The 114,605-nt window shown below is 52.1% G+C and overlaps 3 protein-coding genes, 1 long non-coding RNA gene and 1 pseudogene across 4 annotated transcripts; 3 read left to right on the forward strand and 2 right to left on the reverse strand.

Moving 5' to 3' along the window:
* Positions 1-2,048: 2,048 nt before the first annotated feature.
* Positions 2,049-2,738, reverse strand: LOC148220710 (uncharacterized). The gene is made up of 2 exons (XR_015808850.1): positions 2,629-2,738; positions 2,049-2,541 (listed from the first exon to the last, which is right to left on the reverse strand). It is a non-coding gene; the product is annotated as an uncharacterized LOC148220710 (long non-coding RNA).
* A 1,518-nt stretch (positions 2,739-4,256) lies between these two features.
* On the forward strand, positions 4,257-12,788 carry LOC148220711 (low affinity immunoglobulin gamma Fc region receptor III-like). The gene is made up of 4 exons (XM_088180987.1): positions 4,257-4,293; positions 11,442-11,672; positions 11,915-12,181; positions 12,721-12,788. The coding sequence occupies exons 1-4, from the start codon at positions 4,257-4,259 to the stop codon at positions 12,786-12,788; spliced, it is 603 nt and encodes a 200-aa protein (XP_088037113.1).
* A 33,159-nt stretch (positions 12,789-45,947) lies between these two features.
* LOC148220712 (uncharacterized) lies at positions 45,948-82,716 on the forward strand. The gene is made up of 17 exons (XM_088180988.1): positions 45,948-46,065; positions 46,322-46,395; positions 46,546-46,677; positions 46,806-46,885; positions 47,032-47,149; positions 47,444-47,533; positions 47,956-48,060; positions 48,271-48,349; positions 48,804-48,880; positions 49,309-49,458; positions 49,874-50,022; positions 50,338-50,479; positions 50,595-50,732; positions 50,933-51,109; positions 51,380-51,535; positions 77,345-77,522; positions 82,709-82,716. The coding sequence occupies exons 1-17, from the start codon at positions 45,948-45,950 to the stop codon at positions 82,714-82,716; spliced, it is 1,971 nt and encodes a 656-aa protein (XP_088037114.1).
* A 2,256-nt stretch (positions 82,717-84,972) lies between these two features.
* On the forward strand, positions 84,973-86,216 carry LOC148220713 (uncharacterized; annotated as a pseudogene).
* Positions 86,217-100,011: 13,795 nt separating this feature from the next.
* Positions 100,012-107,028, reverse strand: LOC148220714 (uncharacterized). The gene is made up of 18 exons (XM_088180990.1): positions 106,911-107,028; positions 106,581-106,654; positions 106,299-106,430; positions 106,091-106,170; positions 105,827-105,944; positions 105,443-105,532; positions 104,916-105,020; positions 104,627-104,705; positions 104,096-104,172; positions 103,523-103,672; positions 102,959-103,107; positions 102,502-102,643; positions 102,249-102,386; positions 101,872-102,048; positions 101,446-101,601; positions 100,911-101,012; positions 100,529-100,631; positions 100,012-100,151 (listed from the first exon to the last, which is right to left on the reverse strand). The coding sequence occupies exons 1-18, from the start codon at positions 107,026-107,028 to the stop codon at positions 100,012-100,014; spliced, it is 2,130 nt and encodes a 709-aa protein (XP_088037116.1).
* Positions 107,029-114,605: the final 7,577 nt, after the last annotated feature.

Consider the following 114,605-nt stretch of genomic DNA (forward strand, 5'->3'; position numbering starts at 1 on the left):
GTCGTTTTAAGGTGTAGCCACAATTACTTAGCATAACAATGGGAGAAATTCCACTGAAAGAAAAGGGCTTAATTCAACCTCCAACACTATCTCAAATCTAAGGTCTGCTGCAACACTATTGATTGCATGGTGTGAATTTACCGATTTTGTAAAAGGCATAATTCCTAAGATATTAATATCGGATTTATAGCTGGCTTTTTCATATGTTTTAACATCTCATGATGTAATTCTCTATGAGACACGTGTCATTGTCAGGATCTTTTCTTTTTCTCCTCTAGTTGCATATGCATCTCCTTTATCCAGGCTACCTCTCTCTTGTCTCATGATTGTCAGTCTTTTAAGAGTTCCAAGAAACAGTATCTGAGCTTTGTTGAAAACCTCCTCTAAACTGATGATCTTGTGGTTATTGTGAGAGAGGACAGAGCACAGATGCAATCCCAATTATTTCTTACAGAAGCACTCCAGCAGTTTGCTGCTTTTGACACATCTCTATCCTAAGGAAATCTTTGGAGGGAACCACCTATTGGATGGGTTTGATTAGTCTTTCACCCCAAGACCTTTACTCAAAAATTCTCATCTTTTCAATTTGTTCTCAATTTTCAATATTCTGAATATTCTCATATTCTCAATGTACTCATAACTTCTACTCTTAAGAGTCCTGTTTTTTAAATTATATCAGGGAATTCTTTTCCAATTAGAGCCAGGACTCTGGCCATGCCCTGGCTCTACCTGGATGGGAAACTGCCAACACATTCAGATGTTTTCTGTATCAAAACAACACTCGAGTCACTTTGACTTGGCAATTTGACCCTATCAATATGAGAGCTGGACCTATTTTTCAAGTGAGCTTGGGAATCGTTTTCCAGAGATGATTATCCAGTTCTTCACTGATTTGAGGTTTATCAGCTCTTGCAGACACTGGGATGATAGCACAATGTTTTAGTGCTTGGTAATCATCTAATTTCACATGTGTTATTAATTATGTCTGTTATTGGAAATGTTTTGGATTGTTATATCTGAATTATTCCTGACTGCTGTAAGTTTCTGGTCTCACTAGACATATTGCTTTGTTATTCTCTTCATGTTCTTAGCAAGAGTCATGCATACCGCTTTTAAAACAAAAAGAAAGGGGAATTAGCTTCTAAAGAAGTCTGAGTAATGCAAAATTTATATATAAAAAACTGTTAAACGATTTTTAGATAAATCCCCTCAATTGAATGTACAATGACAGGGCATAATTGATTCACTAATTTAAAGAGAAGATATGCATGTGTTTTCATCATCAGCAGGTTCAAAGTAGGGATCTATTCAATTGACGAGACATCACTTGGCACCAGGAAAATGAGGCCCAGTCAGAAGAGAAATTACCAAACCACCGTGCAGCTTTCATGACCTGAACAGGGGCAGGAGTGCCAAAACAGCCCTGTCTGGAAACTTACAAAAGGACTTATCAAGAAGCCTGCACGCACCCACCGCCTCTGCCGTGATTCCCGTGTTGCCCACAGCCAGGAGCTGCACAAGCCCTGCAGCACCAACCTGCAGCAGCCAGCCCATAGCCACCAGTGCTGCATCACCAGCCCATAGCCACCCGTGCTGCATCACCAGCTCATGGCCACCCGTGCTGCATCACCAGCCCATGGCCACCCGTGCTGCATCACCAGCTCATGGCCACCAGTGCTGCATCACCAGCCCATGGCCACCCGTGCTGCATCACCAGCCCATGGCCACCCGTGCTGCATCACCAGCTCATGGCCACCAGTGCTGCATCACCAGCCCATGGCCTTCGTTGGCCAAACCACAGACACGCAGGTGCCACCGCTTGGAAATCGCACCCAGGCACTCACAAAAGCCACGTGGGCTCGCTGTGGATTTCAGCACTCACACTGCACCTGCCGAGCTGATGCCAACAGAGCACCTGGGGTTCTTGCAGTAACACTGTCCCTGTCTTCTGTTTCTCTCTCTGTCTCGCTTTTTCCCTCTCTGCTCTCTCATCTGTGCCCGTTGGTGAGAACACTTCCCCTCCTTTATCAATAAACACTTCTCAGATATGATATTGCCGCATTTGTGCTTCATTTTCATCTGAGAAATCGATCAGAAAGAATCCTCGCGACTCCCCCTTTGAGAGCGGGATGGGACAGGGGGTGTGGGAGGGGGGATGGGGAACCCCTGGGTGTACTGCGAGCACTGTGGCCAGAGAATGGGGAAGTCACTGAGGGTACTTGGAGCGCTCGGATGGGGGGTGGGGAGTCCCTGCAGGTACGGGCAAGGGGATGGGGGAGCCCCTGGGGGTACTGGGAGAGGAAATGGGGAGCACAGGGTGCCCTGTGTAGCCTCCTCCTGACTCATGACCACCTCCCTTGGAAGGACGGGCAACCACAGGAGCCATGGAGGGAGCACCCCGTGTCACCCAGTACCTCTGGCTTCCCAGAGTGTCACAACTTTTGTTGTAGATTGTCATAGATGTCACTGGGATCCCATGGTTGCCCATGTGGCCCCTGTAGCTCCATGTAGGTCGCCTGAGGATCCTTCAGCGGGGGGGCCCTGTAGGAGCAAGGGGGTGTGTGGAAGGGAATGGGAGACCCTGGGGGTTTGGGGAAAACCCAAATCACGGTTGGAGCCTGCACTCACCTTTGCTGGTGCTTCCTGGCAGCTGCAAAGGAAAACTGGAGGGGTGACTTTGATTCCCCATCCACCCTCAGGAATCCTGAACTGCCACCAGAACCTCAATTCCCTTCAGGTCACCTCAGAATCCCTGAACCACACCACTTCCCCAACATCCTGAACTCCCAGAACCCCAAGCCTGGCAGGGAAGGGCACTCTGTGAATTCCCCAAAAAGCCCTGATAGGACCCCCAACATCCCTGTACGACCCTTCAGCACCTCCCCACACACCCCAGGGCCCTCAGCCAAGGTCACTGGGAGCTCAGCCCCTCCAAAGTGAGGGGCTGTGGGTGCCAACCCCCCCTTCTCTGAGCGCCTTCCCACCACTCTCCAGGACCCATGTCCCCCATTGTCACCCACGCATGTGGATCCACCAGTGAAAGGCCACAATGATGCCCATGAACAGGACCAGGAACAACAAGGACCCAAGGACCACTGCAACCACTGCAGGAAATAGAGGGGGACAGACTGGGGTCACTGGGGTCACCCCAGAGGTTTTTTACCAATCCCAGTGACCTCAGGAGTTCCCTTCCTGTGCCCTGTTCCGTTTGTGTCACTGGCAAGGGACAGAGCGAGGGGTGAACCTGGGTCATCAATGATCCGAGGGTCTCAGACCCAATTAGGACCCGTGTGACCCCACCTGTGTTCCGGTGCTGTCCAGTGGTTCCCTGTGGTGTCACCTCCAGGGCCAGCTCTGGGCTGAGTGCCCGGAACACGCGGTGCCCGTCCTGTCCCAGCTGGTTGGTGGCCACGCACTGGTAGGTGCCCGAATGTCCCACATCGACGGCCCCAAGCTCCAGGAGGGGACCCCGGGCCACCTCCTGCCCGTCACGCAGCCAGGTGAAGGTGACAGGGGCTGAGCCCACCTGCACCGAGCAGCGCAGGGTCACGGGGTCACCTGGGCGCACCTGGAGTGCCGGGGGACCGGGGGTGATGGTGGCATTGGCCACGGGCACTGCGGGGACACAGACAGGGCTGAGGCCGGGGGAGGGGCTGGCACCCGGCGTGGGGGAGAGGACCCGAGGGGGGAATAAGGGTGGGATGGGTGGGATGTGAATGCTGTGGATGAGGTCACGCCCAGCCCGAGGGTCCTGCTCACCCAGGATGGTGACATTCAGGGGGACACTCTTGGCCATGTTGTCTCCAGTGGTAGTGGCCACTGTCATTGTCCCCAACGTTCCACACCTCCACGTGGGAGCCAGTGCCCAGTGGTGTCCCCGAACCCCCCCGGTGCCAGGAGAAGAACAGGGGACCTGTCCCCATGGCCACCGCACAGCTCAGCACCAGGCAGTCCCCCAGTGCCACCTGTGCCCCGGGGGGCTGCACCGACAGCGACACCCCCGAGGGCGGGACCCCTGCGAGGAATTGGGGACATGGGAGGGGTGAAACATATGGGGAGTGGACCCCATTGAGGGAGAAGTGAACCCAGGGACGGGTGGAGTTGAGGCAGGCAGGGATGAGGGACACGAGATAGGACAGAGGAGACCCCGGGGGGGATGTGGGGTGGCTCAGAGAGGGGCGGGAGGAGCCCAGGGAGGGACTGGAGGGAAGCAGGGAGGGGTGGAAGCAAGCTGGGTAGGGAAGGGAGAGTAGAGGATGGAGCTGGGAATTCGGGAGGGGTATAGGATGCCAGGTAGGGATGGGGGAACCTGGAGAGGGACCCGGACAGAGATGGAGGGACCCGAGACGGACATGGGAAGGTCTGGGTGAGCCAGGGAGGGATGAAAGGAAGGCTGAGGGACTCAGGCACTGGTGCGTGAAAGCTGGGAGGATTTGGGGGCTTCCCGTCCCCATTCCCACATTCACCATGTACTGTCACTGTCACTGGGGCTGACTTCTCCCAGCACGGTGATGGCCCAGAGTTCACCCAGCCCCCACAGCGGTAGCGGCCACTGTGGTGCAGCTGCAGGGGGGACAGGGACAGCTGGGTCCCGCAGAGGGTCCTCCCCAGATCCCTGTCCCCATGGTAAAATCGTACTCCAGTGACTGTGCCATCGTGCCAGCCCCGGCAGCGCAGTGTCACCGTGTCCCCCTCCAGCAGCGCCCGTGCCGGCAGCTGCAGCACAAGACGCTCTGTGGGACAGGAAGGACCTGTCACATCTGGGGAGTCTGGGGGTTCCCAAAGGCCTTGGGAGGCACCAGGGGTCCCCCCTTGCATTGAGGGGGTCTCAGTGCACTGGGATGCTCTGGGATGTCCCCGTGAGCAGGGGACAGGCTCTCAGCACATGGGGGGTGTGACCCAGGAAAGGAGCCCACCCAGAGCTGTCGGGGACCCCAAGGGTGCCAGGGCACACATCCCCCCTCACCATTTAACACCCTCACGGGGAGGCTGAGCCCACTGCCGGGTCTGCCACACGTGTAGGTGCCACTCTCGTTGACAACGAAGCGTTTGGGTCCCTTTTGCCACCAGAGCCACCCGCCCTTGTACCAGGTGGTGTCACCGGTGGTCCCCGAGCCCTGGCAGGTCAGTGTCACCCGGTCCCACAGCACCGCCGGCCTCCAGGCGGGCTCCACGAGGATCTGGGGGCTCTGAGCGCCTGCGGGTGACAGGGGACACCAGCCTGGCAGGGCCACCACGGGGCTGGGGAGAGCGGGGCAGGGACATGGCATCCCCCGAGGACTCACCAGCGAGGCCGAGGGTCTGGGCTGGAAGGGAGAAGGGACAGGGCTGGCTGGGGATAGCAATGTGGGGACAGGAGCACAGGGACACAGAGTTTGGTGTCTGTCCCCAAACTGTGCTTGTGTGGCATGGGTCCCTCAAGGACAGGGACGCTGAATGCACCCCATGCTCCAGCAGGACACGGGGGCAGTGTGGACAGCCTGGAATTGGGGATGCCATGGGCACGTCCTGCTGGCACAGGTCATGTCCATCAGCCCCATAATGCCTCCCTAAATCCCTGTCCCACCATTATTGTCTCCACGTTCTTGTCCCCCTCTCCTGTCCCCAGGGCCACCCCATTACCCCGGTCACCTCATAGATTGGCTCTGCTGGCCTTGGGTCCTCAGGGGACCCCGCAGCCCCCCTGTGCCCCCTCCCCACCGCTCTCTGCCTCACCGGGGCCCATCCCCGGGCCGTCAGGCCCGTGCCCGGGGCACTCACCCCACAGGAGCAGCGCCACCTTCCCGGCCATCCCGCTGTCCCCGGCCATGGGCACTGGCTGTCACTCGCTGCTGTGGCCACCTGTCCCCTGGCTGGCGGCTCCTCTCATGAAGGGGAAGGAAGCGAGGTCAGGTCTCATCTCATTGTGTAGGTGGCCTGTGGTGGGGGCAGGGTGGCCACAAGATGGGGACAGGCTGTGGGCAGAATGGGGACAAGGCTGGGTGGCACAAGGTGGGAGATGGAGTTCCCAGGAGTGGATGGCTCAGAGGGAGTGGGGAGCCAGGAATGGGTGTCTAGGGGAATGGGGGTCCTGAGGAGGGGGAGTCACCAGGGCCAGGGAGACTCAGGGATCAGAGTCCCAGGGGAATTTGGGCTCCAGGTATTTGGGGTCATGGATGGGGGTCCGAGGGATGATGGTGCTGGGAGAATGAGGGGGCCCCAGTGAAATGGAGGGTCCTGGGATAATCAAGGTTCTGCAGGAAGGGGGGTTGTAGGGGCTGGAATTTTGGGGACAGGGTTCCTTGGGAACGGGGGGTCCTGGGCCATGGAGATCCTGGGAAATGGCAGTCCTGGGATGGGGTCCCAGGGAGAAAGGACATAATGAAGGGGGTCCCTTGATTGGAGTGCCAGGGGAATGGAAGTGCCAGGGATGGGCAGTTGCTGGGCAGGCCCGTGGGTCACAGTTCCTTCCCTGGATGCCTCAGAGTTTGGGGTGACCCAAGCCCAGTGCTGTCTCCCGGGGTGCCCCTGGTTTGGGGGGTCACCTAAACCCCAACGGTGGATTCCATGGGTCTCTGGGTCTGTGCCTCCTTACCACCCAGGTGCCCCTCCCACCACTCAGGGGCTTTTTCCTGTCTTCAATTGAATTTCCTTCTTTTAGTTCCTCAATTTCACAACCCTCCAGTTCGTGACTTGATGATCTTGGAGGGCACCTCAGCAGGAAATGGGTTGGGGAAACCCCAGGCTGGGACAAAAGGGGGTAGGGGGCCTACAGGGAGGGGTTGGGGGCTCTGGGGGATGGGGGTGTCCAGCTTTGTCCCCCAACACTTTCATTTTCTCTCTCCTGAAACAGAAGGAAGTGATGCTGTCCTGGGGGATGGTGGCTCTGGGGGATTCCAGACTTCTCCATTCTTGCTCCTTCCATGCAGGATCTGAGCCTGCAAGAGCAGCTGCCACCCCTAGAACTAGGACCTCCCTGGGACAAGACCCTGGGACAAGACCCAGGCATCCACCCCAGAGGAGCCCTTTTCTGTCAGGGCAGGATCCCTCTCTGGATGTGCCCTCCCAGGACAGAATCCATGTCCTGGCCTCAGCATAAACGGCCTCTTCCTTCTGCTCAGGAAAGAGAAAATTAATATATTGGGGGAACACAGCCAGAGAGCCCCAACCCTCACAGCCCCCCAGTCTCTGCTTGCACCCCCCAGCCCTCTTTTCCCCTTCCTGGGATCCCCACCTGTTTTCTGCTCCGGTTTTCCCTGGGATGGCTGAGCCACGAAATGAGGGGATGGGAAAAAGCCCAGGGGTGTGTGAGGCAGAGATCCAGAGCCTCCCATGAAAAGCCTGGGGTTCCCTCCTGGCCATGAGCACCCTGTGGGAGCTATGCTGGGTTCTGAGTCCCCTCAAAATCTGAGACACCCCATGAAAGAGCTGTGACCTTGCTGCCCACCCAGCCACTGCCCATTGCTGGGATCCTCATTTCCCTGGGAACCCAACTATGGCACCCCCATTCCCCTGGGAGCCCAACCCTGGCATCCCTGGCATCCCCATTCCCTTGGTCGCTCCTCCCTGGGGACCCCCATCTCAGCACTCCCATTGCCCAGCACCACCATTGCCTTGATCCCATCCCATGGGATGCTTCTACTCCAGAACCCCCATTCCTGAGGGTGCCTTTTTCCCCCCTGCACTCCCTACCCTGGGACCCACATGCCATGATCACAAATCCCTGGGCACCATGTTCCCAGAGGACCCCCATCCCTGAATCCCTGCTGGCATGGAGCTCTCAATTCCCCTGGACCCCCACTGTCCTGGACACCCATCCTCGGGAATTGGGGTTCTGGGGGAAGAAGCAGCCCATGGAATGGGATCAAGGCAATGGTGGTGCTGGGTAATGGGAGTGCTGTGACTGGGGACCCCAGGATGAGAGACCAAGGGAAGGGGGGTACCATGGTTGGGTTTCCAGGGAAATGCACTGTGGCTGGGTGGGCACATGGGCCACAGCTCCTTCATGGGGTGCCTCAGATTTTCGTCTGACTCAGAGACCAGCACAGCACTCATAGGGTGCTCATGGCCAGGAGGGAACCCCAGGCTTGTCCTGGGAGGCTCTGGATCTCTGCCCCAAACACCCTTGGACTTTTCTCATCTGCCCATTTCCTGGCTCAGCCATCCCAGGGAAAACCTGAGCAGGTAAAAGGTGGGAGATCCTAGCAAAGGGAAAAGAGGGCTGGGGGTGCAGGCAGAGATTAAGGAGCTGTGGGGGATGGGGCTCTCTGGCCTCATCCCCCCAAGATTTTCACTTTGTCTGCCCTGCACCAGAAGGAAGAGGACGTTTATGCTGAGGCCAGGAGGTGGATTCTGTCCTGGGGAGCACATCAAGAGGGGTCCAGCCCTGTGGAAAAAGGGCTCCTCTAGGATGGTTCTTGCCCCAGGGTCTTGTCCCAGGGGGGTCCTTGATCTGGGGGTGCCATGTCCTTGGGGATTCCTGTCCCAGAGGTGACACATCCTGGGCACCTCTGTCCTGGGGGGCCATGAGCATTCCTGCTTTTCCCAGAGGGGGCCTGGGACCTCTGGGATGCCCAGACTTAAGGAGACACCTGTTATGACCTTGTCCTGCTGATGGGAAACTCCAGGCTTCATTTGGTTCCACAGCAATCTGTGGCAATGCCCTTGTGTCCCTCAGGGTCTGATTCCCTGGTAAATCCACTGCAGCCTGCCCTCAATTCCCCTGCCTGGGCACTCCCTGCTCCTGCTGTGACACCCCTGTGCCCCAGAGCCACGGGTGCAGCCCCTGCTCGATATTTCCACACTTTTCCCTCTCTTCTGCTGTCCACATCCAGAACACAAACATTCTTTCTGGCAGGTTCCAGAGGGCTGCAGGTTTTGTTCAAGGAGGAGGGTCCTGGTCAGGTCGTTGAGCAGATCCTCGTGGGATTTGCAGCAGTTCTGGGGCTCTCTCAGTGCCTTGGGCACAGGGACCAAATGATCAATTGCTGCATTTCCGCACTGGTTCCCTCGCAGCTGCCCCTGCAGGGGGGGGTTTCCAGCCAGCCCTGCTCTGAAAACCATCAAAGGCCCTCGCAGAGCCACTGCTTGGGCTCACCCTGGGTTTTGTGCTTCTTGCAGAGCTGAGCAAACCACAGCCACGCCTTTTTCCCCCTTAGAATTGTCACCTTTGCAGCAGCTCGAGAGCTGCGAGAATCAAAGCCAAGGGGGCAGGGGGAACCTCAGGTCCTGGCTGCCAGCTGGGGCTGGCCAGAGCAGGGCTGGCCAATGCCCATCCCTGTGCAGTGGGGCTGGGCCATGGCTGGGCCCCACACTTGGATGGCCACTGGCTTCAAGGAGGAGCAGTTTGGGAGCTCCTTCCTGCCTGGGGCTCCATTCCCGAGCTGCTCTTGCCAGCTCAGATCCTGCAGGGGATGAGGGAAAATGGAGAAGTGTGGAACAGGATTTCTCACAAACCCCAGTAATCCCAAAGTGTCCCAACCCCTCAGGACAGAAACCCCGTGAGGGGATTGTGGGGAGCATGAGAGGGAGGGGGAAGCCCCCCAAGAGCTTCTCAAGTGTTTCATGTGCAGGGTCTCATCCATCTCCTGGTTGCCAGCACTGAGGCCCTGCAGGGCTTTTGGGTGTGGGGGTGGCTTTGGGTGTTTTTGGGGTGTCTGTGCCCTCCCTGACTGACACCAGCCCATGTCCATCCCTCTCCCCAGTCAGCTCCGCTGATACCCCTCCATAGAGACCCCCCACCCCCTTTTCTCCTTCCCTGGGGCCCTCCCACTCATTTCCTGCCCATGTGCTCTCCAGGATTTCTGAGCCAGGAACTGGGGATGAGAGGGCATGGCACAAAATTGAGGAAAATGAGGAAAACAGAGAAATAAAGAGGAAAATGTCAAGGGCAGGGGAGGTCAGAGAAGCAGACCTACCCAGGACACCCATGTGATGCCTGCTCAGGAAACGAGCACCCCAGGGGGGCAGGACTGGGCCCTGGGTCACCCCAAAATCTGAGGCAGCCAGGGAAGGAGCTGTGACCCACGGGGCTGCCCAGTCACTGCCCATGCCTGGCACCCTCATTCCCCTGGGATTCCATCCATGAGACATTCGTTCTTTGTGTCTCCCCTTCCCTGGGACAGGAATGGAGAAATGTCCCCCACTTTGCTGTGACCCCCATCCCAGTACTGCCATTCCCCAGGATCTCCATTCCCAAGGACCCTCAACCTATTTGTTCCAGCCCCTGGGACCCCCCACTCCACTGGGGACCTTGATTCCCCCAGGACCCCCATTCCCCTGGCACCCTCATCCCTGGGATCCATCCCATGATCACAAATCCCTGGCGGCCACGTTGTTCTGGGACCCTCATCCCTGAGTCTGAAAACACCCAACCCTTGGGACCCCCATTCCCACGTTATTCCATCCATGGCACTGCAGTCTCCTGCACACCCATCCTTGACCCCCTGCAATGGCTCAGCCTCCAAATTCTGGCAACATCCTGTCACCACCAAGTCCCACCATCACCCCCATGTGTCACAAGGTCCTCACCCAGCCCCCATCCTGTCCACACCCTGCCCCCACCAAGGGCCACCTACACGTGGGGACGAGACGTGACCTCGCTTCCTGTCCCTTCATGGGAAGAGCCGCCAGCCAGGGGACAGGTGGCCACAGCAGCGAGTGACAGCCAGTGCCCATGGCCGGGGACAGCGGGATGGCCGGGAAGGTGGCGCTGCTCCTGTGGGGTGAGTGCCCCGGGCACGGGCCTGACGGCCCGGGGATGGGCCCCGGTGAGGCAGAGAGCGGTGGGGAGGGGGCACAGGGGGGCTGCGGGGTCCCCTGAGGTCCCCAAGGCCAGCAGAGCCAGGGCATGGGCATGGACCCCAGTGTGAGCAGAGTCGTGGGGTGGCCCTGGGGACAGGAAGAGGGGAACTGGGATGTGGGGATGGGAACAGGGGGATCGAGATGTGGGGACAAGGATGTGGCAAAAGGAACCTTGGGGCTGGGGCAGCTGTGGGGACAGGGACCAGGAGACAGGGATTTGGTGCCAGGGACAAGGGCCACGTCCCATGCAGATGGGCCATGGGGACAGGGGCCATGGGAATGGGATCACGGGCACAGGGCCATGGGGATGTGGCCGTGGGGACAGGTGCTGTAGGGCTGGGGGAGGTGACCTGTGCACACATGGGGTGTCCACAGTGTCCCCATGTCCTGCCTTAGGCCAGGGTGACCGAGGTGTCCCTGTGCTCAAACCCTCCGTGCTACACCAGTGTTCCTGTGGGGACACTTTGGGGACAGACACCACACCTGGTTTCACGGGTGCTGCTGTCCCTGCTGGGCCAACCCCAGCCAGCCCTGTCCCTCTCCCTTCTAGCCCAGACCCTCGGCCTCGCTGGTGAGTCCTCGGGGGATGCCATGTCCCTGCCCCGCTGTCCCCAGCCCCGTGGTGGCCCTGCCAGGCTGGTGTCTCTTGTCACCTGCAGGTGCCCAGAGCCCCCAGCTCCTGGTGGAGCCCCCCTGGACGCCGGCGGTGCTGTGGGACCGGGTGACACTGATCTGCCAGGGCTCGGGGACCGCCGGTGACACCACCTGGTACAAGGACGGGCAGCTCTGGGGACTGCAGGGGCACGACCACGTCAATGTCACCGAGAGTGGCACCTACACGTGTGACAGACCTGGCTCAGGGCACAGCCCCCCCGTGCACGTTGTAAATGGTGAGAGATCTTTGTTCCCCCATCCTGGCACCTGCGGGGACCCCGAGCGCTCTGGGTGAGCTCAGCTTCATGGGTCACGCCTCTCGTGTGACCAGAGCCTGTCTCCTGCTCTGGGGACATCCCAGAGCATCGCTGGAGCATCCCCTGTGCACACCACTGCATCCCAGTGTGACGAGACCACCCTGTTACCTTGTGGGACCCCTGGTTCCTTCTGTGGCCATCGAGACCCTCCTGTCCCACAGCCACCCCAGTGCTGCAGGTGCCGGCGAGGGCGCTGCTGGAGGGGGACAACGTGACACTGCGCTGCCGGCTCAGGCAGAAGGAGCCAGTGCCTGTAGTGCGCTTCTACCTCGATGGGGAGCAGCAAATGTGGTGGCAGCACAGTGGGACCGAGCTGTTCCTGAGCACTCTGCAGCAGCAGCACAGCGGCCGCTACCGCTGCCGTGTCCAGAGCAGCTCCCGACCGTCACTGTGGGATGAGTCAGAGCCGGTGACAGTGACAGTGCACGGTGAGCACCCCCACACCGCACACCTCAGCACCCCCAGGGCCCCACAGCGGACTCAGAGTCACGTCCCCCGCCCTGTCTCCTTCCCTGAGCTCTTCCCAATGCTGGTGCTGGAGGGTCCCCCCGAGCTCACCGAGGGGTCCCCCCTCAATCTCAGCTGCCTCAGCACCCCCAGCCCCCTGCGGCCCCCAGCCCCCCTCCTGTACCGCTTCTACCGGCACGGGCAGTTGTTGGGGGGCCCGCAGGGGTCCCCGCAGCTCCTGGTGCCCGCCGTGGGGGTCTCCCACTCGGGGAATTACAGCTGCGAGGTGCGCTCCGAGGGGGGGGGCTGTGTGGAAGAGCCACTACCAGTGCTGGGTCAGTGATGGTGACAGCGTGGCCAAGAGCCCTGCATTGTTCCCTGTCCTGGGTGAGCGGGACCCTTGGGTTGAGAGTGATCCCATCCACAGCATCCCCAACTCCACACGTTCCCATTCCATCTCATCCCCCCATACCAGCCCCACCCCAGGCCAGCTCACAGCCCCCACCATTGGATGTCACAGACCAGGGCAACTGGGACCGTCAGGGTCCAGGGATCCCCACCCAGGACATCCAAGCCCTGCATCCCTAAGCTCAGTGGTCATATCCTCCAATGAACATCAGGTCACATTCACCCTGCTGAGCATGACCCTCCCAGGGCACTGATACCCTTGGCATTGGGGTGACGCCCCCGTTGATGTGCCTCATGGCACCCATCACATCCCACCCACGCCATTCCGTGCCCCCCACCAGGTGACGTCCATCCCTGCCCTTGGACACAGCATCCCTCATCCCACCCTCACTTCACCCTCATCCCATTCTCATCCCCCACCCCTCACCCATCACATGCCCTCATCCCACACCACATGATGACCCCCAGCACCACGGGGTCACTGTCCTGGGTGAAGGAGACCCTCTGTCCCCAGGTGCCACCATGCAGACTCCCTCATCCCCCTATGCCGGGTGCCAGCCCCTCCCCCCGGCCTCAGCCCTGTCTGTGTCCCTGCAGTGCCCGTGGCCAATGCCACCATCACCCCCGGTCCCCCGACACTCCAGGTGCGCCCAGGTGACCCCGTGACCCTGCGCTGCTCGGTGCAGGTGGGCTCAGCCCCTGTCACCTTCATCTGGCTGCACCACGGGCAGGAGGTGGCCCGGGGTCCCCTCCTGGAGCTTGGGGCCGTCGATGTGGGACATTCGGGCACCTACCAGTGCGTGGCCACCAACCAGCTGGGACAGGACGGGCACCGCGTGTTCCGGGCACTCAGCCCAGAGCTGGCCCTGGAGGTGACACCACAGGAAATCACTGGACAGCACCGGAAAACAGGTAGGGTCAGACCACGTCAGTGGGACTGCAGGAGTCCTGCAGTGACAGGTGACCCTGATGTGTCCCTTCTGTCCCCAGCAGTGGCCGCAGGCCTTGGTGGGTCCCTCCTGTTCCTGGTCCTGCTCGTGGCTGGAGCTGTGGGCTGGCACCGGTGGAAAAACGTGTGGGTGACAGTGGAGACAATGGGAGCCCTGAGGGCCTGGGAGGTCACCTAAATGTGGGGGTGATGTGGAGGAACCCACAACCCCTGACTTGGGCAGCTGAGCTGCTGAGCGCTCAGGACCTTTGCTCAGAGTCCTGGAGAGTTTGGGGTGGTGTTGAAGGGACTTGTAGGGATTTTGGGGGTTTTTCAGAGATCTTGCAGGAATTTGGAGGTTGCTCCTCCCTGCCAGGCTTGAGCTTCTGGAGGCTCAGGAGATTCAGAGCAATGGGGTGGTTCAGGGGTTCTGGGGTGCATCAGGGATGCTCAGGGGTCCTGGGAAGAATTATGGGTGCAGTGGGGTTTGAGGATTCCAGAGAGGGGTCAGAGCCCTGGGGACCCGCAGTTACCCCTCCCCTCTTTCATTTGCAGCTGCCAGGAAGCAGCAGGAAAGGTGAGTGGGAGGCTTAAGCTACATTCTCTCCCTTCACCCCAACCCCCAAGACCTCCCATTCCCCCCACACATCCCCTTGATTCCCTCAGGGCCTCCCCGGAGTCCCCGGCCCCCCCAGAGGAGGGGGAGGTGCTGTACACCCACGTCGTGATCACCAAGCAGACGGGGGTTTAGTCCGGGCTGGGACACACGCACAGGGACACATCACTCATGGGTGTCCCCGTGCCCAGATGCCACAGCCAGTGTCTCTCGCAGTGTCCCCCCGTGCAACCAGACTCCAGGATCCCCAGGTGACCTACGCAGAGCTGGCAGCAACCCATGGGCGACCACAGGAATGCGGGGACATCTCTGGGAATGTGCTGTGACACTCGGGGCATGACTGGGTACTGGGGGGCACTGGGGGACCTCACCCATGGGCAACCACCTGTGTGTGTCCCTCCCACTGCTCCCATAGGTGCCCAACATTCACGGGCAAGTCTGACAAGTGAGGGGGCACGTGTGAGGTTGCACTGGGCACCCAGAGCTCCCCATGTCCCCTGAAACCCAAAGGTCTTCTCCATCCCCTTTCCACTGCCACCAGTGTCTTCCCATTCCACATCTAAATGCTCCCAGAACCCTCCAACACTTCTCCATTATCTTCCCACAGTGCTCCCAACACCCCCAAGGGCTCCCTATTTCCCCTCCCAGTGCCTCTCCATTGCTCCCAGCAGATCCAGGTGGTTCCCATTTTCTTTCCCAGTACCCCTGTAGTCCCAGTCCCTCTGCAATGCCCCTCTCAGCACTCCCAGTACACCCACGGCTCCTCATCAGTCCTTCTCGTGCCCGGAGAACAGAGGACTCATTGCCCATTTATATGCACTGAAATGCAGCTTTTTGGTTCAACTGGCAGAGATGGTGTTTCTTTGTTAAGCTCTGTAGCGCTTTAGGAATGGGATTCTCCAATTTTAGTCTGCCACTAAAAACCAGTGCTCTGGATTCCCTTCTGCCCTGTCTCAAACCCCTCCTGTGCCGTGTTCCCCACACCATGATGTCACAAAGGCCCTGGGGGTGTCCCAGAGCCTCCCCCTTTTCCAGGGCAGTGGGGATTAGGCCATGGCACAGGGTGGGGTGTCAGGGACAGAAAAAGTTGGATGTCTCGAGACATTTTGGAACACCTGTGTGTGGCAGGGCTGGGTCAATGATTGCTGTTGGTGACACAGGGCCCTGTGGTTCAGTCAGTCTGTCAGCCATGGTGCTCTAGGGACAGTGTGATGGTCTGCGAAACTCAGCTCCTGAGTGACTGAGGGACCAGGACTCCCACCTTGGGAGAGGGACCTTGGTGGCCTAAGGGCATAAAAAGCAGAGCATTAGGTGGCTAAGTGATCCTGTCTTTTCATGGAGGGTCTGCCACATCAACACTGGGGACCCAGGAGTGGGAAACTCTCTTGGTTTAAAAGAGAAACATCTGCCAAGGAAAGCAGGAATCTTCCTGGAATGGAAAAGGGAACCTGTCCCTCCAAATTGTTATAACTGTGAAAATGATGGGGCTTGCAGGCAAAAAATGTATGAAAAGGAATAACAGTTCATTGCTAGGAAATTTATAAAACAGAACAGAGCAAACAGCAACACGAGAACAGAAATTTCCAACCCGCTCAGGGCTGTTTGCTCCTCTTTGGTGCAGTTTTGGCCACGGCCAGCAGGGGGCGGTGCAGGGAGCAATCCCGGCCAGCAGGGGGCGGTGCAGGGAGCAATCCCGGCCAGCAGGGGGCGCTGCAGGGAGCAATCCCGGCCAGCAGGGGGCGCCCCGGTGCCGCTCGAACCCCTCAGGGGCCATGGCGGCCTCGGGCGGGAGGGACCAGGGGAAATCGCTCCTTTTGCAAACTCACGCTTTGCACCAATCGCTCCCGGCACCAGCACCGGCAGCGCCCGGGCAGAAGAGACCAAGGCAGCAGCTTGGATCCCAGTGCCCAGGGGCAGCGGAGCAGTGTCCCGGGGCCAGGCACACACCCTGCGCAACACCCGCCACCGCTCTCCCTGATCCCCAACGCAAGGAAGGCACCACCCAACCCCAGGCAGCTCTCAGCTCCACAACAGCACCTCTCGTGCCTTTCCAGCACAACTCCTGAAAACCCTCAGCCTTTCACTGCCTTTTCCTCCTTCAGCCCTGGCACAGCAGTTTTGGGAATGCTGAATTCCCCTGGGATGTTGAGGAAAGCAGGTGCTCCTTGCTGACACTGCCAGGGCTCCTCAGGGGCTCCACAGCTCGTTTGGAGCTGCTGCTCTTCCTGGGCCACTGCTGGTCCCGATACAGCAGCCCCAGGAGAGGGAGGTGGAGCAGACTCTTAACGAGCTGTTGGAATTTGGGCCGGGGGTCCTGAAGTTCAGCTCTGCTGCTAAACCATCGCTGTGCACAAACACTCGGCTCTGCTGCCTCTCCCGGGGATTTTGGGCTACTGTGGCAGCACTGGACACATTTAGGGGATCAGATGCCCCCAGCTCTGCCCACAAGAAGTTTTTTTGGTTGGCGGCAAGGTTTTGTGGAGCTTCTCACCTTGGCCACTGCACAGGGATGGGCATTGGCCAGCCCTGCTCTGGCCAGCCCCAGCTGGCAGCCAGGACCTGAGGCTCCCCCCGCCCCCTTGGCTTTGATTCTCGCAGCTCTCGAGCTGCTGCAAAGGTGACAATTCTGGGGGGGAAAAGGCGTGGCTGTGGTTTGCTCAGCTCTGCAAGAAGCACAAAACCCAGGGTGAGCCCAAGCAGTGGCTCTGCGAGGGCCTTTGATGGTTTTCAGAGCAGGGCTGGCTGGAAACACCCCCTGCAGGGGCAGCTGCGAGGGAACCAGTGCGGAAATGCAGCAATTGATCATTTGGTGCCTGTGCCCAAGGCACTGAGAGAGCCCCAGAACTGCTGCAAATCCCACGAGGATCTGCTCAACGACCTGACCGGGACCCTCCTCCTTGAACAAAACCTGCAGCTCTCTGTAACCTGCCAGAAAGAATGTTTGTGTTCTGGATGTGGACAGCAGAAGAGAGGGAAAAGTGTGGAAATATCGAGCAGGGGCTGCACCCGTGGCTCTGGGGCACAGGGGTGTCACAGCAGGAGCAGGGAGTGCCCAGGCAGGGGAATTGAGGGCAGGCTGCAGTGGATTTACCAGGGAATCAGACCCTGAGGGACACAAGGGCATTGCCACAGATTGCTGTGGAACCAAATGAAGCCTGGAGTTTCCCATCAGCAGGACAAGGTCATAACAGGTGTCTCCTTAAGTCTGGGCATCCCAGAGGTCCCAGGCCCCCTCTGGGAAAAGCAGGAATGCTCATGGCCCCCCAAGACAGAGGTGCCCAGGACGTGCCACTTCTGAGACAGAAATCCCCAAGGACAGGGCACCCCAATTCGCCTGGACCCCCACTGTCCTGGACACCCATCCTTGGCTCCCCACATGCCCTGAGCCCCCTACACCTGGGAACTCCATCCCCCAGCATGTGCCCAGACTATCCCATAATGTCCCCAGCCTGTCCCCTACTCCTTTCCTGTCTTCACCTTTCCCCCACCCTGACCCCACCAAGGGTCACCTACACGTGGGGACGAGATGTGACCTCGCTTCCTGTCCCTTCATGGGAAGAGCCGCCAGCCAGGGGACAGGTGGCCACAGCAGCGAGTGACAGCCAGTGCCCATGGCCGGGGACAGCGGGATGGCCGGGAAGGTGGCGCTGCTCCTGTGGGGTGAGTGCCCCGGGCACGGGCCTGACGGCCCGGGGATGGGCCCCGGTGAGGCAGAGAGCGGTGGGGAGGGGGCACAGGGGGGCTGCGGGGTCCCCTGAGGTCCCCAAGGCCAGCAGAGCCAGGGCATGGGCATGGACCCCAGTGTGAGCAGAGTCGTGGGGTGGCCCTGGGGACAGGAAGAGGGAAACTGGGATGTGGGGATGGGAACAGGGGAATAGAGATGTGGGAACAAGGATGTGGCAAAAGGGAACCTTGGGGCTGGGGCAGGTGTGGGGATAGGGACAGGGAGACAGGGATTTGGTGCCAGGGACAAGGGCCACGTCCCATGCAGATGGGCCATGGGGACAGGTGCCATGGGAATGGGGTCACGGGCACAGGGCCATGGGGATGTGGCCGTGGGGACAGGTGCTGTAGGGCTGGGAGTGGTGACCTGTGCACACATGGGGTGTCCACAGTGTCCCCATGTCCTGCCCCAGCCCAGGGTGACCGAGGTGTCCCTGTGCTCAAACCCTCCGTGCTACACCAGTGTTCCCGTGGGGACACTTTGGGGACAGACACCACACCAGGTGCCCCAGGTGCTGCTGTCCCCACGGTGCCAGCCCCAGCCAGCCCTGTCCCTTCTCCCTTCCAGCCCTGACCCTCGGCCTCGCTGGTGAGTCCTCGGGGGATGCCATGTCCCTGCCCCGCTGTCCCCAGCCCCGTGGTGGCCCTGGCACGCTGGTGTCCTCTGTCACCCGCAGGTGCCCGGAGCCCCGAGCTCCTGGTGGAGCCCCCCTGGACGCCGGCGGTGCTGTGGGACCGGGTGACACTGACCTGCCAGGGCTCGGGGACCACCAGTGACACCACCTGGTACAAGGATAGACAGCTCTGGTGGCAGGAGGGACACGACAGCTTCCATGTCTCCAAGAGTGGCACCTACCAGTGTGACAGACGTGGAACAGGGCGCCGCCCCACCGTGACAGTCTCAAATGATGAGGGGGTTTGGGTGTCCCCATCCTGGCAGCTGCCAGGAATCTGAGGGCTCAGGATGGTCTCAGCTCCATGGGTCACCCCCTGGTGGGATCAGAGCCTGTCCCCTGCTCTAGGGACATCCCAGAGCATCCCAGTCCAGGTGGACACCTGTGTTGCAATTTACGACCCCTGCTGTGACCCAATGGGGGGTCCTGGTGACACCGGGTGTGACAGGTCCCCCCTGTCCCCCAGCCCCGTTTGGTGCTGCAGGTGCCGGCACGGGCCCTGCTGGAGGGGACACAGTGACACTGTTGGCGGGGTTGGCAGGACAATTTGGTCACCTCGGTGTCCTTCTATCGCGATGGGAAGGAACTGAGAACAATCCACAATGGGACCGAGCTGTCCCTGTCCCCTCTAAAGCTGCAGCACAGTGGCCAATACCACTGCAGGGCCTGGATAGGAAGCTGGGAGTGGATGAACTCTGTGCAGGTCAAACTGACAGTGCTGGGTGAGCACCCCACAGCTGCCACCCCAACACTCCCACAGCCCCTCCCCAGGGACTTGGAGTCACAAATCCGCTTCCACCATCTCCTTCCCAGTGCCGGAGGGTCCCCCCTGAAAGAAACAGGGCCAGGAGACCAGCACCTTTTGAAAGGCCTTTATTGAGGATCAGCTCTTTTATTGAAGATCAGCGGTGGCTGGGGAACTCAAGGAGTTCCACACGCCACCACTGCTCCCACTGGACACCACTGAGAAGGAGGTGTGAGTCGAATCTGCTGCTTGCACTGCAGAGTTGGGATTCCCTCCTCATGGGGGTTCCCAGGAACTCACTTTGGCTTGCGTAGTCTAAGGGTATCATCCTTTTGTGGTGCTCTCCAGGTGATGGTGGGAAGATGGAAACTATCCACGTGTAGAGTTTGATGTTCCACACACATAACAGTGCCTCTTATAGATTTAGATCTCGTGCCTGCTTGTTGCTTTTAGGAATTTTTGATGTTAATCAAACTTCCGCATTCGAGCTGAGCATCATGGGTGTCCCTCAGTTGGTTTATTCGGCGGCGTCAGCAGTTTGATGGGCAAGTGGGGAGCAGCGGAGGCCTTGCTTGACGGAAGGTAAGGGGGAAACTGGGGATACAGGAATTGCCGGGGGGGGGTGTACAACTGGGAACACAGGAGACTGAAACTGGGGAGTACAGATTCAACAAGAACAGCTTAAAACAAACTGTAAATAACAATACAACACTCCAACAACACAACACATAATAACCCACCAGGCAAGTGCCATAGCTCAAGTGTTTTGGGTTTTTTTTAGGTTTATCTATTTCAATTCCCCCTCCATTTCTTTGTTCGGGCTTTTGCCCGCATCAATTTATTGTTTCTGGTTCTTGGGAATATACTTTTCTTAACTTTTGGTATTGGTTGTACATTCTTTTTGCTGTACTGAGCTCTTCTTCTTGGGATTCTAATATCATTATATTTGTGTGCTTCTGACTGGTCAATTCGGGAATCTGAAAGTTCGCTTGAACAGTGGTTTTTATAACCCGAATTAGGAAGGGGAGTAGGCAGGGGAGAAGTAGAAGACTGGCGAATGCACTTATTACTATAAATACTATCTTTTTCCACCAAGCTCCTTTAAAAGACCAGAAGTTTTCCCACCAATCTGTATTAATTAGTGGCTTCCATTCTTGTGTACCTACATACGCAATTTTCCTTATCTCTTTGGAGATGTTTCTGATTACCTCACTCTTGTCATCAATTTCAAGGCAACATTCAGATGAATTAAATTTTCCACAAATACCACCTTCGTTGGCTAATAAGTAAATGACTGCCAACCTGACTTGATAGACTACTGCCCTCGTCTGTGCCAGTTGATCACTAATATGATCAAGGGCTAGGGCTGTTTTGTTTGATATTATCTCAAACACCGCTTGCAGCCTAATGATTCTATTCAGCATAAATATTGGAGTTTGGTACCTCCATGGTCCATCTTGTGCCCAAGCTGCTGGTCCATATGTTTTTACTATTTCCTCGAGTGTCCAGATTTTGCCCTTCCATGATTGACTACTACCTAAATCAATTATAGTTCTCCTTTTTCGATTATTTCCTTTCAAATTATCATACAGAGGTACACCTAGATGTTTCCCCAGTTCCCGTGGGAGCAGGAAGAAGGTTGGTTTGATGATCCCTATGGTGCAACTACCCGCCCAATCTCCTGGCAGATGGGTGTAATCCTTGTCTCCACAAATCCAGAATAAATGTTTTGGGGCTTTCCAGGATGTGGTCTGGATATTAACAGGGTATTCCCAATATTTAGGTATTTCTCTGATTCCCCAAAAAGGGTTAATTCCTTTGTCAGCACATTCATGTAGGCTGTACCCCTCATTATAGATGCACCCTGTTTCCTTCTTACCAATGGTCCAATATTTATCAGGCTCCCTAGGGATCCATTTTTGCTCTAATTCCTCTATCACTAAGCACCTTTTACAAGCCATCTTCCCTACAAATGTTTTATACCTTCTCCCTGTTCTCCTTATGCACTCCTCCCCAATTACCTTTGAGTTTAGATCCCATTGTTCTCTTCTTTCCCCTTCATTTGGAGGTTCTTGTTTCATTGATTTCCACCTCAAGATGTCTAAAGGTGCTAGGCTTGTTCCCTCCCAGGGCCATATATCAGACATTTGCGTACTTCCACATACCCAACAGTTTGTTATATTCAGTTCATGGCTGATTCTTTCTATCAAATCAATGAATAAGTTTTTACCAAGGGGTTTATCCATTTCACCCCTTTTTACACCTAGTGGTTTCTCCTTTATTAAGTCTGCGGCTCCTTCTGCATTATCTAACTCTTCAAAACAGAACCACACTCTGATAGGGCATTCCCCAGTCAAGCGCTGCTTAAAAGTGGCAGCATTTCTAGCAATCCAACACTATTTCCCATCTTCCTGACAGGTAGATAATTGGGTTATATCAAAACACGTGGGATTCACATGGGTGTGAACTCTTATGAGGGATTGTAGATTCTCCCTGTCATAGATGGGATAGTAGCATTTCCAGCAAGTTCCCTTTGCGCATTTACCCATCAATAGGACTATTATCAGTCCTCCATGGAGTCCAGTATGAACCATCTTGCTTGTGGGTGACTGCATGGATTACCCCCTGGTCTCACCTGATCTTGCCTCTTGGGTCAGGGAGTTCTTAGGCTGGATTGTAGAGTTTTCCCTCGCTTACTCCCACTTCTTCATTGATCTTAGTTAGCTTTCTTGGGGTGTGCCCTATGGGAGATCTGTAATTTTATGTGCTAATGATAAGTGTTCTTAAAACCTCAACTCTCAGCATAACAACAACTAACACTCTATGATAGTTTACAATAACAACTTCTAACAATAGTTATAACTTCTATGGTTTCTTATGGTCCTTAACTGGTTTTTGGTTGCTTCTGTAGAGTTATCTTGAGCGTGTCCGGATCTCGAATGGTAACCCACTCGGAGGAGGTCTTTGATGGTGTTGCAGAGTTTGACGGGTTGCTTGGGGGTGGCAATGGTCCTTTTACTCTGGTCATGTGTCCAGCCCTTCTCCTGTGTTCGCACTGTGTTGTGAGTGGTGAGCAGAACCTGGAACGGACCTTCAAATTTAGGGGTCAGAGGGGTGTTATTCCAAGATTTAATTAAGACCCAGTCACCAGGTTTTATTTGGTGCATATCAGTGTCCAAGGGGGAGATTTGAGGAAGATACCCTCTTTTCTTAAGATCTGTCAATGTTTTTCCAATTGTCTTTATATATTCTCGAGTAGCTGCCTCTCCTTCTAAATAATCCCCGGTGCTGTATGGGGTTAGTAAGAAGGGGAGTCCAAACATCATCTCATATGGTGAAGCCCCTATGTCCGACCGCAGTCAGATCCGAATTCGCAGAAGTGCCGGGGGCAGACATTTGAGCCAATTCATTCCTGTCTCTGTGATCAATTTAGTTAACACGTTTTTGAGGGTCTTATTCATCCTCTCCACTCTCCCCGAACTTTGGGGATGCCAAGGTGTATGCACCCGCCACTTGATACCTAATGCTTTGATGACATCATGTAAAATTTGAGCTATGAAATGCGGGCCACGGTCTGAATCGATGTTATTCACTAGCCCATACCGGGGAATGATATGCTCTAATAATATTTGTATCACTACTTGCGCTGTCTCTTTCTTGGTATGGAACACTTCTGCCCAATGGGTTAAGTGATCAACTACAACAAGTAAATGTTTGTACCCTTGTGGTGTGGTACTGGGGGCATTTCTGTAAAGTCTACCTGTATGCTCTGAAAAGGTCTTAGTGCTATCTCCCTTCCCTCTGGTGTAGTCTTCCTCATAGTCTTTTGATTTACTTTTTGGCATATTAAGCATCCCTCTGTCACTGCTTTTGCCAGACTGTACACACCAACACAGAGATGTTCTCTTAGAAAATGATCACATAGTCCCTGAGTGCCCCAGTGAGTCAGGTTATGTATTTCTGCTAACATTTTTCGATCTAGGGCCTTATTTAAAAATTTCCGCCTGTCTGGTGTTAACCATTCCTCCTGCTTTCCTTGATGTAATCCTAACCTTTTTATTTCTTTCAGCTCATTCTCACTGTATATTGGTACTCTTACTTTGTCAGCTGGTGTGTTATTTAAATTAAAAAATTTTATTGGCTTCCCCGGGTTTTGGGCTGCTGATTTGGCAGCTTGATCAGCTACCTGGTTGCCCCTTCCTTCAAAGGTGTCTCCTTTCTGATGTCCTCTGACATGCACCACCGCGATTTCCTTGGGCTTCATGAGAGACTCTAATACCGACTTGATTAGGTCTTTATGTATTAAATCCTTTCCCTTGGAATTTAGATAACCTCTTTCCTCCCAGATTTTTTCTAAATGTGTGTACTATCCCAAAGGCACACTGCGAATCAGTATAAATAGTACCCTCATCTCGTTCCAACAAATCTAGTCCGCTTTTAAGAGCATAGACTTCACAACATTGGGCGGAGCAATTTGAAGGTAATTTTTCCTTTTCTATGATTTTCAAACTTTCCCTTTCAATACCTTCAACCACCACATATCCCGATATCCTTTTTCCCTCCGCTACCCTGGATGATCCATCAGTGAATAACACCCTCCCATATGGTAGAGGTAAGTCTTCGAGGTCTTCCCTTGTTTTTGTTTGTAAGTCTATGATCTCTAAACAGTCATGCTCTAGCTCTGATGTAGGCTCCCCTAGGAGGAATTGTGCAGGATTCAGGCTCTTGGATGTAGTTAATTCTAGATCACTAGCATTTATCAGAATAGCTTCATATTTCAGGATTCTAGGATCAGTTAGCCATTGCTGAGCCCTTTGGCTCAATACTGTCTTAAGATCATGAGCTGTGTGCACAGTGATTTTTCCTTGCAGTGTTAGTTTCTCTGCCTCTTCTATAAGAATCGTTGTGGCCGCTATAGCTTGGAGGCAAGTTGGCCACCCCCTTGCAACTGGGTCTAAAAGTTTTGAAAGATATGCAATAGGCTTCCTATGCCCTCCCCACTCCTGGGTCAATACACCATAGGCAATTCCCCCTTCTGCATTGATGAATAAATCGAACCTCTTCTTGAGGTCTGGAGGGCTCAGCACTGGGGCTGAGGATAATTTGGTCTTTAAATTCTCTAATTGTTCCTCATCCTCAGCCATCCATTTTATGGGTTCAGGTTGGACTAGCTTTTCATATAAAAATTTAACATTCTGCGAATACTGTTCTATCCACAGCTTACAATACCCGAATAAGCCTAGTAATTTTCTTATGTCCCTTTTTGTCTTTGGTGATGGGATGGACAGTATACCTGAGATTCTTTCAGGACTTAGTTTCTTATATCCTTCCCCAATAAGGTGTCCAAGGTAAGTAACTTGAGGTTCTACAAACAACTGCAATTTGTTCTCAGACACTTTGAGACCTTTCCTTCCTAAGAAATTCAGAAGTTTAATACTAGTTTCTCTTACTTCATCCTGCCCTTTTCCTGATATTAGGAGATCATCTACATACTGCAGGATTTGTACTCCATCTTCAGGGGTGAATTGTCCTAATAATTCCTCCAATGTTTGTCTGAATAGGTTCGGAGATTCTGTAAAGCCTTGGGGGAGACGCGTCCATCTCAGTTGCTGCTTTCTCTGACTCTCAGGGCACTCCCATTCGAAGGCAAACCAATCCCGGCTCTCCTTAGCTAAGGGACAGGCCCAAAAAGCATCTTTCAGATCTATCACAGTAAACCAAGCATGCTCTCTAGGAGTCTTACTCAGAAGAGTGTATGGATTTGCTACTACTGGGTGCCTGGTGATTGTTCTTTTATTTACTTCTCTTAGATCTTGCACTAGCCTGAATTTATCCTCCATCTTCCTTATTGCTAGAATAGGGGTGTTGTGGAGAGACATACAAGGTTCTAATATCCCCTCAGTTAATAAGTGTGTTATAATCGGTGCTAGTGCCCTCTTGCTTTCCATAGAAATAGGATACTGTTTAACTCTAATGGAGGACACTCCCTCTTGCAATTCTGTCTTTATGGGTGGGATGTCTAGATATCCATATTTCCCCTCTTCAGCCCATACTTCTGGCTCGACCTCATTTAGATCTTTTGTAGTCAATCTCATCATCTGAGCCACCATTTTACCTCCTTTTGTAAAAATTCTTACCCCGAACTGGACCTGTAGGTCCCTTCCAAGTAGATTACCATCCAGTTTAGGTAAGTATATAAAATCAGCGACACATTGCTTTGAATTCCCTTTGATCTGTACATCCTCTATAAGGCAAGCTTTGAAGGGTTTTCCTTCCTCTCCTAGGACATCACAAGTTTGTTTCCCAGCTGTAGTTCCTGTTGGGAGCTGGTTAAGGCTTGATTTATCAGCACCTGTGTCAACCACGAACTCGAACTCCTCATGATTGGGACCCACCTCTAACTTTACTATGGGCTCTTCTTGATGTTTCATTGGGTCCTCTAATACATAGAGCCCATGACACCCCTAATCTTCATTACCCTCCCCTTTCAACAGTCTCTCTAAAGCTTCTTGCTCTTTTGCAATAGCCTCATCGAAGGAGATCTTTTTGCAAAACTGCTTTATGTGGCCTACCTCTCCACAATAAAAACATCTTCGGGATTCTCCTGGTCTCTGGGGAGTAGCCCAGGGTGGCATGGTCTTTCCTTTTCCTTCCCCAGATGAAAGCTTAGGGTATCCCTCTCCTTGTGGGTTTCTACTGGCTCCTACACTCTCCCTGGCCACTGCCACCATAATTCTTGCCTTTGTTCTGTTTTTTTCTTCTTCCCTTCTTAAATAGACTCTTAAGGCTTCCCTTACTAACTCATTTATCCCCTTCTCTTGCCAGTCCTCAATTTTCTCCAACTTTTTCCTTATGTCTGGCCAGGATTTGGTCACAAACTGTAATTTCAAAAATACCTGACCTTCAGGGCTGTCTGGATCTAAATTAGAATACTGCTGGAAGTTCTTTCTCAGTCTATTCAACTAAGCTGCTCGAGTCTCATCCTTTTCCTGGGCTCCATCAAAAGCTAGTTTTGTATTATTACTCCGGGGAACTGATTCCTTGATACCTCTTAGTATCAGATTTCTATAATCTTCCATATTCCTCTGGCCTTCCTCTCGATTTGGGTTCCATCCTGGGTCAACTACTGGCAGCTTATGATCACCTGGAGGACCCATCCGATTCTCCCTCTCCCAGATCCGTATTCCAGCTGTTCTGATCAGCCGAACCTCTTCAGGGTTAAAGAGTATACTCAAGATAGAATTCAATTCCCCTCCCGTATAAATGTTTGGTCCTAAAAACTGATCTATTTGATTAGCAATTCCTACGGGATCCTCAACCAGATTTCCTCAGCTCTTCCCTGACACTCCTAACCTCTGAGGCTGTTAGGGGCACATTTACAAAACCCACTCCTCCAGCTACGCCACCCATCGGGACTTCCCTTAGGGCGAAGAGCTTCGTTTTTGACCGGGTGTTACTATAGGGCCCTCCTGGGGTTTCTACTACTTGGGATGAAGCTGGTAGTATAGGAGTCTGTTGGTTCCTGGTAAAAGAATCAGTACTAGAGGTTGGCAAACCCTGCTCCCAGTTAGGGAGAGGTGCAGGGACTAGAGATGGTGAAGGGGAAGAGACTAAATTAGGATTAGGGGGTATTGAAGATGGGGTTGGAAATAGAAGAGGTTAGTTTTTGAGATGGTCGCATTAAGCTGAGGTGGTAGAGGGGGTGTAATCATTGGAGATGTAGCTGTTAGGGAGCTAGCTTGAGGAGGAGTAGGGACCATAGTCTGGGGAGGCAGAGAAGGGTTTACAGGTAAGACTGAGGGATTTGGAGGGGTAACTTGGGGTATCACAGGGTAAGCAGGAGGAGGAGGTAAATGGTCAAGAGGATCCCATATATGGCTACTCCCTTCCTCTTTCTCTTCTTTACCCTTCTCTTTCTGCCCCTGAAGCTTACAAATTCTCGCTGTTTCTCTCTCAGTTCTGTGCTTCTGCCAGCAGGCAGCATACAGTATCTGCTCAGTGTTAGTGTCTCCCTGGGCTCTCAAATACTGATTTAACTGTGAGCACATCCAAGGGGCCCTGGTCCCACACCATGGCCCTTCTCCAGGTAGATCTAAGGTGGGCCAGACCTCTATGCAATAATGAATCATTTTAACCTTATTCAGATCTTTAGTGGCCTCATTAATTTCCCATTGTTCCAACATTCACCCAAGTGGGCTGTCTGGTGGGATATCTTTCACCTTTTTCTCCTCCTTTTCCTCTGAATTTCTTTGCTTACTCATGCAAGCCCCCATTCTCACTGGGTCTAGAACCAAAATGGTATGGTGCCCTTACTCTAACAGAAATTCTAAGATAGGGCAACACAAATTATAAATGTACGACCCTTCTTTCAAAATAAGTTTCCTTAAACGTGCCCCTTCTCTAACTAAAAATTTAAGATGGGCTACTAAACTCTTAATTTTCACTATTGATCCTAGTAACTCCTGGTACCCTCTCTCTCTCTCCTGCACCCCACAAGCACCCCAAAAGTAGTCCAGCAACCCACCCCTAGGGTTCCAGCAGCTACTCCCGCCAATACTTGGGTATACAGTGCATGATCCACTCTCTCTTTCCCTGCTTCTAGGCCTCTCGTGCTCTGAGACCCCCTTAACTTTTGCTCCCTGCACCCCGACAGCCACTCCGGACCATAGCCTCAGCCAACGCAGCTCTCTCACCCCAGTACCCCAACAGCTACCTCACCCACTCTGCAACCCTTTCAAAACAGTCGGGCTACCAGTCCTTTCAAAACAGTTGGACTGTCACACTCATTCTGTAGCTTCAGCCAGTACTCTCTTCACTCCCCGCACCCTAACAGTTACCCCAGCCAGTCCTTTCCAGATAGTTGGACCCCAGGCCATAACTTCAGCCAGTACGGTGCACATTCCACACACTGCTCTAGGCCCTCCACACGCTCGAAGTGACCCGAGCAGCCTACCCCTATGGATTTCAAGGTGGGAAGGCCTGTCCTACGATGTACCCTGTGACGTGCCACTCACTCCCTAAGTTTCCTCCGCACTCCCAGAGGGGGACCCATTACACCCCTGGAGACGCCTCACGCACTCAACAGGCCTGGGTTGGCCTCACTCGCTTCCCCCTGGTCCCAGCTGGCCCCCTCGCGGGAGTCCAGAACCGCGGTACTGAGGGGCCCACAATCACTTTGGGGGTGCGAGCTGCCGGCCTCCATCTCAGTCACACACTATTCGCTCATCTCCACCCCCACCACCGGTGGCCTACCAGCGCTCCTTAGTGCTGTCCCACACACGCTGTCCTCTTGGTCCGGGGTGGCCAGCTGTCCTGGAGGCCTAAGGTCGGGCGGCGCCTTCCCGTCCCTGGTCCTCTTCAGGCATGGCAAACATCCCAGACGGGCCCCCAACTGAAAGAAATAGGGCCAGGAGACCAGCACCTTTTGAAAGGCCTTTATTGAGGATCAGCTCTTTTATTGAAGATCAGCAGTGGCTGGGGAGACTCGAGAAGTTCCACACGCCACCACTGCTCCCACTGGACACCACTGAGAAGGAGGTGTGAGTCGAATCTGCTGCTTGCACTGCAGAGTTGGGATTCCCTCCTCATGGGGGTTCCCAGGAACTCACTTTGGCTTGCGTAGTCTAGGGGTATCATCCTTTTGTGGTGCTCTCCAGGTGATGGTGGGAAGATGGAAACTATCCACGTGTAGAGTTTGATGTTCCACACACATAACAGTGCCTCTTATAGATTTAGATCTCGTGCCTGCTTGTTGCTTTTAGGAATTTTTGGTGTTAATCAAACTTCCGCATTCGAGCTGAGCATCATGGGTGTCCCTCAGTTGGTTTATTCGGCGGCGTCAGCAGTTTGATGGGCAAGTGGGGAGCAGCGGAGGCCTTGCTTGACGGAAGGTAAGGGGGAAACTGGGGATACAGGAATTGCCGGGGGGGGGGGGTGTACAACTCGGAACACAGGAGACTGAAACTGGGGAGTACAGATTCAACAAGAACAGCTTAAAACAAACTGTAAATAACAATACAACACTCCAACAACACAACACATAATACCCAACGAGGCAAGTGCCATAGCCCAAGTGTTTTTTTGGGTTTTTTTAGGTTTATCTATTTCACCCCCGAGCTCACCAAGGGGTCCCCCCTCAATCTCAGCTGCCTCAGCACCCCCAGCCCCCCTCCTGTACCGCTTCTACCGGCACGGGCATTTGGTGGGGGGCTCGCAGGGGTCCCCGCAGCTCCTGGTGCCCGCCGTGGGGGTCTCCCACTCGGGGAATTACAGCTGCGAGGTGCGCTCCGAGGGGGGGGCCGTGTGGAAGAGCAGCGCCCGGCTCGGCGTCACGGTGCGCAGTGAGTGCGGGGATGGGCACGGGGAGCCCCCACAGCCCCCACGGGACCCCCACCTGGCTACTTCCCTGACCCCAGAAATCTCTCCTGTGCCCCCCGCCTCTGCCCTGTGTCCCCTCATCGCTCTCTGTGTCCCGTCACCCCTCCATGTTGTGACCCCATCCACCACATTTCCCCATCAAACCCATCCCTTCTGTCTTCTCCTCCCCCTACACTGGTTGCAGGCCCCCCACCCCCGGCCTCAGCCCTGTCTGTGTCCCCGCAGTGCCCGTGGCCAGGGACCCCCTTTCCTCCCAGTCCAGCCCAGTGCATGTCTGTGCTTCTCTGTGTCTATTTGTCTCTATCTCGATTTCTGTTCTCCTGGCAAGTGAGGAAATTTGGGCCAGGCTCTGGTCGCTTCATGACCGGGCTCTGCTGTCTCCCACACAATCCCCCCCATCCAGGTTGTTTGTTGCAGGTTATGTGGGCTCTGCTGGGGGCAGTTTGAGTGGGAGAGTGTGCGTGCAGGCAGAGAAAAGAGCAGATGCTGGCTGTGATCACGATGGAGGTGGCATGGGTCCAAAACCAAAACCAAAGCTCTCCAAATAAATCTGTTTTTCAAAATATTTCTTTCTTCAAATAAAAATATACATATGTTTTTCATTAAAAAAAAAAAAAAAAGAAGTGTTTTTTTTATCCAAAATATTTCCTGATCTTGAAATACGGTCTCTACTTGAATGGGGCTGCCAGTCTACCTGGCTATGGAGTGCTATGTGGCTGTGGGATTTCTCCAGGTCCGGAGATTGAGGAGGATGCCAGGTGACCCTGGCTCTGGGGGGTTCCTCAGCAGACAGGTGTGCCGTGCTCCGGGGCAGTGCTCGGGCACCAGGTGTACCCTGCTATCCAGTGCCTCGTGGTGGCCAGGTCTGCCTGGCTCTGAGGCTGGGCTCGGCCAGGGATGGCAGGGTGGGGCAACCCCATGGCTCCAGGCACAGGGCGAACTGCACTACCCAGCTCACACGGGACTTAGCTGAATTTTGGCATGGCAGACCAGTTTTCCCTGGCCATCCTGGAAGTTCGCCAGGCGATTCATTGTTTTCATTGCCCCCAGTTACATCATCCTAGTGCTGGCACCGCCCCAGGGAAGCCTCCAAGCATGACTGGCACATGACATTGCCCTGGCAGAGGGGCAGTGAAAATGTCTTGGCTGTGAGCAGCAGAGCAGAGAGAAAGCAACAGGCCCAGGCAGCTGCTGCCATGGGGGCACAAACTCCGGTGCCCGTTCTTATGAATGATGTTCTATTTTTCTAATTTATCAACCAACAAGATTAAATTTAATAGATATTTAATAGTAACAAAACGAATATCTTCAAAGTATTGGAGATGACAATTAAAGTATTGGAGATTCATACAATCAAAGTGCATATATTTAAGAATTTACAAAATGTGGCAGTAAGTAATTCAGTATAATTGAGGGTCGTATAAAGCATAAGCAAAACTGACCAAGGAGGGGCCCCCCCTCTGACCGGGGGTACGGGGAGTGGCTCCCATTCCTCACGTACCAAAGCATCCAGGCTAACAATCCCACTTATATACTGTAGGCTACAGAAGTTTCTAGAAAACTCCTCCTAGTTTCCATTCCGAAAATCTACATCACTGTGTGTACGGCGCATGCTCTACTAATGGGTTAGGGGGTCTCTCATCCTTTTAAGGGTCTTATTTCCAATGAAGGCTAGTCATCTTCCTCAGTGACCGAGGTGTGACCCGCAGGTAGTGCAGGTGCACTGTGTGACTGAGCAGATGTTTTCCATTACAAGATTTTAATTAAGTCCCATGCTTGGAATCATCCCATTTTGGCCCATTTCAAGGTCAAAACTTTCTATTTCTAGATGCTGCTTGTCAGACCTACATCCTTCTACTATTCTTGTTTGACTGTCTTCCAACCTCCTTCTTCGACTCCCAACATCTGGAAGATGTCCTTTGCCCTGTCTCACCCATCTCCCCCCTCACTCTGTAACAATTGTCTTCTAAATGCAATTTTGTTAATATAGTTAAAATTAATTAGCACGAATCACATTTATCACAATTCCCCCATTTCTCTTTTTGATCATATTGATTCGTGCTCTAAAAAGCTGCTACTTGGTATTGTCTATGTTTCTTCATACTAGCCTCCAATTTTTCTAACATTTTTCATGTGGCATCCAACTTTTCACACTGCTTCTCAAATTTATTTAACATTTCTCATGTCAGGGTATTCTCTTTGCACTCAGTCACCATTTTCTCAATCTCTCTCCCTCGAGTCCCAGTGGATTGAGCTTTCAGTACCATCAAGGAATTTAATTTCCCTTTTGCTGTTGATTCTAGATCCATGGGCATGGCTGTAAGTTGCATTCCTTGAATTACTGAGTGGATTAGTATGATTAGACAGGGTATCATGCAAGGTAGAAACAATAGTTCTAAGACAGAACATAATAGCATGAATCACAATTTTTTCCACCACATACCCCCAGAATGTTTATCCCTCCAATCAGCTTTCCAGATAGAATTCCATTTTTGAAATGGTACATGTGCCACTCTTTTAATTTCATCAGCAAGCTTCGTGATGGCCTCCCCATGATCATCTATTTCCACACAGCACTCAGATTCACTAAACCTCCCACAAACTCCTAAGGTACAAGTTCCTTCCCACTTTCTGGGTAGTTCACTGTATGCTCTTTGCCCAAAAATCCAATATATTCCATCAGGGGCTTTCCATCCTTTTTCTGTGTTTTCTGATTGTTCCTAATAAGATTTTAAGTCTTTTATGGATTGGTAGGGGTTAGCTCCAGGACTGTTATGCCAGCACAAATCAGTTTGATTATTCCACTCACAGTCTATCTCTTTCGCTATTCCTAAATATCCAGTAGGACTCTTGGGTCGCCAGGTCTTTATGTTATTGTCTGAATTTATTACTAAAGTAGATAGGCAAGGAGTATATCCTACCACTTCAGTGTATTTTCTCCCTTCCCGAGTTATACAAACTGTCCCAGTTACTTGATGACTCAGGACCCAACCCTCAGGCCGTTTCAGCGTCTTAAAAATTTGCATATGATTCCATTTTAAAAATTGTTCTGGAGCTAAACCCTCACCCTTCCATGGCCATCTTTCAGCCATTCTAAGTTTTCCATAAACAAAACATTTAGATAATACCAATTCTGTGGCAATTTCTTGCATCAGATCTACAAACAGATTTTTGTTTGAAGTTGGCAAATCTCAGTCGCCATAGTGCTGTTTTAATTGCTTTATACAGCTCATCCAGCTCCTCTAACTCTTTCCCTCTGATCTTTTTCCTATCCTTCATTGTTTCTTTTTGTTTTCCAACTAATTTTTTTTTGTTCTTTTCTATTCTTATCTTTTTCAAAACAAAAGAAATTGTCATGTCTTGGACAAAGTCGATCACTGTTAGGATAAGGAGCTCACCCGTTGACTCCCAAATTCTTTTCTTACTCAATACAATCTTGGACTTGTCACACAAATTTCTAAGAAGCTGCTACGGTCATAACAGGCAGCACTAACATGTGAATGTGCCACAAAAACTGATTCTATTTAACCTTGACCCACAGGGATCAGGAATAGTTTGTTTCTTCACTGCTGGCTCTTGCGTCGCTTGTCATCTTGTAATTTGTTCCTGCATGGCCTGTCCTTTTCTACTCCATGCTGTCTTATGGTTTTAGCCAGTTGCCAGGGGTATTATAGTAAGCACAATGAAAATAATTCTCAGGAATTTTAACTTTCTACCTGTCTTAAAACCCCTTGGGTTGCAGCCAAGGGCCGAGATATCCATCTTCTCGGTAGCAAAGTTTTTATCCTGGGATTTGTTTCTCTTTGGTACCCTTGGCCTCATATGAGCCTCATATGAGCCATTTTAACTTTTCCAATCGAAAGATGGCACAAAGCATTTGTAGTTCTGCAGCACTGCCTTATCTCTCTCCCTAGATTGATCAGCTATTTTTCCTAATCCACTAAAGCTCCGGAGATATGCCAACTAAAACAAGATTTGTTTTCACATGACTTGTCTCAATGGTGTTCCAAAAATCACTAAAAAATCTTTTTAAAGTTAGCTGTTTACATATACAACTTAAACAAACCAATTGTCTCTCTTTTTCTTTTACTCTAGTTACTCTTCACCACAAATTAAAACAACAGGTACAAATAACACAAATTTATGGACAACACTTTAAGCCATGGTTAGTACATTCCCAGTGTGTTAATTGTTTTTTGACCCTCTTAATAACAGGTGTTACCAGTCTCTTTCTCTGGAGTTGTAGTTCTTCAGATAAATCAGTTAATGTTGACTGTTGGAGGCTCTTGGAGAAATTTTTCAATCCTCCTGGGCTGTTCCCATTGATCAACGAGGTGTCTGATTCTTTCCCATCAGCGCTGTTCTGCCTTCAAACTCAACGAGGTTGCAGTTGGCAGCCAATTCAGGATGTCCAGGCTTTGATAATGCACCTCTCAAAACAACTTTAAACTGGTATTTTAAACAGCATTGCCACAAAATAACATTTTTTATCACACATACAAAAACCACATCTCCCCTTGGTCCCAAAGTACAGCAGTTCCATGCCAACTTCATGTAGACTGTAGCCTTTTGGCACTCAGTACCCTCCTTAGCTTCACCATGGATTCATTACCATTTTCTTGAGTAATTTGTTTCCTAATTTCAGATATTCTTATACACCCATAAAATTTTAGAAAAAATGGTCACAAAGTGCTCTCGTGCCCCAGTGAATCCCCCCATGCGAGCTGCCTGGGATCTGTCGGGCCAAAGGTCCCGGCCCCGCTCTTCTACTGTCACATAGAAGAATCCATCCTTCTTCCAGGGTTACCCCCAGCTTCTTCACAGCCTCCACTTCTGCCAAGGAAAAGCATGGTGCCCCACCCTGTGCTTTTGCTTCCCCAAAAGCCACACTCACACTGTTCTTTTCTCCCAGGGCTCCCTCCGCTTCATCGTCAGCCAAATTGTTTCCTCTTATTTTATGATGCTTGTATCCCCAGATAGTCTGTTCAGTTGGTGTTGAATATTGAATTCTGCAGCTTTAAGACTGATTCCAGGAATGAAAGAGGGGAGAAAATGTGCAGAATTAGTTATCAGAAACTACAATGACTTCCCCGCATTCCTGCTCACAGACCTAGTTGTCTGCAGTGGACAGCGGGAGAGAACTTTCTTTTGCTTTTTGGTTAATTTTTTTTTTCTTTTTTTTTTCCCTAACCAATTAAAGCAAAAAAGTTCCCTGGAGTGTGTTTTTCCTCTTTTTTTTTTCCCTTGAATTATTCAATCCTGCTCTGGACTAAAAACCCCAGAAAGCACTGGAAGCTCACACCTGTAGCCCAGCAAGCCTGGGCCTTGGCATTTCCCAGCACTGAAGGAACTGATACCAGACTAAGTAAGTCGAGCTGCAACTCACAAAAAACCTTTTCTGAATCTGTCATCTCTTTAAAGCAACAAGAAGTTTTTGCCGTTTAATATTGTTCATTTTTATACTGAAAAGTGTTTTGCCTGTTAAATAAAGAGTTATTTTTCCCACTTTTCTCTGAGGAAATATTTTTTCTCTAACTAATTGAAAAAAGACTGCTTAAATTTGTTTCCCAGAAAAATTCTATTCAGAAGTTTCCTCCCTAATTTACCCTAAACTAAAACAAAGTCCCGGTGTCGACTAAAAATATGATTTCTTCATTTTGAGAACCTACTTTCAGCTTTATCAAGGGCTCTTCTGGTGTTTTGGTCCTCATTAAATAAATGAGCCTCTGACCCCCCTACTCTTCTTGAAGCTTTTTTTTTTATTTTGCTGCCTTTTTTTTTTTTTTTGCTTTTTTTTTTGTATACGTCCTTTTCTTATGACAATAGAAACAAATGGGTCCTGTACCCCTAGAAACAGGACAAGAAATTTGTAAATGTCCTTTTTTGTGACAAGAAAAACACATGGGTTTCGTGTCGTCAGAAGAAGGACCTGATTTTTTTTTCTTTTTAATTTTTTCCTGATAAATTCTCTGTGTTTGTGGCTGCTTGTATTTCTGAACTGCGGCCATTAGAATCCTGGCTTTTATTAATTGTTTTCCCTCATCTCTTATAACATACACTTCGTGTGCTTCCTTTAACAACTCCTGAAGCCCCCTATCCTGCCAATTTTCTAATTTCTCCAGCTTTTTCCTGATGTCCCCCCCTAAGACTTAGCTACAAATTGTGTTTTTAACAGGACCTGCCCTACTGCTGTATCAGGGTTTATGCCTGAGTATAATTGCAAATTCTTTCTTAGTCTCTCTAACCATTCTGCCAGGCACTCATCTTTCCCTTGGTGCTTACTCAGAGATTTCCCTATATTTTGTCCCCTGGGCATTGCTTCCTGATTCTTTGGTTAATCACCCACCTGAAATCCCTCATATTTTACCTATGTTCCACTTCCTGATTATTCCAATTTGGATCTGCCATAGGCCATTTCTGATCTCCTTGGTTTGGCTTCTAATGATCTCTATTCCAGGCCCGTATTCCTGACTGTCTAAACATTTCTCTCTTCCACTGTAAACAAGATTCCTAAAATAGACTGCAATTCCACTCAGGTGTAAATACTCAGTCCCAATAACTGATCTAGCCTCTCTGCTACTCCAACAAGATCTTCTAGCATCCTGCCCATCTGTTTCTTAAATTCCCTAACATCCCCAGTGTTCAGGAGAACACTCATGTAACCAATAGGTCCCTGTCCTGGGGCCAGATTTGCCATTGGAACCTCCCTAAGAGGGTATTATCTATCTTCCCTTCCTGCTTCCTCGTCCTCTTTGTCACTTTCTTCCTCTTGTTCCCTTCTGCCTCTAGTTCTGTGTGCTACCAGCTCGTCCTGAATAAGGGGGTGCATCAGGGACCAGGGGCTGGACAGACTGGACAGGCTGTCTGTATGGGGGTGGGAGGTGATCTAACGGGTCCCATGGCTTTATCTGGTCCCTTCTTGCTGCCCGTCCTTTAGTTTGCAAAGGGTATAACGAATAACCTTATTTTTCCTGCCTTTGAACTATGAATTCATCCCCCCACTTTTGGAAGCCACAAAGCAGCATATTTACTTTCCTCCTTGTTAAAAGGTTCTTTTGAATTCACATATAGATTTAAAACCTGAGAAATCCAATCCTCAAATGATCCAAACTCTGGCCAGTATAAATTATTTGCACAAATCTTTTCTTTTGTCTACTCAAACATACAGTACTGTATCACTTTCTGCTTACTTTTTCTCTTTGGGATTCCCTTGTGCCCCAGTATTGTAACACTATCCCCAGGGGGCTGTCCTGAGGAATCTCGCTCCCCTTCTGGGAAACCCCCTCTCGGTTCCCAGGCACACCGGGTTCTTGTGAATTTTTCTCACACTTCACAACCCATGGGTCGGAGATTTTACTTTTCCTCTGTCCCATCTCTGGCGGCAACATCTCCCTTGCTCTCTCTCACTCGTTCCGTGGTTCAACTCCCTCGCTTAATATACACTATCTCACTTCTTTTGCCAACCACTTGTTTCCCCACCTAATTCCTTCTTTTCCTTTTATTCTTTCCCCAACTTCTCTTTCTGGCCACTCTCCACAATCCTTCTTAATCACGTACTGAAACTTCCATCTATTATCCTCCCAACAGATAGTTGAACCTGACTCATTCACTCCCTTCTTAAATCACTTCTCCGAGCATCAGCTCCCTTCTCAAAGACTTTTCCCGTGAGTTCTCGGGCTGGGACTTTCCCTCCTGGTCCCTCCTGGGGTATTCACTCGGTCTCCCCTTTCAGACCTTCCTCACTCACACACAAGCACACAGCCGCCCCCTTTACCCAACCCCGTGGTGCTCACACAGCCCCGTTTTCACACAGGGCTCTTGTGCACAAGACGTTTTACGGGCACCTTTCCCTGTCTGCTGGCATTCCCACAGGAGCCTTCTTCTGGCACACCTCCTTGTAGCTAGCTTCATTTGCTTATGCTTTATTTTAATTTGGAACTCCTTCTCCAAGAGAGCCTGGTCTAGCCTTGGGACCACCTTAACAACTGGTGGGGAGCTCCTTCCCACAACTAGCCACTCTTCACTTGGACTGGAGTTCCCGGGTTTCGGCACCAAATTGTTATGAATGATGTTCTATTTTTCTAATTTATCAACCAACAAGATTAAATTTAATAGTAGATTTTTAATAGTAACAAAATGAACACCATCAAAGAATTGGAGATGACAAAGTATTGGAGATGAATACAATCAAAGTGCATATATTTAAGACAATACAAAATTTTGGCAGTAAGTAATTGAGTATAATTGAAGTTCATATAAAGCATAAGCAAAACTGACCAGGGACCAAAGCATCAAGGCTTACAATCCCACTTATGTACTGTAGCCTACAGAAGTTTCTAGAAAACTCCTCCTAGTTTCCATTCCGAAAATCTACATCGCTGTGTGTACGGCGCATGCTCTACTAATGGGTTAGGGGGTCTCTCATCCTTTTGAGGGTCTTATTTCCGATGAAGGCTCATAGTCTTCCTCAGTGACCGAAGTGTGACCCGCAGGTAGCGCAGGTGCACTATGTGACTGAGCAGATGTTTTCCATTACAAGACTTTAATTGAGTCCCATGCTTGGAATCATCCCATTTTGGCCCATTTCAAGGTCAAAACCTTCTATTTCTAGATGCTGCTTGTCAGACCTACATCCTTCTACTATTCTTGTTTGACTGTCTTCCAACCTCCTTCTTTGACTCCCAACATCTGGAAGATGTCCTTTGCCCTGTCTCACCCATCTCCCCCCTCACTCTGTAACAATTGTCTTCTAAATACAAATTTGTTAGTATAGTTACAATTTAATTAGCACGAATCACATTTATCACACCAGGAAGGTCCCAGAGTGACCATGAGAGTTTGCAGATGGACACAGAGCAGTTGTAGAACATGTTGGGGAGAAAAGAATGTTCTGTTCCAAGGAAGAGGCAGAGAAAAAAGTCCTGTGCAGCCCATTCCCCACAGGAGGTGGCACTGGTGTCCCAGAGGGAATTAGCCATGGCTCTAGGGACAGTGGTGCAGATGGAGCCCTGGTGGAGCAGAGGGAGGTTGAGCAGGAAGAAGTCCCTCGGGCTGTGCAGTTGGTGGTCGCAGACTCCCGTGGGGATGATGAGGCTGTTGCCCAGGAGGGCAGCCAAGGAGATGCCCAGGAAGAGCCCCAAGTGCAGGAGCTGCAGCTCTGGCGGGTCTGCCAGGACGCCAGGAGGAGGAATTGGGTGCTGGAGCTGCTGTGGGACGTCTGGTGCCTCTTGTCACATGGATGTGTGCAAAAGACAGGCTGGACTTTTCAGGGGAAAACCTGCTTCATTCTTTGGAGAAATGCCCCACCCTGCCTCTGTGCCTTCAGTCCTGCCTGTGTGCAGCTCCCTTTGCCTGGAGCTGTGCTTGGCACCGGCTGAGGCTGCCAGGAGAGCTGGGCATTTGCTCCTGGCTCTGCAGAAGTCCCTTCTGTCCCGCAGCAACTGGGAAACAGCAGCACAAGGGAATTCCAGTGAAATCTGCTCCTGATAGAACGAAGCTTTCCATCATTGTTGTTCCCATCTCCCCCCACAAGCACAGAGATTCAAAGGGTTTGTGTTGTTCCTTTTGTTCGACTTCCCCACCACGGCAGAGGGGTGGTTTGAAGGCAGCTTTGGGTTGCGTTCCTGCTGTCCTGGCAGTGAAATACTGTGCAGAGGGCACAGAGGTGTTTTCTCCATGGGGCTCACAGGTAACACCGAGATGCTGTGGGGGAGCTGTGCCCTGCCTGAGGGCAGACTCAGCCCAGCAGGGGCCCTGGCAAAGGGAGGAATGTCCCAAAGATGGCATCTTGTGCTCAGTGCCAGCCCCGCAGCCCAGCATTGCCCCTGCAGCCCCTGCAGGCTGGGTGGGACAAAGGCAGCAGAGCCTCATGGGGAAACGCCTCCAAATGCCTGCGTGTTCTTGCAGAGGGAAGCACAGCACGCACCGCGGGTCACTCAGCAGCTTCTCCTCCGCAGCATTCAGGGTGCCAATGAGGAGACTCTGGCAGAAAACTGCCAGTGTTGAGGGCAGAAGCTCTGCTGGGTGAGAGATGAGACCAGGGGAATTGTCTGGGGAAGGCTTCTCAAGGGCAGAGGATGGCAGGGAGGTCCATGAGTCGCTGATCCCGCAGCATTTGTGCTCGCAGTCCCCCTCCCTCTCTTCCTCTCTGGGGCTGCTGTCCGAGCTGCCCGTGCTGGGAGCTCTTCTCTGTCCCTCTTTCCCTGCCCTGTCACCCCACCTCACCTGCTGGGTGCTCGGCTCTGCTTTGCAGCCCCTTCCAAAGGCCGGACACTGCCGGGGAGAAGCTGCCTGTGGGCAGGAACAGAGGGGATGAGACACAGACCCTGAGGCAGCTGCAAAGGGGCTGCTGCTCTCTGCACACTTGTGCCTGGGCAAGGTACTTGCTGAGGTCCTCATCAACCTCAGCGTGGTGGAATAAAAGCCTCATCCCTTTCCTCACGCACACAGCCTTGTTCCCATTTCCATCGAGGTAAACAAGTGAAAATTCCCAGCACAGATTGAGGAAAGAACAGGTGTCAGCAGCACAGGGCTGCCCTGATTCTGCTCATGTCGAGGGCCTCACAGAGACATCGAGGATATGAACAGGAGCTCCGTGAGTTCTGAGCCTCAAAGCTCCTCCTGTACAGGTAGAAGGACCTTTCCCTGCTGAGGTCCCTCCTTCTTTGCCCCCCCCTTCTCCTGCCATGGCTCTCAGGCTGAGCACTGAGCCCAGCAGGTGCTGATCCATGAGCAGACACTCAGTGCTCAGGGCTGCAGGGACACGGCTCTGGGGACAGCCCTGGACACCCGTGGTGGGCACCCCTGCCTTCCCACCCAGAAGCCATCCTTGGGAGCAGGGAGGTGTCCTGCCCTGACCTGCTGGTGCTTCTGCCAGGGAGCCCCTGCTCCAGAAAACATTGCTCTCCTCTGCAGCCAAGAACCAGCAGAGCCTCTGAGACACATCCCAGCCACGGGCTGTGCCTGCTCTTGAGGAGCCCTCCAGGATCCTCCCCTGCCTTTCCCTGCATCTGCCTGCTTCCCAGGATAAGGGCCTGTTCGGGGTTTCCTGCCCCAGTGAGGTTTCAGGTGTCTTCCCACTGTCCAGACCTGTTCAGCTTTGCCCCTGTCTCCTTTGCCCTTGTCCCCTGCAGTCCATGCCCCAGCCCTGCTGTCTCTGCAGAGGAGCTGCTCCTGTGCAGAGCTGTGTCTGGGCAGTGCTGCCGTGCTGCCCTCAGCTCCCCCTGTGCCAGGAGCCTGGCCCAGCTGTGGAGAAAAGCGTCAGCTCCAAGTGTTCCTGTCCCTGCCCCACCTCAGCTCTCCTAAGAGATCCCTGGGGCTCCAGGGCTGATAGTTCCTGACAGGCAGTGGGCTCAGCCCTGGGGAATGCACTTGGAAGTTGACTAAAGGAATATCAAATTATCCCTCTTTAACTTAGTGGTCATTGAAATCTTCCTCTTTAACTCCACTCCTGAAACAATTCCTGAAGACTTGAAGACAATACTGGTAGAGGTGTGGTTCCTTCAGGTTTTCTGCACTTCAATGAGCACTATGGGACATTTGGTGCTGAGTCCATGAACCTCAAAACCCCAGAGGAGACTTCAAAAATGTCCAAGGAATGAGTCAATCAAAGACCCAAGACACTTTTCAAGGCCCAAGATAATGTTCCACTCACCACTGGCTTTTTGCTGTGGTCAGATGGGCTTGGTGAAGGCTGGGTGAGACTTCCTGAGCAATGCTTTGCCCTCCAGGCACTGATCAGCTCTTGGCACAGAAACAGGAAGTGCAATGTGGCTGTTGCTGCCCTGTCAGGGCCCCAGTGGACACCTGCTGTTCTTGGACCCAACAGCAACCCTACGAGACAAGGATCCTCTGAGGTCCTGGCAAAGCCAAACAACTCTTTAACCTTATCCATCCTCAAAGCATCACAAAAGCCCACGGGCTCCAGGATCAGTTCCTGATGGACCCAGTCTGGAGGTTGTCCCTGCCAGTGATGAATGGAGCCTCAGGGCCAGTCCCAAGAGGGGTCTTTGGCCACTCCTTCCCAGTGAGACCTTCCTGGGCCTCCAGCACAGACAGGCTGTGGTATCCTGCAGTCTCTCCAGAAATAAGGATGGATTCTGCCCCTTTGGAATGGGGGTTTCTGAGCACACTCTGCACCAGTGTCCACCAGAGACACATCCTTGATGCTGCTTTGGGGCTGCTGTGCCAGGCCACTGATCTCACCTGTGCCAGGAGCCTGGAGTGCCCTTCCAGATGCTGGGATGGACACAGGGCCTCTGTTGCTGCTCAGGGAAGGAATCTGTGGGGTTTGTTCCTGCCAAGCACAAGTGCCTCGAGCAACGTGGCAAGTCAGAGCAGCCCTTCTGCTCTGCCCCACACACACTGGAGCAGGAGTTCTCCCTTTGGAGAGATGCTTTGGGGCCTTTGGGTTTCCTTCCAGGTTCTGCAGCGAAGCTTCCCCCCTGCAGGGAGTTTCTCTATTGCTCCTGTCCAAGCCTCTGTGCTGCAGAAAAAAACAGGGGGTGACACATGGGCTGTGCCACTGGTGCCTTTCCCTGGAGCAGGCAAAGTCCGGCTCTTTGATGCTGAGACAGTGGTTGAGAGGAGAGGGAAAACTCATCCTACCCGACATGCTGGAGCACATGTAGGGACAGTTTCTGCACAGTTCAGACACAGCCCTGAGGGAAGCAGGAACCTTCTCATGGCGTCTCCAAAGCTGGGGGCCAGTCCAACTGCACTGGGAACCTCCATGTGTGGCCAGCTTATTCTCCCCAGGCTGTTGGCACGAGGTCAGTTGCTGTCCAGTTCCATCCCCCTGACTGGCACTGATCTCCAAGGAAGCCTGGACCTCTCCTTGGCCAGTGTTCTGCAATTAGAACCCTGCAGACACTTCCTCAATTCCTCTCCAAGGTGACCTCAGCACACCAATGACATCACAGCACTTGTCCAACTGGTCAAGAATCCCCCACAGGGACACTCTGCTCTCTCCTCCATAGGCACAAAGCAACAACACTCCAGAGGAAAATCTTCCCTGTGGGCACTGTGGCTCCTTGTCCAGAACAAACAGTCAAGGCAGTGGTCTGAAATGTTTTCCCAGCTGGGCTAATCTCTCATGGATCCACAGTGTGGCTGTGGAAAGAGAGAAGCAGAAGCCTTCACTAATGCCCTGGAATGTCAAACAGCAATCACAGCCATGGACAGCTCTCAGGAACCACTTCACTGTGGCTTTTTCCTTCTTGGAACCTGGACAGGCATCTGCATACTCCTGGGAAAATAAAAACAAGAACAGGGACACTGGGATGCCCTGTGGCTCAGGCAAGACTCCCATGGGCTTCACAACTCAAACTTTTGAGCCCCACTGTGCTCCTCCTCAAAATATGAGGGTCAGTTCCCAAACAGGGACACAGCAGGGTTTTATGCCAGGGCAAAAGTTAGAAGAGTGGAATGTGGGGAATAGTTTAAAAACCAGAAGTTTCAAAACCCGTGAATTTCGGAGGTTAAAACAAGTTTGAAGTTTTTATGGTCCATTATTCTCTGCCTTCCCACTGTTCATTTGGCACATCCCAACTCCAGAGAAGATGATGGAAATCACACCTGCAGGAAGAGTTGGAATTCATTCCCAGAGAGAGGAGGGAAGGAGGGAAAAGGATTCCAATTGTTTTCTTGATCATTGTGACCAAAACCAGCTCTTCACTCAGTTTGCAACATCCCGATGGTGAGGTATGTTCCTCATTTTTCAAGCCAAATTACAGTAATTTGGAAACTGTCCCTGGTTTAAAACAAAATCACAGGCCAATAATTGACTCAATTGGGTTCCCAAATCAGAAATCCTTAAACTTCTACCAAGAAGTGTTTCCCTGCAGTAGAGAAGCCAGTTTGATTCCTTTTGTCCTGAGTTTCTCCTGAGTTCATGACTCCAGATGAACTGGAAGGGTCCTGGCACTGCCAAACGTGGCTGCAGTGACAAGGATCACACCCCCAAGTCACCATTAAATGCACTCATCCGCACCTCCCAGAGCCCAGCAGCAATTCCTGCGCTGCCCCCGCTCTGGGTCAGCCTGACAGGCATCGCTCTGGTGTGCAGGGCTGGCTCCTGCAGGACACAGCGCTCGGAGCCGCTCTGTGTCCCGCAGCTTTGGCATCTCAGCTGTCACTCCACGGCTGCCAGGCCTGTGCCACGATTTTTCCACCCATGTTCCAGTGCTGCTCCACTGAATCACAGAAACACAGAATTTGTGTTGTAAAAGACATTTGAGATCATCCTGTCCAACCGATGACCTAACACCACCTTGTCACCAGGCCATGGCACTGAGTGCCACATCCAGTCTTTCCTTAAACACCTCCAGGGACGGTGACTCCACCACCTCCCTGGGCAGCCCATTCCAATGCCCAATCTCCCATTCTGTGAATAAATTCTTTCTAATGTCCAGGCTAAGCCTTCCTGTGGTGCAGCTTAAGGCTGGATCCTCTTATCCTGTCTGTTCCCTGGGAGAAGAGACCAACCCTCACCTGGCTGCACCCTCCTGTCAGGGAGTTGTAGAGAGCACGAAGGTCCCTCCTGAGCCTCCTCTTGTCCAGGATAAACAAGCCCAGCTCCCTCAGCACCTGCTCATGGGACTTGTGTTCCACAGCTTCTCCCCTGCTGTTCCACAGCCGCTGCTCCTGCTCCAGTGTGGCTGCAACCCCTCCAGTGGTGCTGCTCTCACTGCAGTGCTGCTCGTCTGTGAAACTGCAGGGACTCCTGCAACCATGGGGACATTGTGACACTGAGGGGACACATGGAACCATGGGGCCAGGACTCTTTGTGAAAACTCCCAAGACCAGAGATTTTAACTGCTGGAACCCCTTCACAGCAGTGACTCCTGTGACCTCACATGTCCCCGTTTGAGTCCCCACACCCTGCAGTCCCACAGTCAGACCAGGTTTCCTCACTGCTTCCACCCCAGGTTTCCCATGGCTGAGTCTCAGATGTCTCGTTCCACAAAGCCATTTATTCAGGGTGCAGTAACACAGAAACAGCTCCAGCTGCTGCATCTGAGCAGGACCCTGAACAAAAAACCCGGGGCTCATCTCATTTGTCTTGCCATTTTCCCTTTTTTATTCATTTTAATTAATTATTTTATTTTATTTCCTTCCCTTTTCCCCTCAAGTTTCCCACCATGTTTCCTTTCATGCTTCCCACCTTTCTGTCCCCTCATATTTCCCATCATTTTGGCCTCCTGTTTCCTGCCTTTTTTCCCCCTTATGTTTCACACCCATTTTTCCTGCCCATTTCCTGTCTTTTTCCACTCACGTTTTCTTCCCTTTCCCCTGCACATTTCCCGCCCTTTCTCCCCTCATGTTTCTCACCATTTTTTCCCTCCAGCATTTCTTGTCCTTCCATGCCATCACATTTGCCATCATTTTTCCCCTCACATTTTCCAGCTTTTCTCCGCTTGTTTTGCACACTTTCTTCCTCTCATTTCCCATCGTTTTCACTCAAGTTTATTGTCCTTTATTGCCTTCCATTTCCTGCCCTTTTCTTCCCTCAGCTTTCCTGCCCCTTTCCTCCCTGCACATTTCCTGTATTTTTCTCCGCTCATATTCCCCAGCGTTTGGTCCCGTCACATTTCCTGCCCTTTTGTCCCCTCACGTTTCCCATTTTTTACCTCATGCTTTCCACCCTTTTCCCCCTCATGTTTCATGCCTTTCCCCTCACAATTCTCACTGTTTCCCCCCTTCTAATCCTGTCCTTTTGTCCCCTCACGTTTCCCCCCAGCAAGTTTCTCTTTTCCTCTCGAGCTGTCCACTCGTGCTGGGTGTCTCCATGTCCACCCACCTCGCTGTCCTCACAGGCCTTGGTCTCCTTTGCCATCCATAAGGTTCGGCAGCTCAGAGCTCTCTCTTTGTTTCATTGCTGCTTTTAGTAAATTGTTCTTAACTCAACCTGTGACCTTTCTTTTTTTGCCTGCAATTCTCCATCCCTCCGCAGAGGGAAGGGAAGGGAGAGTGGGAGAAGGGAGCAGTGCATGGTTTGGAATGTTTCATGGGAGCATCGTACTGGGGATAACTGGGGTGTCACAAAGGGCTCCCTGTGACCTGCCACCTGCCCCTAGCAACAGCTCCCAGCCTTTGTTGGCATGGAACCAGCCCCCAGGCTGCAGTGTCCGGCAGGACAGCGACGGGACAGGACGGGAGCACGCAGCTGGCGACAAGCCCGCGAGCACAGCTCACATCTTGCCCTGCAGAAGGGAGATAGATATTTCACCCAACCTTCCCCCTTACCGATATTTATACATTTTCTCTATTACATAAAATGGAGAGGAGACCTCCAAGACAGCCCAGGGTGGCCTGGGAGGAGGTGGCGGCTCCTCAGGAGAGCAGCTCTGCAGCAGAGCCCCCCGAGTTGACCATGGTGCAGCCACTGCAGCCCAGTGAGTGAGGGGCCCTGTGGGACTGGGCAGGGCTGGGTCCCCGTGCTGGGATCAGGTTTCCCTGGCACACGGGCAGCGGGGATTGCAGGGGTGGGAGTGATGCTGGAGTGCTGGGGCTGCTCAGGATAGGACACCAGCCCTGGCACAGGCTCTGCCAAGGAGGGGGACAGCAGAGGGGCCACAGCTCCTGCTCCTTCCTCTGCTCTGTCTTGTCACAGCACCCTCTGCAGCTCTCCTTTCTCTCCCCCTCCTTTAGATACCAGCTGCTTACCCATTTACACACAGGAAGCCATGGACTTCATCCAGGCCTTTGCCAGCAGCCCCGAGCAGGTACCCAAGGCCCATTGGATGGTGGCTGTGCCTGGCCAGGAGTGCTGGCTCTGCGGAGCAGCTGCTCCCACAGGGCATTGCACCCCAGGGCTCTGGTCCCAAGGGCTGGGTGTCCTCACTTCTTGCTGCCCCATTGTCTCTGTCCCTCAGCACCAGGACAAGGACCTGAAGCTGAAGTTCCTTGACAGCATCTGCACCCTGTGCAGAGATGCCAAGGACAGTGGCTTCTCCCAGGGTCTGGATGTTTTCTGCAGCAGATACAAGCTGGGAGAGATGATCCAGGTGCGGAGGCATGCAGCGCTCTGGGGAAGGGGGCAAGGAGCCTGTGAGGGCTCCACCTGGGCAGGGCAAAGCTCTGGTGGCTGTGGGTGCTGGCAGCTGCCAGGTTCCAGCCCAGCTGTGCTCTGCAGGTGCTGCTGAAATTGGAGCCCAAGTATGAGATCTGTACCCAGGTGCAGCAGCTCGCCATGCTCTCCCTCGCTGGACTGAGGTACTGGCCCAAGGGCCTGCAGACCCCCGCCCAGGGCTGCGTGCCCACCTGCCCATCCCTGCTGGCAGCCCTGCCCCAGAGCTGCAGGAGACCTTGAGGCACTGCTCGCAGCACCAGTGTCCAACTGCGTCCCTCTCTCTTTACAGCACAGTGGGCAGGGTGATGGAGAAAAATAAAAAATTCTTAAAAGTCTGCTTTGACAGAATCTTCTTCCTTCCTCCAAACGGGGAAATGCAGAGCCTGGAAGCGTCCCTCTATGCTCAGGTAACTGTTCCAGGGTGAACTGGAAGAGCCTCCAGTCCCTCTGGGCTGCTCCTGGCCACCCCATGCTGCCTTAGGGGCAAAGATCCAGGGCAGGCCACGGTCTCAGCTTCCCTTTCCTCCCCTCATCCCTTCATCCCTTGCCAGGCTCCAGCCACATCCAGAAATGTTGGCTGCCCTGCTCCCAGCACTAAACTGGCTCCTGTGTCCCTCCCCTTACACTGGGAGTTCAGATCAGTCTTCTGCCATTGGGAGAGACAGCAGAATCACAGCCACTGCTCTCTGCCATCCTTGCAGACCCTGCATGCTATGGACACCATGCTGGAGGTGATGGTGCTCAACTCTCCTGCCTCCAAAACCAGCGAGATGCTGCAGGACATCTTGGAGGTCTGGCCTGTGCACAGAGTGGGGGATCAGAGGGCTGTTCCTCACTCTGGAGAAAAAGGAGCCTGGGGTTGTGTCCAGTGTTGTCCTGGCTCCTGGCAAAGGAAGCCTGTCCCAGCCAGAACCAGGACACCCCAGTGCCTGCAGGCAGAGCGCCCTGTGGGGAGGGTGCCCGGCTGTCCTGGGGAACAGAGCAGAGCAGAGAGCAGCCCCTGCTCTCCTTGCTGCCCACCAGCTTTGCCTGGCACCTTTGTGCCAGGCCTGCCATGGCCCCCAGGGGCAGGAGCCCCTCTGCAGGCTTTGCTTGAGGGCACAGGAAGCCTGGAGGGACGGTGCAAGTGTGTCTCAGGAGCAGGGCTGAGCTGCTGATGCTGCTGGAGTGGGTGTCTGCTTGTGGGGCTCACCTGCAGCTGCTGTCTTCCCAGGTTCTGCTGGACTACTTGTTCATTGACAGAGTGACAGTGCAGGAGAGAGTCATGGGCAGGATTAGGCTGCTGAGCCGTTTGCTGGCCGACTTTTCTCCTGTGCAGGTTAGGACCTGCTACCCTCCAGCCAGGCCAGCCCTTCTAGCCTGGTACAGCCACAGCCCCCAATGCCTTCATGCCCCAGCTGCCCCCCCTCAGCCCTTCTCCTCTTCTCCCTGCCTCTCCCAGGCTGGTCAAAATGAGAACAGTGCTGCTGCCAGCAGACAGATCCAGATCCCAGTGCTGGGGAAGCTGCTGGGCCATCTGTTTTTCAAGTTGTTCAGGAAAGAAGAAACCAGCTTGATGGCCCTGGATATTCTCTGCTCCCTCATGACATTCCTCTCTGTGCAGAAATGTAAGAGAAGCTGTAATGGACTGCATCCCCATGCACAGCCGCATCCCCAGATACGCCTGCTTGTCTTCCTGGGCCTTGTGACGGCCCCTTGTCGTGCTTGGTGCAGGTGCCAACATGTCCCCAGTGCTGCTGTCCCCTCTGCTCCTCCCTCACACTCTCTCTGCCAGGCTCTTGATGGTCCTGTGTAGCTGAGCTGCTCCTCCATGCAGGACTCAGCTCCACTGTGCCCCTTCCCCATGTCCCTTGGACAGCTCTTGTCCCACCCTGCCATATTCCAGCAGCACTTGATACAGACCCCGAAGGCAGGTCCCCCTTGCCACCAGTGCCCACCACCCCTTTCTGTGGCCAGCTGCTCCCCAGCTATTCCTGCATTCCCCAGACTTGTTAGGGTGGGGTCCCCTGCTGGCCCAGTGGCTGTGACTCACCTATGCGTCCCTGTTTCCCCTCTCTTTAGGTGTCACACTGCCCCCAGCACACTGGAAATCTGAGATCACCTCCTTGTTGAATATGCCCATCACCTGGGGAGTTCAGGTAAGGAGCCTTCCCCCTGGCTGGGCCTCTCACCTGTGGCATCAGCAGGGCATTTGTGTGTGCAAAGGGGCACAGAACCTGTGGGGCTGTCCCTAGTGAGAGGGTTCCCACTGTCCCTGAGCAGGGAACACTGTGGTGTCCAGGCAGCAGCAGCAGCAGCAGCTCCCCAGCCCTGCTGGCCACCAGCAAGCCCTGGGTCTCTTCAGGGCCCGCACTCCATGCAGCAGAGCCCAGCCCTCCTCCCTGCCCCAGGGCCATCATCATCCTCCCCTGCATGGGGAATGTGGTCACTGCTGCCTGCTTCCCTGTGGGCACTGCCCGGAGCACTGCCTGGCACCTCTGGCCAGGGCTGCTGACACTGCCCAGCCAAGCAGCACCCTTGGGGCACTGGCTGACACTGGCCTCTGATCCCTTCCTTCCTGCCACAGGCCTTTGAGAAATACCTCAGGCCTGCTGAGAGGACGGGCGTCGTCCTTGTAGCCATCGAGATCTTGGGAGGCTCCAGCCTCTCAGACAAGAAAGCGCCCATGGAGTTCCTGGAGGTGGCCATGAAATCCCCTGAGCTGTGGCTGATGGATGTAAGTGGCCTTTGGCTGGATTGCCCTGCCCTTGAGCCCTTGAGTCAGGTTCCTGCCCCCTTCCCTCCCGAAGCCGGGTGTGTGAGGCTCCTGAAGCCGCCTTGAGCTTACTCGGATCTGCCACACCAGACGTGGCGCCCTGCTGTGGTTGCTGTCTGAGCTTTTCCCACAGTCTGCACAGTGGCATTTTGTCCAGTGTGCTAATTCCAATCCTCCGTTCAGACCTGGAATTAACGCCTTCCTTTTTGCCACCTTTGCCTGGTGTGGTGGCTTATCTTATGTGAACTTCCTTCTTTGGCAGTGCTTTGAGATGAGTTAACTGCGTCCTTTAAGTCCTGACAGAGGGATGGGCAGGGCAGTCCAAGACAGGGCGACAAGGCTGTGTAAGCACCACGCTCACCTATGTTCCCTCCAGGTGCCAAAGGTTGTGAGTCACCTCTTTGCCTACTGTGATGAGAAAAACACAACAACCGCTCACAGCTTTTACTCCCTTCTTGTCCTAATGGCGAATAAGTGGCCTGGGCGAGTCGTTGCAGTAGCTCTGGAGGTTGCACCAATATTCAGGTACTGGCCCTGACAGCCTGGAAGGCTTGTTCCCTGTGGGGATAGGGGCCCCCAGGCTCTCTGGCTGCCAGGACCAAGGAACACTGCTGGACCTCAAAGGGAGCAGTGCCCTCCATCCTATCACACCTCTCAGCACAGGCTCACAGCAGCCAAAGCTGGCCAGACAGCCCAGAGCCAGCTCACTGCTCCCAGCCCCATGGGGAACACTCTGTCAACCGTGCCCACCTGCCCGGGCAGGGTCCCTGGGCAGCAGGGCTAGCCCAGGCTGTGCTGCAGTGGCCAGGGCAGCCCTGCTGACAGCGCTCTGCCTTGCAGTGACAAAGTTTGTCTGTGGAAGGCGATGTTCTCTGTGCACCAGACTCTGAAAAGAGTTTTGAAGGAGCTGCAAATCCAACTGCAGGACTGGCATAACAACATCTTAACTGTGCAGCAGAACACCTGTCTTGCTTTCTTGGCTGTGAGTCAGCAGGGACAGCCCATGTGTCCTTGCCCTCAAGATGCTGATGGGAAGCCAGAGCTGTGCCAGGGGAGCCCTGCCAGATGTGGCTGAGCTCTCTGCTGCTTCCTTCCAGATGTTGGTCTCTGATCATGTGCAAGAGGAGGAACTGGGTCCATTGTACAAAGTCTCGGGTTTTCTGAGGTATTCAGGAATGGAAACGGTCCCTCTGGTGCTCAGGGCCCTGGTGACGCTGTCGGAGAGAGCCGAGACGGTGAGCAGGCTGCTCTCAGGGGCAGACATGTTGCACCTGTACTCTGAGGTCTCAGAGAAGGTGGTGGATGGGCCTGGGCTGGGAGTCAGGTGCTGGCTTGACTGCTCCAAATGCTCTGCCGGACATGGTGTAGCCTGGTGACTGCCTGGGGATCAACCGGGCAATGAAATGCTTACAGAATGGACCTGTCTTTCATGCAGGCAGGAAAAATGAAGAGTCTCCTGCAAGATTTGCTGCGATTCCTGTGGCATTGGTCTTGGGAGAACACAATGATGGCCCTAGAAATCTTCCACAATGTGCTGGGGCACCTGAAGAAGAGAGAGGCCAGCTCCACGGCTGTGATGATGGTGCATAATCTCTTGCACCTCTTTGATGCGGTAAGGCTGATGTGGGAGCCTGAGCCCCGCTGAGGATCCCTAGGCAATGAGAGCTGCCCTGCAGCCCGGCCCTGGGAGCAGCACAAGGAGCCCGCTCCCCTGGGCTCTCCTGGGAAGGATTCCAGGCCTTGCAGCCCAGAGCTGCTTCTGCCCTCTCTGGGCTGGGACCCCGCAGCATTGCCCCTCGCCTCAGCCACCTCAGCTCAACCCCTCCTGGCCACGGGCAGGGAGCCGCTGTGTGCAAAGCTCAGCTTTCCTCCTTCCTACCAGAAGGAAGAGTGTGTACGGGAGCGCTCCATCTGCCTCTTCAGAGATGTGCTGGGCAAAACGGTATGGAGGGACAAGAAGGTCATGAAGAGAAATGCCTGGAAGGCCCTGGTCCGGCTCCTCCTTCACATGAGTGATAAGGCCCCCAGCGTGGCCAAGGTACCAATGTCACAACTGAGCACTGACCCAGAGAGGGGAGGCTGAAACTCTCAGGGGATCCCAGCCATCGGGGTGAGGGCTGCTGGCAGCAGGCAGCTTTCCCCCCAGACAGCCCCTGGGAGCCAGGGTCCGCAGGGCCGGACAGGCTGGCACGGCCATTTCCAGCTGTCCTGGGGTACAATGCAAAAATGTGTATTCTATCACCATCTGTTAAAATATGGGAGGAGTGGTGATCCTTATCTCTGTGGGAGAGATCCTCTGCTGATGTGCCATCTGATAAGATCAGGGGGATGATCATCGTTATCTATTCACAACCCATCCTTCCTCCAGAAGATATATTCCGTTAATGGGCCATTAAGTCCTATTGTGTGACTGATAAGATTACATCACCCCATTGGGAAATGCCCCAACCAGGGGCAGGAGCCAAGCCTTTCCTACCTAGATAAAAAACTGGGGTTTGGGAACCGAGGGCAGACCTTTCTACTGGATCCCAGAGGAAAGTCGGACCTTTTTCCACATCATTGCTGGATCTTTGGAGGAAAACTGCACCTTCTACAGGAGCACTGCTTCAACGGAACCACATCTGTCATCCAGGAGGACTGCAGCCACCATTTATATGGACTGCTACCAACACCCTGACTGACAGGGTGTCAGGTTGTATTTCTGACTTTGTTGGTGGTTGTTTCTTTTATATTATTGCATGTATTTTATTTTTTTCTCTTTTCTCCTATTAAATTGTATTACTGACTTGGAGTCTCGCACTGGTTTTACTTTCAAACCAACACATTAATTGGCACCCAACGTGGGGCACGAAGGGTACTGAGGAAAGTCAGTATTACAATTTTGTTTTCACCATGATTCTCAACATGCTTACATGGGTTTTCTATCTTGCTCTCTGTATTTTTCCACACATGGGGAACTATCTGCCAGCTGTAATGCTCCTGTGTAGACCAGGATATGGTATAAAAATTGTTTTATTGGCCTATTATGTCTACTGCATGATAACCTCTGAGGCAATGAACATAATCCGGAATATATACTGGACTTTGTTTGCTTGTCCTAGTCTAGGTTGCTACATCCGGGGTTTTAACAATCACACCCAGCCCTTGGGGGGAGGGGTAAAGGATGATTTTTTCCAATCTTTCCGGCCTGATACAGTAGTTTTTGGAAATGTTGAGTTCCCGCTGGATGCTAAGGACAGCATAATATTTTTGTTAGTTCTGCTTTGTCTCCTCTGCACAGCCTTTACAGCCTACAACATGCTTAGAAACAGAACACTACATGGCGTATTGATGCATATTCTTGAGGAAGAGGAAAAAAGAAACAAATCAACTTTGTCCACGACTGCACAGAATGTCACAAAGAGGAGAAGAACCAAACAAAAAGCAACAGTGCCCGTGTCTATGCAGACTGCCACAAAGGAGGAAAAAGCCAAAAGCAAAGCAACAGTGTCTGTGTCTACGCAGACTGCCACAGAGGAGGAAAAAGCCAAAAGCAAAGCAACAGTGTCCGTGTCTATGCAGTCTGCCACAGAGGAGAAAAAAGACAGAAGCACCATCAGCATCTCCACACAAACCATCACTGAGCCAGAACAGCCTAGACCAGTAGCAGTTGCCTCCATTCAGAAGAAGAAATCAAAGAGCAAATCAGTTCGCATAGTGACTGACGAGGACGTGGCAGGACCTTCGCACCCAGCAGAAGTGACAGAGCCAGAAATCATCCCTCGCTCTCTATCCCTGGGTGAGCTGCATGACCTGTGGAGGGAATTCACCCGCCAGACAAATGAGTCCATCTTGACCTGGCTGCTCCGCATCTGGGACGCTGCAGCCAATGACACCATTCTGGATGGATGTGAGGCCAGGCAACTGGGATCTCTGTCCCGGGATGTGGTCATTGACCAGGGGATTGGGAGAACCCAAGAAACTCTCAGCCTCTGGCGGCGACTGCTGACAAGTGTGAAGGACAGATACCTTTGTAAAGAAGATCTTCAGGTGCACCAAGGAAAATGGAGCACAATAGAACAAGGTATCCGATGCCTGAGGGAATTGGCCGTGCTGGAGATCATTTTCTCAGAAGATGAGAGATTTCCTAAGAGCCCAGACTGTGTCCGGTGCACGTCACAGATGTGGTTGAGATTTGCACGGCTTGGACCAGAGATGTATTCCCGTTACCTGGCAACGCTGCAGTGGAGGGAAGGTGAGGACATGGTAGGCGTCTTGGCCAATAAACTAAGAATTTATGAGGACACTGTCACAGCCCCATTTCGTACCCATGTCTCATCCGTGGAAACAAGGCTGGTGGAGCAAGTCCGAAGCCTGATTGAAGAGGGCCATCAGAAACTAAAAAAAGAACTTAAGGAAAACAACTACCAGATCTCTCCTGAACCAACAAGAGTTTCTGCCATTAGGAGCCGGCGTTCCTCAGGCAGGGAGAGAGGACACACTCCACGAGGTAACCTCTGGTTTTTCCTTCAGGAGCATGGAGAAGACATGAGGAAGTGGGATGGAAAACCCACCTCCTCCTTAGCAGCCCGGGTACGTGAGCTGAAAAGAGGGACACCTACCCCAAGAAGTTCATCTAGAGTCAATGCTGCTCCAGTCTCTCGTGTACAGAACTCCAGACAGTATCAGAATGATGATATAACTGATCCTCTTGAAGGAACCTCAAGAACCTATTTACAGGGAGAGAGCAACGTGTACCAGGATCAGGAATAGAGGAGCCCTGCCTCTAGCCAGGTAGAGGAGAGGGATAATCGGATCTATTGGACTGTGTGGATCCGATGGCCTGGCACATCCGACCCACAAAAACATAAGGCTTTGGTTGACACCGGCGCCCAGTGTACTCTGATGCCATCAAAGTATGTAGGAGAAGAATCCATCTCTATTTCTGGGGTAACAGGAGGATCCCAGCAGCTGACTGTAGTGGAGGCCGAAGTGAGTTTAACTGGGAACAGGTGGCAGAAACACCCCATCGTGACTGGCCCAGAGGCCCCATGCATCCTTGGCATAGACTATCTTAGAAATGGATACTTCAAAGACCCAAAAGGATATCGCTGGGCTTTCGGGATAGCTGCTGTAGAGACAGACGGCATTAGAAAACTGAGCACCTTGCCTGGTCTTGCAGATGACCCCTCTGCTGTGGGACTACTGAGAGTTGAAGAGCAACAGGTACCAATCACCAGAACAACAGTACACCGCCGGCAATACCGTACTGACAGAGACTCAGTGATTCCCATCCATGAAATGATCCGTAAACTGGAGAGCCAAGGGGTGGTCAGCAAAACCCACTCACCCTTCAACAGCCCCATCTGGCCTGTGCGTAAATCTGAAGGAGAATGGAGATTGACCGTAGACTATCGTGCATTGAATCAGGTGACTCCACCGCTGAGCGCTGCTGTGCCAGACATGCTGGAACTCCAGTACGAGCTGGAGTCCAAGGCAGCAAAGTGGTACGCCACTATCGATATCGCCAATGCATTTTTCTCCATTCCTCTGGCAGCAGAATGCAGGCCTCAGTTTGCTTTCACCTGGAGGGGCGTGCAGTACACCTGGAATCGTCTGCCCCAGGGGTGGAAGCACAGTCCCACCATCTGTCATGGGCTGATCCAGGCTGCACTGGAGAAGGGTGAGGCCCCCGAACATCTACAGTATATCGATGACATCATTGTATGGGGCAGCACAGCAGGGGAAGTCTTCGAGAAAGGAGAGAAGATTATCCAGATTCTGCTAAAAGCTGGTTTTGCCATTAAGCCAAGTTAAGGGACCGGCTCAGGAAATTCAGTTTCTAGGAGTCAAGTGGCAAGATGGACGTCGTCAGATCCCAACAGAGGTAATTAATAAGATCACTGCTATGTCTCCACCTACCAACAAGAAGGAAACACAAGCCTTCCTAGGTGCCATAGGCTTTTGGAGAATGCACATTCCTGAGTACAGTCAGATTGTGAGCCCTCTCTACCTGGTTACCCGCAAGAAGAACGATTTCCACTGGGGCCCTGAGCAGCAGCAAGCCTTCGCCCAGATCAAGCAAGAGATTGCTCATGCAGTAGCCCTTGGCCCAGTCAGGACAGGACCAGATATGAAGAACGTGCTCTACTCTGCAGCTGGGAAGCATGGTCTGTCCTGGAGCCTGTGGCAGAAGGTGCCTGGTGAGACTCGGGGTCGACCACTGGGATTCTGGAGCAGAAGCTACAAAGGATCTGAAGCCAACTACACTCCCACAGAGAAGGAGATCTTGGCCGCCTATGAAGGAGTTCAAGCTGCCTCAGAGGTGATTGGCACAGAAACACAACTCCTCCTGGCACCCCGACTACCAGTGCTGGGCTGGATGTTCAAGGGAAAGGTGCCTTCCACACATCACGCCACTGACACCACATGGAGCAAGTGGATTGCCCTCATCACTCAGCGCGCCCGTATTGGGAATCCAAATCGCCCTGGGATTCTGGAAATAATTACAAACTGGCCTGAAGGTGAGACTTTTGGATTGTCTTCTGAAGAAGAAGAGGAGCAAGTGGCACGTGCTGAGGAAGCCCCACCATATAATGAGGTACCAGAGACTGAAAGACGATATGCCCTCTTCACTGATGGTTCCTGCCGAATTGTAGGCACTAACCGGAAATGGAAAGCTGCAGTATGGAGCCCCACACGACAAGTTGCACAAGCTACCGAGGGACAAGGTGGATCGAGTCAGGTCGCAGAGCTAAAAGCTATCCAGTTGGCTTTGGATATTGCTGAACGAGAGAAGTGGCCAAGGCTCTATCTCTACACTGACTCATGGATGGTAGCTAATGCTCTGTGGGGTTGGCTGGATTGCTGGAAAAAGGCCAACTGGCAACGCAGAGGGAAACCCATATGGGCAGCTGAGATTTGGCAGGACATTGCTGCCCGAATAGAGAAACTGACCATAAAGGTTCGACACGTGGATGCGCATGTACCCAAAAGCCGGGCTAATGAAGAACATCACAACAACGAGCAGGTGGACCGAGCTGCAAAGTGAAAGTATCACAGGTGGATCTAGACTGGCAGCACAAGGGAGAATCATTCCTAGCTCGTTGGGCCCATGATGCCTCTGGTCATCAGGGGAGAGATGCGACGTACCGATGGGCCCGTGACCGAGGGGTGGACCTTACCATGGACAGCATCTCACAGGTCATCCACGACTGTGAGACCTGTGCCGCAATCAAACAGGCCAAGCGGGTGAAGCCTCTGTGGTATGGTGGACGATGGTCAAAGTACAGGTATGGGGAAGCCTGGCAAATTGACTACATCACCCTTCCCCAAACCCGCCAGGGCAAACGCTACGTACTGACCATGGTGGAAGCAACCACAGGATGGTTAGAGACCTACCCTGTGCCTCATGCCACTGCCAGGAACACCATCTTGGGCCTAGAAAAACAAGTCCTTTGGAGGCATGGTACCCCTGAGAGAATTGAATCAGGCAACGGAACCCATTTCAAGAACGGCCTGATCAACACCTGGGCCAAAGAACATGGCATTGAATGGATATATCATATTCCTTACCATGCGCCAGCTGCCGGGAAAGTTGAACGGTGTAATGGACTCCTTAAGACTACTTTGAAAGCACTTGGTGGTGGAACCTTCAGAAATTGGGAAATGAACTTGGCCAAAGCCACCTGGATGGTTAACACCCGAGGGTCCATCAATCGAGCCGGTCCTGCCCACTCTGAACCCCTGCACACAGTGGATGGGGACAAGGTCCCTGTGGTACACATGAAAGGTATTTTAGGAAAGACTGTTTGGATTAATCCCACCACAGGCAAAGGCAAACCAATCCGTGGGATTGTTTTTGCTCAAGGACCTGGTTGCACCTGGTGGGTAATGCAGAAAGATGGGGAAACCCGTTGTGTACCACAAAGAGACCTAATTTTTAGTGAGAACTGTATGTAAGGTTTCATTTTGTATTATATATCTGTAAGAGGGTATTGGTTTGGGTGTGATGTAGATGGTAATAGAATAAGGGGTGGATTATGTCCTGGGGTACAATGCAAAAATGTGTATTCTATCACCATCTGTTAAAATATGGGAGGGGTGGTGATCCTTATCTCTGTGGGAGATATCCTCTGCTGATGTGCCATCTGATAAGATCGGGGGATGATCATCGTTATCTATTCACAACCCATCCTTCCTCCAGAAGATATATTCCGTTAATGGGCCATTAAGTCCTATTGTGTGACTGATAAGATTACATCACCCCATTGGGAGATGCCCCAACCAGGGGCAGGAGCCAAGCCTTTCCTACCTAGATAAAAAACTGGGGTTTGGGAACCGAGGGCAGACCTTTCTATTGGATCCCAGAGGAAAGTCGGACCTTTTTCCACATCATTGCTGGATCTTCGGAGGAAAACTGCACCTTCTACAGGAGCACTGCTTCAACAGAACCACATCTGTCATCCAGGAGGACTGCAGCCACCATTTATACGGACTGCTACCAACACCCTGACTGACAGGGTGTCAGGTTGTGCTGCCCAAAACCCCAAGTAAAACACAAACTAACAGAGTGTCAGTTTATGCGGTGCTTTATTCAGGGCCCGGGGCCCTGCGGACTTGCATCCCAAGTCAGGATCCCACTGGTTCCCTTTTTGAGGGTTTCTTATACCCTTTTTACAAATGGTTTATGTGCAGAAGTACACATTCTTCTATAGATACATTCACCTTGAAGATAGCATTTTGCATCATAAATCTTACATGGTTGCTTATCTTAGGACTATAGTGTTCTCCCCCTCAATCTCTCTCTTATGCCACTGCCCACCACCAGTACTTTATTTATGATTATACTTTAACCTTATCACTAACGGTTCTGCATGCTCTCAGCACAGCACATTCCTAAGTTAGTTTCCCAGGGCCTACTCTGGGAACTGCAGTCTTCTAGCCTTAGCGTTACTACTACTATTATGGTTTATACACTTTATATTGTGTTGGTTTGAAAGTAAAACCAGTGCGAGACTCCAAGTCAGTAATAAAATTTAATAGGAGAAAAGAGAAAAAAATAAAATACATGCAATAATATAAAAGAAACAACCACCAACAAAGTCAGAAATACAACCTGACACCCTGTCAGTCAGGGTGTTGGTAGCAGTCCGTATAAATGGTGGCTGCAGTCCTCCTGGATGACAGATGTGGTTCTGTTGAAGCAGTGCTCCTGTAGAAGGTGCAGTTTTCCTCCGAAGATCCAGCAATGATGTGGAAAAAGGTCCGACTTTCCTCTGGGATCCAGTAGAAAGGTCTGCCCTCGGTTCCCAAACCCCAGTTTTTTATCTAGGTAGGAAAGGCTTGGCTCCTGCCCCTGGTTGGGGCATTTCCCAATGGGGTGATGTAATCTTATCAGTCACACAATAGGACTTAATGGCCCATTAACGGAATATATCTTCTGGAGGAAGGATGGGTTGTGAATAGATAACGATGATCATCCCCCTGATCTTATCAGATGGCACATCAGCAGAGGATATCTCCCACAGAGATAAGGATCACCACCCCTCCCATATTTTAACAGATGGTGATAGAATACACATTTTTGCATTGTACCCCAGGACATAATCCACCCCTTATTCTATTACCATCTACATCACACCCAAACCAATACCCTCTTACAGATATATAATACAAAATGAAACCTTCCATACAGTTCTCACTAAAAATTAGGTCTCTTTGCGGTACACAACGGGTTTCCCCATCTTTCTGCATTACCCACCAGGTGCAACCAGGTCCTTGAGCAAAAACAATCCCACGGATTGGTTTGCCTTTGCCTGTGGTGGGATTAATCCAAACAGTCTTTCCTAAAATACCTTTCATGTGTACCACAGGGACCTTGTCCCCATCCACTGTGTGCAGGGGTTCAGAGTGGGCAGGACCGGCTCGATTGATGGACCCTCGGGTGTTAACCATCCAGGTGGCTTTGGCCAAGTTCATTTCCCAATTTCTGAAGGTTCCACCACCAAGTGCTTTCAAAGTAGTCTTAAGGAGTCCATTACACCGTTCAACTTTCCCGGCAGCTGGCGCATGGTAAGGAATATGATATATCCATTCAATGCCATGTTCTTTGGCCCAGGTGTTGATCAGGCCGTTCTTGAAATGGGTTCCGTTGCCTGATTCAATTCTCTCAGGGGTACCATGCCTCCAAAGGACTTGTTTTTCTAGGCCCAAGATGGTGTTCCTGGCAGTGGCATGAGGCACAGGGTAGGTCTCTAACCATCCTGTGGTTGCTTCCACCATGGTCAGTACGTAGCGTTTGCCCTGGCGGGTTTGGGGAAGGGTGATGTAGTCAATTTGCCAGGCTTCCCCATACCTGTACTTTGACCATCGTCCACCATACCACAGAGGCTTCACCCGCTTGGCCTGTTTGATTGCGGCACAGGTCTCACAGTCGTGGATGACCTGTGAGATGCTGTCCATGGTAAGGTCCACCCCTCGGTCACGGGCCCATCGGTACGTCGCATCTCTCCCCTGATGACCAGAGGCATCATGGGCCCAACGAGCTAGGAATGATTCTCCCTTGTGCTGCCAGTCTAGATCCACCTGTGATACTTTCACTTTGCAGCTCGGTCCACCTGCTCGTTGTTGTGATGTTCTTCATTAGCCCGGCTTTTGGGTACATGCGCATCCACGTGTCGAACCTTTATGGTCAGTTTCTCTATTCGGGCAGCAATGTCCTGCCAAATCTCAGCTGCCCATATGGGTTTCCCTCTGCGTTGCCAGTTGGCCTTTTTCCAGCAATCCAGCCAACCCCACAGAGCATTAGCTACCATCCATGAGTCAGTGTAGAGATAGAGCCTTGGCCACTTCTCTCGTTCAGCAATATCCAAAGCCAACTGGATAGCTTTTAGCTCTGCGACCTGACTCGATCCACCTTGTCCCTCGGTAGCTTGTGCAACTTGTCGTGTGGGGCTCCATACTGCAGCTTTCCATTTCCGGTTAGTGCCTACAATTCGGCAGGAACCATCAGTGAAGAGGGCATATCGTCTTTCAGTCTCTGGTACCTCATTATATGGTGGGGCTTCCTCAGCACGTGCCACTTGCTCCTCTTCTTCTTCAGAAGACAATCCAAAAGTCTCACCTTCAGGCCAGTTTGTAATTATTTCCAGAATCCCAGGGCGATTTGGATTCCCAATACGGGCGCGCTGAGTGATGAGGGCAATCCACTTGCTCCATGTGGTGTCAGTGGCGTGATGTGTGGAAGGCACCTTTCCCTTGAACATCCAGCCCAGCACTGGTAGTCGGGGTGCCAGGAGGAGTTGTGTTTCTGTGCCAATCACCTCTGAGGCAGCTTGAACTCCTTCATAGGCGGCCAAGATCTCCTTCTCTGTGGGAGTGTAGTTGGCTTCAGATCCTTTGTAGCTTCTGCTCCAGAATCCCAGTGGTCGACCCCGAGTCTCACCAGGCACCTTCTGCCACAGGCTCCAAGACAAACCATGCTTCCCAGCTGCAGAGTAGAGCACGTTCTTCATATCTGGTCCTGTCCTGACTGGGCCAAGGGCTACTGCATGAGCAATCTCTTGCTTGATCTGGGCGAAGGCTTGCTGCTGCTCAGGGCCCCAGTGGAAATCGTTCTTCTTGCGGGTAACCAGGTAGAGAGGGCTCACAATCTGACTGTACTCAGGAATGTGCATTCTCCAAAAGCCTATGGCACCTAGGAAGGCTTGTGTTTCCTTCTTGTTGGTAGGTGGAGACATAGCAGTGATCTTATTAATTACCTCTGTTGGGATCTGACGACGTCCATCTTGCCACTTGACTCCTAGAAACTGAATTTCCTGAGCCGGTCCCTTAACTTGGCTTAATGGCAAAACCAGCTTTTAGCAGAATCTGGATAATCTTCTCTCCTTTCTCGAAGACTTCCCCTGCTGTGCTGCCCCATACAATGATGTCATCGATATACTGTAGATGTTCGGGGGCCTCACCCTTCTCCAGTGCAGCCTGGATCAGCCCATGACAGATGGTGGGACTGTGCTTCCACCCCTGGGGCAGACGATTCCAGGTGTACTGCACGCCCCTCCAGGTGAAAGCAAACTGAGGCCTGCATTCTGCTGCCAGAGGAATGGAGAAAAATGCATTGGCGATATCGATAGTGGCGTACCACTTTGCTGCCTTGGACTCCAGCTCGTACTGGAGTTCCAGCATGTCTGGCACAGCAGCGCTCAGCGGTGGAGTCACCTGATTCAATGCACGATAGTCTACGGTCAATCTCCATTCTCCTTCAGATTTACGCACAGGCCAGATGGGGCTGTTGAAGGGTGAGTGGGTTTTGCTGACCACCCCTTGGCTCTCCAGTTTACGGATCATTTCATGGATGGGAATCACTGAGTCTCTGTCAGTACGGTATTGCCGGCGGTGTACTGTTGTTCTGGTGATTGGTACCTGTTGCTCTTCAACTCTCAGTAGTCCCACAGCAGAGGGGTCATCTGCAAGACCAGGCAAGGTGCTCAGTTTTCTAATGCCGTCTGTCTCTACAGCAGCTATCCCGAAAGCCCAGCGATATCCTTTTGGGTCTTTGAAGTATCCATTTCTAAGATAGTCTATGCCAAGGATGCATGGGGCCTCTGGGCCAGTCACGATGGGGTGTTTCTGCCACCTGTTCCCAGTTAAACTCACTTCGGCCTCCACTACAGTCAGCTGCTGGGATCCTCCTGTTACCCCAGAAATAGAGATGGATTCTTCTCCTACATACTTTGATGGCATCAGAGTACACTGGGCGCCGGTGTCAACCAAAGCCTTATGTTTTTGTGGGTCGGATGTGCCAGGCCATCGGATCCACACAGTCCAATAGATCCGATTATCCCTCTCCTCTACCTGGCTAGAGGCAGGGCTCCTCTATTCCTGATCCTGGTACACGTTGCTCTCTCCCTGTAAATAGGTTCTTGAGGTTCCTTCAAGAGGATCAGTTATATCATCATTCTGATACTGTCTGGAGTTCTGTACACGAGAGACTGGAGCAGCATTGACTCTAGATGAACTTCTTGGGGTAGGTGTCCCTCTTTTCAGCTCACGTACCCGGGCTGCTAAGGAGGAGGTGGGTTTTCCATCCCACTTCCTCATGTCTTCTCCATGCTCCTGAAGGAAAAACCAGAGGTTACCTCGTGGAGTGTGTCCTCTCTCCCTGCCTGAGGAACGCCGGCTCCTAATGGCAGAAACTCTTGTTGGTTCAGGAGAGATCTGGTAGTTGTTTTCCTTAAGTTCTTTTTTTAGTTTCTGATGGCCCTCTTCAATCAGGCTTCGGACTTGCTCCACCAGCCTTGTTTCCACGGATGAGACATGGGTACGAAATGGGGCTGTGACAGTGTCCTCATAAATTCTTAGTTTATTGGCCAAGACGCCTACCATGTCCTCACCTTCCCTCCACTGCAGCGTTGCCAGGTAACGGGAATACATCTCTGGTCCAAGCCGTGCAAATCTCAACCACATCTGTGACGTGCACCGGACACAGTCTGGGCTCTTAGGAAATCTCTCATCTTCTGAGAAAATGATCTCCAGCACGGCCAATTCCCTCAGGCATCGGATACCTTGTTCTATTGTGCTCCATTTTCCTTGGTGCACCTGAAGATCTTCTTTACAAAGGTATCTGTCCTTCACACTTGTCAGCAGTCGCCGCCAGAGGCTGAGAGTTTCTTGGGTTCTCCCAATCCCCTGGTCAATGACCACATCCCGGGACAGAGATCCCAGTTGCCTGGCCTCACATCCATCCAGAATGGTGTCATTGGCTGCAGCGTCCCAGATGCGGAGCAGCCAGGTCAAGATGGACTCATTTGTCTGGCGGGTGAATTCCCTCCACAGGTCATGCAGCTCACCCAGGGATAGAGAGCGAGGGATGATTTCTGGCTCTGTCACTTCTGCTGGGTGCGAAGGTCCTGCCACGTCCTCGTCAGTCACTATGCGAACTGATTTGCTCTTTGATTTCTTCTTCTGAATGGAGGCAACTGCTACTGGTCTAGGCTGTTCTGGCTCAGTGATGGTTTGTGTGGAGATGCTGATGGTGCTTCTGTCTTTTTTCTCCTCTGTGGCAGACTGCATAGACACGGACACTGTTGCTTTGCTTTTGGCTTTTTCCTCCTCTGTGGCAGTCTGCGTAGACACAGACACTGTTGCTTTGCTTTTGGCTTTTTCCTCCTTTGTGGCAGTCTGCATAGACACGGGCACTGTTGCTTTTTGTTTGGTTCTTCTCCTCTTTGTGACATTCTGTGCAGTCGTGGACAAAGTTGATTTGTTTCTTTTTTCCTCTTCCTCAAGAATATGCATCAATACGCCATGTAGTGTTCTGTTTCTAAGCATGTTGTAGGCTGTAAAGGCTGTGCAGAGGAGACAAAGCAGAACTAACAAAAATATTATGCTGTCCTTAGCATCCAGCGGGAACTCAACATTTCCAAAAACTACTGTATCAGGCCGGAAAGATTGGAAAAAATCATCCTTTACCCCTCCCCCCAAGGGCTGGGTGTGATTGTTAAAACCCCGGATGTAGCAACCTAGACTAGGACAAGCAAACAAAGTCCAGTATATATTCCGGATTATGTTCATTGCCTCAGAGGTTATCATGCAGTAGACATAATAGGCCAATAAAACAATTTTTATACCATATCCTGGTCTACACAGGAGCATTACAGCTGGCAGATAGTTCCCCATGTGTGGAAAAATACAGAGAGCAAGATAGAAAACCCATGTAAGCATGTTGAGAATCATGGTGAAAACAAAATTGTAATACTGACTTTCCTCAGTACCCTTCGTGCCCCACGTTGGGTGCCAATTAATGTGTTGGTTTGAAAGTAAAACCAGTGCGAGACTCCAAGTCAGTAATACAATTTAATAGGAGAAAAGAGAAAAAAATAAAATACATGCAATAATATAAAAGAAACAACCACCAACAAAGTCAGAAATACAACCTGACACCCTGTCAGTCAGGGTGTTGGTAGCAGTCCGTATAAATGGTGGCTGCAGTCCTCCTGGATGACAGATGTGGTTCTGTTGAAGCAGTGCTCCTGTAGAAGGTGCAGTTTTCCTCCAAAGATCCAGCAATGATGTGGAAAAAGGTCCAACTTTCCTCTGGGATCCAATAGAAAGGTCTGCCCTCGGTTCCCAAACCCCAGTTTTTTATCTAGGTAGGAAAGGCTTGGCTCCTGCCCCTGGTTGGGGCATCTCCCAATGGGGTGATGTAATCTTATCAGTCACACAATAGGACTTAATGGCCCATTAACGGAATATATCTTCTGGAGGAGGGATGGTTGTGAATAGATAACGATGATCATCCCCCTGATCTTATCAGATGGCACATCAGCAGAGGATATCTCCCACAGAGATAAGGATCACCACCCCTCCCACATTTTAACAGATGGTGATAGAATACACATTTTTGCATTGTACCCCAGGACAATATTCTAATATTCAGGATTTCTAGTCCATACGGTAACAACTCCCCCCTTTTGAGCATTCTTCAGAGTCTTCTGCAAGGATGCTCAATTCTTCTAAGTGATAGTTTCTAGATATGATGGTGGAGGGTTGTTTCAGGAAGTTGGTTGAATCACTTCTTTTCGAGTCAGGGCCTTCATGATTTGACATGTGTGTGTTCCTTCTTTAGCAATTATTCCTAAAAGACATCTATACATAATCACAATTTCTACAATGATTATTACAATCATTATTCCATTTTGAATAATTGAGGATAACCAACCAGAGACCTGGATTCCCAAAGAACTGAATAAAGCTCCAACCCAATTATGTTCTGCATCCTTTTGTACTTCATGTATTTTTGATTCAATTCGTTCCAATTGACCTATATCCTTTTCTACTTCCTTTGTGACATTTGGGATATGTACACAACAGTGATCATCCCTTCCTTGTAAATATCCACAAACTCCGTGTTCCGTTAATAAGAGCAGATCTAATGCCATTCTATTCTGGATTGTCATCCTGGTTGTGGCTTGTAATTGTAGATTAAGATCTCTAAATCCCTTTTTTATTACTGCTGCCAATTTCTCTGTCTGCTCTAGTAATCTATATAACATTTCCCGGTTTCTATATGCAGATACAGGTGCAAATAAAGATTCAAGCATCCAACCGAATTTTACACTTTCCCCTGGCTCGTGCCATTCATTCTCTAGATTTACTGCTTCGACTGTCTCAGGGCTTAATCCTCTTTTCATCCTTTTCTCTTGGTCTTCCTTGGTTAATTTGGACTGTTTCCAAAATGGACATAAGGTTGGTATCCCTAACGTTATTTGAGTAATTGGACCACCTATCAGTAAATGTGTAGTCCATTGGCCATGTCCCATTACCCAGACTGAATTTCCAGGGCTTCGTACTGTGGTTGATTGACAATCTTTCCGAGCTCCTTTTAATTCTCCCGTTATTGTATGGTTGTATCTCTGACATTCACATCCCCATTTCAACAACACCCGAACGGGTACTAATTCAATTTGGGATTCTGGGGTATCACAGGTTATGACTTTACTACAGTTCCGACCTGATATTTGGGCTAGTCTGTTGTGGTGCACTGTTTCAGCTTCGAGGGCCCCTGGATGTTCCTGTTTTCTTGACCACTCGATACACCAGTGTATTGACCCGATATAACTATAGGGTTCCAGTAGGCTAGGACCCCAAATTGCTTTCCATTGTTCCCATTCTTCTTTCCCTTCTTGACACACTATTTCATGATAATAATCTACTACAGGTTTTCTCCTTTTCTGATTTACTTCAAATGTGCACCACCCAACATTTTTGTATTGACCTATTTCAGTGAATACAGAATTTGGTAATTTTAAACATTCCGATCTTTGCCCTGGGGTTGACCATCGTCTTCCATAGGTATAAACCTCTTCTACTATTCTAGTGCGATTTCGTAGCTCTCTGTGGCATTTCCTCGTTCCATTTACTATTTTTGGGGGCATTTCTCCTAATGGGATGATTCCCCACGGTATAGGGTCACCTGCTGCCTTTGGCAAGGGCAAACACACTGTTATTGCTGTTACATTTTGCATTTTCCCAAAATCCCTAATTAATCCCACTACCAAATTCTCTTGCCCCAATTCCTGTTTCACATTTTCCATTTCTTTTGCTTGTTGGACCGTTCTAGTTTCTCTAATCCTGCAAAGATTCCCTAATTTGAGAGTGCAATTGATTCTCAATGAAGGACCATCCCACATGTCAACTCTCATACTTGTGGGTGTTGCTTGTATTGGATAAGAATGCCCTTTTGTCTTAAAACCCTCCGCCAAAATTTTTACATTTAAGTTCCCATAATCGAAGCTTTCCCTGATCCATACCATGCATGAAAATTGACCAACCTGAGCTTTTTGCAGGTGTGAGATCATTAGGGTAGTATTACCTTTCTGTTGTTTCATATCCCAAATTGTCACAATCCCTTCTGAAAATACCTTATTTGTAGTGATCAATTTCCATTTCGTCTTTACTTCATCGAATCCAGCTCCCTGGTTATCAGAAAACAAACAGGTTAGATTTACATTTGCCCCTTGTGGTACAATCACTGTTGGTTTAGGAACAGTAACTTTAACAAAGGCATCTCCGATACGAGCAATGCTCAACATTAACATCGCAATAGAGGCCTTGCCCTGAACACCAGTTTTGTGTCGGTTAAAGGTTGGACTTCCCATCATGACGGGACTTTCTTGATTCGGGTGTAGTGTATCCAATTGTCGATCCCTTGGACCTTTACAGCTGTGTATGTAGTCATAATCACTTGTCGGGGACCGTCCCATGTTTCTTTTAGCGGTTCCACATTCCAGTTCTTTATGTAGACTTGGTCTCCAGGCTGTATATCGTGGACGGGATTCTCCAGAGGCAAAGGTCGATTCCACTGCAACGCCCCCCGTAGTGCTGTAAGAGTCTTATTGAGAGACAAAATGTAATTTAACAGTACCTGATCTCCCACCACATTAGGGTCCCCTTTGTAAGTTGCAGCATGATAGGGTTTGCCGTATAAAATTTCATACGGACTTACTCCTACCTTGTCTCTAGGTTTGATCCTGACCCTTAGCAGAGCTAAAGGTAATGCTTGAGGCCATTGTATCTTTGCTTCTTGGCAGATTTTCTTAATTTGGCCTTTTAGTGTCTGATTCATCTTTTCTACTTGTCCACTAGACTGAGGTCTCCAAGGTGTATGGAGATTCCATGTTATCCCAAGTACCTTAGCCACTTCTTGCACTATTCCTGCCACAAAATGAGGTCCCCTATCTGAGGACATCCCTAGTGGGATTCCAAACCTAGGGATGATCTCTCGAAGTAAAGTTTTAATCACTTCTTTTGCTTGGTTTGTTCTACATGGGAATGCCTCTGGCCAGCCTGAGAAGGTACATACATAGACTAAAACATACTTATACCCCGTGCTTTTGGTAATTCTGAAAAATCTATCTGCCAATAATCTCCTGGCTGTGGGCCTATTTGCAATTTTCCCATTTGCACTTGCCTATGTGTCACTGGGTTGTTCTTAATACAAACTGGACACATCGCATTGATCCTTTTGGCCATTGTTAACATCTGATTGGAGATTATTTCTTGTTTTAGAAATTGCACTAAAGCTTCTGCTCCCCAATGGCATTTGTTATGTTCAATTTCTAATATCATTCTCATTATTTTTGTTGGCAATATCACTTGTCCTATGGCAGTTACATACCATCCGGCCGCATTCTTCTTAGCTTGTACTAGCCATGCTAATTTTTCCTCTTCTGGTAGGTATACTGGTACTTCGTCCATAAAAGCTCCTGCAGGGTTGGTACGTGCTGGTAGCAACGCCATTTGGGTCCATACCTCTCGAGCAGCCTGTCTGGCTGCTCTGTCAGCCAGACGATTTCCCTGGAATGCTCTTTCTTCTCCCTGCTGGTGTCCTTTTACATGCATTACTGCCACCGCCTGGGGCTTATGTACTGCTTCCAGTAGTTGCACAATTTGTTCTCGGTGTTTAATTGACGAACCCTGTGAATTTAATAGTCCTCTATCCTTCCATAATGCCCTATGTACATGTATTACCCCAAATGCATATTTAGAATCAGTCCAAATATTTACTCTTTTCCCTTGACTCAATTCCAAGGCTCGGATGAGGGCTTGGATTTCAGCTTTTTGTGCTGATGTTCCGGGAGCCAAGGCTCTGGCTTCTATAATCTGTCTTAGAGTTACCACTGCGTACCCGGCATACCTGGTTCCATTTTCCACGAAACTAGATCCATCGGTATACAGCTCCCATTCAGGTTCGTCTAAGGGCTCATCCTTTAGATCCTTGCGGGTAGCGTATACCTGTTCGATGGTCTCTACACAGTCGTGTACCAGGTTGCCTTCTTCTTGGGTGGCTCTAAGAAATTCAGCTGGATTGAGATGGTTAGTTACCTTCATTTCAACATCATCATGTTCTCTAAGGATTGCCTGGTATTGCAGCATACGGCTGGAGGAGAGCCAATGCCCCCCTTTTTGTTCCAAAACTGCTATTACCATATGTGGGACAAACACTTCCATTTTCTGCCCCATAGTTAGTTTTCTAGCTTCTTGTATCAGAAGCACTGTTGCAGCAACAGCTCTAAGGCAGCCAGGCCATCCAGCGCTTACTGGATCCAGTTGTTTTGAGAAGTATCCCACCGGGCGCTTCCATGTTCCCAATTTTTGTGTCAACACCCCAATCCCCAGTCTTTGCCTCTCATTTACATATAGTTGAAAGGGTTTTGTGAGATCTGGCAACCCTAATGCAGGTGCCTCTTTTAGAGCTTGCTTCAAGTTCTGAAATGCCTTTTCTTGTATTTTATTCCATTTAAATTCAGGATTTTTGACTGCCTCATACAGAGGTTTTGCTTTGAGTCCAAATTCTGGAATCCACAACTGACACCACCCTGCCATTCCTAAAAAGGACCTTAACTCTTGTGGATTTCGAGGTGTCGGTATAGCACATATTGCCTGGATCCGGTTCACCCCTAATTTCCGAACTCCTTGTGATATCTCGCATCCCAAATAAATGACTTGTGTTCTTACCAGCTGGGCCTTTTCTTTTGACACTCGGTATCCAGCTTGTCCGAGCATGTTGAGGAGTTCAATGCTGAGTCTTCGACAGATGTCTTCTTCTGTTGAGGCTAGAAAAATATCATCTACGTACTGTAGAACAATAAATGAGGAAGGTGACTCCTTTACCTGGGTTAGTCTCCATTCTTCCAGTTCCCGGGCTAGTTGGTTTCCGAAGATGGTTGGAGAATTCTTGAATCCTTGTGGTAAACGTGTCCAGGTGAGCTGTCTTTTCCGTCCTGTAGCAGGGTTTTCCCATTCGAAAGCAAAAATTTTCCTACTTTCAAATGCCAGAGGGATACAGAAGAATGTATCTTTCAAGTCAATTACTGTGAACCATTTGAATTTCTCCGAGACAGCTGTTAGGAATGTATATGGATTTGCTACTACTGGATGAATATCCTTTGTTATATTATTAATTGCCCTCAGATCTTGAACTAACCTGTACTTACCATTGGACTTCTTTACCGGAAATATGGGGGTATTGAATTCTGATTCACATTCCTGTAATATCCCTAAACTAACAAACTGATCTATTAAGGCTGCTACTCCTTTCCGAGCCTCTAGTTTCAGAGGATACTGCCTTATCCGTACGGGTTGTGCTCCTTCAATTCCACAACTACCGGTTGTTCTGCTTTTGATTTTCCAGGAATCCCTGTTTCCCATACCCATGGTACCACAGCCTGTTCTATTTCTGTGGGGATTTCTGTTGCCTCTACTTCTTTCACTGTAAATAATTTGGCTATATTATCTTCTGGAATTTCTAATTTTACTCTTCCTTTTTCAAAGATTATTTTTGCCTCTAACATTGATAACAAATCCCTCCCCATTAATGATTCTGGGCTATTTGGCATGTATAAAAATTGATGATCAAATTCTTTCCCCCCAAACTTTATATCCAATGGACGTAAAAATGCCCTTTCTTCAACCTGTCCTGTAACCCCTACCACCCGAATGGTAGAATTACTTAGAGGTCCTAATTTGGTGTTAATTGCAGAATACGTAGCCCCCGTATCTACTCTAAATTCCAATGGTTCCCCGTCTACTTCTAAAACTACCTTCAGATCCCGATCTAGTCAGCTTTGATTCTGGTAGCTTCCCATCATAAAGGCTTGGGCGACACCTTGTGGCCCTCCCCGAACTGCACTTGAATTATTTATCAACCCCTCCCTGCTATTCAGCCCGAATCCCATACCTTGATTAAGTGGACATTCGTTTTTCCAGTGTCCTCTGTTCTTGCACAAGGCACACTGATCCAATCCCAATCTCATTTTTCCTTTTCCCATTTGTAATTGGTTTGGGAATCCCCTTCCACCCATCGAACTTCCTCCCCTAGCCATTCCTCGCCCCCGTCCGCGCCCCCGGCCACCTCCCCACATACCATTCCCCGTTATCTGCTGTAGTACTGCCAACATACTAGCTTGTTGCTTCTTAGCAGTCTCTTTTTCCCTATTATTATATACCTTTCACGCAACTTCTAAAAGTTTATCCAAATTCCGTGTATCTTCCCCTTCTAATTTCTGCAACTTTTTCCGAATATCCTCTTGGGATTGTCCCATAAAAATTAAAGCTAGCTGCAATTTCCCTGATTCCCCTTCAATTTCTAAACTGGTATATTTTCGAGCAGTTTCCTTAAGCCTTTCTAAGAAAGCTGATGGGGACTCATTTTTCTCCTGCCTTACTGAATACAACTTGGACCAGTTTAACGTCTTAGGTATCCCGCTCCGTATTCCTTCTATCAACAATTCTTGATAAGCCTTAAGTCTATGGTAACCTCCTGTTGAATTAACATTCCACTCTGGATCCTCCCGCGGCACCAAATCGTTTAATGTACCGTCCGCTATTTGCAACCTAATCATTTCTCGTGCCTTTTCCCTCATAGCTTTAAACACCATCTCTTTCTCAGTAGAGTCCATTATTGTATCCAGTAAAACCTGTAAATCATTCCAGTCTGGATTCTGTGTTTTAATCACCATTTTCACTACCCTTGCCGCCCGTTCAGGATCCTCCCGATAAGCCCCCGCAGACTGCTTCCAAATTAACAAATCATTAGGAGAAAAAGGAACTTTCACTATTACTCGCTCCCCGTGGGGTCCAACCGCTTCCCGCAACGGAGCCATCAATTGTGCACCCCTTTTTCCCTTCTTCTCCTGCCCGCTACGGGTCCTTTCACATAGAGGAGTACGCGGCTTATCAACGACTTTTCCTTTCTCTAAATCCCCTCCCTTTTCTTCCCCATTCACCTCTTCGGCCGACTCTCTCAATTCACTCTCCTCCAGGGGAGGGGCACTAGGTGCTACCAACAGAGAAACATCCTCCTCAGGGTCTGAAAACTTAACAGAATACTCCTTCCCTTTTTGTCACCCTTTGCAGCCCGCACAACCATCTGTTGCTGTTTTTAAGACCATAATGCCACACTCCTTCTGCCATTCTGGCTTATATTTCAAACAATAAAACAAATCAAGATACGGAATTTCTTCCCATTTCTCATTATTTTGTAAGAAGTACATAAGAGGATTTATAATATCAGGATTTAGAGTACCATTTCGGTGATTACAAAAATCAATCAATTTCTTTTTACTCAGTTCTTGACCAAAATTCCCTACCTTCCAATGTTGCAACAAACAGCCCAAGGGTGAATCATTTGGAATTTCCACCCCTGAACTAGCCAGAGCTTTAAAGGTTTTAAAAGGCATCATAACACTCACACTCACACACTTTACTATTATTTCCACACTCACACACCCTTTACCACAATTCTTGCCTTTCTCGTCGCCGCGAGTGGCAAGTGCTGGATCTGCGCAATCACTGTTGCGTCTGACAACCAGCGCCTAGGCTTCCTTTTCCACAACCTTTAAGACGTCCTTTGCCCCCGGTGCAGGATCACCGTCCCGTCTTAATCGGCGGGCTTTCCCTTTCAATAAAGAATAAAGCACCTTGCGGGCTTACCTCACAGTCGTCCGTCAGGCGCGGGGTCGGGCACGGGTTGATGTCTCCCCAGAAATCACCTGGTGCCGGCGTGGAGTAGATCAGCTCGCGAACCGCCCCTGCCGCCTCCGGAGTCCTGCCGCGGTCGCCAAAACTGCTGCCCGAAACCCCAAGTAAAACACAAACTAACAGAGTGTCAGTTTATGCGGTGCTTTATTCGGGGCCCGGGGACCTGCGGACTCGCCTCCCAAGTCAGGATCCCACTGGTTCCCTTTTTAGAGGGTTTTTTATACTCTTTTTACAAATGGTTTATGTGCAGAAGTACACATTCTTCTATAGATACATTCACCTTGAAGATAGCATTTTGGCGTCATAAATCCTACATGGTTGCTTATCTTAGGACTATAGTGTTCTCCCCCTCAATCTCTCTCTTATGCCACTGCCCACCACCAGTACTTTATTTATGATTATACTTTAACCTTATCACTAACGGTTCTGCATGCTCTCAGCACAGCACATTCCTAAGTTAGTTTCCCAGGGCCTACTCTGGGAACTGCAGTCTTCTAGCCTTAGCATTACTACTACTATTATGGTTTATACACTTTATATTCTAATATTCAGGATTTCTAGTCCATACGGTAACAGTTGTATTTCTGACTGTGTTGGTGGTTGTTTCTTTTATATTATTGCATGTATTTTATTTTTCCTCTTTTCTCCTATTAAATTGTATTACTGACTTGGAGTCTCGCACAGGTTTTACTTTCAAACCAATACACCCTGAAATTTTCCTCTCTTTATTTCTCTGTTTTCCTCATTTTCTTCACTTCTGTGCCATTCCCCGTCACCCCCAGTTTCTGGCTCAGACTCCCTGGAGGCTCCAGGGCAGGGAACAGGTTGGGGGAACCCCAGGGAAAGAGAAAAGGAGGTGGGGGGTCTGTATGGAGGGGTGGGGAGGCTGTGGGGGATGGGAGTGTCCGGCTGAGCCCCCCAACACTTTCACTTTCTCTCTCCTGCAGCAGAAGGAAGAGGCCGTTTGTGCTGAGAGTCACACGGGGGCGGGTTCTGTCCTGGGGGGCACATCCAGGAGGTCCTGCCTGAGGGGATCCTGTTCTGGGGGTGACACGTTCTGGGTGGATTTTGTCCCAGTGGTGACACATCCCAGCAGGGGAGATCCTGTCCTGGGGGATGGGGGTTCTGGGCAGGGTCCCTGGACACATTCCCTGAGGAAGTCCCTGTCCAGGGTAGGGCACATCCTGCACACCCCTGTCCCGGGTGGGTGGGGGGCCCTGGCGACCCCCTCTGTCCTCAGTGGGGCACTGTGACCTCTGTGACCTCTGGGGTGCCCCAATTTGGGGTGTGACCCGCCCACTCTACACCCCCTCATTGGCTGCCCCCGCCCATCTGGGAGCCCTCCATCCCCATTTGGGAACCCTCACAGGTGCAGCCCCTCGGCCCCATTGCACAGCCCACCAGGATCATTCTGTGGGGGAAAAACCCCAGCGGGGCTGACTGGGGAGGGGGATGGACATGGGCTGGTGTCAGTCAGGGAGGGCACAGACACCCCAAAAACACCCAAAGCCACCCCCACACCCAAAAGCCCTGCAGGGCCTCAGTGCTGGCAACCAGGAGATGGATGAGACCCTGCACATGAAACACTTGAGAAGCTCTTGGGGGGCTTCCCCCTCTCTCTCCTGCTCCCCACAATCCCCCCACGGGGTTTCTGTCCTGATGAATTGGGACATGATGGTTTTATTGGGGTTTGGGAGAAATCCTGTTCCACACTTCTCCATTTTCCCTCATCCCCTGCAGGATCTGAGCTGGCAAGAGCAGCTCGGGAATGGAGCCCCAGGCAGGAAGGAGCTCCCAAACTGCTCCTCCTTGAAGCCAGTGGCCATCCAAGTGTGGGGCCCAGCCATGGCCCAGCCCCACTGCACAGGGATGGGCATTGGCCAGCCCTGCTCTGGCCAGCCCCAGCTGGCAGCCAGGACCTGAGGCTCCCCCCGCCCCCTTGGCTTTGATTATCGCAGCTCTCGAGCTGCTGCAAAGGTGACAATTCTAAGGGGGGAAAAGGCGTGGCTGTGGTTTGCTCAGCTCTGCAAGAAGCACAAAACCCAGGGTGAGCCCAAGCAGTGGCTCTGCGAGGGCCTTTGATGGTTTTCAGAGCAGGGCTGGCTGGAAACCCCCCCTGCAGGGGCAGCTGCGAGGGAACCAGTGCGGAAATGCAGCAATTGATCATTTGGTGCCTGTGCCCAAGGCACTGAGAGAGCCCCAGAACTGCTGCAAATGCCACAAGGATCTGCTCAACGACCTGACCGGGACCCTCCTCCTTGAACAAAACCTGCCGCCCTCTGGAACCTGCCAGAAAGAATGTTTGTGTTCTGGATGTGGACAGCAGAAGAGAGGGAAAAGTGTGGAAATATCGAGCAGGGGCTGCACCCGTGGCTCTGGGGCACAGGGGTGTCACAGCAGGAGCAGGGAGTGCCCAGGCAGGGGAATTGAGGGCAGGCTGCAGTGGATTTACCAGGGAATCAGACCCTGAGGGACACACGGGCATTGCCACAGATTGCTGTGCCCTGCTCCAAGGATGGACAGAGTTCCTCCCTGCTTGGGAGCAGAATCCATGGGAAGTAAATCAAGTTTGAGAGTGGGAATGAGAAAAATGGGAAGAGTTCCTGACTATGGCCCAAGGAAAGCCTTCCTTAGGGCTGGGTTGGTGCTCAGCAGGCAGGGAACAATCCCATGGAGCTGTTGGACACTCAGGGACATTCCACCCTCTGTGTTATCCACAAGGAAATGCTGCTGTGGGATGGCACCAATCGGCTCCTAAAGGGAACCAACAAATCTCATTGCTTTGTGATTTTTTTGTGTTTGTATTGTGAGCAACTTGTTGGGGAGCAATGATTTAAAGGATTCTATCAACCAGATCATTTTATATCTTGTCAGATTGATTTTTGCTGAGTTCATTTTTGATTGGGAAAAAAATGGTGAGGGACAAGATTTTTGCCTTTATTCTATGGAATTTTGACTCATTCAATAGGGCATTGGGGAATTCAAGCAAATGTTTCCTGGGATTTCCCATCATCAAGGCAAGGTGGTACCCGTTGTCCCATTAACTTTGGGCACCCCAGAGCTCCCAGGGCCCCACTGGGGACAGTGGGAATGCTCAGGGCCCCCCAAGACAGAGGTGCCCAGGATGTGCCACCTCTGGGACAGGAATCCCCAAGGACAGGGCACCCCATTTCCCCTGGGCCACCACTGTTCTGGACACACATCCTTGGTTCCCCACATGCCCTGAGCCCCCTACACCTGGGAACAACATCCCCCACCATGTGCCCAGACTATCCCATCATGTCCCCAGCCTGTCCCCTACTCCTTTCCTGTCTTCACCTTTCCCCCACCCTGACCCCACCAAGGGCCACCAACACGTGGGGACGAGACATGACCTCGCTTCCTGTCCCTTCATGGGAAGAGCCGCCAGCCAGGGGACAGGTGGCCACAGCAGCGAGTGAGAGCCAGTGCCCATGGCCGGGGACAGCGGGATGGCCGGGAAGGTGGCGCTGCTCCTGTGGGGTGAGTGCCCCGGGCACGGGCCTGACGGCCCGGGGATGGGCCCCGGTGAGGCAGAGAGCGGTGGGGAGGGGGCACAGGGGGGCTGCGGGGTCCCCTGAGGTCCCCAAGGCCAGCAGAGCCAGGGCATAGGCATGGTCCCCAGTGTGACCACGGGATGGCTCTGGGAAGAGGAGGAGGGGCACAGGAACAGGGGAACTGGGATGTGCTAAGGGGAACAGAGACATCGAGATGTGGGGCCAAGGATATGACAAAAGGAACCTTGGGGCTGGGGCAGCTGCAGGGACAGGGACAGGGAGACAGGGATGCAGGGACAGGGACAAGGGCCACGTCCCATGCAGATGGGCCATGGGGACAGGTGCCATGGGAATGGGATCACGGGCACAGGGCCATGGGGATGTGGCCGTGGGGACAGGTGCTGTAGGGCTGGTGGAGGTGACCTGTGCACACATGGGGTGTCCACAGTGTCCCCATGTCCTGCCTCAGCTCAGGGTGACCGAGGTGTCCCTGTGCTCAAACCCTCCGTGCTACACCAGTGTTCCCGTGGGGACAGTTTGGGGACAGACACCACACCAGGTGCCCCAGGTGCTGCTGTCCCCACGGTGCCACCCCCAGCCAGCCCTGTCCCTTCTCCCTTCCAGCCCAGACCCTCGGCCTCGCTGGTGAGTCCTCGGGGGAGGCCATGTCCCTGCCCCGCTGTCCCCAGCCCCGTGGTGGCCCTGCCAGGCTGGTGTCCCCTGTCACCCGCAGGTGCCCAGAGCCCCCAGCTCCTGGTGGAGCCCCCCTGGAGGCCGGCGGCGCTGTGGGACCGGGTGACACTGACCTGCCAGGGCTCGGGGACCGCCGGTGACACCACCTGGTACAAGGACAGGCAGCGTCTCTGGGAGGTGAGTCCCGACAGCTTCCTTGTCACTTAGAGTGGCACTTATACACGACAGAGATCGGGAAGTGGGCGCAGCCTCGCCGTGATGGTGTCAAATGGTGAGGGGGGATCTGAAATGCTCAGGGTGCCTCCCTGATAGGTCTGGGTGGCCTCACACCTCTCGTGTGGTTAGAGTCTGTCCCCTGCACACAGGGACATCCCAGTGCATCCCTGTGTGGTGGGACCCCCTATGTCACCGGGCTGCTCCTGGTGTCCCTGGGACCCTCCCGCGCAGTGGACACTCCGGCCAGATGTCCCCGCTGCCATGGGCACCCACTTTGGAGCTGTCTCAGGCTCCTCAGTGTGACGGGACCCTCCTATCCCACAGAGCCGCTGGTGCTGAAGGTTCCAGCACGGGCGCTGCTGGAGGGGGACACGGTGACACTGCGCTGCCGGGGCTGGCAGGACAACCCTGTCACCGGGGGCCGATTTTACAAGGACGTGAAGGAGCAGGAGGAGTCCCTCAGAGGCACCGAGCTGTCCCTGTCCCTCCTGCGGATGCACAACAGCAGCCGCTACCGCTGCAGGTGCTCGGTGAGCTCAGGAATGTCAGTGTCAGCACCGGTGACAGTGACAGTGCACGGTGAGCACCCCCACGGCTGCAACTCCAATATCCTGACACCCCCAAAGCCACTTCTCAGTGGACTCAGAGTCACAGTCCCCACCCCCATCTCCTTCCCAGAACTCATCCCTGTCTTGGTCCTGGAGGATCCCCCCGAGCTCCCCAAGGGGTCCCCCCTCAATCTCAGCTGCCTCAGCACCCCCAGCCCCCCTCCTGTACCGCTTCTACCGGCACGGGCAGTTGGTGGGGGGCCCGCAGGGGTCCCCGCAGCACCTGGTGCCCGCCGTGGGGGTCTCCCACTCGGGGAATTACAGCTGCGAGGTGCGCTCCGAGGGGGGGGCCGTGCGGAAGAGCAGCGCCCGGCTCGGCGTCACGGTGCGCAGTGAGTGCGGGGATGGGCACGGGGAGCCCCCACAGCCCCCACGGGACCCCCACCTGGCTACATCCCTGACCCCAGAAATCTTTTTTTTGCCCCCTGCTTGTACCGTGTGTCCCCTCATCGCTCTCTGTGTCCCCACACCCCCCATGGGGTGTCCCCATCCACCGCATTTCCCCATCAAACCCATCCCTCCCGTGCCCCCCTCCCCCCACACCGGGTGCCAGCCCCTCCCCCCGGCCTCAGCCCTGTCTGTGTCCCCGCAGTGCCCGTGGCCAATGCCACCATCACCCCCGGTCCCCCGGCACTCCAGGTGCGCCCAGGTGACCCCGTGACCCTGCGCTGCTCGGTGCAGGTGGGCTCAGCCCCTGTCACCTTCACCTGGCTGCGTGACGGGCACGAGGTGGCCCGGGGTCCCCTCCTGGAGCTTGGGGCCGTCGATGTGGGACATTCGGGCACCTACCAGTGCGTGGCCACCAACCAGCTGGGACAGGACGGGCACCGCGTGTTCCGGGCACTCAGCCCAGAGCTGGCCCTGGAGGTGACACCACAGGGACACTGGATCACAGGTGGGATCACACGGGGTCATTGGGATTGCAGGAGTCCTGCAGTGACAGGTGACCCTTCTGTCCCCAGCAGTGGCTGCAGGCCTTGGCGGGTCCCTCCTCATCCTGGTCCTGCTCATGGCTGGAGCTGTGGGCTGGCACCAGTGTAAGATCATGGGTGGGTGACAATGAGGATCCTGGGGAGCCGCTTAAATGGGGGGGTGATGGGGCAGCACCCACAGCCTTGGACTTGGGCAGTGCTGAGAGCTCAGAACCTTTGCTCAGGGTCTTGAAGGTTTTGGGGTGGTGTTGGAGGGACTTGCAGGGATTTTGGAGGTTCCTTCAGTGAGCTGGGCGGAATTTGGATGCTCCCCTTCCCTGCCAGGCTTGAGCTTCTAGGAGCTCAGGGGGTCCAGATTACTAGGGTGGTTCAGGGTTTCTGAGGGACACCATGGATGCTCAGAGGTCCTGGGGGAAATTGAGGGTGCAGTGGGGTTTGAGGATTCCTGAGAGGGGTCGGGGCCATGGGGACCCCACAGTTACCCCTCCCCTCTTTCATTTGCAGCTGCCAGGAAGCAGCAGGAAAGGTGAGTGGGGGGCTCAAACCACATTCTCACCAGTGACCCAACCCCCAAGACCTCCCATTCCCCCCACACATCCCCTTGATTCCCTCAGGGCCCCCCCGGAGCCCCCGGCCCCCCCAGAGGAGGGGGAGGTGCTGTACACCCACGTCGTGATCACCAAGCAGACGGGGGGTGAGTCCGGGCTGGGACACAGGGACACGTCACCCATGGGTGTCCCCGTGCCCAGATGCCACAGCCAGTGTCTCTCGCAGTGTCCCCCTGTGCCACCACACTCCAGGATCCCCAGGTAACCTATGCAGAGCTGGCAGCCACCCATGGGCGACCACAGGAATGCAGGGACATCTCTGGGAATGTGCTGTGACACTCGGGGCATGACTGGGTACTGGGGGGCACTGGGGGACCTCACCCATGGGCAACCACCTGTGTGTGTCCCTCCCACTGCTCCCATAGGTGCCCAACATTCACGGGCAAGTCTGACAAGTGAGGGGGCACGTGTGAGGTTGCACTGGGCACCCAGAGCTCCCCATGTCCCCTGAAACCCAAAGGTCTTCTCCATCCCCTTTCCACTGCCACCAGTGTCTTCCCATTCCACATCTAAATGCTCCCAGAACCCTCCAACACTTCTCCATTATCTTCCCACAGTGCTCCCAACACCCCCAAGGGCTCCCTATTTCCCCTCCCAATGCCTCTCCATTGCTCCCAGTAGATCCAGGTGGTTCCCATTCTCTTTCCCAGTACCCCTGTAGTCCCAGTCCCTCTGCAATGCCCCTCTCAGCACTACCAGTACACCCACAGCTCCTCATCACTCCTTCTCATGCCCGAGGAACACAGGACTCATTGCCCATTTATATGCACTGAAATGCAGCTTTTTGGTTCAACTGGCAGAGATGGTGTTTCTTTGTTCAGCTCTGTAGCACTTTAGGAATGGGATTCTCCAGTTTTGGGCTGCCACTAAAAAATACTGCTCTGGATTCTCTTCTGCCCTGTCTCAAACCCCTCCTGTGCCCTGTTCCCCACACCATGAGGTCACAAAGGCCCTGGGGGGGTTCCGCAGCCTCCCCCTTTCCCAGGGCAATGGGGATCAGGCCATGGCACAGGGTGGGGTGCCAGGGACAGGAAAAGTTGGATGTCTCGAGACATTTTGGGACACCTGTGTGTGACAGGGCTGGGTCAGGCCTTGCTGTTGGTGACACAGGGCCCCGTGTGTCAGTCAGTCTGTCAGCCATGGCACTCTGGGGACAGAGTGACGCTCTGCCAAACCCAGCTCCTGAGTGGCCGAGGGACCAGGAGTCCCACCTTGGCAGAAGGATCTTGGTGGCCCAAGAGCTTCAAAGGCAGAGCATGAGGTGGCCAAGTGTCTGAGCCTGTCTGCTCTTGGAGTGTCTGCCCCATCCATGCTGGATCCCAGGAGCTGGAAACTGTCTTGGTTTAAAAGAGAAACATCTGCCAAGGAAAGCAGGAACGTTCCTGGATTGGAAAGAGTACCCGTCCCTCCAAATTGTTATAACTGTGAAAATTATGGGGCTTGCAGGCAAAAATGTAAGAAAAGGAATAACAGCTCATTGCTGGGAAATTTATAGAACAGAACAGAACAAACAACAACACGAGAAGAGAAATTTCCAACCCGCTCAGGGCAGTTTGTTCATCTTTGGTGCAGTTCTGGCCACGGCCAGCAGGGGGCGGTGCAGGGAGCAATCCCGGCCAGCAGGGGGCGCTGCAGGGAGCACTCCCGGCCAGCAGGGGGCGGTGCAGGGAGCAATCCCGGCCAGCAGGGGGCGCTGCAGGGAGCAATCCCGGCCAGCAGGGGGCGCTGCAGGGAGCAATCCCGGCCAGCAGGGGGCGCCCCGGTGCCGCTCGAACCCCTCAGGGGCCATGGCGGCCTCGGGCGGGAGGGACCAGGGGAAATCGCTCCTTTTGCAAACTCACGCTTTGCACCAATCGCTCCCGGCACCAGCACCGGCAGCGCCCGGGCAGAAGAGACCAAGGCAGCAGCTTGGATCCCAGTGCCCAGGGGCAGCGGAGCAGTGTCCCGGGGCCAGGCACACACCCTGCGCAACACCCGCCACCGCTCTCCCTGATCCCCAACGCAAGGAAGGCACCACCCAACCCCAGGCAGCTCTCAGCTCCACAACAGCACCTCTCGGGCCTTTCCAGCACAACTCCTGAAAACCCTCAGCCTTTCCCTGCCTTTTCCTCCTTCAGCCCTGGCACAGCAGCTTTGGGAATGCTGAATTCCCCTGGGATGTTGAGGAAAGCAGGTGCTCCTTGCTGACACTGCCAGGGCTCCTCAGGGGCTCCACAGCTCGTTTGGAGCTGCTGCTCTTCCTGGGCCACTGCTGGTCCCAACACAGCAGCCAGAGTGGTAGGAGTGAGAGGAGGAGGTGGAGGAATCTGAAAGCAGAGCCTCATCTCCGAGGGCTCTGTAGTTGCAGCTGGAGCGCAGGGACAGCCCGGGATGGGAGCAGTGCATTGGGGTGGCAAAATGGGATGAAACTGGAGGCGGTTGGGCCGGTGCCCCTATTCTGCTCTGAGTGCTGAAGACCTTTAACAAGATGTTCTAATTAAGGCCGGGGTTCCTGAAATTCAGCTGTGCTGCTAAATCGTCGCTGTGCACAAACACACGGCTCTGATGCCTCTCCCAGGGATTTTGGGCTACTATGGCAGCATTGGACACATTTTGGGGCTCAGATGCCCCCAACTCTGCCCACAAGGAGTTTTTTTGGGTGCCAGAAAGGTTTTGTGGAGCTTCTCACCTTGGCCACTGCACAGGGATGGGCATTGGCCAGCCCTGCTCTGGCCAGCCCCAGCTGGCAGCCAGGACCTGAGGCTCCCCCCGCCCCCTTGGCTTTGATTCTCGCAGCTCTCGAGCTGCTGCAAAGGTGACAATTCTGGGGGGGAAAAGGCGTGGCTGTGGTTTGCTCAGGCCTGCCAAAAGCACAAAACCCAGGGTGAGCTCAAGCAGTGGCTCTGCGAGGGCCTTTGATGGTTTTCAGAGCAGGGCTGGCTGGAAACCCCCCCTGCAGGGGCAGCTGTGATGGAATCAGTGCGGAAATGCAGCAATTGATCATTTGGTCCCTGCCCCCAAGGGTCTGAGAGAGTCCCAAATGTCCCACAAATCCCACAAGGATCTGTTTAATAATCTGAGCAGGACCCTCCGTGGTGCGAGCTAAGTAGGCAAAGCTGAACAAATACCATTTCTCCCAGTTTAATCCAAATGCTGCTTTTTGTGTTCAATAAGAAGCACTATGGTCCCGTGCCTCTGGGGGAGGCACTGGTGGAGGGAATGGGGATCCTCTGGGGGTCTTCACACCATTGTCCAGGATGCATGTCCCCCATTGTCACCCACCCATGTGGTGCCACCAGTGAAAGGCCACAGTGACACCCATGATCAGGACCAGGAACAACAGTGACCCAAGTGTGGAAGCCAGTGGGCCTGCCACGTCTTCTCTCCCAGCCTTGCCCTAGAGGGGTGTCCCTTAAATGGAATGTCCCTTGAATGGCCTGTGATTATCTCATCTCAACCCTGCTGGAAGGATGATCCTTAGGTTGGTGCATCTTTTCTTACCATACTGAGCTATCCTCCAAAGGCTTCAGTGATCCCACCATGCCCTAGTACCTATGTTAATTCTTTGTAACTCATCATTTTTTCCCCCTTGGTACCACCCCTGCTTTCCCCTGTAAAACCCCCTATTTTTCCCCCAGCTGTCTAGGGGGAAAAGGGAGCTCTCCCTGGCTCCCTTCACAGAGCTAATGGATAATAAATGAATTTCTATGGCATCACCAAACGAGGCTCCTGTCTCTCTGTCCCTGAGTCAGCCTGGGACAGCCTCCCAAGCAGAGCTGAATTTGCTGAGCTGAAATCACTGATCAGAGCTGATCACTTGTGGCCATGGCCACTGCTTGCTGAGGTTTATCTGGCGGCTAGGAGACCTGCCAGAAGACCCCTTAGAAGGCAGTCCCTTGTGGGACTTTCTCTCTGGGATGGTTGGCAGCATCCCAGGTCTGGAGCATCGGATCTCCACGGACCCTCCTAGCTGCCTACACCCAAGGAACCCTGCAGCCACTGCAGGAAATAGAGAAGGACACACTGGGGCCACCGGGGTCACCCCAGAGGTTCTGCAATCCCAGTGACCTCCTATGCCTGTTCTGTTTGTGTCACTGCCAGGGACAGAGCGGGGGTGAACCTGGGTCATCTATGATCTGGGGATCTCAGACCCACATAGGAACCCTGTGTGACCCCTGTGCCTCCTTGTCCCCGTGGTGTCACCTCCAGGGCCAGCTCTGGGCTGAGTGCCCGGAACACGCGGTGCCCGTCCTGTCCCAGCTGGTTGGTGGCCACGCACTGGTAGGTGCCCGAATGTCCCACATCGACGGCCCCAAGCTCCAGGAGGGGACCTGGGCCGCCTCCTGCCCGTCACGCAGCCAGGTGAAGGTGACAGGGGCTGAGCCCCCCTGCACTGAGCAGCTCAGGGTCACGGGGTGTAAGAGACGGTCTGACGTTTCCCTCATTTGCCTCACGATCATTGGAAGGACAGAGACTAAGACCCTGAGGACCCCACTTTGCTTTGGATAGGAGTTCTGGCCTTGTCGAGGTGGATGCTTGCCAAGTAATCGTTTGCAGGTGTTTACTGTGCTGTCATGGTACACTGCTCACATGTTCTGTATGTCTACACCTGCTTCTCTGAGCACCTCACAATAGTCCATAGATCTCGTCATCTCTTGGCCAGATGCCACTCGCTTGGGAAAAGGACTATAAAAAAGTGACTCTCTGGAGAAACTTTGAGATCTCCCAATGGAACAAAGACATGTCTATTGACAGAGGACCATGAGGACGTTGTCTCATCTGTTGGTACCTATTCCCCCACCCTCTCTTTCTCTCTCTCTCTCTCTTTACTTTGTTTTCTTTATTTCTCTCCCCTTTATCACATAAATTGTGTTGTTAGCACTCAATAAAAGTGCGCTAACTTACTATTGTCCCCTGCTGTGTCATTTGCATCCTGAGATCAAATGAACCGTCATGACCCCCGCCTTTATTGGCAGATCATGACATTTAAATTGGCGTCATGGACAGGATTTCTGACAGACAGAAGGGATGCAAGGTTGTGTGTAGTCTGTAATAGGGGAAGGACGTTTTGCTCCAGCCACACCCAACTGGCCATCTCAAAACGGGTGAGCTTGTCTAGAAAGCAAGGGGGGAAATTTCAGGTTTCCTGTAAACTGCACACACCTAGGCGAAAAGCATCCCCACACACGACTGAGGGCTCCGTCTTTGGAATTTCACAAAAGATCTTTTGGTGCAAAAGGCAGGACTGTTTGCTTGTGTGAGTTTTGACTGCTTGGTGTAGTGAAGAGATAACCAGAGATTTACACTGAAGGTGTCCTTCCCAAGTAGTTTTGGTCTCTTCACCCACACGGGAAGTGAAGGAGAACACATCGAAAGCTGTGTGTATGTGTGTAACTTAAGCAATAAATCTCCCTGTAGTGGTTTTGACTTATCCCTTCATAAAATCCTGAAATCCCAGTGCAACAGATGAACCTGCCTTTTATGCTCTATTAGCTAAATATAACCCAGACTCTCCCAAGGAGGGGAAGAGTGGGCTCACAGTAACTGGTTTAATTTAGAAAGTTTGATTGATAGAACACGTTCTTTGCAACATGAAACAAAATTCAAATTTGGCAAAAATAAAACTGTACTCTGCTCAGTTTTGGGAGCTTGTCTTACAGCTGCTATGGAAACTTGCTTCAAGCAAGGAAGTGAGGAAAGAACAATTATAGACTCTTTTAAAAATCTAGTTGAAATTTTGCAAAAACAGTTAGATGAAGAAAGGAATGAGAATCATTTGTTACAAGCTGCCCTAAGAGAATAATATGCCAAAAATTTAAAGCATACTGACTCACCAAAAGAAACAGAGGAGAAGGAATTTGCTCACGTTAATCAAATATACCCTCAAAAAGAACTAACTCTGATGGAAAATTCTGGCGAACACTGCTGTCCTAGCTTGAGACCTGTGATTAAAACAGAATATAATTATATCGATGATGAGGATTATGACCCACATATAATAACTAAAGAAATCCTGTACACTACTACTGAACTAGCTAAGTTAAAAAAAGAGTACGGACGTCTCCCTCACGAGTCTGAGACAGAATACGTATTTTGAGTGTCTCTCACTGGGGGAAATCAGATTCAATTATCAGAACAAGAAGCTAGTCGGTACTGGGGACATGGAGTTTTCTTAACAGCGGGAGACAGATGTAACTCATGGTCCCTAACTCAGCATGCAGCTTCTTGGGCAGGGGGGCGTAACCCCTTGGAAAGGGGTGACCCTGTAGCTATAGTTGGTACCCTCGACCAACTCCTAGAAAACATTCACAAAGCTGCCTGCTTGCAAATGATACATGAAAGAAAATTAATTGCTGGCTATGAATCATCTATGCAATTACCTATAATGCTTGAAATTATGGCCCCTTTAATTCGCAGTCTCCCAGAGTCACTTAAACCTACAGTAATTCTCCTTCCAAAAACCATTGCAGCTATAACCCCTGTAGATAGACTAGATGGAGTTCTTGGGAACCCGAGCCACCAACTCGGTTCCACTGACTCTGGGGCCATTCCCTTCCCTCCTTATGTAACCCCTCCTCAGCAGCCGCCAGGTTTACAATCTGTGTTCTCCTGCCCGTAACTGTAAAATTTGGACATGGAGCAAAATTGCAGAAGAACCACTGAATTACAGTAGAAAATACGGACCTGTAAAGATCCCAGAGGAAAAATTAGAGAAAACAAAGGGTGTTAGATACATTGCTTCTCCTAATGATAAACCAGAAAAAGTTAAACAAGTCTATTACCACCAGTATTGGTGGGTATTAGGTGTCGCTGTTAGCTATAAGATGAGCTATATGAAAAGCAAAAGAAAACCCAGCGACCAGTCTCTTCTCAAGATAGAGAAAAGGGTACCTGATTGTAAAACTACCTTTTCTTATATACACTAGATTGATAAACCAAGAATAAAATACAGCTCATTGGGCAACACCTCTTGCAGGGATGTTTTCACTGTAAACAACACAGTTCTCATAGTACACACTCTGTAAACAGAAGCAGGTGCATGTTGTTTAAGATTCTTTACTTTCTGTTTTCTTCCAGGTTCCTGGGAAAGCTTCTGCTTTCCCAGACTGTGTATCCACAGTTAGGGATAAAGAAGGGGATCCCTAGAGATGTATTGGATGGCTTACCACTTCAAAAGTTGACAAAAATAGTTTCAAATTGGCACTGCTCCAAGTCTATTGTACCAAACTCCTCCACTGTACAGCCTAGTGCACACCTCCCTCACAGGTTCTGGGCAGTGAGCCAAAGAAATCTCCTCCACAGGTTCTGGGAGTTGAGCCAAAGTTATCTCCTTCTCAACTTCTGGGAGTGGAGCCAAAACAGCTTCAGAAGCAGGGAAACTAAAGACTCCATCTCTCATGAGTGAGCAGAGATGCGAGGGTAATTGGTTCTTTTTAGGGGTGCTCACCAGAAATCATAAAACTGAAGATCTACTGATAATAGCAATAGCTAGTCCTAAACGGACACTTACTACTTTTGTGGTTGACACTGGAGCCCAAATTTCTGCACTAACAAATATAGCTGCCCAGAAATGTGGAGTTGTTCCAATAAAGAAACGATATTGTGTTCTTAATGCCTTTGGAACCACAGAAGCTATTGGTAAAAATTACACTGCCTGGAGAGGAGAATCAATTACTAATCAAAATGGTAATTGGGGATATTCCAAACGATTTATTAGGAATGGATGTCCTTGCTGGGAGGCAGTGGGAAGACGAAGAAAGCTGCCTTTGGTCTTTTGGCACTCCACGTCTTAATATTAGACTGCTCCAAGCCGCACCTTCCCTACCGTTCAGCAAAATTACTAATGTAAAACAATACCCTCTTCCCTCAGGTGCCAAAGAAGGGATCAAACCTATTATACATGACTTGAGAGATCAAGGAGTAATAATTAATACTCATTCTCCTTTCAACTCTCCACTATGGCCAGTCCAGAAACCCAATGGAAAGTGGAGGCTGACAGTAGATTTTTGCAGGCTAAATGCCAACACAGACCTTCTTACAGCAGCAGTCCCAAATTTAGCTGAATTAATAACATCAATTCAAGAAAAGGCTCACTCAATCATGGCAACTATAGATGTCAAAGACATGTTTTTCATGATACCAATACAACCAGAGGATATGAACCATTTTGCCTTCACATGGGAAGGACAGCAATACACCTTCCCTAGGCTTCCTCAAGGGTACAAACACTCCCCCACTTTGGCCCACCATGCTTTAGCCCAAGAATTAGAAAAGATACCCAAACTCGAAAATGTAGCTGTTTATCAATATATTGATGATATTCTTGTGAGAGGAGACGAAATACAAGTAGTGGGAGATACCCCAAAAAATGATTTCCCATTTGGAAAGCCTCAATTTACAAATTCCCTCAGAGAAAATTCAGAAACCTTCTCAGGAATGAAGTCTTTGGGAACTTGGTGGAAAGAAGGTATGACATGTCTTCCACCTGATACCGTAACCTCTTCAGATTAAAATTCTTGAATCCAGGAAAGATCTCAGACAAGCTCTAGGATTATTAGTGTTCTGGAGAAAACACATTCCAGATTTTTCAATAATTGCCAGGCCTCTTGACGACGTGCTGAGGAAAGGGGTGAAATGGGATTGGACTCCTTTTCAGAAGGAAGCACTGTGCAACTGCTGATTTTTGAAGCAACAGCTCATCAAGCCCTGGGCCCTATTCATCCTACAGATGTTTTCCAGGTAGAACGGGGATTCACCATATCAGGGTTGTCAGTGCACATATGGCAACGGGGCCCAGAAGGGCCTACAAGGCCTGTTGGTTTTTATTCCTGTGGCTTTGAAGATGCTGAAAAAAGATACACTACCTGGGAAAAAGGATTGTTTGTGGTTATCTTAGCTCTCATAGAAGTGGAGAAAATTGTACGACCAATTGTACAACCAATTGTATTGAGAGGCCCTTTCAAGGTTATTAAGACAGTCACTACTGGAACACCCACCTGATGGGGCGGCCCAGAGATCCTCAGTTAAGTAGTGGTATGCCCAGATCAAACATTACTGTAACATCTTCTCAGTAACAGAAGGAGCTGTAAAAATTATGGCCATACAAGAAGCTGAGAGCTTGGCTAGAAGCCATGACAAACCTGCCTCAGTAATTAAAGTAGCTCCTCCTTTCTCCCCTGAACAATCAGCAAATTCTTGATTCGCTGATGCTTGTGCCAAACAAGAGGGAAAAGTTAGGAAATACAGGGCAGTAGCCCTCCACACTTCCTCTGGTGAAGAAATTATTACTGAGGGAGAAGGCTGTGGCGCTGTGACACTACCACACAGAGAGAGACTCACAGCTGACTCCATGCAAGTCGAGCAGGAAAAGAGCCCTTTATTTACATTACATGTCTATTTATAGAATCCCAACAATGATCATGGATTGGACAGCGATGATGAGATCTCTTGACTCCATTGGTTCACCACATGTCCCTCAAATCTCTCTTCCTCCAAGGAGGAAAGCAAAACATTCATTGTTTATCAGAAAGAGTGTGAAAAAATGTAAAAGAAATCTGTCAACATCAGAAGGCCAGAACACAGGTGCAACATCTCACTGTCTCGGTTTGAAAGACAGGTATTTTGCTAAGGAAAGGCGAGAACCCCTTTCCTGAGATGCAGAGTGCAACCCCCTCCCTTCTAATTATTATGGTTTCAAATCAGAGGCTTTCAGGCAGAAGATATGGGGATTGGAGTAACAGTTCTTTACTGATAGCTAAGAAGGCAAAACAGCAGAAACAACAACAGCTATAAAAATTGACAACAGAACAGTATAGCTCAGTTCCAGTCCCTTTTGGCCAAGGCCCTCTCTTCCTGCGCTCAGTTACCGGTGCTGTGGGCAGGGCAGGTCCTGTGCAGCTGAAGGGGGCTGGGTGATGGTGGAAGTGACCCACGGGTGAGAGGGATGGAGGAGCGACTCTCTCCTCACAGTGTCAGTCTTGGTGCTCGGCAGAGTGTCCGGAGGTAGGAGGATGAAGTGGGAAAGCAGCAGAGCAGTGTTCGACAGCAGGGAACGTGGCTCTCGGTGCTGGGATGGCGAGCAAGATGCTAGATCGGAGAACTGGCTGTTCTCCTTTCACTCAACGAGCAAAGCGAGAGTGAGAGTGAGAAAGAGAGGGAGAGCCCAGGCCCCTGTCCCACCTTTCCTTTTCAGGTCTCCCCCTATCCCCCACACCCCTTCGAGAGAAAACTATTGCTACTAAGGTGTAGCCACAAATACTTAGCATAACAATGGAAAAATTCCACAGGAAGAAGAGGGAACAATTCAACCCCCAACAGTATCCACCCCTGAATTTTTCAATACTAATATGCTGTATCAAATTAAAACCATTGCATTATATACATATATGCAGTTAGAGACATAGGCACAGTTCTATAGGTATTTCACCCTAAGACAAGGTCTCCTTGGGGTATGCATGGGGTCTCTCCATTCTTTTGCATCATCCACCAGGTGCAACCTGGTCCCTGAGCGAATACAACTCCATGGATGGGATTGTCTTTGCTGGAGGCAGGATTCACCCAAACAGTTTTTCCTAGCATACCTCTCATGTGTACCACTGGACCTTATCTCCATCTGATATTCCCAAGGGCTCAGATTGGGCAGGGCCTGCTCGGTTAGTGGAACCTCGGGTGTTCACTAACCAGGTGGCCTTTGGTAGATTCCAGTTCTTGAAAGTTCCCCCACCCAGTGCCTTCAAGGTGGTTTTAAGCAGGCCATTGCACTGTTCAACTTTCCCTGCAGCAGGTGTGTGGTAGGGGATATGGTACACCCACTCAATGCCGTGTTCTCTAGCCCAGGTGTTTATAAGGCTGTTCTTGAAATGAGTCCCATTGTCTGACTCAATTCTCTCAGGGGTACCATGCCTCCAAAGAACTTGCTTTTCCAGGCCCAAGATGGTGTTATGAGCAGTGGCATGGGGCACAGAATAGGTCTCCAACAATTCAGTGGTGGCTTCCACCATTGTCAGTACATAGCACTTGCCCTGGTGGGTTTGAGGCAGTGTGATGTAGTCAATCTGCCAGGCCTCTCCATACTTGTACTTGGACCATCACCCCCCATACCAGAGGGGCTTCACCCGCTTGGCCTGCTTGATGGCAGCGCACGTCTCACAGTCATGGATAACTTGAGAAATACTGTCCATGGTTAGATCCACCCCTCGGTCTCGTGCCCACTTATAGGTGGCATCTCTACCCTGATGGCCTGAGGCATCATGGGCCCATCGAGCCAGGAACAACTCTCCCTTGTGCTGCCAGTCTAAATCTGTCTTTGACACCTCTATCTGTGCCGCCTGATCTACCTGCTCATTGTGTCGGTGTTCCTCATTAACCCGACTCTTGGGGACATGGGCATCTACGTGACGGACTTTCACAGGCAGCTTCTCTACCCGGGTGGCAATGTCTTTCCATTCATTGGCAGCCCAGATTGGTTTTCCCCTACGTTGCCAGTTAGCCTTTTTCCACCTTTCCAGCCATCCCCACAGAGCATTGGCTACCATCCATGAATCAGTGTAAAGGTAGAGCTTTGGCCACTTCTCTCTTTCAGCAATGTCCAGGGCCAGCTAAACAGCTTTGAGTTCCACAAGTTGACTTGATCCACCTTCTCCTTCGGTAGCTTGTGCAACCTGTCGTGTGGGGCAAACATCCACCCCAGCACTGGTAGTCGGGGTGCCAGGAGGAGTTGTGTTTCCGTGCCAACCACCTCTGAGGCAGCTTGAACTCCTTCATAGGGGGCCAAGATCTCCTTCTCTGTTGGAGTATAGTTGGCCTTAGATCCTCTGTAACTTCAGCTCCAGAATCCCAGTGGTTGGCCTTGTGTCTCCCCAGGCACCTTCTGCCACAGGCTCCAGGACAGACCATGGTTCCCGGCTGCAGAGTAAAGCAGATTCCTCACTTCTGGTCCTGTTCTGACTAAGCCAAGGGCTACCACATGAGCGATCTTCTGCTTGATCTTGGTGAAGGCTTATTGCTGCTCATGGCCCCAGTGGAAATCGTTCTTCTTGCCGGTGACCAGGTAAAGAGGGCTCACAATCTGGCTGTACTCAGGAATGTGCATCCTCCAAAGGCCTATGGCACCTAGGAAAGCTTATGTTTCCTTTTTGCTGGTTGGTGGAGACATTGCAGTGATCTTATTGATGACCTCACTGGGGATCTGGTGCCGTCCATCTTGCCACTTTACTCCCAGGAACTGGATCTCTTGGGCAGGCCCTTTGACTTTGCTCTTTTTAATGGCAAAGACAGCTCCCAGAAAAATCTGAATGATCTTTTCTCCTTTCTGAAATACCTCCATTGCCGTGTTCCCCCACACAATGATGTCATCTATGTACTGCAGATGTTCTGTAGCTCCACCCTTCTCCAGTGTAGCCTGGATCAGTCCATGGTAGATGGTGGGACTGTGTTTCCACCCCTGGGGCAGTTGGTTCCAGGTGTACTGCACACCCCTCCAATGTGAAAGCAAACTGAGGCCTGCACTCTACTGCCAGAGGAATGGAGAAAAATGCATTGGCAATGTCAATGGTGGCGTACCACTTTGCTGCCTTGGACTCCAGCTCGTACTGCAGTTCCAGCATGTCCGGCACGGCAGCGCTCAGCAGTGGAGTCACCTCATTCAATGCACGATAGTCCACTGTCAATCTCCATTCTCCTTCAGATATGTGCAAAGATCAGATGGAGCTGTTGAAGGGTGAGTGGGCCTTACTGACCACCCCTTGGCTCTCCAGCTCATGGATCATCTTGTGGATGGGGATCACAGCATCTCGATTCATCTGGTACTGCTGGCGGTGCACTGTCGAGGTGGCAATTGGCACCTGTTGCTCTTCCACCCTGAGGAGTCCCACTGCAGATGGGTTTTCTGATAGCCCAGGCAGGGTGTTCAACTGCTTAATGCCCTCTGCCGCCACAGCAGCTATTCCAAAAGCCCACCTGAGTCCCTTTGGGTCTTTGTAATAGCCGTTCCTGAGGAAGTCTATGCCTAGAATACACGGTGCCTCTGGGCCAGTCACAATTGGATGTTTCTGCCACTCCTTCCCAGTCAGGCTCACCTCAGCCTCCAGCAAAGTCAATTCCTGCAATCCTCGTGTCACCCCAGCAATTGAAACAGGTTCTTCCCCCACATGTCCTGATGGTATTAATGTACACTGTGAACCAGTGTCAACCAATGCACTGTGTTCCTGTGGCTCTGATGTGCCAGGCCATTGGATCCACACCATCCAAAAGACCCGTTTTTCCTGTGCCTCTCCCTGGCTAGAGGCAGGGCCTCTCTAGCCCTGGTTATTATTTCTCTCCTGGGCATACATACTGGAGGTTCCTTCAAGGGGATCTGACAGATCATCCTCCCTTCTGTAATACCCTTCACCTTGGTCATGGGAGGCTGAGGCTACCTTCACTTTAGTGGAGTTCCCTCTGTTGCTGTTCCCCTCCCTGAGTTGGCACACCCGTGCTGCCAGGACAGAAGTGGGTTTCCCATCCCACCTTCTCATGTCTTCCCCATGGTCACGCAGAAAGAACCACAGGTCAGCTTGTGGGGTGAACCCTCTCTCCCTTGCTGGGGGGCATTGGGCTCTAATTTTGGGGTCCCTGACTCGCACTGATCTTCCTCACCTCCTCCTTTATCTCCTTCATCTCCTCCTTAAACTCCTCTCTGAGTTCCTTAACCACAGCAGAGACATGAGCCTGCACTGGGCCAGCCATCATACTCTGATAATTCCTGAGCCTGTTGGCAACAGAACCCACTGTCACTTGGTTGGTATCAGCATCAATCATTGCAATAAAGGGGGTATATTGAGATGGGCCCAGGTTTGCCAGATTCCACAACATCTGCCCTGTGCACCTGACCTTGTCGGGGTCATTGTCATGCTGTCCATCCCTCCCAAAGAGCACCTCCAGTACTGCCACTTGTCTCAGCTGTTGGATCCCTTCTTCAAGGGTATTCCAATGCATTCTATGGTAGTGCTCCTGCATTCTCTCTCTGTGGACAAACCTCTCTCTCACGCTCATTAAAAGTCGCTCCCAGAGGGAAAGGAGACCTGTCTCCCTTACAAATACCTGGTCCACACCTGAGTCCTGGGTCAAGGCTCCCAAATTCCTTGCCTCAGTACCATCCAGTTGCACACCTGTACCCATAAGGTCCCAGACCCGCAGTAACCAGGTTGTAAAAGGCTCACGGCCCCGTCGTACAATGTCTTTTCGCAGATTACGGAGACTCTCGTATGACAGGGACTTGGTGATGATCTCCACTTCTGGCTCCCCTGCTGGTTGTGAGGGGTCCCCTTCCTGACCCTTATTATCTACCTGCCTTGTTTTCATCTTAGACTTCCTAGTTTCCACAGGGGCAACTGCTGCTGGCTGTGAGTGCCCTTGCAGTTCAGCTGGAACCTGGACAGATGTAACATCTGTGGGTTCTACTGCTGCACCATCAGAGTCTCCCTCTTTAAGGCAAGGGGAGGGTTTCTCACCAGCTGGGGAGAGGTACTCCTTCAGCATCTGGCCCATCTCACGTATCTCCTTTGCTAGCACCCCCACCCACTGTGGGTGGTTCCTTTCCTAGGTGGGCTGTGGGGCAGGGTCAAACTCTGGGTTAATATCCCTAGTCTCTGGAACAGGGTCAGGCTCTGGGGTAACATCCCTAGTCTCTTGGACAGGATCAGGCTCTGGGGTAACCTCCCTAGTCTCTGGGACAGGATCAGGCTCTGGGGTAACATCACTAATCCCTGGGGTAGGTATCAGGGTTGTTATCCAAGTCAATCTCCCCTTATCTCTGAATGTTAGATAGAACAGGTTTAACAGGGATATAAGCAACACTAGCCACAATATAATGTCATTAGCATTTAAAGTGGATTGGAACCCCTTGAAGACTGGTGGGGTGAACTTCAAAAACTGTGTGATGGGTTGGGAGAAAATTTCATCTGCTGCCATTTCCTCACAGTAAGTACCATTATTGAAATAGCCCCAGAAACACACACTTAGAGTGCGGTAGCTCTGAATCCATGTGGCCATCTTCCAGAGAAAATTAAAAATCCATTAATTCCCCAACTGATCAACCCACAAAATGAACTGGATAATAGCCACAGTAACCTTGGTTATGAGACTCATGTTTAAAAGAGAGACTTGTAAATGAGGGAGATATAGCAGTGACCACATGGAGGCCAAACCAGCGTAAGCTGGACAGCATGGTGTCACCTACCACAAACTTGGGTAACTCAAGAACTGTTATTCCCTTTTCTACCCCTCTCTCAGTGACCTCAGGCAATGCCCCACGTTCTGGGCACCAAAACCTGTCTTGGTTTGAAAGACAGGTATGGTCTAAGGAAAGGCGAGAACCCCTTTCCTGAGATGCAGAGTGCAACCCCCTCCCTTCTAATTATTTTAGTTTCAAATCAGAGTCTCTTTCAGGCAGAAGATATGGGGATAGGAATAAGAGTTGTTTACTGGTATCTAACAAGGCAAAACAGCATAACAACAACAGCTATAAAAATGGACACCAAAACAGAACAATATAGCTCAGTTCCAGTCCCTTTTGGCCACAGGCCCTCTCTCCCTGCACTCAGTTATCAGTGCTGTGGGCAGGGAAGGTCCTGTGCAGCTGAAGAGAGCTGGGTGGTGGCACCGGCAGCCCAGGGGTGAGAGGGATGGAGGAGCGACTCCCCCCTCACGGTGTCAGTCGTGGTGCTCGGCAGAGTGTCCGGAGGCAGTAGGATGAGGGGGGAAAACGGCCGAGTGATGTCCAACAGCAGGGAACGTGGCTCCCGGCACTGGGATGGCAGGGAGGACGGTAAATAGGAGCCTCAGCCATCATCCTTTGACTCCACCAGTGAGCGAGAGAATGAGAGCCAGAGAGCCCAGGCCCCTGTCCCACCTTTCCTTTTCAGGTCTCCCCCTATCCCCCACACCCCTTCGAGAGAAAACTATTGCTACTAAGGTGTAGCCACAAATACTTAGCATAACAATGGGAAAAATTCCACAGAAAGAAAAGAGAACCAACAAAAGGGGAAAGGTATCGATATTACTAAGTAAAAGAATGTACTGAATTCCTAGAAAAGGGGGGACTGAGACAGAGAAATTAAGAATTAAGGATCAAGAATCAAGCATCAAGAAATGCTTTGTCTAAAAGGGGGGAGACAAAACCGTATGGAATGCCTAAATATTGACTGTGCTTACAAGAACAGGAGAAGAGCAAGATAAGATCAAGAGCTAGAACATGCAAATGGAAGGACAAAGGCACCACAGGATAAGGGGGTTCCTCTGACCCCAAAGCCAGGAAACCTGGTATCAAAGTCAGAAGATGGCCAAAGGACTAAAAGAAGAGCATGCTCAAGGAGACAAGGTGAAAAGTTAACTGAGAGGAAGACTATTTACTTCACCCCAGACGACCCCGAGAGCAACCAACAAGGAGCAGTGGGCAATCGCAAAGAGGCGTGGAGCTGATTTTAATATGAAGTGGGGACGGGCGGGTTTAGGAAATGAAAATGTATTAGAAGTATTGTGTAGTCCTAGTTTGTAGAGAATAAAAAGAGAGGCGCAAGTCTCCAAGGGTGTGCATGTTTTTGGAGGAGCTATCCCTCATGCACTTCAGTGCTGAATAAATACATACCTACTCTTATATCTTATTTTGTAGGTTATAGAGGGTTTTTCTGTGCTTCAGTCCCATGTAGAGCAGCTGTGCAGAGTGGGACACAGCTGCTCTGGGAGGGCATGGTCACTGAGAATGCAACAGGGTGAGGGTCAGGGAAGGGGATATTCTCCTCTGTAATATGCCATGGGGTTGGTGATGCCTTGGAGTGGCTACCTAGAACAGAGCCTAGACGGAGTTTAGAGAATAAAGTAGGTATATTTATTAATGGCTCTCAACAGATACACTTTGAGCAGTCAAAAGCTTTCCAGAGGCTACACTCAAGGTGGACAACAGTCACAAGTTTTGGAGACAGATATAGGCTTGGTCTATCTGGATATCAGGGATGAAATCTCCAGTTACAGATTCAGATAATAAAGTCATATTGCCCGAGTTTGCCCCTCCTCCCCCGATTCACTTTTGTTTATACAAAAGGGAGGCAGAGGGTGTCTTTGGTTCTCAGGCCTGGAAGGATTGTTTTGTGTGACCAAAATGTGAAGAGAGCTTACTAACAGTCGATATGGAGTTCAGAGTTATACACTAATGCAGTACAGGATCTGAAAAAGAGAAAAACTAGAAACTTAAGGCATCACTGGAGACTGGACCAGTTTGGGGTGTGCAGTGCTGGGAAATGGAGTGCTGTGGAGGTGGGAAGTGCCATACCTGAGTAATTCCCTAAGCACACATGTTGTCCTCCATTCGCCCTCCGCGCTTGGAGCCTGCATTTCCCCTCCCCCTCCCCCCAGGTAGACCTGCCCCCTCCCGTCCCCTCCTGATGCTGGTGACACCGGGTCTCCTCCATCAGATGCACACACCCGTGGCCCAGTCCACAAGCCACCCTGCGGCCTTTGCTCAGGCCACAGGAATCCTGCAGCACTGCTGCTGCACTGGGTTCTTCCTGGGCCTCACCACTTACAAGCTTGGCCTTTTGCCACACCCTGCATTCCTTATGTCAACCTCTTCTTCCCCCAAAAGCACAAGAATATCTTGGCTTCCTGCACCACCATTGCAACTCCTTTACACAACTTCACTCACCATGGCATTTTTTTCCTTTTCATTTGACAAATGGACAGCGGCTCATTGGGACGCTCGAGGGCGGCTGAACCGTGCTGCTCCTCTGGCACCACAAGCCCTGTCACCTTAGCCAGCGCATGCCCACCCCACACTGGGAGCTGCAGCAGAAGCTCAGTGGTCACTTTTCCCCAGGGATCCCCAGGCCCACAACGTGACATGCACAGGGTCATGGCAGCCAGCCGGGAATCAGCTCCTGCCATCACCACAGCGTCCCACCTTGGACTTCCCTCCACCCAAACGGGCACAGTTCAGAGCCCTAATGCAAGTGACATATTGCACAGCACACGTACATGGAGAAAAAACATGGGGTGTGAAACAGGCTGAAGGTGCTGTTAAAAACACCTGACATAAAAATATGAAAGCCCTGGGGGAGTTTTCATCAACAAATGGCCGTGACTTTTTACACCTTCATCCACTGCAGAGATGCCCCATACAATACCTGATCTTAGACAGTGGGTTTAGAGCATATCCTGATGTCTTGCTGTGTTGCACCTCCTTTATTTTCAAAGCAAAATATCCTAGTCTGAGTTCAGAGGTCAGGAATATTCATTCCGTTTTCAGTCACTGTTACTGAGATTTGTAACCACTTAATCTAATTAAGCATTAGAACTTAATTTAAGCATTAGAACAGACATTTCTAAACTGTGTATGAGACAGTTCAAGCTGGATGAGTAAACTCAATTTTTATCCTGGATTTCACCACCAAAATCATTATCAGCACCACATACCTTTATTGTTCTTTCTCCAGGCATCTCTGATTGTACCCAACTCTGTTTCCCATTTTACTAAAAACCTTCATGTCAGATCAAAACACTCTCTGCACTTCTACTCCAATTTTCAACCACTCTCTTCCTGGCAGCTGCCATCAGCAGTGCTAAAAGTGTTCAGAGCTGGTCCCTTAAGTGCATCATAAGAAGGCACCTGCTTGTCTGGGAAGTGCAGGAAGATCCCAAAGTACTGCACCTTGCCACTCACACTTAGACAGGTCCAATGATCTGTGTAGGCCCAAGAGTCTCACCCATCTGCCAAGCCAATGGCCCAGAAGCCATTCTCAGGGCACAGAGTCAATGGTCCTTTGTGAGACGCAGATTCTCAGCTAATCGCCAAGGCCCAGATGCTTCTTCTCCCAACAAGCACCCCCCAGAAGTCTCTTTCAGATCTGTATCCTTCCTTTGCCAACACAGAAATATGGCAATCAAAGCTCTTCTCATTGCTGGGCAAAAGTCTGATTACACCAGTGTCAGTATGGTGCAAGGTTCATTGTGGCACTGTGTTGCCTGTAGGTAAAGCCTTATAAAGTAAGGGCCTTGTTGCCCTTGTAAAATCATGGCTCGGGCCTGTTACTTCAGCTAAGTAGAAAAGGACTATGGGAAAGTGACTCAGCTGAATTAGAGGGAGAAAAACAAGTTACATAACCATTATGTGCTCGCATCATGTTTTATGGTGGTTGTTTGAATTACATTTGTTGTGCTTAAATGGGTTTTAACTGATAATGGCCCATCTGCTTAAAAGGCCTGGTTTTTGCAATAAAGACCTCTCTCTTGCACCTGCCAGGGAACTCTGTGACACTCTGCTTCATATAACTCCTGAGACCCTCTGGGAGAACTCCCAAGACCAGAGATTTGAACTGCTGAAGCCCCTTCACAGCAGTGGCTCCTGTGACCCCACATGTCCCATTTGAGTCCCCACACCCTGCAGTCCCACAGTCAGACCAGGTTTCCTCACCGCTTCAACCCCAGGTTTCCTATAGCAGAGTCTCAGATGTCTCGTTCCACAGAGCCATTTATTCAGGGTGCAGTAACACAGAAACAGCTCCAGCTGCTGCATCTGAGCAGGACCCTGAACAAAGGACCCTGGGCTCATCTCATTTCTCTCACCATTCTTCCATTTTTATTCACATTCCCCAGCCTTTTCCCCTCAAATTTCCCATTTTATCTCTCAGATTTCCTGTCTGCCTGTCCCCTCACATTTCCTTTTATTTTTGGCCTCATCCTTCCTGCCTTTTTCCTCCTTCTTTTGCATCTATTTTTCCTCCCCACATTTCCCCTCGTTTTCCACTGATATTTCCTGTCCTTTTCCCCTCACATTATCTCCCCATTTCCCTCCTCACATTCCCCACTATTTTGTCCCCTCACATTTGCCACCCTTTCCTTGTTACATTTCCCACCTGCAATTCTCACTGTTCTTCTCCAAGTCTCTGCTACCTTGAACATAAGTGATTCTATACTGCTGAAAAATGTTGCACTATACTCATATATAGAGCTACCTGTGTGGTGCAGTCATTAACATTTCACAATCGATTTTAAAAAGATGGTTTATTTTATTTTAAAATCTAATATATCTCTAATTAATATATATATTCAAAATATATGTAATTTATATATGAGAGGAAATATCTGACTCATATATTATTTACTCATAAAATTATATATATTATATAGATTTATAATCTATGTAATTTATATATCTTGTTTACTAGTATAAATTATATATATAAGGTAATTGAGGTTGTAGAACTATGGTTCTGTAGCTGGGCTCAGATCCAGCCACACCAACTCATCTCCGAGGATTTTAGCCAGGTCGAGGGCCCAGGATCCTTCTCTCTGGCCCACAATCTTTCAGATCCTGTGACAGAAGCAGATCACACGTGAACCCCCATGCCTGCACACAATGGGCCATGGCAAGGCCCAGGAAGATGAGCAGGTGCATTGGGGGCATGTGGCTGTGTGCAGGGATGCAGCCCACCACAGCTTCTCTTACCTTCCTGCTGGCAGATGAACTTGAAGTGGCTGCAGAGGCCATCCAGAGCCATAAAGCAGCCTTTTCTGTCTAGAATGATCTGAAAAGATGTTCCAGCAGCTTCCCCAGGGCTGGGATCTGGATCTCTCCACAGGCAGCACCTCTGTCCTCATTTTGACCAGCCTGGGGGAGGCAGGCAGAAGAACTGAAGGGCTGAAGGCAGGCAGCTCAGCCTCTTAGCAGGAGCCAGGAGGGGACAGGCCACAACCCCGGGGTTATTCTGGACCACCTCACACCATGCTCAGGGGCTGTGGGGAACGGGTCCCTACCAGTCAGGGCAATGGTGGAGTCAGCGGTCACAGAAATGCTGGGCTGCATTTTGGAAAAAGCTAGGGCACTTTACAAAGCTAGGGCATCCTTTCACACCTCGTGATTCAGCAGGTGTTTGAGTTTGTGTCCCTTCCTGATGTGAAGGTCCCTCTCTGCTCAGCGGCACCAGCAGCACAGTGTGCGCTGGCAGAATCTTGATCTTGGCTGCTTTTTCAGACACTTCAGCATCAAGCTGGTCTGAGCTGCCAGGCAACGGATGGCGGCCTCCTTCTCTCTTGCTTGCAATGTGTCAAGTTCTGCAACACAGAGAGAGCCCAGATGAGCCCCAGTGTGTGCAGAGACCCCCGGGTCCCCCGAGCCCGGCTCCCCACTCACCCAAGAGGATCTCAGCCAGGGTGTCCTCACTCTGCTCTCTCAGGTGCCGCGCAGCCAGCCCTGGGCACAGAGCTCCATCAGCCCCTGCTCCCCAGCGTGCTCCCAGCAGCGTGGCCCCAGGCCCCGCCTGAGCCCCTCAGCAGTCTGGGGGTGGCACTGGGCAAGGCCGCCACCAAAGCCCCTCACCTATGTGAGCACGGCAGGCACAGGGAGGCCAAGGCCCTGCCCATGGCAGCCCCAGGGCTGGGGGGGACGGGGCCAGGCTGCCCCAAGAGGGAGCCTGGGGACTGGGACTCACCAATGAACCTGAGGGCCGCCTCTCGCATGGGGGCCTGAGGGCTCAGCAGGTAGGGCTGGCTGTCCCACACCAACCGTTCAGCCCTGCTGCTGGCCTTGGCCAGCTGGAGAGAGCACAAGGGTGTGGGCATTTCTCAGAGGCCCCCAGCTGGCAGAGCAGCCCCTCCTGCCAGCACTCCTGTGTCTCAGAGCCCTTCCTCATGCTGGGGCCATGGAGGGGACATGGGCCCGGAGGAGGCTGCTCTTCTTGAGACAGGTACAAGGGTGCAGCTGCAGCCTTTGGGCCCTGGACTGCAGCAGCCCAGGGCAGGCCCAGCTGCAGAGCTTACAGCCCCAGCATGGTGTGGTGGGCAGTCCTTGCCCAGCCTGGGTCTCATCCTCACCAAGCACTCGCCTATCCTCCACGTCTGCTCTGTCTGCACCAGATGCTTGAGCTCTTGCCATTTGAGAAGCTCTGCTATAGCCAGGATGGCTTCCTTGGAAGCCTGTGGGACAGAAGCTGCGAGATGGCACCAGGCCCTGTGGAAGGAGAGTTGGGCTTTTTTCCTGGGGTGATTTTGCCCATAGGAAGCTGAGACATGCCCTCGCCAAAGCATTTCGGGACTCTCTTTGGGGAAAGCCAGCAGGGTTTGTGGTGCAAAGCCCTGCAGGAGCACCGGTGGGGACAGCTGAGAAGCCTTTGGGGACACACATGTCCAGGCCTCGGTTGTGCCGGGCTGCTGCCCAGCCCTGCTGGAGCAGGCAGGGCAGGGGTTGGAAATGGCCGTGCCAGCCTGTCCGGCCCTGCGGACCCTGGCTCCCAGGGGCTGTCTGGGGGGAAAGCTGCCTGCTGCCAGCAGCCCTCACCCCGATGGCTGGGATCCCCTGAGGGTGTCAGCCTCCCCTCTCTGGGTCAGTGCTCAGTTGTGACATTGGTACCTTGGCCACGCTGGGGGCCTTATCACTCATGTGAAGGAGGAGCCGGACCAGGGCCTTCCAGGCATTTCTCTTCATGACCTTCTTGTCCCTCCATACCGTTTTGCCCAGCACATCTCTGAAGAGGCAGATGGAGCGCTCCCGTACACACTCTTCCTTCTGGTAGGAAGGAGGAAAGCTGAGCTTTGCACACAGCGGCTCCCTGCCCGTGGCCAGGAGGGGTTGAGCTGAGGTGGCTGAGGCGAGGGGCAATGCTGCGGGGTCCCAGCCCAGAGAGGGCAGAAGCAGCTCTGGGCTGCAAGGCCTGGAATCCTTCCCAGGAGAGCCCAGGGGAGCGGGCTCCTTGTGCTGCTCCCAGGGCCGGGCTGCAGGGCAGCTCTCATTGCCTAGGGATCCTCAGCGGGGCTCAGGCTCCCACATCAGCCTTACCGCATCAAAGAGGTGCAAGAGATTATGCACCATCATCACAGCCGTGGAGCTGGCCTCTCTCTTCTTCAGGTGCCCCAGCACATTGTGGAAGATTTCTAGGGCCATCATTGTGTTCTCCCAAGACCAATGCCACAGGAATCGCAGCAAATCTTGCAGGAGACTCTTCATTTTTCCTGCCTGCATGAAAGACAAGTCCATTCTGTAAGCATTTCATTGCCTGGTTGATCCCCAGGCAGTCACCAGGCCACACCATGTCCGGCAGAGCATTTGGAGCAGTCAAGCCAGCACCTGACTCCCAGCCCAGGCCCATCCACCACCTTCTCTGAGACCTCAGAGTACAGGTGCAACATGTCTGCCCCTGAGAGCAGCCTGCTCACCGTCTCGGCTCTCTCCGACAGCGTCACCAGGGCCCTGAGCACCAGAGGGAACATTTCCATTCCTGAATACCTCAGAAAACCCGAGACTTTGTACAATCGACCCAGTTCCTCCTCTTGCACATGATCAGAGGCCAACATCTGGAAGGAAGCAGCAGAGAGCTCAGCCACAGGTGGCAGGGCTCCCTTGGCACAGCTCTGGCTTCCCACCAGCATCTTGAGGGCAAGGACACATGGGCTGTCCCTGCTGACTCACAGCCAAGAAAGCAAGACAGGTGTTCTGCTGCACAGTTAAGATGTTGTTATGCCAGTCCTGCAGTTGGATTTGCAGCTCCTTCAAAACTCTTTTCAGAGTCTGGTGCACAGAGAACATCGCCTTCCACAGACAAACTTTGTCACTGCAAGGCAGAGCGCTGTCAGCAGGGCTGCCCTGGCCACTGCAGCACAGCTTGGGCTAGCCCTGCTGCCCAGGGACCCTGCCCGGGCAGGTGGGCACGGTTGACAGAGTGTTCCCCATGGGGCTGGGAGCAGTGAGCTGGCTCTGGGCTGTCTGGCCAGCTTTGGCTGCTGTGAGCCTGTGCTGAGAGGTGTGATAGGATGGAGGGCACTGCTCCCTTTGAGGTCCAGCAGTGTTCCTTGGTCCTGGCAGCCAGAGAGCCTGGGGGCCCCTATCCCCACAGGGAACAAGCCTTCCAGGCTGTCAGGGCCAGTACCTGAATATTGGTGCAACCTCCAGAGCTACTGCAACGACTCGCCCAGGCCACTTATTCGCCATTAGGACAAGAAGGGAGTAAAAGCTGTGAGCGGTTGTTGTGTTTTTCTCATCACAGTAGACAAAGAGGTGACTCACAACCTTTGGCACCTGGAGGGAACATAGGTGAGCGTGGTGCTTACACAGCCTTGCCGCCCTGTCTTGGACTGCCCTGCCCATCCCTCTGTCAGGACTTAAAGGACGCAGTTAACTCATCTCAAAGCACTGCCAAAGAAGGAAGTTCACATAAGATAAGCCACCACACCAGGCAAAGGTGGCAAAAAGGAAGGCGTTAATTCCAGGTCTGAACGGAGGATTGGAATTAGCACACTGGACAAAATGCCACTGTGCAGACTGTGGGAAAAGCTCAGACAGCAACCACAGCAGGACGCCACGTCTGGTGAGGCAGATCCGAGTAAGCTCAAGGTGGCTTCAGGAGCCTCACACACCCGGGTTCGGGAGGGAAGGGGGCAGGAACCTGACTCAAGGGCTCAAGGGCAGGGCAATCCAGCCAAAGGCCACTTACATCCATCAGCCACAGCTCAGGGGATTTCATGGCCACCTCCAGGAACTCCATGGGTGCTTTCTTGTCTGAGAGGCTGGAGCCTCCCAAGATCTCGATGGCTACAAGGACGATGCCCGTCCTCTCAGCAGGCCTGAGGTATTTCTCAAAGGCCTGTGGCAGGAAGGAAGGGATCAGAGGCCAGTGTCAGCCAGTGCCCCAAGGGTGCTGCTTGGCTGGGCAGTGTCAGCAGCCCTGGCCAGAGGTGCCAGGCAGTGCTCCTGGCAGTGGCCACAGGGAAGCAGGCAGCAGTGACCACATTCCCCATGCAGGGGAGGATGATGATGGCCCTGGGGCAGGGAGGAGGGCTGGGCTCTGCTGCATGGAGTGCGGGCCCTGCAGAGACCCAGGGCTTGCTGGTGGCCAGCAGGGCTGGGGAGCTGCTGCTGCTGCTGCTGCCTGGACAGTGTTCCCTGCTCAGGGACAGTGGGAACCCTCTCACTAGGGACAGCCCCACAGGTTCTGTGCCCCTTTGCACACACAAATGCCCTGCTGATACCACAGGTGAGAGGCCCATCAAGGGGGAAGGCTCCTTACCTGAACTCCCCAGGTGACGGGCATATTCAACAAGGAGGTGATCTCAGATTTCCAGTGTGCTGGGGGCAGTGTGACACCTAAAGAGAGGGGAAACAGGGACGCATAGGTGAGTCACAGCCACTGGGCCAGCAGGGGACCCCACCCTAACAAGTCTGGGGAATGCAGGAATAGCTGGGGAGCAGCTGGCCACAGAAAGGGGTGGTGGGCACTGGTGGCAAGGGGGACCTGCCTTCGGGGTCTGTATCAAGTGCTGCTGGAATATGGCAGGGTGGGACAAGAGCTGTCCAAGCGACATGGGGAAGGGGCACAGTGGAGCTGAGTCCTGCATGGAGGAGCAGCTCAGCTACACAGGACCATCAAGAGCCTGGCAGAGAGAGTGTGAGGGAGGAGCAGAGGGGACAGCAGCACTGGGGACATGTTGGCACCTGCACCAAGCACGACAAGGGGCCGTCACAAGGCCCAGGAAGACAAGCAGGCGTATCTGGGGATGCGGCTGTGCATGGGGATGCAGTCCACTACAGCTTCTCTTACATTTCTGCACAGAGAGGAATGTCATGAGGAAGCAGAGAATATCCAGGGCCATCAAGCTGGTTTCTTCTTTCCTGAACAACTTGAAAAACAGATGGCCCAGCAGCTTCCCCAGCACTGGGATCTGGATCTGTCTGCTGGCAGCAGCACTGTTCTCATTTTGACCAGCCTGGGAGAGGCAGGGAGAAGAGGAGAAGGGCTGAGGGGGGGCAGCTGGGGCATGAAGGCATTGGGGGCTGTGGCTGTACCAGGCTAGAAGGGCTGGCCTGGCTGGAGGGTAGCAGGTCCTAACCTGCACAGGAGAAAAGTCGGCCAGCAAACGGCTCAGCAGCCTAATCCTGCCCATGACTCTCTCCTGCACTGTCACTCTGTCAATGAACAAGTAGTCCAGCAGAACCTGGGAAGACAGCAGCTGCAGGTGAGCCCCACAAGCAGACACCCACTCCAGCAGCATCAGCAGCTCAGCCCTGCTCCTGAGACACACTTGCACCGTCCCTCCAGGCTTCCTGTGCCCTCAAGCAAAGCCTGCAGAGGGGCTCCTGCCCCTGGGGGCCATGGCAGGCCTGGCACAAAGGTGCCAGGCAAAGCTGGTGGGCAGCAAGGAGAGCAGGGGCTGCTCTCTGCTCTGCTCTGTTCCCCAGGACAGCCGGGCACCCTCCCCACAGGGCGCTCTGCCTGCAGGCACTGGGGTGTCCTGGTTCTGGCTGGGACAGGCTTCCTTTGCCAGGAGCCAGGACAACACTGGACACAACCCCAGGCTCCTTTTTCTCCAGAGTGAGGAACAGCCCTCTGATCCCCCACTCTGTGCACAGGCCAGACCTCCAAGATGTCCTGCAGCATCTCGCTGGTTTTGGAGGCAGGAGAGTTGAGCACCATCACCTCCAGCATGGTGTCCATAGCATGCAGGGTCTGCAAGGATGGCAGAGAGCAGTGGCTGTGATTCTGCTGTCTCTCCCAATGGCAGAAGACTGATCTGAACTCCCAGTGTAAGGGGAGGGACACAGGAGCCAGTTTAGTGCTGGGAGCAGGGCAGCCAACATTTCTGGATGTGGCTGGAGCCTGGCAAGGGATGAAGGGATGAGGGGAGGAAAGGGAAGCTGAGACCGTGGCCTGCCCTGGATCTTTGCCCCTAAGGCAGCATGGGGTGGCCAGGAGCAGCCCAGAGGGACTGGAGGCTCTTCCAGTTCACCCTGGAACAGTTACCTGAGCATAGAGGGACGCTTCCAGGCTCTGCATTTCCCCGTTTGGAGGAAGGAAGAAGATTCTGTCAAAGCAGACTTTTAAGAATTTTTTATTTTTCTCCATCACCCTGCCCACTGTGCTGTAAAGAGAGAGGGACGCAGTTGGACACTGGTGCTGCGAGCAGTGCCTCAAGGTCTCCTGCAGCTCTGGGGCAGGGCTGCCAGCAGGGATGGGCAGGTGGGCACGCAGCCCTGGGCGGGGGTCTGCAGGCCCTTGGGCCAGTACCTCAGTCCAGCGAGGGAGAGCATGGCGAGCTGCTGCACCTGGGTACAGATCTCATACTTGGGCTCCAATTTCAGCAGCACCTGCAGAGCACAGCTGGGCTGGAACCTGGCAGCTGCCAGCACCCACAGCCACCAGAGCTTTGCCCTGCCCAGGTGGAGCCCTCACAGGCTCCTTGCCCCCTTCCCCAGAGCGCTGCATGCCTCCGCACCTGGATCATCTCTCCCAGCTTGTATCTGCTGCAGAAAACATCCAGACCCTGGGAGAAGCCACTGTCCTTGGCATCTCTGCACAGGGTGCAGATGCTGTCAAGGAACTTCAGCTTCAGGTCCTTGTCCTGGTGCTGAGGGACAGAGACAATGGGGCAGCAAGAAGTGAGGACACCCAGCCCTTGGGACCAGAGCCCTGGGGTGCAATGCCCTGTGGGAGCAGCTGCTCCGCAGAGCCAGCACTCCTGGCCAGGCACAGCCACCATCCAATGGGCCTTGGGTACCTGCTCGGGGCTGCTGGCAAAGGCCTGGATGAAGTCCATGGCTTCCTGTGTGTAAATGGGTAAGCAGCTGGTATCTAAAGGAGGGGGAGAGAAAGGAGAGCTGCAGAGGGTGCTGTGACGAGACAGAGCAGAGGAAGGAGCAGGAGCTGTGGCCCCTCTGCTGTCCCCCTCCTTGGCAGAGCCTGTGCCAGGGCTGGTGTCCTATCCTGAGCAGCCCCAGCACTCCAGCATCACTCCCACCCCTGCAATCCCCGCTGCCCGTGTGCCAGGGAAACCTGATCCCAGCACGGGGACCCAGCCCTGCCCAGTCCCACAGGGCCCCTCACTCACTGGGCTGCAGTGGCTGCACCATGGTCAACTCGGGGGGCTCTGCTGCAGAGCTGCTCTCCTGAGGAGCCGCCACCTCCTCCCAGGCCACCCTGGGCTGTCTTGGAGGTCTCCTCTCCATTTTATGTAATAGAGAAAATGTATAAATATCGGTAAGGGGGAAGGTTGGGTGAAATATCTATCTCCCTTCTGCAGGGCAAGATGTGAGCTGTGCTCGCGGGCTTGTCGCCAGCTGCGTGCTCCCGTCCTGTCCCTTCGCTGTCCTGCCGGACACTGCAGCCTGGGGGCTGGTTCCATGCCAACAAAGGCTGGGAGCTGTTGCTAGGGGCAGGTGGCAGGTCACAGGGAGCCCTTTGTGACACCCCAGTTATCCCCAGTACGATGCTCCCATGAAACATTCCAAACCATGCACTGCTCCCTTCTCCCACTCTCCCTTCCCTTCCCTCTGCGGAGGGATGGAGAATTGCAGGCAAAAAAAGAAAGGTCACAGGTTGAGTTAAGAACAATTTACTAAAAGCAGCAATGAAACAAAGAGAGAGCTCTGAGCTGCCGAACCTTATGGATGGCAAAGGAGACCAAGGCCTGTGAGGACAGCGAGGTGGGTGGACATGGAGACACCCAGCACGAGTGGACAGCTCGAGAGGAAAAGAGAAACTTGCTGGGGGGAAACGTGAGGGGACAAAAGGACAGGATTAGAAGGGGGGAAACAGTGAGAATTGTGAGGGGAAAGGCATGAAACATGAGGGGGAAAAGGGTGGAAAGCATGAGGTAAAAAATGGGAAACGTGAGGGGACAAAAGGGCAGGAAATGTGACGGGACCAAACGCTGGGGAATATGAGCGGAGAAAAATACAGGAAATGTGCAGGGAGGAAAGGGGCAGGAAAGCTGAGGGAAGAAAAGGGCAGGAAATGGAAGGCAATAAAGGACAATAAACTTGAGTGAAAACGATGGGAAATGAGAGGAAGAAAGTGTGCAAAACAAGCGGAGAAAAGCTGGAAAATGTGAGGGGAAAAATGATGGCAAATGTGATGGCATGGAAGGACAAGAAATGCTGGAGGGAAAAAATGGTGAGAAACATGAGGGGAGAAAGGGCGGGAAATGTGCAGGGGAAAGGGAAGAAAACGTGAGTGGAAAAAGACAGGAAATGGGCAGGAAAAATGGGTGTGAAACATAAGGGGGAAAAAAGGCAGGAAACAGGAGGCCAAAATGATGGGAAATATGAGGGGACAGAAAGGTGGGAAGCATGAAAGGAAACATGGTGGGAAACTTGAGGGGAAAAGGGAAGGAAATAAAATAAAATAATTAATTAAAATGAATAAAAAAGGGAAAATGGCAAGACAAATGAGATGAGCCCCGGGTTTTTTGTTCAGGGTCCTGCTCAGATGCAGCAGCTGGAGCTGTTTCTGTGTTACTGCACCCTGAATAAATGGCTTTGTGGAACGAGACATCTGAGACTCAGCCATGGGAAACCTGGGGTGGAAGCAGTGAGGAAACCTGGTCTGACTGTGGGACTGCAGGGTGTGGGGACTCAAACGGGGACATGTGAGGTCACAGGAGTCACTGCTGTGAAGGGGTTCCAGCAGTTAAAATCTCTGGTCTTGGGAGTTTTCACAAAGAGTCCTGGCCCCATGGTTCCATGTGTCCCCTCAGTGTCACAATGTCCCCATGGTTGCAGGAGTCCCTGCAGTTTCACAGACGAGCAGCACTGCAGTGAGAGCAGCACCACTGGAGGGGTTGCAGCCACACTGGAGCAGGAGCAGCGGCTGTGGAACAGCAGAGGAGAAGCTGTGGAACACAAGTCCCATGAGCAGGTGCTGAGGGAGCTGGGCTTGTTTATCCTGGACAAGAGGAGGCTCAGGAGGGACCTTCGTGCTCTCTACAACTCCCTGACAGGAGGGTGCAGCCAGGTGAGGGTTGGTCTCTTCTCCCAGGGAACAGACAGGATAAGAGGATCCAGCCTTAAGCTGCACCACAGGAAGGCTTAGCCTGGACATTAGAAAGAATTTATTCACAGAATGGGAGATTGGGCATTGGAATGGGCTGCCCAGGGAGGTGGTGGAGTCACCGTCCCTGGAGGTGTTTAAGGAAAGACTGGATGTGGCACTCAGTGCCATGGCCTGGTGACAAGGTGGTGTTAGGTCATCGGTTGGACAGGATGATCTCAAATGTCTTTTACAACACAAATTCTGTGTTTCTGTGATTCAGTGGAGCAGCACTGGAACATGGGTGGAAAAATCGTGGCACAGGCCTGGCAGCCGTGGAGTGACAGCTGAGATGCCAAAGCTGCGGGACACAGAGCGGCTCCGAGCGCTGTGTCCTGCAGGAGCCAGCCCTGCACACCAGAGCGATGCCTGTCAGGCTGACCCAGAGCGGGGGCAGCGCAGGAATTGCTGCTGGGCTCTGGGAGGTGCGGATGAGTGCATTTAATGGTGACTTGGGGGTGTGATCCTTGTCACTGCAGCCACGTTTGGCAGTGCCAGGACCCTTCCAGTTCATCTGGAGTCATGAACTCAGGAGAAACTCAGGACAAAAGGAATCAAACTGGCTTCTCTACTGCAGGGAAACACTTCTTGGTAGAAGTTTAAGGATTTCTGATTTGGGAACCCAATTGAGTCAATTATTGGCCTGTGATTTTGTTTTAAACCAGGGACAGTTTCCAAATTACTGTAATTTGGCTTGAAAAATGAGGAACATACCTCACCATCGGGATGTTGCAAACTGAGTGAAGAGCTGGTTTTGGTCACAATGATCAAGAAAACAATTGGAATCCTTTTCCCTCCTTCCCTCCTCTCTCTGGGAATGAATTCCAACTCTTCCTGCAGGTGTGATTTCCATCATCTTCTCTGGAGTTGGGATGTGCCAAATGAACAGTGGGAAGGCAGAGAATAATGGACCATAAAAACTTCAAACTTGTTTTAACCTCCGAAATTCACGGGTTTTGAAACTTCTGGTTTTTAAACTATTCCCCACATTCCACTCTTCTAACTTTTGCCCTGGCATAAAACCCTGCTGTGTCCCTGTTTGGGAACTGACCCTCATATTTTGAGGAGGAGCACAGTGGGGCTCAAAAGTTTGAGTTGTGAAGCCCATGGGAGTCTTGCCTGAGCCACAGGGCATCCCAGTGTCCCTGTTCTTGTTTTTATTTTCCCAGGAGTATGCAGATGCCTGTCCAGGTTCCAAGAAGGAAAAAGCCACAGTGAAGTGGTTCCTGAGAGCTGTCCATGGCTGTGATTGCTGTTTGACATTCCAGGGCATTAGTGAAGGCTTCTGCTTCTCTCTTTCCACAGCCACACTGTGGATCCATGAGAGATTAGCCCAGCTGGGAAAACATTTCAGACCACTGCCTTGACTGTTTGTTCTGGACAAGGAGCCACAGTGCCCACAGGGAAGATTTTCCTCTGGAGTGTTGTTGCTTTGTGCCTATGGAGGAGAGAGCAGAGTGTCCCTGTGGGGGATTCTTGACCAGTTGGACAAGTGCTGTGATGTCATTGGTGTGCTGAGGTCACCTTGGAGAGGAATTGAGGAAGTGTCTGCAGGGTTCTAATTGCAGAACACTGGCCAAGGAGAGGTCCAGGCTTCCTTGGAGATCAGTGCCAGTCAGGGGGATGGAACTGGACAGCAACTGACCTCGTGCCAACAGCCTGGGGAGAATAAGCTGGCCACACATGGAGGTTCCCAGTGCAGTTGGACTGGCCCCCAGCTTTGGAGACGCCATGAGAAGGTTCCTGCTTCCCTCGGGGCTGTGTCTGAACTGTGCAGAAACTGTCCCTACATGTGCTCCAGCATGTCGGGTAGGATGAGTTTCCCCTCTCCTCTCAACCACTGTCTCAGCATCAAAGAGCCGGACTTTGCCTGCTCCAGGGAAAGGCACCAGTGGCACAGCCCATGTGTCACCCCCTGTTTTTTTCTGCAGCACAGAGGCTTGGACAGGAGCAATAGAGAAACTCCCTGCAGGGGGGAAGCTTCGCTGCAGAACCTGGAAGGAAACCCAAAGGCCCCAAAGCATCTCTCCAAAGGGAGAACTCCTGCTCCAGTGTGTGTGGGGCAGAGCAGAAGGGCTGCTCTGACTTGCCACGTTGCTCGAGGCACTTGTGCTTGGCAGGAACAAACCCCACAGATTCCTTCCCTGAGCAGCAACAGAGGCCCTGTGTCCATCCCAGCATCTGGAAGGGCACTCCAGGCTCCTGGCACAGGTGAGATCAGTGGCCTGGCACAGCAGCCCCAAAGCAGCATCAAGGATGTGTCTCTGGTGGACACTGGTGCAGAGTGTGCTCAGAAACCCCCATTCCAAAGGGGCAGAATCCATCCTTATTTCTGGAGAGACTGCAGGATACCACAGCCTGTCTGTGCTGGAGGCCCAGGAAGGTCTCACTGGGAAGGAGTGGCCAAAGACCCCTCTTGGGACTGGCCCTGAGGCTCCATTCATCACTGGCAGGGACAACCTCCAGACTGGGTCCATCAGGAACTGATCCTGGAGCCCGTGGGCTTTTGTGATGCTTTGAGGATGGATAAGGTTAAAGAGTTGTTTGGCTTTGCCAGGACCTCAGAGGATCCTTGTCTCGTAGGGTTGCTGTTGGGTCCAAGAACAGCAGGTGTCCACTGGGGCCCTGACAGGGCAGCAACAGCCACATTGCACTTCCTGTTTCTGTGCCAAGAGCTGATCAGTGCCTGGAGGGCAAAGCATTGCTCAGGAAGTCTCACCCAGCCTTCACCAAGCCCATCTGACCACAGCAAAAAGCCAGTGGTGAGTGGAACATTATCTTGGGCCTTGAAAAGTGTCTTGGGTCTTTGATTGACTCATTCCTTGGACATTTTTGAAGTCTCCTCTGGGGTTTTGAGGTTCATGGACTCAGCACCAAATGTCCCATAGTGCTCATTGAAGTGCAGAAAACCTGAAGGAACCACACCTCTACCAGTATTGTCTTCAAGTCTTCAGGAATTGTTTCAGGAGTGGAGTTAAAGAGGAAGATTTCAATGACCACTAAGTTAAAGAGGGATAATTTGATATTCCTTTAGTCAACTTCCAAGTGCATTCCCCAGGGCTGAGCCCACTGCCTGTCAGGAACTATCAGCCCTGGAGCCCCAGGGATCTCTTAGGAGAGCTGAGGTGGGGCAGGGACAGGAACACTTGGAGCTGACGCTTTTCTCCACAGCTGGGCCAGGCTCCTGGCACAGGGGGAGCTGAGGGCAGCACGGCAGCACTGCCCAGACACAGCTCTGCACAGGAGCAGCTCCTCTGCAGAGACAGCAGGGCTGGGGCATGGACTGCAGGGGACAAGGGCAAAGGAGACAGGGGCAAAGCTGAACAGGTCTGGACAGTGGGAAGACACCTGAAACCTCACTGGGGCAGGAAACCCCGAACAGGCCCTTATCCTGGGAAGCAGGCAGATGCAGGGAAAGGCAGGGGAGGATCCTGGAGGGCTCCTCAAGAGCAGGCACAGCCCGTGGCTGGGATGTGTCTCAGAGGCTCTGCTGGTTCTTGGCTGCAGAGGAGAGCAATGTTTTCTGGAGCAGGGGCTCCCTGGCAGAAGCACCAGCAGGTCAGGGCAGGACACCTCCCTGCTCCCAAGGATGGCTTCTGGGTGGGAAGGCAGGGGTGCCCACCACGGGTGTCCAGGGCTGTCCCCAGAGCCGTGTCCCTGCAGCCCTGAGCACTGAGCGTCTGCTCATGGATCAGCACCTGCTGGGCTCAGTGCTCAGCCTGAGAGCCATGGCAGGAGAAGGGGGGGGCAAAGAAGGAGGGACCTCAGCAGGGAAAGGTCCTTCTACCTGTACAGGAGGAGCTTTGAGGCTCAGAACTCACGGAGCTCCTGTTCATATCCTCGATGTCTCTGTGAGGCCCTCGACATGAGCAGAATCAGGGCAGCCCTGTGCTGCTGACACCTGTTCTTTCCTCAATGTGTGCTGGGAATTTTCACTTGTTTACCTCGATGGAAATGGGAACAAGGCTGTGTGCGTGAGGAAAGGGATGAGGCTTTTATTCCACCACGCTGAGGTTGATGAGGACCTCAGCAAGTACCTTGCCCAGGCACAAGTGTGCAGAGAGCAGCAGCCCCTTTGCAGCTGCCTCAGGGTCTGTGTCTCATCCCCTCTGTTCCTGCCCACAGGCAGCTTCTCCCCGGCAGTGTCCGGCCTTTGGAAGGGGCTGCAAAGCAGAGCCGAGCACCCAGCAGGTGAGGTGGGGTGACAGGGCAGGGAAAGAGGGACAGAGAAGAGCTCCCAGCACGGGCAGCTCGGACAGCAGCCCCAGAGAGGAAGAGAGGGAGGGGGACTGCGAGCACAAATGCTGCGGGATCAGCGACTCATGGACCTCCCTGCCATCCTCTGCCCTTGAGAAGCCTTCCCCAGACAATTCCCCTGGTCTCATCTCTCACCCAGCAGAGCTTCTGCCCTCAACACTGGCAGTTTTCTGCCAGAGTCTCCTCATTGGCACCCTGAATGCTGCGGAGGAGAAGCTGCTGAGTGACCCGCGGTGCGTGCTGTGCTTCCCTCTGCAAGAACACGCAGGCATTTGGAGGCGTTTCCCCATGAGGCTCTGCTGCCTTTGTCCCACCCAGCCTGCAGGGGCTGCAGGGGCAATGCTGGGCTGCGGGGCTGGCACTGAGCACAAGATGCCATCTTTGGGACATTCCTCCCTTTGCCAGGGCCCCTGCTGGGCTGAGTCTGCCCTCAGGCAGGGCACAGCTCCCCCACAGCATCTCGGTGTTACCTGTGAGCCCCATGGAGAAAACACCTCTGTGCCCTCTGCACAGTATTTCACTGCCAGGACAGCAGGAACGCAACCCAAAGCTGCCTTCAAACCACCCCTCTGCCGTGGTGGGGAAGTCGAACAAAAGGAACAACACAAACCCTTTGAATCTCTGTGCTTGTGGGGGGAGATGGGAACAACAATGATGGAAAGCTTCGTTCTATCAGGAGCAGATTTCACTGGAATTCCCTTGTGCTGCTGTTTCCCAGTTGCTGCGGGACAGAAGGGACTTCTGCAGAGCCAGGAGCAAATGCCCAGCTCTCCTGGCAGCCTCAGCCGGTGCCAAGCACAGCTCCAGGCAAAGGGAGCTGCACACAGGCAGGACTGAAGGCACAGAGGCAGGGTGGGGCATTTCTCCAAAGAATGAAGCAGGTTTTCCCCTGAAAAGTCCAGCCTGTCTTTTGCACACATCCATGTGACAAGAGGCACCAGACGTCCCACAGCAGCTCCAGCACCCAATTCCTCCTCCTGGCGTCCTGGCAGACCCGCCAGAGCTGCAGCTCCTGCACTTGGGGCTCTTCCTGGGCATCTCCTTGGCTGCCCTCCTGAGCAACAGCCTCATCATCCCCACGGGAGTCTGCGACCACCAACTGCACAGCCCGAGGGACTTCTTCCTGCTCAACCTCCCTCTGCTCCACCAGGGCTCCATCTGCACCACTGTCCCTAGAGCCATGGCTAATTCCCTCTGGGACACCAGTGCCACCTCCTGTGGGAATGGGCTGCACAGGACTTTTTTCTCTGCCTCTTCCTTGGAACAGAATATTCTTTTCTCCCCAACATGTTCTACAACTGCTCTGTGTCCATCTGCAAACCCTTATGGTCACTCTGGGACCTTCCTGGTGTGATAAATGTGATTCGTGCTAATTAAGTTGTAACTATATTAACAAAATTGTATTTAGATCAATAGAAGACAATTGTTACAGAGTGAGGGGGGAGATGGGTGAGACAGG

The sequence above is a fragment of the Sturnus vulgaris genome, chromosome 31 (assembly GCF_052056855.1).
Source record: "Sturnus vulgaris isolate bStuVul1 chromosome 31, bStuVul1.hap1, whole genome shotgun sequence".
NCBI classification, from domain to species: Eukaryota; Metazoa; Chordata; class Aves; order Passeriformes; family Sturnidae; genus Sturnus; species Sturnus vulgaris.

Bases quoted from the DNA above. Each gene is read 5' to 3' on its own strand.
- LOC148220711 (XM_088180987.1), top strand. From the start codon at position 4,257: ATGGAGCTGGGAATTCGGGAGGGGTATAGGATGCCAG. The intron at 4,294-11,441 runs GTAGGGATGGGG...TGTCACCTGCAG, and splicing joins GGAGGGGTATAGGATGCCAG to GTGCCCAGAGCCCCCAGCTC. The intron at 11,673-11,914 runs GTGAGAGATCTT...CCTGTCCCACAG, and splicing joins CCCCGTGCACGTTGTAAATG to CCACCCCAGTGCTGCAGGTG.
- LOC148220712 (XM_088180988.1), top strand. From the start codon at position 45,948: ATGGAGAGGAGACCTCCAAGACAGCCCAGGGTGGCCTGGGAGGAGGTG. The intron at 46,066-46,321 runs GTGAGTGAGGGG...CCCCTCCTTTAG, and splicing joins GGTGCAGCCACTGCAGCCCA to ATACCAGCTGCTTACCCATT. The intron at 48,061-48,270 runs GTTAGGACCTGC...CTGTTTTTCAAG, and splicing joins CCGACTTTTCTCCTGTGCAG to TTGTTCAGGAAAGAAGAAAC.
- LOC148220714 (XM_088180990.1), bottom strand. From the start codon at position 107,028: ATGGAGAGGAGACCTCCAAGACAGCCCAGGGTGGCCTGGGAGGAGGTG. The intron at 105,533-105,826 runs GTAACTGTTCCA...CCATCCTTGCAG, and splicing joins AAGCGTCCCTCTATGCTCAG to ACCCTGCATGCTATGGACAC. The intron at 104,173-104,626 runs GTAAGAGAAGCT...CCCTCTCTTTAG, and splicing joins ATTCCTCTCTGTGCAGAAAT to GTGTCACACTGCCCCCAGCA.